Source organism: Lepidochelys kempii, chromosome 3, assembly GCF_965140265.1.
Source record: "Lepidochelys kempii isolate rLepKem1 chromosome 3, rLepKem1.hap2, whole genome shotgun sequence".
Taxonomy (NCBI): Eukaryota; Metazoa; Chordata; order Testudines; family Cheloniidae; genus Lepidochelys; species Lepidochelys kempii.
Genome location: NC_133258.1, coordinates 23,600,956 through 23,722,851, shown reverse-complemented (window position 1 = coordinate 23,722,851; position 121,896 = coordinate 23,600,956). Strand labels below are relative to the sequence as shown.

General features: G+C 43.9%; 1 protein-coding gene across 1 annotated transcript; it reads left to right on the top strand.

Moving 5' to 3' along the window:
• The first annotated feature begins 3,054 nt into the window (after positions 1-3,054).
• Positions 3,055-78,275, top strand: KCNS3 (potassium voltage-gated channel modifier subfamily S member 3). Its single transcript, XM_073335103.1, has 5 exons — positions 3,055-3,153; positions 3,893-4,041; positions 31,037-31,220; positions 31,930-33,458; positions 77,764-78,275. The coding sequence occupies exons 4-5, from the start codon at positions 31,991-31,993 to the stop codon at positions 77,799-77,801; spliced, it is 1,506 nt and encodes a 501-aa protein (XP_073191204.1). The 5' UTR covers positions 3,055-3,153; positions 3,893-4,041; positions 31,037-31,220; positions 31,930-31,990; the 3' UTR covers positions 77,802-78,275.
• The last annotated feature ends 43,621 nt before the right edge of the window (positions 78,276-121,896 follow it).

Below are 121,896 nucleotides of genomic sequence, written 5' to 3'. Positions count from 1 at the left end.
GACTTGTAGATGGTCTCCTAGCGGGATTAGGAGAATATGCAGTCGCCTACCTTGACGATGTGGCCATATTTTCGGATTCCTGGGCAGACCACCTGGAACATCTACAAAAAGTCCTTGAGCGCATAAGGGAGGCAGGACTAACTGTTAAGGCTAAGAAGTGTCAAATAGGCCTAAACAGAGTGACTTACCTTGGACACCAGGTGGGTCAAGGAACTATCAGCCCCCTACAGGCCAAAGTGGATGCTATCCAAAAGTGGCCTGTCCCAAAGTCAAAGAAACAGGTTCAATCCTTCTTAGGCTTGGCCGGTTATTACAGACGATTTGTACCGCACTACAGCCAAATCGCTGCCCCACTGACAGACCTAACCAAAAAGAAACAGCCAAATGCTGTTCAGTGGACCGGAAAGTGTCAGAAGGCCTTTAACAAGCTTAAAGCGACACTCATGTCTGACCCTGTACTAAGGGCCCCAGACTTTGACAAACCGTTCCTAGTAACCACAGATGCATCCGAGCGTGGTGTGGGAGCAGTTTTAATGCAGAAAGGACCTGATCAAGAATTCCACCCTGTAGTGTTTCTCAGCAAAAAACTGTCTGAGAGGGAAAGCAACTGGTCAGTCACTGAAAAAGAATGTTATGCCATTGTCTACGCTCTGGAAAAGCTACGCCCATATGTTTGGGGACGGCGTTTCCACCTGCAAACCGACCATGCTGCACTAAAGTGGCTTCACACCGTCAAAGAAACTAACAAAAAACTTCTTCGGTGGAGTTTAGCTCTCCAAGATTTTGATTTCGACATCCAACACATCTCAGGAGCTTCTAACAAAGTGGCTGATGCACTCTCCCGTGAAAGTTTCCCAGAATCAACTGGTTAAAATCGTCCTTGAGATGTGGAAAATATTGTTAGTCTTTATGTACTTGGTAGTATATTTAGAGATGCATGTGTCTTATTAACTCTATTTTCCTAGAGCTCCAGGAAGAAATCCCAGCCAGTGTTTCACCCTAGCTGAGATTTGGGGGGCGTGTCATAAATATAAAGGGAAGGGTAAACCCCTTTGAAATCCCTCCTGGCCAGGGGAAAGCTCCTCTCACCTGTAAAGGGTTAAGAAGCTAAAGGTAACCTCGCTGGCACCTGACCAAAATGACCAATGAGGAGACAAGATACTTTCAAAAGCTGGGAGGAGGGAGAGAAACAAAGGGTCTGGGTCTGTCTGTAGTCGTCTTGGCCGGGGACAGAACAGGAATGGAGTCTTAGAACTTTTAGTAAGTAATCTAGCTAGGTATGTGTTAGATTATGATTTCTTTAAATGGCTGAGAAAAGAATTGTGCTGAATAGAATAACTATTTCTGTCTGTGTATCTTTTTTGTAACTTAAGGTTTTGCCTAGAGGGGTTCTCTATGTTTTTGAATCTAATTACCCTGTAAGATATCTACCATCCTGATTTTACAGGGGGGATTTCTTTATTTCTATTTACTTCTATTTTTTATTAAAAGTCTTCTTGTAAAACACTGAATGCTTTTTCATTGTTTTCAGATCCAAGGGTTTGGGTCTGTGGTCACCTATGCAAATTGGTGAGGCTTTTTACCAAACCTTGTCCAGGAAGTGGGGTGCAAGGTTTTGGGAAGTATTTTGGGGGGAAGGACGCGTCCAAACAGCTCTTCCCCAGTAACCAGTATTAGTTTGGTGGTGGTAGCGGCCAGTCCAAGGATAACGGGGGTAATATTTTGTACCTTGGGGAAGTTTTGACCTAAGCTGGTAAAGATAAGCTTAGGAGGTTTTTCATGCAGGTCCCCACATCTGTACCCTAGAGTTCAGAGTGGGGGAGGAACCGTGACAAGGTCAAAGCTGGATCCTGGGCATTTTTGGTCCCCAGCCCTCAAATTCCATTGCGCATATACACAACAAATCCAGCCACTCCAACTGCACCAAACTAACAAACCTGAATGCATCCCAATACAACAGCATCTCAAACTCTGATCTGGCACCTTGATCCAGTTTGATACAGTGAGCTTTTATGTTGGGATCCAAATTATTCTGATGGACCTGGAGAAGGTGCATATGTACCTGAGTTGAGACAGTAGAACAAGGTATGTACCCAAAAAATTAGCAGGATCCAGGTGCCAGTTGTATTTGCAGCTTTCTTGTACCAGGATGTGTTGGGATCAGGTTTGGTGGAATAGCAGAAGCAAGACTCGCTCTCTATTTTGAGGTAGTTTATTTTGGGGCCTGTGTTTTAATGGCGCTGTTGAGCTGGGTTGCATCAGGATCTGGCGTTTGAGGGGCTTGGGGTGCAACAGGAGCAGCTGAACATGCTCGTTATTCATATGGCAGAATGAGGGTGACTGGGGCGAAGATGGAGCTGGAGGCAGGTGCCAGCGGTGGGGTTGGGCAGTGCTGCTGTGCTCGGATGCAGGGTGCTCCGCGTTACATTGGCACACGGGGGCAGAGACACTTGTTCTCTGTTAGATTTTAAGGGGAGGGAGCCCCAAATCGGCAGGATCCAGCTTCTTACTTTCTCCCCGTCTGATGGGAGGTTTTTGACTCTCCCCTTGTTGGCTAACACGTGCTGGGGTGGGGCGCACGGCTCCCCCCAAAGACCCTAACACTTCCCAGTGGTGTGTGGCCGGTGAGCTCTTTTAATTGTCCCCAGCGGGTAAATAATACACACACACCGGTGGGAGAGGTAAACACTCCGCCCCAACTCTGCTCTGATGCCGGGGCTGGCTGGGGTTCCAGCGCCCAGGATCGCTCATGTTCCCGGTCCCATCCCAGCCGCGGCTTCACTTGCTGGCACTTGCGGTCTCTGGCAGCCTCCTGTCTCGCACCGCGCCAAGGAGCTCGCCCTTGGTGTCCCCGGACGGCCGGGGCGGGGGGGCAGGCTGAGTCTGGGGGCGGGGGGAGGCGCTGTGTCCGCAGTGGGGGTGCGCACAGCCCAGCCGGAGCTGGGACTCGGCGGCCAAGGGGCTGGGGAAATCCAATGGGGAAGGCGCCTCTGCGTGGCTAACCCCGCCCACCTCTCCCTGCGCATCTTCCCCAGCGCCGCGCCGTGCCTTGGCGAGCCGGGTCGGGCCGGGCCGCGGGGCTCGCTGCGGGAGCTGGAGAGACGCGTGGATGGGCAGCTCCGCGCCGGAACCAGCCGCGGCCCCCGCGCCCAGGTATGTCTGTCTGTCTGTCTGTCTGTCAGTCAGTCAAGCCGGCGGCTTTGCCTTTCCAGCCGGGCCGCCCCTCCCCACTCACACCGCCCGCCCCTTACGGCGGCAAGCCCAGCAGGGAGCCCAAAACTTCCAGCGGCTGCCCCCGACCCTGAACCCCGGCCAGCGCCGTGGAGCAAGAAGTCAACTTCGGTCGTGCCTCTCGGCCACCCCCCTTCCCAGCCCGGCGCTGCTCCTCGCTCCAGTCCCCTGGCGGAGTTGGGGCGCCAAGTTTCCGTCTAGTTTGAGGGGCTGCTTCGGCTGTCGTCTGCTGCTGGGTGCCTGGGGACGATTCGTCCCGGGGAAGGCTCTTCTGCCTTTCGTGTGCAGAGACTCCCTGCCTCCCCGCCCGCCCGCCTGCCCTGCGTGCGGGGAACACCGCTGGCTCTGCCCGGGGGCCAGCGCTGATCAGTTAATTCGAATCAAGTCCCTTTGGACGCGAGAAAGTCGCTCGTTTATATTTGGGGTCCGTAGCGCCCTGGGCTGGGGCTGAGGACTCGGGGCTCTCTTTGGCCCCTGGAAGAAGAAGCGTCTGCAATTATGGTGATTACTCCCGTCTGATCTTGGACGAGAGGCTGGGGCTTAGCTAGTTAGTTGCGCTGCTGCTGGGAAGGGTCACTCTCGTTCGTAGCTTCTCCAGGGCAGATCAATAGGTGCATAGCTGAATCCCTTTCGCATTGCGGAGCTCACTCTTTCCTTTCAGAACATAGTGAGACAAAAAGGAAAGTAGCTTTAAAACAGCCTTCAATCCTAACAAGAGACTGGCCAAGAGGATCTGAAACAGCTCCCATGGATGGCAGGCTCAAATCGGACTTGCTAAGCTGGAGGTAGACTCCCTGCTTGTGGATCAAGGTAGGGTTTTTTGTTGTTGTTGTTTTTTTTTAAAGTGCCTCCCTCTTATAATGAAGAATTTTAATCTGTGTTTCAATGAGACAATGAAAATCCTCATGGCTCACTTTCAGAGCTCTTTTTCCAGGGATCACAGTCTGACACAGCCCCATTCCAACACAGTTTATTCTTGCCTAATGCAAAGTACAACTGCTGATTGGTCTTTGTGAGCTATAGTCTTAAACAGAGTACCAGTGATGTATCTAGAGGGAGGGTGTACCTGAAGACTTGAACAGCAGGAGTATATTGATTCCATTACAGAATTTACAGATCTACCAACAAATCCTTTTAGCACAATTTCTTTCCCAGAATTAAAGTTATCTAAGCTTCTATCACTAAAAGAGGTGGAAAGATGGAATGAGTTAGCTAGAGTAACTTCTAAATAAGTAAAAAGAAAAGGAGTGAGGACGAAGAGAGCTGTAGCTCACGAAAGCTTATGCTCAAATAAATTGGTTAGTCTCTAAGGTGCCACAAGTACTCCTTTTCTTTTTGCGAATACAGACTAACACGGCTGTTACTCTGAAACCTGTTCTAAATAAGTGCAATAAAAAGAATGTATCTATAGGTAAGCAACAATTCACTATGTATAGCCATGAGCCAATTCTTTTTTTTTAAAGTGACTAGTGATTCTGGGTGCTTCAGTTTTTGGGTGTCCAACATGAGATGCATTAAAGGAGACTGAATTTTCAGAGGGTGGGCATTCTGGGCAATGGTTTCTTATTTTAGCCATTTTCCTTGATCGTGAGCACAGTATTCTAAGAAAATGTATTATTGTTATAATCAACTGGAATTGAATAATTTGTTTTAGCAATAATTGGACAGGTTTCCTGAAAGTTTGGCAAGAAACAACTGGCTTTACAACTTTGCTTAGTATGTGAAAGAATCAGTTAGGGGTGTTGCCAGTTTGTCACCAAGCAATTATTTGTGACAAGAGCAGAGAGATCTAGGGAATTGTGTCCGCCAAAGCCCATGCTTGAACTGAATTGTATGTGGGGGAATATTGGCTAATGGTGGAAAATCTGAATTTTGAATATTTTCAAGATTCTGAATTTAAACTACTAGTAAAAACAGGATGTTATGTCCTGATAATACTTCTTTAAAATATGGTGTTAAATTAAATTTTTCATAGCTGAACAAACATAAAGGAGAGCAACGCCACTTGACTTAATTGAAAGTGAAGAACAATTTAAGAAAACTTATTTAATTAAGTAAAATCTACTAAGTATATTGGTAATTTAGGATGTAAAGCAGCTTTCTAAGAGGAGCCAGTGAGTGCATCCTTCCTCTGTTCTTTCTGCCAGAGAAAGTAAGTGCGCGCGTATGTGTATATAATTCATAGCACTAAGCCAAGAACAAAAATGTCAGCAGTCCTTCAACAAGATGTCCTTAAATACAAGCAGAAGAAGGGGAATGAGAAGGGATCAGATTCTGATTTCAGTTACGCTGATGTAAATCCAGAGTCACTCCATTGAAGTCAATATTCTAGATTTGTGAGATCAGAATTTGTCCTAAAATGTCCTTTGCACCAAAAAAAGGTAATAATTTTATTAAGATAATGTTGAAATAAAAAGAAAACGGTACAGAGTTTAGGCATAGAAGTTTCTGGTTATCTGGGAATAAGGTACAGATTATCAAGGGGTGCGAAATTCGATTTAGGAGCTGGTGGAGTAAGGATTACATAATCTGCAGTCTCCCCGATTGGGGGTGAAAGTTTAACGGGTCAAAGTACAGACCTTGAGCTATGGGGGTAAGTTATCCATATAATGGCTATGTTCAGGTGTGGAGTATAATGAGTGGATATGATGATGGGGATGGATCTACCCTACCAAGAAACATTCCCTCTGTGACCACTTCAGGCACATCAAAATTTCCCAAGGGAAGAATAAAACAATCAAAAGCCAGAATGAATAATAAATCAGGCAGTCAAGATTACCCTAAGAATTTAATTACAGTTTCCAAAGAATAATAACAGGTTTCAGAGTAACAGCTGTGTTAGTCTGTATTCGCAAAAAGAAAAGGAGTACTTGTGGCACCTTAGAGACTAACCAATTTATTTGAGCATGAGCTTTCGTGAGCTCAGCTACAGCTCACGAAAGCTCATGCTCAAATAAATTGGTTAGTCTCTAAGGTGCCACAAGTACTCCTTTTCTTTTTGCAAAGAATAATAGTAACAAATAAGTCGGCAAGTTAACATCAACACTGGTGGCTTGATTCAGCCCGGACAGAATGAATGTCACAGAGGCCTAAATCCTCAAGGGTATGTAGACTCTTAACTTCCACTGGTTTCCTAAATACATTTGAGGATCTGGGCCATTGTTCCTGGGTGCAAAAAGTCTGCCTGGAGTTGAGATGCAGCTGCACAAGACATCTCAAACTCCTGTTCCACCAGGGAACTTGCAAGTGGTTGGGGAGGTGGCATTGCCAGGCTTACGGATAGACTGATTCAGCATATTCCCTTGATAGCCTCTGCCACTGATGCTCCCTATGTATGGGAACGTTCTGGCAGAGCCCTTGGGTCAAATCAATGTTGGAAACACAACCTGTCCTGTCTCCTGGAATGAGTGTTGCCCCCTAACCTGTAGCTGCCTGCACTCCATTCCGGTTTTATTTATACTCCTCAGTGCCAACAGAAGTGAATCAAGCTCTACATACCCAGCCATTCTAATGTAAATTAAATACCAGTTAGCAAGGAGATAAGGGCATTTGTGTATTTTTGTTTGTTTTTGCCCTTAAGAATCTGGATGCTGTGTTGGGGCTCTGACCGCTCTAGCTTTAGCGGAGGAACAGCCGGTCTCCATCCATCCTGACTATATATAAACAGGCCACTCCTCCTGTTTACCTTCCTCCTTTGAATCCCTCTCAGATTCTTTTCAGTTGTTTTGCAACATCCCCCTCTCTGTCAAGCCTTGCCATTTGAAGAATGCAATTACCTGCCACTGGGGCATTTACATTTCAAAAGACCTACCCAACTGTAATAAGAAAAGGAGTACTAGTGGCACCTTAGAGACTAACCAATTTATTTGAGCATGAGCTTTCGTGAGCTACAGCTCACTTCATCGGATGCATTCAGTGGAAAATACAGTGAGGAGATTTATATACACACAGAACATGAAACAATGGGTGTTATCATACACACTGTAAGGAGAGTGATCACTTAAGATGAGCTATTACCAGCTGGGGTGGGGGGACCTTTTGTAGTGATAATCAAGGTGGGCCATTTCCAACTGTAAAAGTATTAAATGCAAGACTCAAATCCCCAAAGCAACATTATTCCCTTGCTTTCAAACTTCAGAGTTGTGGCACGTCTGCCAGGGGAAATTCAATAAAATAAAATGGAGGCTCATGAATAAATAAGTTATTCCACTAGCCTACTGTTTGTGGGTATTTTCTAGCTTATTTTTCTCTTTTTTGCTGCTTTTTCTTTCTCTCCTCCCATCTTCCATTTTCATGAACTTCTAATTCTGCTCAAAAAGAAACGGAGTACTTGTGGCATCTTAGAGACGAACACATTTATTTGAGCATAAGCATGCATCCAATGAAGTGAGCTGTAGCTCGCTTCAGCTTATGCTCAAATAAATGTGTTCGTCTCTAAGGTGCCACTAGTACTCCGTTTCTTTTTGCAGATACAGACTAACATGGCTGCTACTCTGAAACCTGTCATTCTGTTCAGTTGCTTCTCCTTTTTTTTTTTTTACCCACTCTTTTTTCCTGATTTCTTCAAAAACAAAACAAAACCATGCTTCTCTCACTTCCTGTTTATAAAATATGTATATCCCCTAGTCTGGTTCTTCTTAAACAACCAAATCCTCAGCTGGTAAAAATGGTCTTAAGGTATATCTACACTACAGCTGCTAGAGCTGTACCGCTGTAGTGTAGACACTTCCTATTTCAACAGAAGGGATTTTCCTGTTTTCTCTGGGAGACTATAGCTATGTTGATGGAATAATTCTTTCGTTGACCTACCTGCACTAAGGGTTAGATTGACCTAATTACATCGTACAGGGTGCAAAACTTTTCACAGCCCTGAGTGATGTAGCTAGACTGATCAAATTTTTAAGTGTAGGCTAGAACCATGGATCTGTTCACTTCAGTGGAGCTTCACCAATTCATGCTAGTTGAGCATCTATTCCCATAGTTTATTTTCCTTTTCTCTCCTCCTGGCTTCTGTGTCCTCTTCCATTATTCTTTGCCATATTCATCATTCTCTCTGCTTTTATCTTTCTGCCCCCTTTGATTTTTTCCTTGTTTCTCCCCCCTGCCTTTAATTTATTCTGTTCTACTTTATTCTATGTAAGTTCTTATACTACCCTAGTCAATGTTATATCTGAGCACTTTCAGAAGTTCACATGACTAATATCTGTCACCTGTGGTTCACTTTCTCTCTCAACCTCTCCCAACCAAGGAAATTCTGTGTGTAGTATAGTGTTTTGGCAGGGATTTTTTTTAAAAAATAGATTTGTACACACTGATCTGCGTTTATGTTAGAGAAGGCAGGTCAAGAAATTGTGGAAGGCCAGTCAAGGAAGTGTGCCTTGCACTCGGAGCTGATGGTGGTGAACTTTGTGATAGTCCTTGGTTCCTGGGGAGTTTCTTCCAGTCTAGACTGCCCCCCAAGAAAGCTCTGTCTCCCACACAGACAAGCTTTAACCTTATGGTAAAGACTTCCATTGTGCCTCAGGAGTGGAGCTATTGACTGTGGTTCTCATTCTGGGGCCTTAGGAGATCTTTTAGATATCTTGGGCTCAGGCCATTGAGTGCCTTGAAGTTAAGGACCAAGACCTTGAACTGGTCTCTATTCTCTGGGAGGCCAGTGTAGAGAGTCAAGGACCAGTTCAACGCTCTTGTGGTAGCCTGTGTTGCTCAGGAGATGTGCTGCAGCATTTAGTAGTAGCTCCTTTTTCTAAGGGCTGATGGCTTCAGCCCATTTGGTTCTTCCTGTTCAGCCCTTCTCTCTGGCTACCCCATGTTATGCTGTCTGCTCCGCCACTGAGCCCTCCTGCCTCTCCCTTACTCCAGTAAGGTGGTGTAGGTTCCGTTTGGCTTTCTCCCATGTTGTCTCTATCCCATTCATCCACATGTATTCTCTTCAGGCCTCCCAGTGTTCCATGGCCTTGCTATGACCTCCCATTCTCCGACTTCTTGTGCTCCCTTGCCCCCACCATTTATTTCTCCTTCTTCCTATTCTCTGAAGTGTTAATGTGAAAGGAGGTGTGGCTCCTGCTGACTTCTGTTCTATCTGCCTTACCCTCTGCCTCGTGGGGGAGGAGCTGGAAGACAGCCTGCAGAAGAATGCCCTTCAGGGACCGAAAATCCAGTATGGTTGGCCTCTTAGGACCTCATGCAGTGGCACATCTGACTCCCCCACTGTAATAGTGGATAACAGGACTTTGCTAATGTGGGAGTGAGAGTACGGCCACCATGTGCAATCACACATCCCAGCTATGGAAATAAGAGTGGTTTTGATTGCAATTGGCATGGAGCAAAACAGCTCCTGGAAGATTTGCATCTGAAAGTGAGAACTCAGGCAATGAGAGCTGCTTGACCTCTGGATCTGGCAGCTTCAATATAAATTGCCATGGAACAGTTGGACATGGTTCCTCTCCGGCATCAGTAACAAGAATTGTTGTTTTTCTCCTGCATCCCATACATATTAATTCCTCTAGAGGAAAACAATCCTTTCCAATCTGCAGGACGGATCTCTAAGCTGCAGGGTGGATTTCTCTTGCATAATTTGTTACCCCACTGGCTCTCATCCCCTTTCCCCTCACTGATGGGTTGGGAAAGTGGCAGCCCATTGCAATGTCACCTTTGTATTTCAGTCCCCCCAAGCTGTGGTTAAAGTAGATTGAAGCAGGAAGGGGTGCTCTCGCTACACCAGCCATTAGGCAGGAGCATCATGGGAGCACTGCTTATCTTAGCCAGGGCTGGAGGGCAGCTCCCTTCTGATTTTTACCAGAGGAGGTACTGTAAGCTTCAATTGACTTTAGCACTTGTGTAACAGGGAAAGGGGACACTGAGGCACTATTACGTGTAACTCTTGTAAACTCCCCTTCTCCCTGTAACTCAGTGCAACTCTTTGCTAAAACACTTTTCAGAACGCGCTACACAGAGTTAAACGTCGGGACTGTTGTATATAAAATCCTGAAAAGTGGGCGTTGGTAGTTCCCAGTCAGGTTCAAAGAGGGTTCCGTACAGTTTCTTAGGCCGTTTCTGTACAGTATGGCGCTGCAGCGGCGCAGCGGTATTGATGCAGCACCTGTGGTAAAGCTGCTCTGTGCTCATTGTAGAGAGCTCTCCCATTCGTATAATAAAACCACCTCCGTGGGTGGCAAAAGCTATGTCGGTGGGAGAGGCTTTCTTGCAGACATAGTGCTGTGCGCACAGGCCCTTATGTTGGTGTAACTTACATCGCTCAGGGGTGTGAATATTCCACCCTCATGAGCAACGTAAGTTTTGCTGACATAAGTGACAGGGTAGACATAACCTTAGGGACGGTCTACACTTAAAACGCTGCTGTAATGCTGCTGCAGTGCTTCAGTGAAGACTATGCTGAGGGGAGAGCTTCTCCCGTCAGCGTGGTTAATTCATCTCCATGAGCGGTGGGAATGCTGTCTACACTGGGGGGTGCGCTGATATAAGTACGTCATTCAGGGGGTTTGAAAAATCTCACCCCTGTGCGATGTAGTTATCCTGACGTAAGTTTATAGTGTAGACCTGGCCTTAGTAAAAAACACATTTAATGCACACAGCAAACATAAATAGTAGAAAATATATTCTAAATAGTATTTGGAATACTATGAATAACTTTTCAATGTAGGCTGTTAAGCAATACATCTACTGGTATCCCTTATATAGATTTACATGTATTCAAATGTACGGTTCCAACATAACATGCTATACTTCAGCACGCACAGCTAAACACACTCCCTCTGATCTCCCCTCAGAGCTGATTTCTTACTCTTTATGGTGTGGTGATATGCAGTGTGTGCCACCGAGACTCTTCAGAGCTTGAGAAGAATTGCAGCGACTGAGTCCCTTCAAACGCTGCTGCAGAACAAGCTGTCAGCAAATACACAGTCTGGGGATCTTTACAGTTAGCACCATTCCAGCTCTTGGGTTAATAGCTTAATGGTCCACAGTTGCTGGTGAAGCAGAAGTCTACAGCCTGTATCCAAAGTGGTTCAGGTATTGGGATCAGCATATAAAATATTAATTCTCTGCTTCATGCTTCTATACTATCCCCTCTCCTCCCAGTGATGAGAGCTGGTGCTACCATTCAGATTTCAGTGCAGAAATCTAATGATGTCTGAGGAGAGCATGTTGCATAAAGCAATGGGACATTTGTCATTGGAGCAGGATTGGGCCCATAATTTGTCAAGTGCTTTGGGATGAAATGCATTCTATTAATGTACTATATGCTTACTACCAACGAGAACACAGGTATTTAAAAAAGAAAACATGGGAACTGTCCTCAACGGTATTTTCCTTTTAATATGGGGATTTTATTGTATCTTTAAAAAAACATAATTGTTTTTCAGTTGTTAAAATAACTATAAACTACCAAATTGGCTAATTATTCTGAAGCTGCTCTTTAATTTGGTTAAATGTTCTTTATTACAACTTTAAAGAAAATCAGATTAGGGTTTGACTTTGAAAAGGGCAAATCTAATTATTGCAACATCTCTTTCAGTAAGGTTTCAGTAGCTTAGTTCTAACAGAGTGGCATGTATTGAATAAGGGTTTCAGCATTGTATTGTAGCAGCAAGATTGTTTTTTGTGTGTGGATAGCCTACTCATAAGAAGCTGCTTTATAGAATCCTCTCAAGCTAAAATGCTCTGTACTTCACATATTAATACATGATAAAGCTCACCTAGTATTTGCAATGGAAAACATGGTGTTTACCCTGATGGGTTATGCAAAGATGGGCACTCGCCCATTCAAGTCGGTGAGAGTTGAGGATGCACAAAGAATGTATGGTTGGGTCCCATATGATATTTTACTACAGCCCCATTTGCAAGGCATAATTAAAGGCATGTCAATATTTCCATTATAAGCCGTTATTTTCAGGGGGTTGTAACTTGCTCTTAATGTCTGCAGGGCAGGCCAGGAGCAAATATTTTTTCCTACAGATTAATAAAAATGTTGTTTGATACAGAGGTGCCAAACCAAGAAGTGATTAACTCTTTCAGATACTTGGGGTATTCAATAGCTCAAACCAGAAATGCTGCAGCTCTGACTTTTGTTCTTGAAGTTAACAAATACATCTAAAGTGCCCAAACCTGCAAACACTTAGTATTAGGCAGAGTGCTCACCTGTCATTTCATTGAGCCAACCTCCTCTAAGGGCTGTTAAGTAGTTGAGGTTAGAATGAAGGTCCTGCCTCCTTACTGTCCCTCTCACCATGGGGGGTGGGCTGTTCAAAGGCCAAGATCCTACATGACACTAAGGCACATATTTAACTTTAAGCATGGAGTGCTTCCATTGACTGTAAAGGGACTGCATATGAGCTTAGAATTAAGCATGTGCTTAAGAGCCTCATCCAGTTCCTATTAAAGTCAATGGACAGACATCAAGGACCTGTTCTAAGTCCCAGTGAAGTCATTGGGGTCTCGTCCATTGATTTCAGTAGAAGTTGGATTGAACACTTGTTGACTTCTTCAATAGGAGCTGAATCTAGTCTAGTGGTTCTCAAACAGCGTGTTGTGACCATCAGCAAACGGGGATGCGGCAATCCCTAGTGTGTGGAAGATGCTATTTTGCTCTGCACAGCGAGACCTTGCATGTACAGTGTGTGCAATGTCATGATGCATGGGGGACACAATTTTGTAGAGCAAAATGGCATCCTCTGTGGGACATGACCTTCCATTTAATGTGCGTATGAGGTGGTCACATTGTGCAAAGGATGCCATTTTGCTCTTCAAAATGGCGTACTTCACGCTGTCTGGTGTCCTTGGAGGAAATAATTCATTAAAATGGGGTCATGCCAGCAAAAAGTTTTGAGAACTGCTGATCTTTTCCTAAGAGCTTTACAGAATCAGAGCCCAAGGGATCAGTTACTGGCTCCCACAAGCGCAAGGACTGCAATTGTGGCAGGCTCTCATACAGTTTATGCAAGCCAGCTCTCTGTATCCTGCCCCCCGCGTATGGATTAAGGACAATCTAGCCCTTAGCATGGTGAATATTGTAATGAACCATTAGATCTTGGATGTTTTAATTCACTCCACATTGCAAGTTGGCAGAGTGCTCTAAGCCTGTCAGCATTTTCTCCTCCCAAGGTTTTATTTAAATATATTTGGCCATATTCTCATTTGAATGTAGCAAAAACAAACAAAAACCAACCAGAGAACTACTTTCAGTTGGTTTTATCCTCTCCCCCTTCCCTCCCCACCCAACGTGTCTTAGTGGGAAAAAGAAAAATACACTTTAATTTTTGCAGCTAAATAGTATTTTGTTGAACTGGGATTTATTGGTATGTTTTGTTTTAAACAGCTGTTTATAAATGGAAACCATCTAGGTAGAAAACAAATAAACAAAAAAACCCCAAACAAATTCGTCTTAAAATTTTCTGTACAATTGCAGAGGGTGTGCTTAATTAAAAGCTTATTCTGGTTCTAGAGTGTTCCCCATTTTGAAGTATAGGGAATCTCTCTAAAGTCAAACTGAACTGATTAAGGCCCTGACCCTGCACACTCATGCATGTTTAACTTTACACATTGGGGATGGTCCATTTTAGTTGGGACCAAAGTGTGCTCACTGTATTCCACAAAATTGCAATAACTGGAAGAATGTAGAGAAGATTTTTCTCCATTTTCTTGTTCTGTTTGTTCCATTCTGCATTTGACAGCACTGTCTCTCCTTTATAGTCAGGGTCTCTCATCTTGCATCAGAATCTGCTAGCATGGACACCTCTCACTTGTGAAGCCCCCTTGAAGCCAGTGGGGTCCATGTGCAAGGCTATATGGACTAGACTGAAGGATTGTGGCAAAACCTAATGCATGTGCTTAGCTTTAAGCACATGGTAGTCTTAATGATGTCAGACTATTCATGTTTCAAGTTAAGCATGGGCATAGGTGGAAATCCTGGCCCTACTGAAGTCAATGATAAAACTCCCACTGGCTTCAGTGGGGCCAGGTTTTCACACTAAGGTTATGTCTACATTGGTCTGCAGTTTGGACTATGGGGGTGTGAATAGCAGTGCACACCAAAGTGCTCTGCTGTAACTCTTCCCCCTCTCTTCCTCCCCCAGCTGCATTGTCTCCCTGCCCCCTCGTTCCCCCCGCGGTGTGGATGTTGTGGGCGCAAATTAAAAGTTCCTACTTCACATTAATTGGACCTGTTTGAAGAAAACATGATAATGGCAGCTGGGAACCTAACTTCCCCCTAAGCCACGCAGCTGTCAAGCAGTCTATCAAGTGCCATGCACTTCAGGTGCCCCTCCTCCCACTGCCATGCTGCTTCTGCCCTCTGCCTTGGAGCCCCTGGCCAGCTGCTCCTGGGAGCCTCCTGCTTGCTGTGTGTGGGGGTGGGTGGGGTTATGCATCTTTAGGAAAACGTGGTTGTAAAACCAAAAAAAAAAAAAGAGAGAGACTCTGGTTGTAGTACCAGCTCCTTTGAACTCATTTTTGAATCTGTATAAGTGTCACTCTGTGTCCCCTTTTAGGCCCCAGTCTTTCTCCCATTAAAGTCAAAGGCAAACTTCACATTGACTTCAAAGAGAGCAGTGTTGAGCCCCAAATTTTTAGTTTGTTATTTCTGTACATGTATATTTTATACCTGTCGACATGACCAGAATACTACTTGTTTGTATATAACCTTTCCCTAGAATAGATAGAAAAGCACCATTACAATGTGTTGTGCCAATGTGCAGCATTTTCCTGCATATTAAAATGCATTAATAGCTACTTAATTCTACACGCAAAGATGATACATGATGATGCTAACGGAGCTGGTGAGATGTATTGCATCAATGTTCAGTAGTAGTATTTAATAAACTACTTATTTTCAGGCAATTCCTTCTCTTCATTAGTTCTGATTAGAGCTGGGATAATGCCTCAAAAATGTCTGTGAATATTCACCCAAATAGAACATTCGGTTGCTGTGTCTGTGTTCAGGTCCTTTCTGTGTTCTTGCAAATGCTTTTTCTGACTGAATGATTGTGGAAACAGTGAAGTTTAAATGAACAGCAGGAATATTCAAGGAAACCCTTTTCTGCTTAGTGGAGTGACCAGACAGCTAATGCCTTCCTGAAAAGCTGGGGTGGACGTTGGAGGACGGTGGCCTCATAAATAGTAATGGTGAATTGGTGCTCCACGAAGCTCTCAGATCCAAAAAGACTGAGGGTTCTAAGTAGAGGTGGAGATGGGTTTCACTTCACTTCTGAACCTCGGAAGTGAAACATGGATTTTTATGGATCTAAACAGACTTGAAAATTTTTGTTTTTCAGGTGAAAACAAAAGTGTGGTTCAGGCCTGTCCCACTTTAGTTAGTCAAAAAATCCTTAAAGCAGAGTGTTTTACATTTTTACCAGGGCCCTGTCTACTCTGGCAAGTTTGTGCACAGTAAAGCTTTGAGCACTGTAACTCCTGAGGTGCACACACTGCCAAGCCACTTAGTGTGCAGAAACTGCACAGATGCAGCGCTCTGAAAAAAACCACCCCATGAGAGGCGTACAGTTTCCTGTGCCGGGGCTACAGCGCTGCGGTCCAGTGTAGACACCGTGGTGATTACAGCGCGGCGATTGGCTTCCGGGAGGTGTTCCACAATACCTGTTCTCGCCTCTCTGGCCATCAGTTTGAACTCTTCTGCCCTGCCCTCAGGTGACCAACTGTCAGCCCCACCCCGTACAGTCCTTTTGCAAATTTGAAAGTCCCCTTTCTGTTTGCTCAGTGACGCATGCAGTGGTCTCAGCGCATCTGTCCAGGTGGCCGTGCTTGCTCCATGCAACAGGCGATCCCCCGCTTGGAGCAGTGCCGAGCTGCTGGACCTCCTCGGCATTTGGGGAGAGGAGGCAGTGGAGTCACCGCTGCGCTCCAGCCATCGGAATTATTGTACCTGCGGACAGATTTCTAGATGCATGATAGAAAGGGGCCATGACCGGGACACATTGCAGTGCAGGGTCAAAGTGAAGTAGCTGCAAAACGCCTACCACTCCAGTGCTACGCCCACAAGCTGCTGGCTCTACAAAGAGCTGGATGCGATACTCTGGCGACCCCACCTCCACTGTGAAGGACTTTGTGGATACTTTGTTGGCTTGCATGCCAGTCGAGAGTGGACTGAGTCAGGAGAAGGCAATCATGGACGAAGAGGGGTAGGGGGACCCAGAGGCAGAGGATGACTTGGAGGCCAGAGATACATGCAGTCAGGAGCTCTTTTCTATCCCGGAGGAGCCTAGCCAGTCACAGCAGTCAGATCTTGGCAAACCGCAAACAGGAGAGGAGGCCCCTGGTGAGTGGATCTGATTTCGGGAATTGTTGAAGCGAGTTGTTGGGGGCTGGAGGGTTGCTGAAAGCAGGCTTGTCTCCCACCTCATACCTAGCCTGAGCGGCCGAACAGGCTGTTGATCCACTTCCTCATTTCACAGGAATCTTCCCTCAGTGATCTCCAGGAAACTCTCATGGAGATACTGGGCAATCTGCTGCCGCAGGTTCCTTGGCAGAGCTGCTTTGTTTCTTGCCCCATTAACGGTAACTTTCCTGCGCCACTTTGCCCTGACGAGTGAGGGGACCATTGCTGCACACAGGCTAGCCACATAGGCGCTAGGGCAGAAGCCGCAGGCTTGGAGAAGACCCTTCCTTGATTCCCTGCTCACCCTCAGCAGTGAGATTTCTTCCATAGTGATCACCTCCTGTGGAAGGTATGGGGACAGGAATGATTATCAGGCCCACCCTACAGGGCTGGCTCTCCCCAAGAGCCACATGCCCAGTGTACAGCAGGGTCTGGGAACAGTGATTTACCCTGGCCCTATGGCTACTCACTATTTTGGGGGTCTTGTGGCTCATGTGTGCTTGCCTGGGGTCAGCCAGTTAGTGACAGGTGTGTGAGTACTGGCTGTGTTTTAAAGCACTGAATCAGAGTTGTGTGTGTTGTAAAGAATACTGCTTCTGTAAAATGTTGCATTTAAACTTCACAAAGATGACCTTGGGAGCACAGCCTCCCTCTTTATCAGCGGCAGAATTAGAAAGCGTCCAAGAAGAACTAAGGAGGACTTTCTGCGTGAGGTTATGATGTACTCCGCCACCGAGGAAAAAAGAATAGTGAGACAAGACAGCGAGAAGAGGGACCGAAAGGAGAATGTGGCACACCAGAAAGAAGCCACAGAGTGGCTCTTAACAGTTATGGAGCGTCAAGTGGACATGCTCCCGGGGATACTAGTTGTTCGAACCGAGCAGCCCCGCACCTACCCTCTCCTACAGCCACTGTCACAAAACTCTTCCCCATGTGCTCCCCCTACACCGCCAATACCCTCTTATCAACCTCCTGGCTCCACCCTCTACCTGCAGCATTCAACTCCTCCCTCCTCACAGTCCAGCAGTGTTGTCTCCCACCACCCTCTGCGCTCAACCCCATCCCTCTGCGGTTTGGCCCTGCTGAAGTACAGCACCCACTGTATTGTACTCCAAAGGAGAAGGTTGGGTATGATCCCTGGACATACACAAATCTGTAGCCGTCACGGGACCCCACCTCCTCTTAAGACCTTCTCTTCCCCCATCCCGCTCCCGGCTGATGATTTTTTTTCATTTGACTTTCTCCTCTGGTAGTTGCCTTTCAATAAAAGATTTGTTTGTTTGAAAGCAGTCTTTATTCTATTAAGTGAAAGCAAAAAGAGCACTGAAAAGCAACATACAGTTATGTCAAGGTCCCTTCTTGCATCATGTGCACCTAGCATTACAAGCTCTGCAATCCTGAGCATAGCAACAAATATTAGTGGCTTTCAGCTTCAAAGTGCTGCCTCATGGCCCTCTAATAGCCCTGGTCTCTAACTGTTCAAACTCAGTCTCCAGGCACTGAGCCTCTGGTCCAGCCCTCAGTGAAGCTTTCACCCTTCCTTCACAAATATTATGACGCGTACTGCACGCGGCTATAAGCATAGGAATATTGTCATCGGCCATGTCCAGCTTCCCATACAGGCATTGCCAGCGGGCTTTTAAACGGCCAAATGCATGCTCCACAGTCATTCTGCACTTGCTCAGCCTGTTGTTGAACTGCTCCTTGCTTTCAAGTTGCCCCATGTCTGGCTTCATGAGCCATGGCATTAAGGGGTAGGCGGTCTCCCAGGATCACACTGGGCATTTCAGCTTCCCCTATGGTGATCTTCTGGTCAGGGAAGAAAGTCCCTGCCTGCAGCTTCTTGAACAGGCCAGTGTTCCGAAAGATGCGTGTGTCATGCACCTTTCCGGACCAGCCTGCGTTAATGTCTGTGAAACACCCACAGGGATCCACAAGTGCCTAGAGAATCATTGAGAAATACCCAGTGTGATTGATGTACTAGGTGGTCTGGTGCCAGAATTGGAATATGTGTGTCATCTATTGCCCCTCCACAGTTAGGGAAGCCCATTTGTGCAAAGCCATCCGCAGTGTCACGCACGTTGCCCAGATTCCATCAACACGACTCCAGTGGTTGACTTTCCCACTCCGCACCAGTTAGCGACTGATTGGTAGCAATATGGAGTAGCCAGCTTCCACAGTGCAATCACCATGTGCCTGTCCAGCGACACAGTAGCTCTCATTCTCGTGTCCTTGCGCTGCAGGGCTGGGGCGAGCTCATCACACAGTCCCATGAATGTGGCTTTCCTCATGCGAAAGTTCTGCAGCTACTGCTCGTCATCCCAGACATGCATCACCATGTGATCCCACCACTCAGTGCTTGTTTCCCGAGCCCCAAAGTGGTGTTCCACTGTGGCCAGCACCTCCATGAATGCCACAAGCAATCTCGTGTCGTAACTAGTATGCGTGGCGAGATCAGTGTTTTACTTCTCTTGCCTTTGTAGTTTAAGGAATAACTCCACTGCCACTCGGGACATGTTGGTCAGTGCGAGCAGCATATTGGTCAACAGCTCGGGATCCGTTCCTGCAGCCAGAAAGAAGCAGTACAGGGCGTGCAGTACACAAACCGTTGAAAGATGGCACCAAATGTGGACAGAAGCACAGGGATTGCGGGGATGCGAAGCAATGCATCACGGGACATTGGGATAGGACCCAGGGTGCCCCGCGACCCCTTCCGCCTTCCCACAAGTCTTAGCGGCAAAAAAAAGAAAGAGGTGCTCTGTGGGATAGCTGCCCAGAGTGCACCGCTCTGAATAGCGCCACAAGTGTGAACACGCTATTGCTCAGGCAGCTGTCAGTATGAACACGCAACAGCGATTTTCCTTCAGCGCTCCCTAAGCGGCGCTCTAACTGACGGCACTGTAACTTTGCAAGTGCAGACGTGTCCTAGGTTTCACAGAAACAATTTACAGTAACAACTGTAAACTGTAGTATTTTTGCTGTTCAAGAGAGTCTATAAACATCTTGGAGATTTAGGACTTGGCTAAGAAACCAAAACCACACTATTACTTTCAGCAGTAAACATCTTTCAAAACATCAAAAAATCCCATATAACTTCAGGTGCTCAATCTGCAAAGTGCAATTAGATATATAGCAAAGGAAGTGAGTTGTTAAGCAGAATTTGAAGAAGTCTGATTTCTGCCATACATCCTCAGTGATTCCATCCCATTTTCACGGTGCTCTTTAAATATGTTCTCTTTCTACACGCGTGCACATGCACACGCATGCATGAGTCTGAGGGATTTTCATGAATGAAGCACAAACAGTCGGGGCAATATGGCATGGCAAGAAAAGTAATCTCTCAAACAATCAGGTCCCAAACCATCTCAGACATTACAGGCTAAAAACAACCAATCCTTTGCACTCCACCTGTAAACTTACAGGTAGCCAGTTCAGATTCCAGAACACTGTTTAATCATGTGCTTTCTGTGGCTGCATCTGTGCTTGGAATGTGGTACCCGCTTTCCAGTGTTAGCAACAGTGTAAGTGCTAAGTGTAGACAGGGTTTAGCCATCTTCAGCGTGTCAGAACAGGTTTCTAACCTGTCAGAGCTAGTTTTCGTGACGTGGTGTTGCTGAAAACACAAGTTTGGGGGTTGTATGTTCGGAGGCTTCACTTCACAGAACAGGAAAAGTCCCTCCCTATGAGGTACCTAGATGACTTTTTAATTCTAGTCGTGTTTTCACAAGGAAGGTATTGTGGAACTGATGAAATTTAGAGAAGAAGAAAAGAAATGGTTAGAGGGCGGGGAGAAATTTAGGATTTAAAATGAGAAATCAGTTATGTGTAACTTGTAGTTAGTTGCCTCAGAGGGTGGGTGGGGGAACAGTTTACAGCCGCGAAAGATGTACATTTCAAGGAGAGAAAGGAACAATTAGCAGGATTAGAGTTATAACTAGGAGTAATGGGATGAAAATACAAAAGGGAAAATTTTGCACTGAATATCAGGAAAATCTTCCTGGTATGATATGAATTTATTCTCCACCTTCTCTTGGACCAAATGCAAGATTTCTGTGGGTGTGGGGTGTGTGTTTGTGGTTTTTTTTTTTTAAATTATTAATTAGAGATCATCGACTCTAAGGATGGAAAAGATTTAACAGCTCATCTGCTGTGCAATTCATTATGTGCAGAGGATAGAACTAGGCCTATGCACCATTTAAATCCTTTTTTGAGAGTTCAAGTAGGTCTTAAATAAGGTTGCCAGGTGTCCAGTTTTCGACTGGAACGCCTGGATGAAAAGGGATCCTGGTGGCTCCACTCAGCACTGCTGACCCGGCTGATAAAAGTCCGGGTTGGTGGTGCAGCAGGGCTAAGGCAGGCTCCCTGGCTCCACGCTGCTTCCGGAAGTGGCCAGCATGTCCATGCGGCCCCTAGGCAGAGGGGCAATCAGGTAAGCTCCATTTGATGCCCCTGGGAACCATGGCCAAGGAGAGCTGTGGGGGTGACGCTTGCGGGCATGGGCTTTGGGAGCCTGCCCTGAGCCTTGCTGCACTGCTGACTGGGAGCTGTCTGAGGTAAGCGCTGTCCGGCTGGAGCCCACATCCTGATCCCCCTCCTGCACCCCTGCCTCAGGTTGGAACCCCCTCTCACACCCTAACTCCCTCCCAGAATCCTCACCGTAACTCCTCCCAGAGCCCACACCCCTACCCCAGCCCTGCACCCCCTCCCATACCCTAACTCCCTCCCAGAGCCTGCACCCCCTCCTGTTCCCCAACACTCTGCTCCAGCTCTGAGCCTGCTCCCACACTCCAAACCCCTCAGCCCCAGCCCGGAGCCCTCTCCTGTCCCCCAAACTCCTTAGCCCCACCCAGGGGGCCTGCACCCCAACTTCTTGCCCCAGCCTGGAACCTCCTTCTGTATTCTGAACCCCTCATTTCTGGCCCCAACCCTGAGCCTGCACCCCCAGCCAGAGTCCTCACCCTCTCCCGCATCCAACCCCCTGCCCCAGCCCAGTGAAAGTGAGTGCGTGGTGGGTGGGGCCTCTGGGAAGGGGCGTGGCAGGGGCAAGGCCTCCGAGAAGGGGCGTGGCAAAGGTGTTTGGTTTTGTGCGATGAGAAAGTTGGCAACCCTAGTGTTAAATGTTACATAGGCCAATGCATAAGGGTAAATTTCACCCTTTAGATCGTATCCCTTTCCTTTACATTAGGCCTGGGTGCTGGTAAGGGGCAGAGTAATTTGTGGAGTCTCACCTTATTAGAAAATTCTGCCATCTGTCACTCCAAATACTAATGTCTAAAAATCCATTGCACTCTGGAGTGTGTGAATAATATTCAAAGCTTGCACTGTTGCTAAATATTTGGTTTTGTTTAGGATGAGACATCAAAAAAGTTATATAAACCTTCATAGGATTGATCACAACACAGTTTGTCAGTTTTGGGGGTGTAAAAGCAGTGTTGTTTATAATAAGACCCTGGATCTATGTGGGTGGAACCCTCTGCTTGTGTCGGGGATTCATTCACATCATTGTTTTGACCAGTTGATTTATCTGGGCTCCTTGCAGGTTCAGGGGTCCATCTGCATGGATTCAATTGCAGGGTGGGCTGAAAGGCCCAGTCCTGAAACCCCTTGCACTAGTATTCCATTCACTTTATGTCCAGTTTCTTTGTGGAAATAGTGTGGACAGAGCACTGGATTTAGAGTCAGGAGACTTGAGTTCCATTTCCCACATCTATAACTGACCTGCCGTGTGACCTTGGACAAGTCACTTAACCTCTCTGTGCCTTTGGTCTGTTTGTCTCATTTATTTAAATGATTAACTCTTTGTGGCTTACTTGCCTCTGACTGTGTGAATGTATACTGCCTTGCACAATGGGGCCCGCCTCTCATTTGAGGCCTCTAGACCAGGGGTTCTCAACTTTTTTTTTTCTGAGCCTCTCCCCCCAACATACAATAAAAACTCCAAAGCCCAGCTGTGCCACAACTGTTTTTCTGCATTTAAAAGCCAGGGCTGGCATTAGGGGGTAGCAAGCAGGGCAATTACTCAGAGCCCTACACCAGAGGGGGCACCCTAAAACTAAATTGCTCAGGCTTTGCCTTCAGCCCTGTGTAGTGGGGTTCAGGGCCCCGGGCTGCAGTCCCTTGCAGGGGGGCTTTGATTTTCTGCCCTGGGCCTCAGAGAGTCTAATGCTGGCCGTGCTTCACGACCCCCCTGAAACTTCCTAGCAGCCCCCCAGGTCCCTGGTTGGGACCCATGGCTCTAGATATTACTATAATATAAATATTGATGATAATATTGGATGTTAATTGGACTGCTCATGTGAATAAGAATTTCCTGAACAGATGCTGCAGGACTGAGCCCAATATGAAATTCAGCACATCTCAAAAAAGATATACTGGCATTAGAAAAAGTTCAGAAAAGGACAACTAAAATGATTAGGGGTTTGGAACGGGTCCCATATGAGGAGAGATTAAAGAGGCTAGGACTTTTCAGCTTGGAAAAGAGGAGACTAAGGGGGGATATGATAGAGGTATATAAAATCATGAGTGGTGTGGAGAAAGTGAATAAGGAAAACTTATTTGCTTGTTCCCATAATATAAGAACTAGGGGCCACCAAATGACATTAATGGGCAGCAGGTTTAAAACAAATAAAAGGAAGTTCTTTTTCACACAGCGCACAGTCGACGTGTGGAACTCCTTGCCTGAGGAGGTTGTGAAGGCTAGGACTATAACAGGGTTTAAAAGAGAACTGGATAAATTCATGGAGCTTAAGTCCCTTAATGGCTGTTAGCCAGGATGAGTACGGAATGGTGTCCCTAGCCTCTGTTTATCAGAGGGTGGAGATGGATGGCAGGAGAGAGATCACTAGATCATTACCTGTTAGGTTCACTCCCTCTGGGGCACCTGACATTGGCCACTGTGGGTAGACAGGATCCTGGGCTGGATGGACCTTTGGTCTGACCCAGTATAGCCATTTTTATGTTGCATCCATCTCATTCCAACGTACTGTGGAAATTTTCCTCCTTACAGAGTTCTTTCAGCTAAAATGTACAATATTCACATCAAATAGCGTATCTTGTTTTTAAATTGTGCTCCTGATAGTAGCTGAGCATCATTAAAACTACCCGACAAATAAGATTATTGTCTCTCTGCAGAGAGACATTTTTTCTTTATCATTGAACTGTGCTGATGTTGACCTGGACATAACAATGCACTCGGGTTCTCCTCATCTTCCTAAATCGCTCCGTGAAGTTCAGTAATTGGGGCAAAGTAGCTCAAGGAAACTCTTGACATGATCCACTGCCTCAGGCAACTGAAAGGTGTCATCCTTGCAGCACTGTAATTGTTGTTAAATTGGCAAGGATCACGGATGGGCTTTGAAGCAAACATTATTTTAACCTGTCTATTCCACTTAGTACAGGTTGATAGTGATCTATCTGAACACTGAACCTTTGAGTCACTGTATGTATTCTGAACAAAATACAAATGATGAAGCCATCAGAAATTGCATCAGGTGTGTGTCTCGTTAATTAGCATACTGCATGTTATCTCCAGGGTGTCTTGTCGTGTTAGGAAGACTGTTAACGGTACTTTTTTTTCTTTTTCTTTTTTTTTTTTTGATCCTTACGTAAATGACATTCAGATAACTAGGTAGTATTGTATCACACTCCTGGGTGTTTAAAGTTCATGAGAAAGCAATTAAAATAATGGACTACAATCACAATGTACCCCCTGTAATACTGCCTCTAGAGCTGATAGCATTCTGGAAAGTCAGCATGCCCTTCACCCACATCTAGCCATATACCCTGTAACTGCCAACCAACTCAAAACAAAAACTAGTAGATAGATGCAAATATGCAATCTGCATGAGTAGATACTTATTTAAATAATTTGCATAAATTCTGCAGTCCTTATATGTGTAAAACCTCCCGCTGACTTCAGTATGTGTTTTGCCTGAATAAGGAACACAGAATATAATTAAAAATGAAATACAGAGATTTGATCCCAAAGTTTATTTACTAAAAGGTCTCCTTGGAGGTTGGATTTAATCCATTTCATGAGAAATGTAGTGGAGTAGTTTTGTTTGCTCATCACAGCAATGCAATGTACTGGATAAAGAATACCATTGCCAGTGGAATGCATAAAATATTTTTATGGCTGAGCAGATCATTTAGTTGATGGATTGACCTTCTTTTTCTGCTTACAAGATGTCTATAAACAAAGAGCAATTTCTTCACATGTTCTTACGACTCACATTTGACTTCTTTTAAAACAAATTGCCCCCTATCCATTTCTTGTGGACATTTTATTATGAATAATCAATATTTGATATACAAAAACTGAGCTATGTTGGTAATTGTGATTGGTCACATCAGTTACATGTATTATTTTTGTTCCCTGATAGGATGAACATATGAGGATTTAAGTGAGATGTAATTGATGCATTGGCCTTCTGCTAGCCTGAAGCATAAGGGAAAATTTCACCTTCGTCATATTTGTCTTACAGTATGTCTACGCTGCAATCTGAGGTGTGATTTCAGCTCAGGTGGACATACCTTTGCTAGCATGGCTAAAGCCAGGTCTATGCTACAAAGTTAGGTCAACGTAAATTGCCTTATGTCAACCTACCTGTGCATGTGTCCGCACTCAACTTTGTCTCCGGCCGATGTAAGCGCACAGTTACAGCGACACGGTAAAACCACCTTGCCAAATGGCGTGGAGCTTTGTGTGACCTGTGTTGACCCCAACAGACCACCAGCAGCTGTTCTACAATGCCCTATGACAGTGACCACTCTGCTTACAGTTGTAAACTCCACTGCCCAGAGGTCACAGAGACCATAAGTCTCCTTTCAAGAAGAGGCATTTCAGAAACACCTGGGAAGTTTTAATGGGGATGGGGGAGCAAACCTAGTAGCTCTCACTTGTGTGTGCTACCCAAACGACCATGCCAGCTCCAGTCACTAGACACAATGTTTTCTGGAGTTGAGAGGAGGTAAGACTAGAAATGTAGATGCAGCAGTGCGGGCTTCAGCAACATGAGGTGGTATCTAGAGCCCCAGGCATACCTGTAAAGCCTGTGCTGAGGCCTGCACTGCCATATCTATGCTGCTATTTTTAGCTATGCTTCGGGTTTCCAGGTATCCGGTTTTTAACTGGAACGCCCAGTCCAAAAGGGACCCTGGCGGCTCTGGTCAGCACCGCCCACTGGGCTGTTAAAAGTCTGGTTGGTGCAGCAGGGTCCTGGGGCTAAGGCAGGCTCCCTGCCTAACCTAGCTCCATGTGGCTCCCAGAAGCAGCCGCCAGGTCCTTGCGGCCCCTAGGCACATGGGCAGCCAGGGAGGCTCCACGTGCTGCCCCCGTCCCGAGTGGCAGCTCGGCAGCTCCCATTGGCCGGAAACCGCGACCAATGGGACTGCAAGGGTGAAGGCTTGGGAGGTTGCCCCAGTCTGCGCATGCCAAGGCTCCTTGTGGCTCCCGGAAACAGCGACATGTCCCCCTCTGGCTTCTACATGTAGGGGCAGCCAGGAGGTTCCACACACTGTCCCCACCCTGAGTGCCACCTCTGCAGCTCCCATAGGCTGGGAACCGCAGCCAATGGGAGCTGCAGGGGTGGTGCCTGTGGACAGGGCAGCACGCAGAATTGCTTGGCCGTGCTTCCGCATAGGAGCTGGATGAGGGACATGCCGCTGCTTCCGGGAGCTGTTTGTGGTAAGCGCTGCCTGGAGCTTGCACCCCCGACCCCCTCCCATGCCCCAACCCTCTTCCCCAGCCCTGCTCCTGCTCCTGCCCTCTAAACCTCTTGATCCCAGTCCTGAGTACCCTCCTGCACCCCAACCCCTCATCTCCAGCTGGAGCCCTCACCCACTCCCGCACCCCAACCCCCAATTTTTTGAGCATTCATGGTCCGTCATACAATTTCCATACCCAGATGTGGCCCTTGGGCCAAAAAGTTTGCCCACCCGTGCATTAGAAAGTTGGCAACCTTAGCCATGCTAGTGCAGTTAAAGCTAGCGCAGGTATATCTACCCATGCTGCAATTATACTTCAGATTGTATTATAACCATATCCTTGGTAAAACAGTCAAACATTGCTTATTCTCTTTTATTTCCCCAGATCCAAACACCCCCAAATATGGGGGAAGTTTTAATCATGCTGTGAACTTTGTGGTGAAGGTCAAGTTTTTAAAAGTAATCTAGGTGTCTAAAGGTGCAGATAGGTGCCTTACGGTAATCTTACCAACTGCCTACCTTCATTTTTAGGTGCCTAATATCTTTAGAAATCTGGCCCATTTAAGTGCTTTTGGGTGTCAAGCTTGAGACACTGTGTAGGGTGGGTGTTCACCATATTTTGAAAATCAGGACCCTCTAAGACTTTTCATACTGGAAACCCAAAAACTGCAACTCTCCTAATCACTTTTGAAAATCTTGTCCTTGGGCTTATTTATACATATTTTAGTTAACTTACAAGGTTAGGATCCGATCCTGCTACCATTGAAGTCGGAGGGATATTGCTCTTGACTTCCATGGTAGCAGGATCTGTCCCTTTGTTAGTTGTTCTTGTTCAATTCAGTAGAAAAGTCCTTGAAATTTGAAGATCTCTTCTCAACTCTGGAGAGATGTCTGAGGAGCCTACACGTATGCACAAGGATGTATATAGCTGCAGACTAATTGGCCACAAGATAAAATACTAAAAATCAATAGGAGCTTGCTGTGTTTAAAAAATGCAGTAATAAAACAGTGACATCAATCCAACCATGAATCAATTTAATGTTTAGCATGGTAGTGCTTCCTTTTCTTTACCTGTGATTGACAGATCAATTAATGCTTTGGAAAAAAAACCCTCCCACCATAGTAGTTTTGTCAAACACAAATATGCCATTAAAATAGCATGACACCCATTAAGCTCTAGATTGTATCTGTAAGGCATATCCTTACCTTGAATGTGTTGCAGATCTGCATTATCCTAGTGGGAGCACCAGAGGCATTCCTTTTAAGTCATAGGGTCTACTCCCATAAGTGGACATGGTGAAGCCACCTATATTCCCACTCTTTGGGCTTGTCTACACTTACCGGATCAACGAGCGGTGATCAATGCATTGGTAATCAATGCATTCTAGTGAAGACCCGCTAAATCGACTGCAGATTGCTCTCCCATTGACTCCTGTACTCTACAGGATCGAGAAGAGTAGGAGGAGTCGACAGGAGGGCGTCTCCCGTTGAAATCACATAGTGTGGACCCCGCGGTAAGTAGAGCTAAGCTACATCGATTTGAGTTACACTATTCACGTAACTCAAATTGCGTACCTTATATCGAATTTCCCCTGTAGTGTAGACAAGGCCTTCTTTGCTCCCCTTTGGACATAGAGGATCTCATGGGAAGCACCTCTGAACAGTTATGAGGTCCCCAGACTGCAAAAGCTGTAACACTGGCCTTAACCAGGCCATGCAGTGGGTAGGGAGAGGATCCTGTACTCTTCCCCACCCCCCCGATCCTGGCTAGCACTTATGCAGCCATGCAATCACTAAACTGGAAATAATTAGGTTCCAGTATTTTCTCCTGATGTTTACAGCAGCACCCCATATTATTCCTTTCTTGTTCACACAATGAATGGGGTTCCTCGGTGCTATGATAATACAAATAATAAATAGCAATAATTTAATACATGCTATGAAAGAATTCTGACCAGGCCTCTTGAAATGTCCTCCTGCAATCTGGGCCTGATTCAAAGTCCACTGTTGTCTAAGGAAGAACTTCAGTGGGCTCTGAATCAGGGCCTTTATAAGCAGGAGTCAGTTGCCCTGTATACTGTGCGTTAATGTTGATTATTATCCTCTTAAAACAAAGTGGCGGATGCTTGCTTACTGGAATTATTCAAATGAGTAATCAAATGGAGGCACCATTATAAATATGCATAATGATCTGCATAATCAATAAGGAGTTATATACTGCAAGTTCAACAATGGTGCAGTGTTTTAAAGAATTGTTGAGCACTAAAATCTTCCATTAGTTACAATGACTTCAATAAGTCAGCAGTGGGCAAAATTTTCGTCTTATTTCTTTAGTATACTTAGTTATCCCAAATTTAATTAAATTTTTCTCTTGATTTGATCAGCATAAAAATAAATGGATTTGACAAGGCATTAAGGCATATTCGGGCCCACTGAAGTCGATGGCAAAACTCTTGTTGATGTCCATACAGCTAAAATTTGGCTCACTATTTCTGTGGCATTGGTGTTGAAGCTGAAATGTTAAGCTCAGGGCACTAAAGTATCACTTGAACAAAGACAAAGATTTCCCACTGGAAATTAATAAACAAAGCCTATTTGAATTGACATCGATGTAAATCCAGAGTCACTTCGTGACTTCAGATAAGGTATTCTGGGTGTGAAACCAGAATTTGCGTCAGGACCATGAATGAAGTGGAAAACCATGTAAGGATTGAATTCTGACACTCTTATTCCTGGAGTTGGGCAAGGTGCTTCTCAATGTACATGTAATGCCGACAGACCCCAGTTGTCAGCGGGCAGGATCGAACCTGGGACCTCTGGAGCTTAGTGCATGAGCTAAAAGCCAACTGGCTGTTAGCTAAAGCTGTAGAGCAAACTCATTAATCTCTCTCTTCAAGTGGTCTCCGTGCCATTAGATGGGACAGAGCACCACACCCAGGAGGTGTGTGGGTTACATACACATCACAGAATTAGGCCTAAGAGGCCGCAAAGGGATGTGACTTTGGAAAATACTCAGAGTGAGTGTAACTCCTGTTATCAATTTATTATCTTGAAAGCTCCTATTTGCAGATGCATACAAGATTGTAGTTTATGTTATAAATGGAATGGATAAATCATGTAATCTCTCTTCACCATGGTTTCTCATATATAAAATAGAGATAATAGTACTTCCTTTTTGGTCTTATCTAATTAGCCTTTGGCTTGAACAGTTTACAATCTGTCTCTTACTATGCCCAATGCTTTAGCACAATGGGTCCCTGATCTTGGCTGCACAGTAATTAATCCAGTTGCTAAAAATAAACATGTCAATTTAATTTTGAAAGAAGTCATTTAAAGGGCTTTACAATATTATCATAAATGAAGAGCTATTTTCCCACTGAAGAATGTCAGTTTCCACAGTTCTAATACAAGAACGGATTGAGGTGTCTGCTGTACAAAATGAGTTAAAAAAACCCCCTCTCTGGCTACACATCTGCTTTTGTAGAATTGAAACTACTTGTTCTGGTAAATAACTTCTGGGCCTGATCCCACAACTCCTATAGATGTGAGAAGTCTTGCTGGCCTCCCTTTGGGTCTGATCCCACCAGTCTGATGAATTAGGGCTAGTTAGTGCTTGTGACGGAGATACTCCAAGCCGACGGAAGAGAGCTCTCCCATTGGCTTAACTCCTGCCTCCGCGAGAGGCGGTAGCTATATCGGTGGGAGAAGCTCTCCTGCCAGTACAGCGCTGTCTACACCAGCGTTTAGGTCGGTATAATTTACGTCACTGAGAGGGTGTGGATTATTCACACCCCTGAGTGACATAAGTTATACCGAGTAACCTGTCATGTAGGGAAGGATTTATATGCACACAAGGGTTTTAGCTTCTGATCCTCGGTCCCCTCTGTCCCCTGACTGCCCCTGGATTCCCTGCCCCTAACTGCCCCCTCCGCTGCCCCATCCAACCCCTCCTCTCCTTCCTGACTGCTCCCCTGGGACCCCTTCCCCATCCAACCACCCCTTCTCCCTGACCACCCCTGGACCCTCCGCCCCTAACTGCCCCCTGCCACCCCATCCAACCCCTCTCCTTCCTGACTGCCCCCCCACCCAGGACCCCTGTCCCATGCAACCACCCCTTCTCCCTGTCCCCTGACTGCCCCCTGCCACTCCATCCAACCCCTCCTCTCATTCCTGACTGCCCCGGGACCCCTGCCCCTTACTGCCTCCCGCCTCCCCATCCAACCCCTCCTCTCATTCCTGATGGCCTGCCTGGACCCCTGCCTCCATTCAACCCTTGTTCCCTGGCCCCTGACCACCCCCTGAATTTCCCTGCCCTCTATCCAATCCCCCCTGCCCCCTTACCGTGCTGCCTGAAGCTCTAGTGGCTGGCGGCGTGGCTGCACCACGACAGGCAGCCGCACCGTGCAGCACAGAGCATAAGGTCAGGCTGGGCTCTGCAGCTACGTGGCCCCAGGAGCTCACAGCCCCGTTGCTCAGAGCATTGTGCCGGCGGTGCAGTGAGCTGAGGCTGCGGGGGAGAGGCCGGGGGCTAGCCTCCCGGACCAGGCAGGAGGGTCCTGTGGGCCACATTTGCTCTAAAGCAAAGGTTTATAACTAAGGAAAGGAAAGCCCAGGGTAAGGTCTCCTAAAAATGTTAATAGACATTTTCTATGGTATAATCTGCCTTTTTTATCCAATTTAGCCTGAATAATATATTTATGGTGAAGGTGTGTAGATATTAAAATGCCCTTTACTTGTGTCTACCTACAGGTACTCCTTACTTGCTGAGACAAAATATTTCTGGAAGTGCCATCTCTGGAAGCTGCTCTTTCCAGAAATGACATTTCAATGTGAGTTTATCAGCATAACCATAATCTATAGGCATGCTGTTGCAGAGAAGGAAGTACTTCTGGAACTGATACAGGTCTTAAGGAGGAACTTTGCATCACTACAGGTGAGTAGCAAGGCAGGTAACAAAATACCTGTGGTGGAATCTTCATGAATGCAGATATCCAAATGTGGGTGAGAGATGTCTGCAAAGTCAGGAAAGGAAAATGAAGAAAAGCTGTTTAAAACAGACTCTTGAAATGTTTTCAACCAAAGAGTGACAGGAATATAGAATGCTCTTTAAGGGAAGGGTGTAGATTAAGATGTGTTGGCATCATGTAAGAAATAATAGCATGCCCCCTGAGTGAAAATTATATAATAAAGAATGGGATACTACGGGCCAAATTTTCAGCTGGTTTAAATTGATGTAGCTCCCTTGATTTCAAAACTGATTAACTCATCCTCAGGATCTGGCCCTAGATGCTTAATAGTCTGAGTACATTTTCCTTTTAGTCCCAAAATTTGTAATTTCATTTACTTTTCAATATGAATATTAATTTAAATTTGATAGTACTAGAGGAAAGGAGTAGTAATAAATGAAGGGGGAAAAAAAAGAATAAAATAGTTTCTGGTTCAGCATTCATCTTTAAGTTTGCTAACTGATTTAATCACCCAGACTAATTTAAGTCTACTTTAGTGGAACTGTTAACAATGTATTTGTCATTTCATTTCTTGTTTTTCAGTGTAGCATTTCCACAGTAAATGGAGATTGGAAAATAATTGTAGCAAGAGCAAAACTGAATTAAATTTTCTAATAATATGTTATGTTCTTTTAGGTGCAATGTAATCTTATGGGTTAGTGCCTCGGAAGCCAGCAACAGAACTACTGTGTTCAAAATGGTTTATGGTGAATTTTTCCATAGACCTGGGAAAGATGAGGAACTTATCCACTTGAATGTGGGTGGCTTTAAGCAATCAGTTGATCAAAGTACTTTGCTCCGATTTCCCCAGACCAGACTTGGAAAACTGCTCAAATGCCATTCTGAAGAGGCTATCCTGGAACTGTGTGATGATTACAGTGTTGCAGACAAGGAATATTACTTTGATAGGAACCCTTCTTTCTTTAGATATGTTTTGAATTTTTACTATACAGGTAAACTGCATGTCATGGAGGAACTTTGTGTCTTCTCCTTCTGCCAGGAAATAGAGTACTGGGGGATCAACGAGCTGTTCATTGATTCTTGCTGTAGCAATAGGTATCAAGAAAGAAAAGAAGAAGGTCAAGATAAGGACTGGGATCAGAAAAGCAATGACAGAAGTATAGACTCTTCCAGTGAAGAATCATCCATATTTGAAAAAGAGCTGGAGAAATTTGATAAACTGTGGCTTGGTGAAATACGAAAGAAAGTATGGATCAGAATGGAAAACCCTGGGTACTGCTTATCAGCCAAGTTAATTGCAATTTCCTCCCTGAGCGTAGTGCTAGCATCTATTGTAGCCATGTGCATCCACAGCATGCCAGAGTTCCAAAGGTGGGATGACAATGACAGAGAGATTGAAGACCCTGTTTTGGAAGCCGTGGAGATAGCGTGCATCGTCTGGTTCACCGTCGAGTTAGTGATAAGGCTCGCCGCAGCTCCAAGTCTAAAGAAGTTCTGGAAAAACCCTCTCAACATCATAGATTTTGTCTCTATTATTCCATTTTATGCTACCTTGGCTGTGGACACAAAGGACGAAGAAAGCGAAGACATTGAGAATATGGGGAAAGTGGTTCAGATCCTACGGCTAATGAGGATATTTCGCATCCTGAAACTGGCAAGGCACTCTGTAGGACTGCGGTCTTTAGGTGCCACTTTGAGACATAGTTACCAGGAAGTTGGACTTTTGCTTTTGTTTCTGTCTGTCGGGATTTCTATATTCTCAGTTTTGGTCTATTCAGTAGAAAAAGATGATGATGAGTCAGAACTGCACAGCATCCCGGTCTGCTGGTGGTGGGCAACTATCAGCATGACCACTGTCGGCTATGGAGACACTTTCCCGGTCACCCTACTGGGAAAGTTCATTGGTAGCATTTGTATTCTCTGTGGAATATTAGTGGTGGCCCTTCCAATCACTATAATTTTCAACAAGTTTTCTAAATACTATCAAAAGCAAAAGGATATTGACGTAGACCAGTCCAACAGTGATCACAAAGAGAAATGTAATGAGCTACCTTATTTTAACATTAGGGATATTTATGCAAAAAGGATGAACTCCTTCATTTCTAGCCTTTCTTCAGTAGGGATTATAGCCAGCGATCAAGATTCAACAGACGCCTCCAGCATCCAAGATATTGAGGACGTTTATAACACATCTGTAGAGAATGGTACTGGAAAATGAGTTGAATCATTTTCTCTTTCCTTTATTTCTGTTTTCAGATATTTGGTTAATGCAGATTTATAAACTCCAGTGAATTTAAGAGCACTTAATTCTCAGGGTACTTAACTGTCAGCCATATTTGGACATTCTTTGCTCTCATGTTGTCACACAAGCTTTATTGTTTAGATGAGGCTTAAAAATATACCTCATATGGCAATTTAGTTTTCATATGACTAGTTCTATGCATTTTGGGAGTGTGGGGTGGAAAAAGCTGAAAAATGGTATAAATTAAATGCAAGTCTAATGTTTGTTCCTGCAGCAGTCTGATTTATACAGAATGTGTTTTTGTAATATATTGCTATTTAGGTAACTGCAGATTGCTAATATGTGGGAAATACAGCACAAAAAATTAAGTGAAGTTTCTACATGCAAGTATACTTGCAAAAAAAAAAAAGCCATTAAAATATACGTAAAACTACATTCACTAAGATGACATGGAGATTAGGAACCTAATATGCTTCCTGAGTCAGGATGGGAAATTCATTGGGGGGGGGGGGGGGGGATAGCTCAGTGGTTTGAGCATTGGCCTGCTAAACCCAGGGTTGTGAGTTCAGTCCTTAAGGGGGCCATTTGGGATCTGGGGCAAAAATTGGGGATTGGTCCTGCTTTGAGCAGGGGGTTGGACTAGATGACCTCTTGAGGTCCCTTCCAACCCTGGTATTCTATGATTATGTTGTTACTCTATGAAAGCATAATATTTATGAATTTTTCCTTCCAAAGTCGGAACACTTTTTTTAGATTTAAAAAGAAATTGTACACACGGAGCATGTTTCTCTATATGGTTTTGTTCCTTGTGTAGTCAGTTACACCTGTATAAAGTGAGTGGAAAAAGGGGTTAAAACACTGTGGTTGAGATCCTGTGCGCACCTCTAAAGGGCCCAGCACAGAATTTATAGCCCAGGGGTGGAGGGCTAGGGGGCCTGTGATGGGGTCTTCAGACCCCACATTAAGGCTGAGACAGCACAAAGGCTGAAGCAGTACTGGGCCTGGAAGGTCCCGCTCCTTCCAATGGTAGCAGATGACAGAACGAGGAGTAATGGTCTCAAGTTGCAGTGGGGGAGGTTTAGATTGGATATTAGGAAAAACTTTTTCACTAAGAGGGTGGTGAAACACTGGAATGAGTTACCTAGGGAGGTGGTAGAATCTCCTTCCTTAGAGGTTTTTAAGGTCAGGCTTGACAAAGCCCTGGCTGGGATGATTTAACTGGGAATTGGTCCTGCTTTGAGCAGGGGGTTGGACTAGATGACCTTCTGGGGTCCCTTCCAACCCTGATATTCTATGATTCTATGATTCCTTAGCCATTGTTGAGCATGGTCGTTTCCTCCAGGAGCAGCATAAAGGAAGCTCCAGCAGCTCCAGGCAAGAGTGTGAGAGGAGAAAAGAGAAGTATTTTGTGGAGGAGCACTGCTCTGCAGCAGCAGGAGTAGAAACTGCTACTGAGGGTGTCTGGCTGTGATTTCCCTCTGTCCTGATACCACCCAAAAGGCTGGTGGAACCAGGGGCAAGGGCACCAGAGGGTTATAGGCATTGGCCCTAGACTGCGGGTTTGAGGCAAGGACTTTAATGCAATTGTAGTCACATCCCAAACTGAGACATAGGGTGCACTGGGAAGTGGCCTAGGGGACTGTGAGCAGTGGGTGGGCTGAACCCAGGACATCCCACACCACTACAATTTCAGGACCCTGGGCAGGGACCCCTGACTCCCATCCCCAAGCCAGTCCAGCAAGGCCTCAGGCAGAGTGCCAGGGACACACTGAACTGAAAAAGAGACTGAGGTGTCAGTCCCTGCTACAGTGTCTTTAAGCCACCTTTGTGCTGTTCTGGTCCTGGGCTGCTCTGGGGGCAGGAGAGGCCCTTGGCATAACTTTGGGTATATCTATACTGCAATCACAGGGTGTGACTGGCTTTTGGTTAGATGTACCTGAGCTAACTATCTTGGGTCTCAGAGCAATGAAGCCGAGACACCATGGGTGGTACAAACCTGCCTGGAGCACTGGTAGTCGGGCAGCTAGCCTGTGCTGAAGCATACGCGACTGCGGTTTTATTGCTTCGACACATGAGCTGGCTAGATTAAAGCTAGCTCAGGTATGTCTGCTTGAGTTGCAGTCACATGTAATGACTGCAGTGTAGCTGTACCGTTAGGTGGCTCTGGTGGTCTGAGTTATGGCAGCTTCCCTGAACTGGCCTACGATCTACAGCATGGACCAGAATCTCTGCCACACTGCATGCTGCAGCCACCAGCATGCCCCTGGCATGTCCCTAACACCAGGATTTGTGAGGGGGGTTCTCAAAAGTCAGCCTTAAGGCAGTCTTCCATGGTGATGGCACTGGGATAATCCTTCTCCAGCCAAATACAGGATGTTTAGGGCTACTATATACCACGTCAGACCGTTAGCCTCTGAGTGAAATTCTGGCCCTGTTGAATCCACTGGGAGTTTTGCAGTTGGCTTCAGTGGAGCCAGGATTTCACCATATGATTATGATTTGGGGGTATTATACACCCATTTTATACTCCTTTTGTCCTTTAAATGACTCTGCAAGGAGCAGGCCCATGGAGAATCAGACCCCTTGGTTTTTTCTGTTTTTTTTTTCCCCCCTCCCCCTTAAAGGCATATTTTGTTTATTATTAATTGTGGACCAAATCCTGAAGCCTTTAGCCTATACTCAGCCAGAATGCTTATCAATGGGAGTTTTGCCAATGAAAAACAAAGGCTAGATCTTATTCAGCACCTGCAGAGTGCCCTAGAATGCTGTGTAACTGGTGGTGTTCATACATGCGTCAGGATTTCTGGAGCTGCATAGCTGGGCAAGGCAAGCCAGCAGAGATGGGCTGATAGATTTGATGACACACAGATCCACTGACTCTGCTTCCACCCCACATCATAGGCTGCAAGACAGCAGAGTGGATCATCTGCCACACTCTGTGTGGAGAGGACGATTCCTTCTTAGGTCCTTCAGAGCCCCCTCACGCTAAACCTAAACAAGCTGTGCAGGATTTGTGGAGAATATTTTAAGCTGTGTAGGGACTTCAGAATTTGGCCCATTCTTTATATAGTACCATAAATGTGCATGATGCTTCACTTACAATTAAGGCAAGAAGACCAGTTCTTCTCTCGGTTATACCATCAAGAGCAGAATTTAGCCTTAAATATGCCTCATTCTTGCTCGACAATTAGTGTTACAAAAATGCCATGACTGTTTTCATCGGCAGGGATATTTAACACAAACCACACAGGAAAAAACCCAACAGCAAAGAAATTACTGAGTGCCCGAAGAAGCCCTCTCTGTAGCCTTCACATATAAGTAGGTTTCAGAGTAGCAGCCTTGTTAGTCTGTATTCGCAAAAAGAAAAGGAGTACTTGTGGCACCTTAGAGACTAACCAATTTATTTGAGCATAAGCTTTCGTGAGCTACAGCTCACTTCATTGGATGCATAAAAGTGGAAAATGCAGTGAGGATGTTTTTATATATACAGACCATGAAAAAATGGGTGTTTATCACTACAAAAGGTTTTCTCCCCACACCCCACTCTCCTGCTGGTAATAGCTTATCTAAAGTGATCACTCTCCTTACAATGTGTGTGATAATCAAGGTGGGCCATTTTCAGCACAAATCCAGGGTTTAACAAGAACGTCTGAGGAAGGGGGGGGGGGGAGAGGGGGAGGGAGGGGGTAGGAAAAAACAAGGGGAAATGGGTTACCTTGCATGATGACTTAGCCACTCCCAATCTCTATTCAAGCCTAAGTTAATTGTATCCAATTTGCAAATGAATTCCAATTCAGCAGTCTCTCGCTGGACTCTGGATTTGAAGTTTTTCTGTTGTAATATCGCAACTTTCATGTCTGTAATCGCGTGACCAGAGAGATTGAAGTGTTCTCCGACTATATCATTCGTAGCAATGTGATATATGCCATTATGTGCAAGCAGTGCCCTTCTGCCATGTACATTGGTCAAACTGGACAGTCTCTACGTAAAAGAATAAATGGACACAAATCAGATGTCAAGAATTATAACATTCATAAACCAGTCGGAGAACACTTCAATCTCTCTGGTCACGCGATTACAGACATGAAAGTTGCGATATTACAACAGAAAAACTTCAAATCCAGAGTCCAGCGAGAGACTGCTGAATTGGAATTCATTTGCAAATTGGATACAATTAACTTAGGCTTGAATAGAGACTGGGAGTGGCTAAGTCATCATGAAAGGTAACCTATTTCCCCTTGTTTTTTCCCCCCTCCTTCCTCAGACGTTCTTGTTAAACCCTGGATTTGTGCTGGAAATGTCCCACCTTGATTATCATACACATTGTAAGGAGAGTGATCACTTTAGATAAGCTATTACCAGCAGGAGAGTGGGGTGTAGGGAGAAAACCTTTTGAAGTGATAAACATCCATTTTTTCATGGTCTGTGTGTTTAAAAAAAAAAAAAATCCTCACTGCATTTTCCACTTTTATGCATCTAATGAAGTGAGCTTTAGCTCACGAAAGCTTATGCTCAAATAAATTGGTTAGTCTCTAAGGTGCCACAAGTACTCCTTTTCTTTTCACATATAAGTAGATTGCATTTCAGCAGATGGAACTAGATCTAAAGCAATGCAAAATGCCATACTGCTCACTAAAGTGCTATTACAACCTTTCCTCAGTGAACTCTTTAAAAAAAAAAAAAAAAAAAACCAAACTCAGATAGTTGGAAAGAAATAGGAAAACATTATTCTATGCTCTACATATAAAGCATTATCCAAGTAACACTGCTTATGTAGCTTTTCCATGCTAAACCTCAGCTTCGAGTGATGCCGTGTAATTTTGCAGTAAAAGACATTTTAGCGAAAGTTCTTGGTCTGTCCCATGAAAACTCCTTAAGGCTGTCACAGCACACTTTAGTTAACTGTTTAACTTCCTTTGAACTGTTTTTTTTAAACACATGGATGGATTTTACACCCAGAAGCTCATTTCCATAGCTAAGCTCCAGAAAACAGAAATACGTATTCATTCACATTCCATCTACTGTGCATCATTTAGACACCTGGGGTGAAATTCTGGCTCCACTGAAGTCAAAAGTCCCATTGACTTAAATGGAGCCAGGATTTCACCCTTGGTATTTTCTAAAGGAAATATGTCTGATTTTTATCTGGATTTTGTATTCTGTGTCAAGGAGAGAGAATCAGCAAGGCTCCTACTTGAACTACTCCCTGCCTGCTGCCCTGATTCATTATTCATGAGCAGGGAGTGTGGGTAGATTGCCAGTTGTAGCTACAGTTTCACCTCTCCCCATTCCAAAGAGGTGGGGATTTGGTGATGCTCTTGTACTGGATTCTGCTTGTGCTTCTTTCATCTTTCTCTTGTCACAGTGGTACCTCGCTGACGGGCTTCAGTAAACTACAAGGTGCCAAATTCTGTCCCAAGGTACTGCGTGTTGGTGTAAGTCCAGAGCAATTCCACTAGAGTCTGTGGAGATACTCTGGATTACTCAGGTGTAACTGAGAGCAGAATTTAGCCCTAAATCCATACAGAAAACAGCTTTCGAGGTTCCCTGGTGTCCTATAAGGCAGAGCAGTGAGACTAGCCTTATTACCTGCACTGGTGCCCTGAAACCATGCCTGGAATTCATTGAGTCCCAGAGCAGGACCAGGTGGTGTATGATTCTCCCACTGTTACTGAATCTGATGCTCACTTGTGGACCCCTCCCTCTAATCAGCATTCCTTCTATTAGTGGTGTTTAGTGTACTAAGGGTGTTGTGTTGTATTGTCTTCCTCGCACTTCGTCTTGACTTAGACATACATTATCACTAATAGAAAGTACATCATGTTTACTCCTTGTTTGCTTTTCTATTTCCCGGCTTCACACATTTTTCCCTTTGAAGATGTTGCTTAAGGTATATTCATCCAACTGTTATCCACTGTGGTATCTGAAATATAAGAGAGCTTTGTTAGGATGTGCATTCCAGCTTAGGTTGTCTTTCATTATACAAAACAGTTTCTCAGCATGTTGTTAGTTTCTGTGTCTTGCTTGCAGGAGCTTTTTCTTTTGATACTCGGTATTGAACATTGTTGCGCAATAACATGCAGCTTTGTGGAATTATGCCCGAGTGTAATAGACAGATACACCAATGCAGTGTTCTGTGCTTCCCAGTTTGAATGACTACCAGTAGGAGATCTGCATCAGAAGTTCCTCCCCTAGCCAAATACCTGTGGTGTTTTGTCTCATGCCATGCTGCTGTATTGTTGCTGCCATTTTTTATGTTGGGAGAAAGGGGAGGCAAAGAAGAAAGTGGGAGCCATCAAGAGAAGGGTGAGGAAAGCAGAAAAAGATGGGAAACTTAGGAAAAAAAATAGAAAAGGAAGATGGGGAACGGGGCAATGGAATGAGAAGAAAGCAAAAGAGGAAACGTGATGGGGAGGGAGTTTTCTCTTTCCTCTCTCTTGCTTTCTCCCTCACTGCTTTTCTTTTATTACCTCCTCTCACCACCCTTAATATCTTTATTTTTGTTTCTTTTGACAGTCACAAAATAAGTAGTGTAGTCCCTATCACAGAAAGAGCTTCTGCCTGAAACTGGAGTTGCTGCTAACTAGTTGACTGAAAGGTGCACGTATGACTTAATGGAGATGCTATCAATGTGTAATCTTGCCATAGCATTGAGCTGCATTTAAAGCTTTTAAAGTAATATCCCTATTTGCTTATTGTAAGAAAGGCCAAAATGCAGCACTAAGCAAGAGAGACAGTCTGAAAGTAAACATTCTGGGCTTAATAAATGGCACATCCAAGTCCTCTTAAACTTGTAAATACAGTACTACTCACTGGTTAGCTGGAAATTAGAAGCATAAATTATATCTTCTCAGAAAGCAAGCTCTACATTGATTTCCATATTAACTGACTCCTGTCTGGGAATGCAAAAAGTATTAGAGAGATTTGTCTGGTAAGAGCAGTTAAGCTGCCTGCACCGTTCTTAGAATGCTTGACATGATGCTGTTCACTAATGCATATATTCAGCCCCTAACAGCTTGAGCAAGTGACAGAAAACTGTTAAGAGCTGGAGAGATTCTCCAATGTCCTTGATTAACTGACAGCATTTTTGAGCCCATTAGTGTCTCTTCACACAAAAAGCAGATGTCTTGAAAACAAAACCAAAATAACCACATCTTGGATATGCAATTGGTATGTGATTCCAATAACTGTATCCCATGAATATAGTTATCTAGCATTTTAGCTTTGGCCATGGCTGCTAATGCATACATTTCCTAAATGTTTAGACTCAGTTAATCAATCTACAGCAGGTGTCGTTAAAAATCAACATTTTTTTGCTCCACAATAATTGTAGAGCTGTAGAGTAGCAGCCGTGTTAGTCTGTATTCGCAAAAAGAAAAGGAGTACTTGTGGCACCTTAGAGACTAACCAATTTATTGGAGCATAAGCTTTCGTGAGCTACAGCTCACTTCATCGGATGCACAGTATGCATCCGATGAAGTGATCTGTAGCTCACGAAAGCTTATGCTCAAATAAATTGGTTAGTCTCTAAGGTGCCACAAGTACTCCTTTTCTTTTTGTAGAGCTGTAGCATATCTTCTAAGTACAGAAAGATGTCCTGGCTAGCAGCGGAACGTAGGACAGTGAATGTTGAGTTTTTAATTTTCATTTAGTTAGGGCTATGGTGTGATTTGAACTACAGGCCCACTTGAGGCCAAGAGGGAGTAAGATTTGACCCATATGCCTCTAAATGGGCTACTGGGACTTGGGTACGTGCCTGCTTACTGCCTCCTTGGGGCACCATCCTCCCACTTGCTGTCTAGCACAACTGAGCCAGTACAGAATGTGGTAGTAATTTACTCTGATAAAGGCTAATAGTAAATCATTACTGAGCTGGAGCAAGGGTAGAGCAGAGAGGGATGCTCCTGGATTGGTGTGACTAACACTACCCATGCATTACTATGGCCTGTGTCCTTGAGATACCATCTAGTCATTATTGATTACATTTTATAAAAATCTCAGTTGGGGCTATCCAGTGGTCTGGGCATAAATTCAGATACACACTATGAAAGGACTTTCCATACATACATGAATTTCTACCAAACCCATCAGCCCTCTTGCTCCCCAGAACTCCAGGGGAAAAAAGGCTTTGCAGCCTATATAGAAGGTTAACAAACCTGGATGCTGATGGTCCAAGAGGAGAGTGCACTCCAAAGTAAAGGAACCTTCATGGAGAAAATCTTGTCTATACTAAAGGGGATACTGTTGATCTCAACTGCTGCAGCATGGTACAGGGAGGGAGGTGATCTTTCAGATAACCAAAGCCCTACCTATTTACTGGTTTAGGGGTTAAAACCACACCTTGAGTTCCACCTGGTAGCCTATTGGAACCATTCCACTCTGACTCCTTCCCCCAGGTGATTTCATGGTTTAGTCCCATGCCATGTAGAGTGCATCATTATAGTCTAATCTTTAACGGCATCCACTTTAATATCTAGGAACACTGGCCTTTTATTGGGGTTGTAAATTAACGCATGGTCTCTGCATTAGAAGTGTGGTGTAGTACCTGAAGAAAGCAGGCTGTATAAGGGATAACTGTATGGCTGGGGAAGAATTGCTTTTGTTAGTCCAGTGTGCTATAACTATCAGTAGTTATGCAAAGCAAAATTTAGGCTGAATACCACAAAAACCCCATTCTAACAGTGACACTCATTGGAGTTTGGCATAACCTCTCAACGAAAGTCCAGTCTCCTGAAGCATTTAAACCTACACACTGTAAGGCCTGGTCTACACTGCGGGGTTGGGAATCAACCTAAGTTACACAACTTCAGCTATGTGAATAATGTAGCCGAAGTCGACGTACTTAGATCTACTCACTGCGGTGTCTCCACTGCGGTGAGTCGACAGCTGACGCTCCCCCGTCGACTTCTGTACTTCACCAGGGCGAGAGGAGTAGGCGGAGTCGACGGGAGAGCGCTCGGTGGAAGATTTATCGCATCTAGACTAGACACGATAAATCAACCCCCGCTGGATCGATCGCTGCCCATTGATCCAGCGGGTAATGTAGACAATTACTGGAGGGAACAATCCTGTACTGGCAAGGAGTTAGACAAGGTACCCCGAAAGTTATTTTCCATCTTAAATTTTTATGATTTCTTGGCTTCATTATAGCCCATGTGAAGTATTCATAGTGTGTGGTGTGTGCTGCATGATTAATGCAGGAATAATATGGGGCCAGATCCTGGCATGAGTTCACAGCCTGTGGGCCTGGATTTCCCTGAGGGCAGGGTAGGAAGGTTCATCCTCCACAGCAGTGCAACCACTTTTTTGGCTGCTACTGTAGCCTAAAGGCCACAGAAGCGACCAACTCCAGTAGGGATGAGTGATGAGCGGCTCCGCATGGTTGCAACTCCATGGGCCAACCCTCCCCTCTCTCTTGCATTCTACAGCACAGTGAACCACAGTAGAACTATTCTCAGTGGTGCATAGGGGACAAAAATACTGAACCTTGTGTGAGGACCACAAATCCTGCCCTTGGGAAGTAGAGCTGCACCAGTTCTGTTGTGGCCAGGCCTTTCCACCGTCCGGGCAGGATGGGGATGACATTAGACAAAAGCCTTTTTGAGCTAGAATTGGCATCAAGAAATACTACAAGAACAAGCAAAACCGAGGAAGTTGTTCATATTTCAGATGCATAAGTGCAGCCTGTTGCAACATGTAATTGTGTGTCTGAATCAAAATGCTTTCACTGAACCACAGTTAGTGATTAGTAAATAATGTTAGCCCAAACCCATTCACTAGTATAAAGTATTTTCCTCTCTTCCCTCCCTCCTGACACTAGGTCTTGCTTTCTAAGTGAGCCTGTCAGAAAGTAGTGATGATGTATTCTTGTTTCATATCGTCTGAAGTTTTCCGGTCCCTAGAACACTAAAAGCCAGGTGTAGGTGGCTTTCCTATCTTTGTTTAGGAATAAACAAAACCAAACAATACATGATCTTTCTAGTTGCCTATCCCAGTTTCTAGGAGCATAGGAACTACCCCTGTGAAACAGCTCAATGGTCCAACTAGTGCAATATCATGTTTCTGACCATGTCTAATGCCCATTTGTTCCAGAGGATGGTGGCCCTCCTGTACTATAGGGAAAATTTCTTCATAACATCTTTTGACAATGAGCTAGTGCGCTGAAGCATGGAAACACTTACTTTTAGACTTTTATCCCAGCTAGTGCAACTACAGGAGCTCTGTTTCCTCAGATAAGTATCTGCCTTTTTTGTTTTGTTTTGGTATTTTTGTTTTCCAGAAGATGTGCTAATTCTGCAGGTCTGGATTATAGAACTTCAGCAAAACCAGGTGGTAGGTAGGTAGGTCACACCTTTCAAAGCCAATGATAAACCTTAAATAATTATTAACAAAAATACTGGAGCTCAGTATAAAAGAGAGGAAGCTGTTGGCAGCACGTTTTCCATGAAGGTCCTCAGCTTTGGAATTTGCTCCTCTCCTTGGCCCACCATACTCTTGATTTGTTAACCTTCTAGAAGCATGGCACCTCATCCTTCCCCTCCCCCAGCTCCTTCACAGGGCCTGGAGAAGGAGGTGGGGTGATGGTCTTGTTTGGGAACTGGGACTGAGGGTAAATAAGGATAAGGGGTCTGATATGCGCAGGGTATGCTGAAAGTAAGGCTGATATAAATAAATAGGATGACATTACAAAGAAAAATTAAAAACCAACATTTTTCATTTTGTTAAAATTGTTCATTAATTTTGTCAATTTTTAGTTAAAAAAAATAATACCTGAACGACTGAAGCTTTTTTTTTTTTTTAAACAGTTTCCCCACCTCCGCATTTTCAATTTTTTTCATGCTGGAAAAGGTTGATTTGGTCAACAAAACATTTTTTGTTAACGCACTTTTTCTTTTTGCCCAGCTCTAGTTAAGATTGGTGAAATATTAATGGCATGTGGTAGGATTTTATTACAATGAAGTTTGTAATATTGCATATTTCATTTGCCATTAGGGAACCCATAGCATTTGCCTGGGTGATTTTTATATGTTGGTTTACAAATAAAAATATAAAAACATTATTTCACAGGAAAAGGTCCTTGGACAATTGAATCAGAAAGAAAAACAGGAACATAAAAAGTGTGGAGTGGTGTCATATATGGAGTGTCCTCACTTTAATAGTTTCACAGTCCTGTGGGATATTTTGCAGAATTCTCCAGGAGCTGTGAAATTCAGGCTGCTATCCCAGGGAATCTTTTCAAACGTTAGCAGCTTCATTGTCAGTTGAAACAGAATCATTTGAACCCAGTCTTCTATTGCAGACAACTCTCTAATATGTTTGGGGTTTTTTTCAGTTTAATACAAATGTAAAACTGGAGAGACTACGTGATCCTTGGGGAGCATTTTTCTGTTAATCTGTCCGTTAGTTTGTTTGCCACGTGCTTGCTTGTCTGAATATTATTTTGTGGTCTGGTGTGGGGGTTGTGTGCTGAGCCTAGCAGCCTGCTAGCCAACTGGCCTTACTAACGAGCTCTAGCCTGCTCCCTTCAATCATTAATCCCTTTAGGATCCCTTGACAATGGATCGGGGCTAGCTCCTGGAGAATGGAGGTTTAAAAAGCCAGCCCATAGGTGTTCTGTGAAGCTAGCAAATGGGAGTTTTGTGATGGAGTTTAGCGAGGGAGCATGAGAGCCAGATATGCTTAACAAACATATTCTAAACTTAGGCTTATAATCGTCTCCAAAAAACAAGCAAGCAAACACCCCTTCACCCAAGAGTAAAAATAATGCACCCAGAAGTACAGCAGAGTGGTGGGGGGGAGGAGGCTATTAAGTTTATTGCACTGAATGCAGCATGTATGATTACCTGCCTCGTGGGCAGGTGCCATATAAGTGCATTCAGTATAAGCAACTCGTGGCCTTCAGAGACCCAGTCCAGGCCCTTGAGACCACAGTGGTTGAACTGGAGGACCTAAGGGAGACAGGTACATAGACAAGACTTTCTGGAACACACTAGAGTGATCCTTCCCCCAGCCTGACAGCCTGTGTGCTGTTAAGGAGGATGAAAGTCTCAGGGAAGGAGAACATTAAGTTGGAGCAGAGGCAAACTATCCCATAGTTGGGACCCTCTTTCCAGATGATGTCCTGATATCCTATGACACTGAGAATACCCCGGCAGGGGAAGGGTCCCCAGTTATCAGGAAGAGACAGCTAACAGTAATGGGGGATTCAATTATTAGAAATATAGATAGTTGAGTTTCTGATGACCAGGAGAACCACATGGTGAATTGCCTTCTGACTGCAAAGTTTGCAATCTTTTGAGACAGATAGGTAGATATATATGCAGTCTGGGGAGGAGCCGGTGGTCATGGTGCATGTAGGTAACAGTGACATAGGGAAAGGTAGGAATGACCTCCTGGAGGCCAATTTTATACTGCTAGGTAAGATATTAAAGTCCAGGACCTCCATGGTTGCATTATCTCAAATGCTTTCAGTTCCACATGCAGGGTCAGTTTGACAGACAGACCTTCAGGGTTTCAATGCATGGATGAGACAACTGTGTTGGGAGGAGGGATTTAGGTTTATTAGGAAATGGGGAACCTTTTGGGAAAGGAGGAGGCTATACAGGAAGGATGGGTTCCACCAAAATCAAAATGGAACTAGATTGCTGGCATATAAATTTTAAAAGGTCATAGAAGAATTTTTAAACTAAAGGAGGGGGAAAGCTGACCGGTGTGCAGGAGCACATGGTTCAGACAGAGGCATCCCTTAGTGGAGGATTTATTAAAGGGAATACTCTATATCCTAGTAAAGAGGAGAGGATAGAAATTGGTAAAGTACAGACAGGAACTTAAGAGAAACAGTCAAATGAAAAAGAGTTTCATTCAATTATATCACATGAAGGCAGGCCACTAATATTGACAAATTTTAGAAGTGCTTCTGTACACATCCTAGAAGTCTAAATACTATGATGAGTGAACTTGAGTGCCTGGTATTAAATGAGGATATTGATATAATAGGCAGCACAGAAGCTTGGTGGAATGATGATAGTCAATAGGATATGGTAATACCAGAGTACAAAATATACAGGAATGACAGAGTAGGTCATGCTGTCGGGGGAGTGGTACTATATGTGAAAGAAAGCATAGAGACAGATATAGTAAAAATCTTAAATGAATCAATGTGTATCATAGAATCTCTATGGATAGAAAGTCCATCCTTGAATGATGAGTATAGCAGTAGGGATATACTACTGACCACCTAAACAGGATGGCAGTGGTGATTGTGAAATGCTCAGGGAGATTAGAGAGGCTACAGAATTAGAAAACTTAGTCTAAATCCCCCATTATTATTAACTCCATATTGACTGTGAATATATCACTTATGGAGATAGTATGCAGAAATAAAATTCCTAGACACCATTGATAGACTACAGCTAATGCTGAAATCCACAAGGGGAGATGCAGTTCTTGATTTACTCCGAAGTGGAGCAAAGGATCTAGTCCAAGAAGTGAATATAACTGAACCACTCGGTAGTAGTGACCATAATGTAATTACATTTTACATCCGTTTAGGGGAACGAAATACCAAAGAAACCTAACATGGTACCATTTAACTTCAAAAATGGAAATTACACAACAGTGAGGAAACCAGTTAAATGGAAATTAAAAGAATCAGTCAGAAGAATTCCTGCTAGCTGCATGGAAACTGTTTAAAAACACCATAAGAAAGATTCAGACTAAATGTATTCCCCAAATAAAAAGGAAATAACAGTAAAAGGACCAAAAATTTGCCACCATGGCTAAAAAGCTGAGCAAGAGAGGAAGTTGAGGCAAAAAGGTGTCCTTTAAAAATTGGAAGTCAAATCCTAATGAGGAAAATAGCAAAGAGTGTAAATTCTGGCAAGTTAAATGTAAAAGTATAATTAATCAGGCCAAAAAATAATTTGAAGAATAAGTAGCAAAAGAGAGACAAATTAACAGCATTTTTTTTAAAGTACCCCAGAAACAAGAAGCCTGCCAAACAACCGGTGGAGCCACTGGACGACCATGGTACTAAAGGAGCACTCAAGTTAGACAGGGCTGTTGTGGTGAAGCTAATTAATTCTTTGCATTGGTCTTCACTGTTGAGGATCTGAGGGAGATTCTGACACCTGAGCCATTCTTTTTTGGTGACAAAGCTGAAGAACTGTCCTCGACTGAGGTGCCAGCAGTAATAAGTCACCAGTACTAGATGGTATTCATCCAAGAGTTCTAAATGAACTAAACTATGAAATTGCATTAAAACTGTGGTATGTAACCTACTGCTTAAATCAGTCTCTTTACCAGATGACTGGAAGGTAGCTAACGTAGAGCCGATTTTTAAAAAAGGCACCAGAAGTGATCTTGGCAATTATTGGCCAGTAAGCCGAACTATAGTACCAGGCAAATTGGTTGAACTGATAGTTAAGAACAGAATTATTAGACACATAGATAAACACAATATACTGGGAAGAGTCAATACTGCGTCTGTAAAGAGAAATCATGTCTCACCAATCCACTAGAATTTTTAAGGGAGTCAACAAGCATGTGGACAAGGCTGATCCAGTGGCTATAGTGTACTTGGACTTTCAGAAAGCCTTTGACAAGTTCCCACACAAAGGCTCTTAAGGAAAATAAGCAGCTCTGGGATAAGAGGGAAGGTCCTCTCATGGATCAGTAACTGGTTAAAAGACAGGAAACAAAGTGTAGGAATAAATGGTGGGTTTTCACAATGGAAACAGCCAAATAGCAGGGTCCCCCCAGGCTATGTACTGGGGCCTGTGCTATTGAACATATTCGTAAACGATGTGGAAAAGAGGGTAAACAGTAAGGTGTCCAAGTTTGCAGATATAAAATTACTCAAGATAGTTAAGTCTGAAGCTGACTGAAAAGTTACAAAGGGATCTCATGAAACTGAAGGACTGGGTGACAAAATGGCAGATGAAATTCAGTGTTGATAAATGCAAAGTAATGCACATTGGAAAGAATAATTCCAACTATACATACAAAATGATGGGTTGTGAATTACCTATTACCATTTGAGCAGGATCTTGGAGTCATGGTGTACAGTCTTCAGAAAACATCTGCTCAGTGTGCAGCGGTAATCAAAATAGCTAATAGAATGTTAGGAACCATTAGAAATGGGACAGAGAATAAGAAAGGAAAATATCATGCCACTATATAAATCCATGGTACATCCACAACTTAGATGCTGTGTTCAATTCTGGTTCTGCAGCCAAAAAAGATACATAGCAATTGGAAAAGGCAATACAAATGATTAGGGGTATAGAACAGCTTCCATACAAGAAGAAATTAAATAGAGTGGGTCTGTTCAGCTTAGAAAAGAGACAACTAAGGGGGGATATGATAAAGGTCTGTACAATTAAGAATGGTGTGGAGAAAGTGAATAGGGAAGTGTTATTTACCCCTTCGCATAGCATGAGAACGAGGGGTCACCCAATTAAATTAAGTCAGCAAGTTTAAAACAAAGATAAGGAAGTACTTCTTCACACCACACACAATCAACCTGTGGAACTCGTCGTCAGGCCAAAACTATAACCGGGTTCAAAAAACAACTAGATAAATTCATGCAGGATAGGTCCATAAAAGGCAATTATCCAAGATAGTCAGGGATGAAACCCCATGCTCTGGGTGAACCTAAACTACTGACTGCCACAAGCTGGGACTGGACGATGGGGGATGGATAACTCAATATTTGCCCTGTTCTGTTCATTCCCTTTGAAGCACCTGGCACGAGCCTCTGTCAGAAGACAGGACACTGGGCTAGATGGACCATTGGTTTGATGCAGCATATCTATTGTAAAGCTTAATACATTGTCCTAAGGATTGCACTTTTGGAGGATTGAATCTAGACTTGTTCCCATATGCAGTGTGGGCGGTATCTTCATAGTTTCTTTGATGGGAGACAATAGTTGATTGAGTTCATCCACCTGAGAAATAGATCACGCTCCATTAAACCAAAAAGTGCTGAAACATGTAGCCCATTGTTAGATCATCATATGTTGGTCAGGATTGCATGGATAAGCACTATGTCTAAAATGCTTTCCAGACCACAGAAGTTACAAGCATGGTATACTTTGTCATGTAATAATATGAACACTGAATCAACTGTGGTTAGTGGTAAAATTGCAGTGGTTAATGCCTGCTCTTGATATGTAGTGTAGGAGGCAATCCCTTAAGAGACACAGTAGTGTCCAAGGGCTAACTAGAGACATTACATGTAGCTACAGACCTCAGGTACAAAAAAGATCTGGTGACCCCAAAATCTAGACAAAATGAAATATTTCACTGACAACAATGAATTAATGAAGTGTACCTTTTTTGAGCATACATGCAATATCTCTGGAAATAGTCAAGTGAGATTGGGCAGACTTTTCATGATTGAGATGAAACGTTTTGGGAGAGTGAAGAATTGCTATTCTAGCTCCTCCTATAATAACTGTAATTATTGATTGTACATATAGATCAGGACTGTATTGAGGAGCACATCCTAGTGCTCCAAGAGACTCTTCCAACTGGTCAGCAGCAAGATCGTCTAAGGAGGTAAATACTCTATTTTGAAATTGTGCTCTTACTACAAACTTTTTTAGACAGAAGCAACTTCAGTATGCCATGATCCATCTGGAGCCAACCCAGCATGCTAGAATCTAATGAAGACCTCATTCAACCTTCTGAACAAGCCAAAAACACCCCAGAAATTTTTTATAAACATGTCAGACCCAGCCTGCACCACCTGAAGCCATTCCTTACTAGATAAGAATGAGGATCCCTCTCCCTAACCTTGCAGAATAACCCAGGTTCACCTTCCATTACTGCAGACCACACTCACCAACTATAAAGAAGGTGTATCTATCCCCACTATGCAAGAACTACATGCATCAACCTGGGATATTTCCCCTGCTACTGGAATAAATTCTGAACTATTCCCAATAGCAGTAATGATTTTCATTTACTCCTTTTTTTCCCCCTTGCTTATTGCACTAGCTTGATACTCTCATCGAATTTAGCTTCAACTCATGTTCTCTTTTCAAAATCAATTACAATTTTTCTTTTGTAAGCAGCAGCATTCTCTGGTTTGTTTTTGGCTCTTTGGACATGGTTCTGGATTAATTTTGGTGTGTTTAAAAATGTGTAGAATTCATTATAAATGAGTCCAGTTTGATAGCTGCTTGTTGGGGATGAGGGTAACATGGGGGTAGTTTACAGGTGGTTCTGGCTGAGTGCAGGCTAGCGAATAGTTGATTCCAAAAAATTCAGGCTTGAATTTAGAACTGTTCTGGTTATAGTTTCAAGTGTCTTTCTGGATTAAGGTTGTCTCCTTAAGGAAATGCTACTGCCTCTGATATTACTACATATACTGATTGGATGGCTGTCGAAACATTATTGTATAACCTTAAACATTCTGGCAGCAACGATAACCTCTGCTAATGTACTGTGCTGGCATTCATACAGGGATTGCTGCACTACAGAAGTGTGTAATGCATGCAAAGTGGTTCTATTATAAAATGCAGTATGAGTGCTAGGTTGTGAATGCAGGGCTGTTTGCTGGGAGAGCTTTGAGCAGAATGCTGAAAGTTTCCATTTTTGCTAGCTTGTTTTTTTACCATTTTGTTGCCTGCTGAAAGCTTTGAACATTGGTTAATGCTTAAAGAAATTATGTTAATAATAATAATGATGATGAATGTGGCTTGATTGGTTTTGGAAAAACAAGACATGTATAAAGGCTTATCAGGATTTAGAAAATTGGTCCCACCCCCCACCCCCACCCCCCCCAAAAAAGTGGTTTAAAAAGCCAGGTTCAAATTCTGGCCTCTGATTTGGCAGCATTGCAGATGGACTGTAAAGCTGTCCTAAATAGGCAGCTAGGATTTCCGGGACAAATCCTGGTGGGTGTAGAGCCAACATAGCTGGTCTTTTATCACCTCTTCTGCCCCAGGCCCATGTCAGGGATAGAGGGAGTGGGACTAGAATGTGCTATGCAGTGGTGAGAGTCCCTTTAAGGTCATTATGAGCTGGTATGAGAGCAACTGTGAGGCAGGGAAAGAGCTATTCTGGGATCCCAGGTAGGGAGTGATGACTGCTTTCAGAGTAACAGCCGTGTTAGTCTGTATCCGTAAAAAGAAAAGGAGGACTTGTGGCACCTTAGAGACTAACACATTTATTTGAGCCTAAGCTTTTGTGCATCCGATGAAGTGAGCTGTAGCCCACAAAAGCTGATGCTCAAATAAATGTGTTAGTCTCTAAGGTGCCACAAGTCCTCCTTTTCTTTTTGCAGGTAGGGAGTATGCACCCTGCACATACCACAGAGCTACTGTGTGCCTTGGCAGTGCACCCTGAGCCATAGTTTGAGGGGTTTGGGGATGGGGAAGGGGTATCCCAGGGAGACATGGGAGTGCGGCCAGTGGATCTGCCTCTGGGCAGAGCTGGGGTGTAGGAGTTGCAGGAGCTCCTACAGCTCTTCTTGCCCGAGCATCATTTAAAACCCTTGATTTTTTTTTCCAAAGGTTTAACTTGGGGGCTATATTGTCCTCTGGGCTGCCATTGGTGAGGGGACAGCCACGGCAGCTGGAGTGGGATTGGGCTGTATCTGTGGACACAGGCCTGGCAATGCCTCTTTTGCCAGATCTGTGGTGGTGTCCTTTGGCTGGTTCACTCACCTCGAGTGCTATTGTGCTGAGCTATTTAACGGTAGCCCACTGCACCCTCCTGGTTGCTAGCGGGAACTGCACTTGAGTGCATCTGCTGCAGGGAGTCTGATCCATACTGTACAGCTAGTCATGCTTTAGGGCTCTGGACCACTCTTTATCATATCTCTACCCGCAGATCCTCCTTAGGGCTCCAGAGCTTCAAAGCATGGGGCTGTGAACTGGAGCAGGGAGGTGGGTGAATGTATGGGCCTGGTGAAGGGAGCCTGACGAATGTGGGTGCCCATATGGGTGACTGAGCGAAGGAGAGCCTAAAACAGCAATGGGAATAATTGAAGTGGGATAGAGAGGAAGGGATGTAGATGGGGGAAGGCTGCAGGAATGCTGTGAGCGCAATGATTGGAGAGTGGGCACATTGCAAGGGGACAGGCTTCAGGATGCCTCTATTTTGAAATCTTGTCCCAGACCCTAAAAACCTGGCTGCAGCCTTGAGAATCCTATTAGGAAAAAATCCTTACAAGAAAAGGGATTGGACGGAGGCGCAGCCTGCCAAAGGTGGAAACCCCTTCACTTGGATTATAGAAAACTGGTCTGGACAAAGTACTGAAGAATGTAGTAAATGAGATAATCTTACAATGGCAGGGGGAAAGACTAGGTCACCTTCCAGGTCTTTTGGATCTTTATAATTCTGTACTTGGTATCTCCAAGAGTGTTCGGGTTTTTTTTTTTTTTTTGAACTTCAGAGTTTGCTTTCTCTTTTCTTAGACCATGTATCCCCTGCAATGTGCCTAGCTAGTTACCAAATTACTGAGTGGGAGGCAGAAAGACATGTATTTCAAAAATCCATACATCCTTTTATGTGATCTTTTATTGTCACATTAATATCCTTAAAATGTCAGTGACTTCCCTACATGTCTGCAAGCCCTGCTTCATAACCAAAGATATTTTACATGTGTGCAAGCCCAAATTTGTAGGCTTCAGGTTTGTTTGTTTTTTAATGAAGGGGGAGAGGAGGAAATGACAGAAGTGTGGTTTTTCTCATTTTTATTTTTGAAATTCAGAAGAATTAATTGCAACAGGAAGGCAATAATCTATGCTGGCTAAATATTTCCCATAATCATGAGAGTGATTTCTATTAGATTACCTTGCCAAAAGAATACTAAAATAATAATAATATAATAACCAAAGAAATAAAAATTGCTGACTCATTATCTCTCTTTGCTGACATGGAGACTGGGATGCCTGGAACTTTTCTCCTGGCAAGTGAGATTATGAATATGTTTTTCATTAAGCAGTCAAAAAAGGAGTTCAGGATCTGAGTAAGCTCAATGCAGAGAATAAAAAGCACTGTTCATCAATACTGTCACAGTTCTACTCCATAATTAAAGGACATCTTTGTAGCATTCCATAGATGTGAAGGAAGTTCAAGTGCCAGGGAAGTGCACACCCAAGCTTTGTACTGTGACATGGAATGACATCACATGATAGAGTTCAGTCCTTCTTCCATTTATGTTAAGTGAAAAAATCCTGTTGACTTTAATGAAAGCAGAACTGGATACATAGGGAAAAATTTGGGCTGGCTCATGTGTAGTTGTGCTTGGGGGTGGGGAACATTAGTCATGGACCCAGGAGAATTGGGTTCTATTGGTGGCCCTACTACTGACCCTGGGCCAGTCATTCCTCCTCTCTCTGTTTCTGAGTTTCCTCATATCCTTTGTCTGTCTTGTGTATTCAGTTTTTAAGCTCTTCAGGGCAAGGGCTCTGTCTATGTGTTTTTTACAGTACGTAGCATGGTGTGGTCCTGATGGGTTAGAATGAGAGAGAGGAGCTGAAGAACCTGGGTTACAGGCCTAAGTGTCAGGGAGGTTGGGAATGCCATAAGCTGTTGAGAACGGGGAGGGTTTGGAAGGAACAATTATGAATTTAATTTTGACCAAGGTGTTTAAGATGACAATGAGCCATCGATGATGAAATATCTGAGTTAAAAATGGAAAGATGAGACTTATTAGTAAAAGCAAGAAAAATCACTGTCCCATGCTTTCCTGTCATAGTTGTTATATCCTTTGGAAATGGTTTATATTTCTGAGAGCATTAGCAGTGAATATGTGAGTCTGTCCATGGTCTCTATAACCAACTAGCCGAAATCCCTCATTGTATATGAAACTCAGGTAGTGTATGAGACTGGTCCAAAAGAGAACACTGTGAAGATAAAAATGGTGTAATTTGCTCAGACAAGGGTCTAGAAACACATTACGAAGAAAATCACATCACGTCTTAACAAGCTTATGAGTGAGGCCCTCATTATGTAAGATACTTAAACTCATGAACTGCTTGTGGCAAAAAAACTATTTTTCTCATGAGAGCCTTTTTGAAAGGAATCTGATAGTTAAAGCTGATGGGGTAGCTTTTCTCTGACTATTAAAATGATTGGTTAACTGCTGTGACCTATGTACTTGACTAATGAAAATTCTGAAAAATGTAATTCTGAAATGTATTCTGAGGTTTAAAATACATTATATGTAATGTTGCAGGAAATAAAACAAACTGATCAGATGGAACTATAACCTTACTGAGGAAGTACATTGCTGCTTCTTTGAAATGGTAGATACAAATGGATATTTTCTTTCTTAAAAATGAGTGGTGAATATGTTGTAGATGGAGTCATCAGTCACTAATTAACTAGTAATTTGGGGAACATAAATATAGTACCAAAGTGAACAAGTAGACTCAGGAGATAGATTATTTAATATTTGTTTTATGGTAGCACCTAGAAGGGTAGAGCCTCAATTGGTCTTAATTGTCATAGCTCCATAGAATTCAATAGAGCTATTCCAATTTATAACACTGAGGCTCTGCCCCAGATACCTCAAAGGATCAGGGCCTCATTGTTCTAAGCACTGAACACACCTGACAAAAAGACATCTTCTGCTCCCACAGAGTTTACGTAAGTATATGATGAGAAACAACAAATGGATAATGGGATACACCTTTTACATTTAGATCAGTGTTTTGTATCTAGTGAAAGACAATAAGGGTGTTTGATGGCCTACCGCAAATGAAGTAGTTGTTCTCATCCTGAACCTATTGGACAAATATCCACATCACAGAAATGACCTCTAGAGCAGACAGAAACAAACAAAAAACCCCAAGGAATGAACATGAATGAAGAGCAAAGTATCTTCTGATCCCGTTGTATGGCATGGTTGACTGGTAGTGGTGAGCGGGTGGGAAGAAATGTCAACTGCTCTTGGTGCAGTTGTAACACACACACCTCCTGGATGTGGTGTTCTGTCCCATCTAGGGGCACCGAGACCACCTAGAGAAAGAGATAAAATGAGTCTGCTCTTCAGCTTTAGCTAACAGCCAGTTGCCTTTTAACTTATGTAGTAGAGGCTCATGCACGAAGCTCCAGAGGTCCCTGGTTCAATCCCGCCCACTGACGACTGGGGTCTGTTGGCGTTACACAGTCACCCTAGGGGATCCCAGCTTTTCCCTAACTGGTCCATTTCAATTCAACTGCAATTAGATCGGTCCATAGACTCTTAACTTAAATTGAGTCTATCAGCTCTTAAATTCCAGAGCTTACCGATCTCCTTTTGTCTCCTTGTTGATTTCCCAGATGCAGCCTGGCATGGGGTTGTTGTCCCCCTGCTATCCCAGGCCTCTCTGTTCCCCATCCTTTATAGTTTAGCTTATTTCCTTTAGCTGTGGGTGCGTGTCTCCATGTTTGGCAGTTCTGGCAGCTATGCAGGGGTGTGATCAGCCTGGTTGCCTGTAAATAGGAAAGACTCTCCTCTCCCTTCTGCCTGTGCTCAGTATGGGGTTTGTAAACCCCATTGCAGGAAGATTCCATTGCTATTTTCCATACTTGGCCTATCTGCCTACTTCTTCGGCCTCAAACTCTTTAGTGTCTGAGCACCTCCCAAACAAAATTTTATCCTCAAAGCACCCGTGTGAAGTGAGGAAGTATCGTCATCCCCATTTCCCTTCTGCTGTAGTAAATCCAGGTAGAATGTGTGGAAACATTTGATTTTCTTTTTCCCCCCTACACCTTGTGACTCCCACTATTCACTATTAATCAGAGAGTTTCACTGGCTGCTTCTTAAATTGGAATAAAAATAGATGGGAGACATTTTAAAAGGAAACTAAGGGCTTGTCTACATGAACATTTAGCTTACAGCAAGCTGCATTGTGAAGCTACTTCTGACACGCAATAACAGTTTGTTAACGTGGTTTGATCTAGTCCTCTTTGAAACAGGTCTAGATGCACGTCAGCAGGGTCCCATGAGGACAGTTAGTCCTCGGCAGGCTAGCATGGGGTAGATTCACACCCCAGCTTGCTGCAAACTAAATGTTTGTGTAGACACACCCTAAGGAGGTTGGGTGCCAGCATCTCACAGGTAGAGCTAGTCAAAAAATGTTCGACTTAACAGTTTTCCATCAAAAAATGCTTCTTTGAAGACTTCAATCAGCATTTTTATTACTGACATGTATTTGAAAGCCAATATCGCAACCTTGCAGCTCCACTTAGTTCAATGGAGCTAATCCTTTTTTTCCACTGGAGAGGAGAATTAGGCCTTTATTCTCTTACTCTTTCAGGTGTAATTTGATTCATGTTCATGATGATTTCAGGATTATGTTCACATTTAAGCCTTACATTCTGGGTCTGGTTCTTTCCTTGTTATGGCATCAGTGATTTGTACAATTTCTAAGAACAGGGCTTTTTCAAACCTCTCTCCAAGGTTGTGGAGTATAATCTTCTTTCTAGTGATTCCCGGAGTGTTTTTAAAGTCCGACATCTCAAATCTCTCACTTCTCTAGTTTTCTATTATTGAACATTGTGTGTATTTTTACTCGATGTTCAGAACGTCCAGCACCCAGATCCATGTGATTGATTGCTTTATAAATTCATAATATAATTAATAAATAACAAATAAATATTACTCTTGCTATTCATGCAATCTTGAACTATTTCAGAGTACTTATCCTTGTAACCTGATTTCTAACTCCCGCAGCTCTGTCAGTTTGTGTGAACCATGAATTCTCATTGTATTTAGCACCATCCTCACCTGTGCCCAATGGTGGATTAGCCACTGGGCAAACGGGGCCAGTGCCCGGTGGCCTGGAAAAATGGGCGCCCCCGCGCACTGACCCGCTCTGCCTGTCTGCTCTCCTGCCGGGGAGTAGGGCAAGCCCCCGCACCCCAACCCTTCTCCCTGGCAGGAACACCAGGCAGGCAGAGCGGGGCAAGCCTCCACACCCTGACCCTGCTCTCTGGCAGGAGCACTGGGTGGGTGGATTGGAGCAAGCCCCTTGCACCCCGACAGCACTCCCCAGCAGGAATGCCAGGCAGGTGGAGTGGGGCAAGCCTCCAAGCTCTGACCTCGCTCCCTGGCAGGAGTGCCAGGGGAATGGGGGCCACTTGCTCAGGCCCAGGCCCCACAAAAATGTCATCTGCCTCTGCCTGAGCCACAGTTTTATTTATCATCAAACTTATAACGCTTCAAGATAAGGAGGTTCCAGTTCTACGAACCTCTTAACTCTAACTTGGTTTGAGGTTGGGGTTGAAAATCAGGAATCAGACTGCGGTGGAAAGATAGCGGTATGCTCCCTTGCTCGCCCCACAAAATAAGCTCTGCCCATGTGAGCTGTAAAAATGAGACCACACCCACTGTTGATTGCGTGGCTATTCCTCCTTCAAACTCTCCTTTGCAGTGAGGCCTACAAAAAACTTGACAAAGGCTAGGCTGCTGGTGTGCTGAGGTCACTGCTTATCATGCTGATCAATAGTGTCTCATTGCTTCCTTGTACTCCCCTGTCTGTCTGTCTGTATCCAATTGTTGTCTCATCTTACACTTAGACTGTAACTCTTCAGGGAAGGGACTGCCGTTTTGTTCTGGGTTTGTGCAGCACCTCACACATTGCGGCCCTGGTCCATGACTGGGGCTTCTAGTCATGATACAAATACTATCGTATTTTCATTATTATTAAGTGCCACTGGGCTCCTTGAGCTTAGCTACCCCTGAGTAGGGCTTGAATATGTGCATACTAAGCTCTGCTATGCTCCTGAGGCTGGACTCTTTTTCTGCTTGGGGGAAGGGGGAGGAATTGATGGTATCTCCCAAGTCCTACCTATTTGTGGTACCAAAATGAGTAAACTGTGCAGATCTGTGATCCTCCCTCTCCTTTCATACACATGAAATGAAATAGTTAATAATGTTGGCATTTAAATTATCATCACAGGGGATCTGAATTAACACCTTCATGCAATGAATGGGGCAGGTCACATCTCTCAAAGCTATTCTCCATTCTCTGTAGACTCAGGCCAGGTCTATGCTGTAAACATACATAGGTATAACTGTGTTGCTCGGGTGTGGATTTTTCACACCCTGAATGACACAGTTATACCGACCTAACCCCCAGCGTAGACAGCGCTATGTCAGTGGGAGGGCTTCTCCTTTCGACATAGCTACTGCCTCTTGCAGAGTGGGATTAACTATGCCAGTGGGAGAAGCTCTCCTGTCAGCATAGTAACGTCTTCATTGAAGTGCTACAGTGGTGCAACTGCATCAGTCACAATTTTGAACTTTTCTTCACAATCATAGTAACTAGAGACTTACTAAAAACAAAAAAGCTGAGATTGCAGGGAACAAGTTAATAGCTTCCCAGAGGTATCAGAATGGCTCAGGGTACTATGAGCTGTTCCTGACCCCTGTTGAGTATTTTCTGTTTGGCAAAGACAAATTTAACCTCTTAAAGATTTGATAACATTTAACTTCCAACTCACCTGGAGGTTTCCTGTACTGTATGGCTATCTGTCTGGTACAATGTAAGCTTTTTATGTTTGTTGTTCTTTTATAACTTAGTGAATTGACATGCCTCTGGCTGGTACTCATATTCATTAATAGATATTTATATAATATGGGTTTTCTGCTGATGCTGCTAGAATTTTGCTCTCTGCTGATATTCAGATCTGGGGGGTTAATTTGGACTCTGTACTCCTGTTTGGGGGTTATAGTAACACTAGGATAAGCATTGTCCTTTTACCATTAATGGAATCTAGCCAGACTTTGTCCATTGCTGACACTCGTGTGCTTTCAGAATCTCTAGGTCACATTATTGTCATGCTTTGCTTCTATGGATCACTGAAGAAAATATTGCCTAGGTGCTGACTTGCGGGAAACGCTGCCGTCAGATCTTAATGTGCTCCAGCATGACTCAGCTTGTCACTTCACTTTGCAGGGAATTACACTGGCTGATTTGATAATTGTTTTGCTTCAAAATGCATATTTTGGAGACTGTATATTTATCCGAGATTTTATCTCCTTATAGGCTTAGCTATTTCTGAAGGTCATCTGAAGTTGCTGTTTTGGCTATTCTGAAATACAACTTAATCACTCAGGAAAAGTGGGACGGGTGAAACTGAATGGTTTCACTTTGCAGAAGATTTTGCAAACATTTTCATCCATTTTGAGCTCCATAGGTTAGTCCAGGTTCATATGAAACTTTGTACCCCAGCAGACCTTTCAGATAACCTTTTCTGAAGTTTGTGATCACAGTGAAACAATCATGCTTTGTAACATTTAACCCAGCATCTCCAAAAAGTTCATGCCATAAAGGACCATTGAATGAATTAATTTAAAGGGAAACTTTCCATATAAAACTCATAGGTATGAGTCTGCAAATATATTATCTACATTTTGAAAAGAGACATGATTTTGGGTGGCACAGTTTTCCACCTCGAGACTCTTTAAAGGGCGAACTTGACTTTCAGAGAGTGGGTGCTTGAAATCGAACCCCTTCAAGGTGACTCAAATACTTTATTAGATGTTGCAGGTTTTTAGAGTAATTTATATCAATCCTTCTTCATTTCTGTAGGCCTTTTCCATAGGGATGGTTTGAGAGAAAAGTTAAAAAGACGACTAAGAGGGCAGTCTTGATGTGTCCTTCTTCCAGATGAAATGCTGGTGAATTTAATATGAGAGTTAATTTTTATGCAAAGAAAAGTATATATTACCTCAGTGCTGATGAGAAAGGTTGACCAAATTTCCTGAATACTGATCATAGATAGAGAATCAGATGGCTCTAAAAATGCTTTCTCCACATCTAATGACAAATGGCAGGTATGACTAGTAACTGGGATCAAGTGAATGGTTTTCTTTTCCAGAGTAGTTGACAGTGACACTCCTATATGCAAATCCTACCTGATCTTCATGAATAATTGTTCGCATAAGATCCTTTAAACATGTTGCTTGAATCTTGACTTTAATTTTACAGTCAGTATTTATAAATATAGGTTGATACTGCAGTCCTTATTGTGTGCTCCCACTGAAGCCAATGGGTACGTCTACACTGGATTGTAAACCTGGGTCTGTGGGACCCGGACTTGTGGATTCAGTGTTTCCAAGCCTGTGCTTGAATGTCCACACTGTACTGTAAACCTGGGCTTACTGGTGCTGGACCTGGGTCTTACAAACATTCTAACATGTCCATACTGCACTACACAGCCCTTCTAATTCAGGGCTGTGGCTTCAGCTATGTCCACATTGCAATATGATGGGGTTTGGACTCGAGTCACAGCAGGACTTGAGCTCCAACCCACCCTTCCAGTAGGGTCTTAGGACCTAGGTCCTGCCTGCTTGTTCACCCAAATCAGGTTGATGTATGTGTGGATGGAGGAGGGGCCAGGGCTCAAATCTGAGTCGGAGCCCAGGTCTAATGTGCAGCATAGACATACCCAATGAGACCACATAAGTCAGTGAAGTCCATCCTTGAAAGTGTTCGCAGAATTGAACTTGTAGATTGATCTCTCCAAAGCTGTGTCCCTCTTTGTCTTTTTATCAATAACAAAGGCTGTTTTCATGCTTTGGGACATGATCCCCTGTCTATCAGATTAAGATGTAGTTTAGATTCAGGACAATGATATGACTACTGAATATTTTACTTTTTTTCAGTTGATTTATATACTATGTATTGTTAATGTGGGGATTTAATTTCTTACAATGTTTTAAAATGAAGCAAATCAATAATACGGAGTAGCATCTTAGCTGAGATCACTTACAACCAGGTACATTTTTTTATTTCTCATTTTCTTTTTAGGATTGGGTCTGTAGAACATTCAATTCTGTCATTTAATCTTTAATACTTCTCATCTTGTTGTTTAATTATTAGATGAACATGAATTATTACTTGTCACTCTGGATGCGTTTGTGAATGCAGAGATAAGTGTAGGTCATTGATGATCTGAACTTAACTGTAGGTATTTCACTTTTAATTTTCTACATTTTTCTACAAAGCGTTATCATTATTATTCTTACTAGTGATTTGTATTATGGTGGGTGCGTGGGAGCTCCAGTCATAGACGAGGATGCTGCTGTGCTGGCTGTACAAATATAGAACAACAATTAGAAATAGTAGTTTTACTATGAAAATCAAATAATGATTCTTGAAGTTATTCATTATGGGTGTACATCTCTTTCTCATATTGGTAAGCATTTCTTCACACAATTAGTCCTGCTGGGCTCGTTGACTACTCAAATAAGTGCTTACCAACATGAGTAAAGATTGTATAATTTAACTGTATGGGACCACCAAAAAGGCTCACCAAAAACTGTACATGTCTAACTTTGAAGTCAATAGGACCTGCTGGGTGTTCAGCATCAGGTTATATTTATCCAATACTTACTCACTTCTACTCAATATAGTCATGCTATGTGCAGATAAGGAAAACAGATCTAGGACTTTTATCAATTTGTGTACTTATATGGTTCTAAATCACCAGTGTTTCTGAGCACCTTCTTTCCAATAAGCCATGCTCGGCCATATGCAGTCAAATAAGTTATGAGATAATGGGTATCCTATGAATCTGTTCATGGAATGTGAAAGGGCTTTAATAACCCATCCAAAAGAATAATAATACCGAGACAAATTAAAACCAAGAAGAGTGAAATAGCCAAATATATGAAGAAGAGCTCTGTATAAGCTCAAAAGTTTGGACCTCTCACCAACAGAAGTTGGTCCAATAAAAGATATTACCTCACCCACCTTGTCTCTCAAATATATGTAATGAAGCTAAGGAGGATTCCTTAAGAATTGGGAAACTGTAGGAAGGCACAGCATTTCATTCTTCCTTGAAATTCAGCATGTCCATGTTAATTCACAAAAAGGATTATTTTCAATTCTTCCAATCCTGGAACAATCCAGAAAGGATAGATTCCTCAATAAGGTTGTTTTAATTCCAAATGGCTCCTCTGGGGAAGCAAACTAAAGGAGGTAATTTTGGATTCTATAATATATTTCTAATACTCTCTCTCCTAAGAACACTTTGTCTTTTTTGAAATTCAGGTCTAGATAGGTATCTTGGCACGTTCAGTTTCACATGGTTCATTTCACAAGGTACGGAATGATAACCATCACTTTGAATACATAATCTGGATGTGAAAGATGTATGGGACCTATTATTTATTGTATTGGTCTTCTTACTGAAGCACCTGTGAGGCCTAGCCATTGTGCTAGAATCATAGAGTATTAGGGTTAGAAGAGACCTTAGGAGGTCATCTAGTCCAATCCCCTGCTCAAAGCAGGACCAACAACATCTAAATAATCCCAGCCAGGGCTTTGTCAAGCCGGGCCCAAGAGGTTTTTAAGGATGGAGATTCCACTACCTCCCTAAGTAACCCATACCAGTGCTTTACCACCCTCCTAGTGCAGGTGAGGGCAAACTTTTTGGCCCAAGGGCCACATCAGGGTTGCAAAACTATATTGAGGGCCAGGTAGGAAAGGCTGTGTCTCCCCAAACAGCCTGGCCCCTGCCCTCTCTCACTTCCCGCCCCCTGACTGCCCCCCTCAGAACCCCTGACCCATCCAACCCCCCCTGCTCCTTGTCCCCTGACTGCCCCCTCCCAGGACCCCCACCTCTAACTGCCCCCCAGGATCCCATCCCCTATCCAACGCTCCCTGTCCCTAACTGCCCTGACCCCTATCCACACCCCCGCCCCCTAGCAGGCCACCCAGGACTCCCACACCTATCCAGCCCCCCCGTTCCCTGACCACTCCCCCCAAACCTCCACCCCATCCAACTACCCCCTACTCCCTATCCCTTGACTGCCCCCCAGAACCCCCTGCTCCCCGCCCCCTTACCATGCTGGAGCCTGCCGCGCTGCCTGACAGGAGCGGTGAGCCAGAACACTGCTGGCGCAGCGCACTGAGGCTGCAGGGGAGGGGGAACAGTGGGATAGGGGCCGGAGACTAGCCTCCCTGGCTGAGAGCTCAGGGGCCGGGCAAGACGGTCCCATGGGCTGGATGTAGCTCGCGGGCCGTAGTTTGCCCCCCCTCTGTCCTAGTGAAATAGTGTTTCCGAATATTTAACCTAGACCTCCCCCACTGCAACTTGAGACCATTGCTTCTCGTTCTGTCATCTGCCACCACTAAGAACAGCCAAGCTCCATCCTCTTTGGAACCCCCCCTTCAGGGAGTTGAAGGCTGCTATCAAATCCCCCCTCACTCTTCTCTTCTGCAGGTTCTAGGTTCTGTACAAACAGAACAAAATAAAAGATGGTCCCTTCCCCAAGGAGCTTACAATCTAAGGCACGAGACAACCGATGGAGGACTACAAGGAAACAATGAGACAAAACTGGCCAGTCTGATAAGTAGTGGTCTCAGCACATCAACAGTCTGTCTATTGTCCAGTTTTTTATAGGCATCACAGCACAAGAGAGTTTTGAGGAGGGTTTTGAAGGTGGAAAATGACTTGAATTAGCTTTGCAGATGTTTATGGGGAGCATCTCTCAAGTGTGAGAGGCACTGTGGGAACAACCAGGAAGGTGCTTGTTTCAACAAGTGGGTGTTGGAGGCATCATGGGCCAGCTAGAAGTGCATTGAAAGCTCGATATCAAATGAGAGATGATAGGCAGAATGAAGCTAGCTAGATCATGAAGGGCCTTGAACAGAGGCTCTGACTTTCTGATTTCCCAGGGGGTGCTTGACCCCTGCTCTGCCCCCACTCCACCCCTTCCCCATCAGTTCCTGAATGGCTGATCAGTGGCGGGTGGGAGGTGCTGGGGCGGTGGGGGGAGGGGAGAAGCTGATTGGCAGGGTCTGGTAGTGGGTGCTAAGCACCCACTATTTTTTTCTATGGGTGCTCAAGCCCCAGAGCATCCACGGAGTTGGTGCCTATGGCCTTGAAAGTGAATAGGAGCAGCTTATGTTTGGTGTACTAGAGAAAGGGAAGCCAGTGGAGGGATGTAAAGAAAGAGGTGAGATGGTCAGACTGACAGGCTATGAAAAGGACCTTAGAAATGGGAATCTGAATAGGGATATGAACAGGGCAAAATTGCATTTGTTAAGGCTAGAGAGAAGGCTGTTGCAGCAATCGAGACGTAAGATGATGAGAGCTTGGACAAGAGTTTTAGCTGTGTGGATGGATAAAAAGGACCATACCTTAGAGATGTTATGCGGAAAGAATTGGCAAGACTTAGGTATAGCCTGGATGTGAAGATCTAGAGAGCATTCTGAGTCAAACATCACATCCAGCTTATGGGCCTGAGTGACAGGTAGGATTGTGGTGCTACCCAAGGATTTTAATTATTCACATTTTATATGTAATAATCCTACAATCTAGTCTAGAATTGTTTTGTTCTCCTCCTAGTATTACATGGTCTGATTTCCACATGCTTGGAATTAAAGACATTAATCTCTGACCATCCTCCATTCCTGCTATGATGAGGCCTACCAGATTCTCTCTTTCACATATCCTCATGATAGATAGTGGACGATCAGGTATTTCAAACTATACTTCATACAACTATTTGGCCTCGGTGGAGTCTTAAGACCACTGCTCTTGGCAAATGGGACATGCAGGGGTTGTGCTGCAGTGGAAAGCCCCTGGAGGAATTCCACTCTATGATTTGGATAGGATGCAGCATACACTCCCTTCTGCCTGTGGGCAGCTCTTTTAGTCAGACTAGAGAGGGGCAGGATCAGACCCCTTCCTCCTCCCACACCATCCAGCCCTTTTGGGTGAAGTTAATGCTCTTGCTTCCTACAGAGAGACCCGTTGTGCTAAACAGTACAAAGCTGAGGTAAAGCAATAGTTCAGGGAACACTAGTTATGATCCCATCCTTTAGCAAGATTATTTGCTTATATAGTTTGGAAAACACTAGAAGAACATTAAAGACCAAAGACCCTGAAGTTGGCTTAACTAAACTGAGATTGTTAGGGCCTGCTTCTACTCTCAGATCATATGTGTACTGAAGTCAATGTAGTTACATTGTTGTGAAAACAGCGTAAGAGAGAAGAGTCATTAGTATTTTTTTCTGTGTTTAAACTATTTCTTCAAGGAATGACGGCAATTCAAGACAGCTGTAAACTGTAGAGAACTTTAATAATTAGCTACAAGACATCAGAAAAGTACTTTGATGGTTGTTCTTCATGACTTTCTTTGCTGCTTAATGATGATGAACGGCATTTACTAGTAGTGCTGTGAGAGCCTAAAGGCCTCAAATCCACTCAGCTGGGAGAAAATGCAGAGTCTGGCATCCAGCTTGAGTAGCTAGACTGATGTGCAGGAGATGGGTGAAGAATCCACCTACCAGAGGCTGCAGAATAGCTGCGGATTTGTTCTAGGGAGGCTATTGCTTCCAAAGGCTGATATACATTATTCAGTCCCTTACATGGGGGAGGGCTGAAGGCTCTCATAGCAGTGGATTCTGCATTCTGATCCTTCCCAGCCTGCCCATGCATTCTTTACAGCTGCCTCAAGAGGCCACATTGGCCCGTTCTCTGAGAATTGGATCTTTGCAGTGGGAGGTGGTGTATTCTGGAGCGGAATGGTGAATTCTGGGTTAACTTTCATGGTCAGGGTATAAACTTGCAAGAATTCCTTGTGCTGGAGCTTGTCTGGAACTGCTGTTGTTTTCCACCGACACTAGAAAAGTTTTTCGCTTCTTCTTTTGCTGCACATAGTCATCAGGGAACCTTGCAGATCTGTAGGGACAATCGGAAGGGAAGATGCTAGAGTCTCAGTAGCCAGGCTTAGTAACTGGTAATGGGGATCCACTAGTTGTTCTATTCTATGCCTTTTGGTGGGGTAGAATCACCAGCAAGGCTGTTTTGAAATTTTGCTGGGTTCTAGATTGTTATGGTTGCTACTTCTTGTCTGAAGATGGAGGAGGGTTCTGATCTCAGCCTGCACAAGATGTTGGTTGTTCTAGGAGTTGAGGGGTGTTCTGTGAACATAAGAATGCCACTACTGGGTCAGACCAAAGGTCCATCTAGCCCAGTATCTTGTCTTCCAACAGTGGTCAGTGCCAGGTGCCCCAGAGGGAATGAACAGAACAGGTAAACATCAAGTGAGCCATCCCCTGTTGCTCATTCCAAGCTTCTGGCAAACAGAGGCTAGGGACACCATTCCTGCCCATCCTGGCTAATAGCCATTGATGGACCTATCCTCCATGAATTTATCTAGTTCTTTTTTGAACCCTGTTCCTTAAATCCAGTCTGAAAATCAGATCCATTGTGTGCTGCTTACTTGAGTCTCCTTTTTAGTGGGGACCCTGACATTATTTCAAGGTCCCAATTGCCTTGGGATATAACATATTCCTGGGAAGGAGAGACCCACAGGGTATGTCTACATTGCAGTGTAAGCCTGGGCTCAGACTCAGGCTTGAGGCCAAACCCTGGTTCCATCTTCACACAAATCTCTCAGACTTGGCTCAGACCCAGGGTCCTAGGACTCTGCGTGGGTGGAGGGCTTGAGCTTGAGTCAAGACAGGACCCAGGGTTCAAGATCTGTTGCTTTACAGTGTAGATGCAGCCCCCCGACTCAGATCCTGGGAGTCCACCAAAAGTATCCCACAATCTCATGTGCTGACGACCTTTGTCCTCTCTATCATGAGCACCATCAATTGACTCCAGGGAAATGGAAGCAACTCCCTTTGTTCTAGTGCAGGAGTTCGGGGAGTTAGCATGTAACCCTTCCATTATTTTATTAACTCTGAGCTGCAAACACCTTTGGAGAATCTTCTCTGTTTACAATGGAGGATGACCAGAAGAATCCTTGCAAAGTGAGCTGCTTCATGGTCATGGGAGTACACCCAGATTTTGATGAGTCTTTGGTGTGAGGCCAGCAAAACAGTGGACTTTAGTAAAAGTACCAGGAGTGACTATGCAGAGCAGCAAATAGCGAAGAAGTTAGCAGTATCTGATATCTACTGGATCGGTAATCAATGGAGGGAGTGGATTAAGCAGCTCAAGACCAAGTACTGAAAAACCAGGGACCAAAACTGCACCTTGGGCAACTCACTGACATCATGCCTGTTTTGTGAGGAATTTGGCTGGGTGGTGGGTACAGAGCCAATTGTGGTGCATGGTGACCTGGTCAGCCATGATGGTGCCCTGCTGGCCCCCAAATCCATCTTGGGGATTCATAGGAGCCAGCAGCAGGTGCTGAGTGAGGTCAGCACGGTGACTCTGTTGTTGAAAACAGTCCCAAAGGAAGCTTTACCGTAGGAGCAGCACATCCTGGGGCCATATTTGGAGGAGCTTTTTAATGCCCCACCTGAGGAATGGCCTGCAGTGGAACTGGCAGTGGATGTGAAATGGATGGAAGCTGCCCTAGAGCCTGGTAAGTTTCTGGCTCCATTTTAATGTTTATTAATATAGGAATGGAAGGGATTTCTGTTCTGTGAACCTATGCAAAAATGATTGAAGCAGTATGCCAGTGAAAGTGAATTTTTACTGGAAAAGTGCGGAGTTTTGCAAGGGCATTCCTGTTTCTTAAAAGTAATAACCTTACATTACCATGCCTTTAAGCACATTGCTCTGTAATTACTCAACAATGGTGGAAGGAATCTGCTGGAAACAGTGAACTGTTGATGGGGGTGGAGGGGTGGGGTGAGGAGGAAATGTGTTCCATTTACAAATAGCCCATTTCAGTTAACTGCAGTCCATAGGTGACAAAAGCATTTGTCCTAAGTATGACTGGGGTTTTAAACATTGTCCAGATATGTGCTGGGAGATGCGGGGGGAGGAGGGTAAGCAGGGTGGCAGTGGAGGTCTGTGTTTACATGAAGCCATAACAGGCTGAGCATGTGGAAGCTAATGCAGCATTCTATTGATTTTTCTCATGAATTCTGACACAATCCTGGGTGCTGATAGCTGCAAACTGTTCCTGTAGCAGGAACTCCAAATGGGTAATAACATTTTGGGGAAGGGTATATTTTGCAAGGCCACCTAGGTAGCTGCCCAGCCCACTCCACTTGTAGATGTGCTGTTCAGTCACTGTACATTTGAGTACGTTGGTTGCATACGCTGCAGGTTTCCTACTGGCAGCTTGGAATAACATCTCCTTTTGCACGGCACCACAAAAACTGTTACGTCCTCTAAAATGTGGAAGGCCTAAAACAATAGCAAAATCCTTTTGTAGCATGGTCAGACTGCCCCACAAACCCAAGTTCTGCAATTTTGGGGAGGAGGGTTTTTGTTTTTGTTTTTAAACTTGCCATTGTCTTTGCACTTCTTTTGCTGCCAGTAACCCAGGTGTGTCCAGGGAGCTTCTGTGGTCTGAAACATCCCTCTCACAATACATTGAAGTTCAGTCTGGGAAAGTAATATTTCATGTCCTTGAAATTCCACAAGGATTTTTTCTGTGCTCCTCTTTGAGACGGTAACCCTCTGTGTCCTGTCCTATTCCAGGCTCCTTGATCTCTACCGTCTGCAGCACCTCCACAGCCACCACACTGCATCAGAAGACTGGGTCAATGGACTTTCACGGATGATTCCAAGATGAAGCGTTTCTCTGATGAACTTATGGCTGAACTTCTGGACAGGGCCTAAAAGCAGGTCCAGTACCAAAGACGGAGGAACTTGTGGCTAGAGGAAAGTCATGGCTCAGGATGGCTGCACAGATTGAGGACATGGCTTCAGCACAGGAGCAGGCCCTTGTTTTGCAGTTCCTGGAACAGGAATGGCAGCTAAGGGAGGATGACAGAACTCATCAGAAAGAACAGTGTCAGCAGGTGCTATCAATAATGTCTGCAAGAATACTGGCTCCTGCTGCATCACCCACACCACGGCCTGAGTCCCCGCTGTGGTACCCTGTGCTGAAGTCCAGAAACAGCTTGGGCCACTCCATGGCTGAGTGGCCCATGCAGTCAGCCCCTATGAGCAACTGGGCAGGGCAGCTTTGCCCCATGAAGTCCTCCATGTCAACCCCCTGCCCACTGGTTGCTTCCGCCCCTCTTCCTCAGTGCCAAGTGTGCAGCAAATGTGGAAGAAAAGGAAAGGGGAACAATGGGCCAGGGGACATTCAACAGTAGGGAATTTCTGTCTTGAACATAGTTTCACGGTTTGTGCTCGTTCGTGCACATTTTTGTCAGGTTTTGCTGTGACAGGTGTTTTGGTGTGGTAATGGCAGCTGGCCTGCCAGGAAATGGGTTAACATTATACTTTTCTAAGGCATGTTTATAAATAAAGCTTTTTATTTGATCAAGAAAGTTTATTGATATTGCTTCATCACATCATACAATAAAAGTAACCACATGATCAGGGACAGTTAGGAATTAGTATGCAAACACTATTCCTTAGTACACTGATTCCATCAATCCGTACATCAATCGCTTCCTTACATCAACCCATACTGTGAATCAAGCCCCTCCCAGCATCCCATTTGAGTGGTGAGGTCATTTATAAGTATATTGCATGGCAATCAACTCCCCAACAATCCACAATCAATCAACCCCTCCCCCTCCCCGACAAGCACATTCATAAAGGTAATATTTCCCCTCATCCATTGGCCCATGCAAGTCCATAGTCATAGACTCATAGAACTGGAAGGGACCTGGAGAGGTCACCTCAGCCAGTCCCCTGCACTCATGGCAGGGGTAAGTATTATCTAGACCAGTGGTTCTCAACCAGGGGCCAAGGGCCCCCTGGTGGACCACAAGCAGGTTTCAGGTAGTCCACCAAGCATGGCTGGCATTAGATTCACTAGGGCCCAGGACAGAAAGCTGAAGTCCTGCCAGGCAAGGCTGCAGCCTGGGGCCCCAAGCCCTGCCACCTGGGGCTGAAGCCGAAGCTTGAGCAAATTAGCTTTGTGTTGGCCCCTGTGGGGCCCTAGGCACTTGCCCTCCTTGCTACCCCCTAACACCAGCCCTGGCTTTTATATGCAGAAAATAGTTGTTGTGGCACAGGTGGGCCATGGAATTTTTATAGCATGTGGGGGCCTCGGAAAGAAAGGTTGAGAACCCTGATCTAGACCATCCCTGACAGGTGTTTGTCTAACCTGCTCTTAACAATTTCCAATGATGGAGATTCCACAGCCTCCCTAGGCAATTTATTCCAGTGCTTAACCACCCCTGACAGTTAGGAAGTTTTTCCTAATGTCCAGCCTAAACCTCCCTTGTGGCAATTTAAGCCCCTTGCTTCTTGTCCAATCCTCAGAGGTTAAGAACAACAATTTTTCTTCCTCCTCCTTATAACATGCTTTTATGTTCTTGAAAACTGTAATGTCCCCACTCAGTCTTCTCTTTTCTAGACTAAACAAACCCATTTTTTCCAATCTTCCCTCATAGGTCATGTTTTCTAGACATTCAATCATTTTTGTTGCTCTTCTCTGGACTTTCTCCAATTTGTCCACATCCTTCCTAAAATGCGGCACCCAGAACTGGACACAATACTCTCCGCAGAGTAGAGCAGAAGAATTACTTCTCGTGTCTTGCTTACAATACTCCTAATGCATCCCAGAATGATGTTTGCGTTTTTTGCAACAGTGTTACACTGGTGACTCATATTTAGCTTGTGGGCCACTATGACCCCCAGATCCCTTTCTGCAGGACTCCTTCCTAGGATGTAAGCCAAGCAAAAGGAGATACGCGGGATCCCTGGAATGGCAGTGGGGACAGAAAGATGAATGTCATTTGGTGGGCATAATGTTCCAGACTGTCCATGGATGTAGGCTCCCGATGGGCTAAAAACTCTGCCATGGTGACCTTTTCTAGTATAAACCATGTTGATATTCATAAATCAAACTCTGTGGCCCACGAGGGCCTACATAAAAATGGAGTTGTATCTTCTGTGGTTTCGTGCTCCTAGAGGAGGGCAAACTATGGACACAAGTCCAATTAAGGCCCCTGTGCAGTTTGGCAATCCCATTCTCCCAAGGGAAGCAATTACTTCAGCAATATTCTAAACCCACCATCTTGGGGCAAGCCACAGACTTCATTGCCTCAGAAACCTCTGCCACCACTTTCCCCACAGTCAACATTCCAACACCAAACAGGTTGGCAACAGAACTGTAGCAGACTGGGATAGCCAGCTTCCAGATGGCTATGGCAACTTGCTTCAGGACTGGCATAGTTGCCTTCATGTGGGTGTCTTTACATTGGAGAGTCAGGGCAAGCTGCTCACAAAGCTCCAGCAATGTAGCTTTCTTCTTGCAAAAGTTCTGGTCTCACTACTGGTCATCCCAGGTCTTCAAGATAACGTGGTCCCACCAGTGTGTGCCTGTGGCCCTAATCCAGAAGGACCAGTCTACATAGTGGTATCAGCGGCCGTACTGAGTGTTATGAGCAGCATCAGCCAGTTTGAGTCTTCTATGTCTGTGTCCTCCTCCTACTCCATCATAAGCTCTGTCAGGGGCCTTTGGTGAGCCAGAAAATGTTGCCAAAATGTCCAGCATCATCTCTTGGAAGCTCTGCCCATTTCCTAAAACAGGAATGAAAGCACAATCCAGAAACAGGGTAACAAGCCTTGTGATTGCGGGAGAGGGGGGAATAGATGTGATATATCTCACTTTTAGCAAGGTTTTTGTGACTGTCTTGCTTGACCATCTCATAAACAAACTAGAGAAATATAGCCGAGACAAACCTACTGTAAGCTGGGTACCCAACTGACTGGAAAAGTGCACTCAGAGCAGGGTCCTGCAAGGATCTGGTTCTATTCAACATCTTCATAAATGATTTGGATAATGGCATAGAGAATACATTTATAAAGTTTGCGGACGATACCAAGCTGGGAGGGGTTGCAAGCGCTTTGGAGAACAGGCTTAGAATTCAAAATGATCTTGACAAACTGGAGAAAGGGTCTGAAATAAATAGGATGAAATTTAATAAGGACAAACACAAGATATTGTACTTAGGAAGGAATAATCAGTTGCATAAATACAAAATGGGAAATGTCTGCCTAGGAAGGAGTATTGCAGAAAAGAATCTGGTGGTTGTAGTGGATTACAAACTAAATGTGATTCAACTATATAATAGTGGTGCAAAAAAAGCAAACATCATTCTGGGATATATCATCAGGATTGTTGTAAGCAAGACATGAGAAGTAATTCTTCCATTCTACTCAGCACTGATAAAGCCTCAGCTGGAGTACTGTGTCCACTTCTGGGCTCCACACTTTGGGAAAACTGTAGAAAAATTGAAGAAAGTCAAAAGGAAAGCCACAAAAAATTATTAAACCTCTAGAATACATGACCTACAAAGAAAGATTGAAAAAAATGAGTTTGTTTAGCCTGGAGCAGAGAAGACTGAGAGGGGACAGGATTAATCTTCAAGTACATAAAAGGTTGTTATAAAGAGGAAAACGATGAACTGTTCTACCTAACCACTGAGAATAGGACAAGAAGTAATGGGCTGAATAAAGGGAGATTTAGGTTAGACATTAGGGGAAAACTTCCTTACAGTAGGGGTAGTTAAGCATTGGAACAAATCACCGAGGGAGGTTGTGGAATCTCCATTGTTGGAGGTTTTTAAGAACAAATTAGACAAATGCCTGTCAGGGATGATTAAGATTATTCTTAATCCTGCCTCAGTGCAGGAGACTGGACTAGATGACTTATGAAAGTCCCTTCCAGTCATATGGCGCCTTCTCCATATTGTTGTCTCTGGCTGCTGGCAGCATGGAGACCAAAATGACCTCATGGCAGGATGTGTTGGCAGGTTGTTCAAACTTCCTGTAATGTGCAGGGTGGACAGTTGAGTTTTTCCACATTGCATCATGATCAAAGGGCTAGAGCGGCCACGTTTCAGGAGGGCATTAGGGAATCTGGGATATAGCTAGTTTGACTTGTGGCTGCTTACTGCAGTGTGAACGCCAGAGCCCCGTGTTCTGAGCTCAGGCTAGAAAATTCTTAACCTGGGGTTGCTCAGCCATGTAGGTGCTCAAGCATTTGGTTCTCTAACATAGGGTCCACTGATCGAGTCCCACTGACCCCGGGCTTACGTTGCAGGGTAGACATACCCACAGGCCATTCTGCCTTGCTGTTCAGGACAAGTTATCTGTGGCGGTGGATGTTATGACACTTGGAAGCCCCATAGCTGCAGAAGCTCACTGATGATGTCAGTGAATCTCCTTGTAATCTGGTAATTGTCATTCTTTGCCGCATCCTGTTAACTGGTAGATAATAATATAAGAATAAGGAGGTATTTGAGAGCGTTTGCAGGCTGGATCTGACAGCCATTTAAACAATTTTGCCTTCAGCTGCACATTCGTAAACATACCATAAATTCCCATGAATAGCTAAGCTGCGTTCTGGAGTTACCGGAATCTGCAGAGCACTGCAAACTCTACTGAGATGTATGACAATGAAGGGTTTAAACTAGTGTTCTTCATTGCAAGGTCCACCAGCCAGTGGCAGCTCCCATCAACCCTAAGTGTGGTTCCTGAAGTTCCTTCTAAGCTGCGTGGCCCTTTATAGCCTGCTGTGCGGCCACGCAGCAGGAACCTGGAGAGGAGAGAGGTAGGGGGTGGGCGGGAACTGGGGAGGGGAGCAAGTTGGGGCTTGCAGGGCTGCTGTGGGCCTCCGGCAGGGAGAGGGCTGGGGGGAGTCCTCTGGCCCCAGCCCCAGGGCAGCCTGCCTGCACCCCAAATTCCTCATCCCTGGCCCCCCGCAGAGCCTTGCCCCCCACATTCCAACCCTCTGCCCCAGCCCTGAGCCCCATCCTGCACCCTAAACCCCTTATCCCCAGCTCTACTCTAGAATCCTCACCCCAGCACCCCACCCTCTGCCCTACTCTGAGCCACCTTCCACACTCTGAACCCCTTGGCCCCCCCTCATGTGGCTCTCACATTGAAGGTTTTTTGCCAAAGTGGCTCCCACTTCAAAAATAGTGAAGAGCACTAGTTTAAACCAATTTTAAAGTCATTGGGCCAGATTCAACAGTCACCATTGTTGTAACTTAATTGATTTCAATGAACTTTTGTCCACTGACAATAGTGGTGAATTTGGCCCTTGTTATGCAATGCCCAGAGGACCCAAGCCAAGTTCTTTGGAGTCAGGGGCTCTGATAGGAGTTGAATGGGACTCAGAATGAAGAGCTGGTTTCATGCATCAGCATAGTATCTGAAACCCACATTCTGTATTAATAACACAATCTGAGCTGTGACACAAGTTGATGGCAATGAAGGAACCTGTGAACCTTTCCGCTTTCTCTCTTCGTATCATGCTCCATACTCATCAGAATTGTCAGCAGCCAGAGCTGTGCCTCAGGCCCAGAAGATGCAGCTGAAAGCACTCAGTATGGCAATGCTTGCATTTAAAGCCCTTTCAACAAGGGCAATCCCTTTCTGTACCGGCTGGGAGTCCGGGCGCATTGACTGAGAGACAGACCCAGGAATAGTTCATTAATGTAGATATCAAATGCTGGGCTTCAAACACTGACCAGTGTGAAACCCTGTTCAAAAGTGCTCCACAATCTGACAGAGAGCCAGCCTGTATCAGGAGGGATAAAAGAGAGAAAGAAGCTGCACAGATATAGAAGATCAAATAATTGCCTTTTAACGACAGTGATTACACATAAACTACACAATAATGAATTTATTGTCGGGCTCAGGATATGACTAAGAGCAACGAACCATGGAATGGCTTACCAGCTGCAGTAATACATTCATAATCACATGGAGTTTTTAAATTGAGATTGGAGGAAAGAGATGCTCTGGTTCACCCACGAATAATTGGGTGTGATAATGTGCACTTATATAGTAGGGAAGAATAACGTGCCCCATTGCAGGAATCAAAGGGTAAAATTCTATGGCCTGTGTAATGCAGGACATCATACTAGGTGATCATATTGGTCTTAAAAATCTAACAATCTGTGTTCTTTCTCTAAAAGGTTTTAGGCAACTAGCTGCTTGGAGAAGCTCATGAAGAGGAATGAATCATTTTAAAAAAATATGAGTTTGCTTTTTATCTGCAGCATCTGGGCTCTTACTAGCTCCATCAAATATGAGTTTTACCGCAAAATACTTGTATGGTATTTAATTTCCTCCTGTTCTCTCTGGGCACGGAAGATGGATGTTATTGTGAATCAGATCATTTACAACCTGCTTCAGAATAGTTCTGCGAAGTCAGTGTGTATCCTTAATGCCAACAAACACACACACACACACAAACCAAAAGCCCCTCTTTAACCATTTGAGGGTTAGCTATAGATCATATTACACTAATACATCTCAAATTGCTATGATAACAATGTCCTATACTATGCAAAAAGTGCCCACAGCCATTTCCATGTCCTTATAGGATCTTAGAATATCAGGGTTGGAAGGGACCTCCAGAGGTCATCTAGTCCAACCCCCTGCTCAAAGCAGGACCAATCCCCAATTTTTGCCCCAAATGGCCCCCTCAAGGATTGAACTCACAACCCTGGGTTTAACAGGCCAATGCTCAAACCACTGAGCTATCCCTCCCCCCAATTTTCCTATGTTTACTTGGTAGTAGCAGCACTTTCATGGTCAGTTACAATGATTTCTAGTCATCTAGTTACTAGACATCTAGTTTCATCTTTGTATGAAAATAATATGCCACCATTCTATCTTCCCCTCTTTGCTCTGAAGAGGTATTTATCTCAAAAGTTTGAACTATCTATTAATCATAGTTATAGTATGTTGAGCACTATAGTATTTAGATTCCTGAACAAAGCAAGAAGGCACAAACCTTAACCAAAAAAGAGCTGTGTTCTCAGCTTTCGGGTGTTCAGTCTCCCTCTGTGTACAGCAGGTAAAAATTGCATTCTGTGAGTTGTGGCTCTAGCTGATCTGAATGCATAGTTGCATAGATTCCCTCCAAAGTGGCAGTGTATCTATGCATTAGCTTCTCCTGTCAGTTTTGAAAGGAATGCTATTTAAGCCGCATTTTTAAATGTGACATATTAAGTGGCACCAGCCAAATAAAATGCACCTACAACTGATATGTCAACAAACCCTACATTTGGTCACGTAAACCATTTAACTTCTCAGGTAAACAGCTACTTACCCAAATGAAAATGTGATCTGTTCAGACAGTTATGGGATTTTACACATTGACTGAGTCCATGGGCATTTTTTCCTGGTTGAAACTCACATTAGTACATTTGAAAATTTGGTTTTATGAAAGATCTCATCTCTCAGGTACCTTCAGATAATCCCTGTGCACAGCCTGTTTGCTAAGTGTGAAGGCTTAACATGTGTCCCATGGTAATTATCTTGTAGTGTCAGGGTAACTATTTTTCCAGGACCTGATCAAAGCAGAACAACAAGATAACAATTACTAAGGAATGGGGGAATGAGTCAGAGAAAATAAGAACTGTCCTTGATCTTTGCTCAGAACTAACCCCCACCCAAAGGTATGAGACTTGAAAAAGTTTGGTCATGCCATCTCTCCCCCTAGACATACATCCCACCTCAGCATTTCCTCATTCTGAGGGGAACCAGCTGCTGATGTACTGAGATATCACAAAAGGCTATTTTTGTGTTAGTTCCGGTCTGAGAACAATCAGTAAATGCTGCAAATTTGGTGTGATTACCAGCCCAGGTTCTAAAGCTTTCGTTTGAGTAAGTGTGAAGAAGTATCCAAACTGCTTAATCTTTGGAAATGTACTAGTTTCTTATAATTTTACTTGATTGTTTCAAAAGTAATGCAGGCTGCATGCTAATCATTATTGTATCTATACAAATATAAAGCTAAATTTACAAAATGAGGCCTGTTAGCTATGCTTGCAAAATATGTGCGTGCAACTATTTTATGTGCAAATATCTGTGGTTGCAGGTACAAATGGGCTAGTTAGATGTATGCATGTGCAAAAATGCTTGCACGTGGCCTTTGTACAGGAACATGCATTTGGATGTAGACTTTACGGGCTCAGCTTTGCCGTCAACATTTGGCCCATTGGGGCTTATCTATGGCTTTCACCAGTAAGCTAAGGAATGTTTAAATATGTCTTCCCTGTAACTTAGTTTAAAAGTTGTTTTGAAAGTTCTGTGATGGCTCATTTGACACAATTTATTTCAGGTTCTAAACAAAATGAACTGGAAGCAGAAAAGCTGCAGCTGTTTCTTTAACATAAAAAAAATGAAAAACAATTGTGCATTCTTATTCGGCTTCCAAATACAATTATGTACTCTTGTCCTTCTGCTTAAGACACTTTGGGTGCTAATTTGACTAAATTAGCATGAGCTGCAGTGACTGCACTATCTTCTTTACACAAAACACAGAGGAAACTAAAATTTGTTGTCTTTTGTTAGTTTTAACTCCCCTTCTCCAATACATAGAGGAGCTGTGAGAAACACTGGGGTTTAATTTGTAGAAACCTAGCCTCAATATTAAAAATATGTTTGTCTCCCTCATATAGAATGCGAATCTTTAATTTCTTCGAAGATCCATCTGTGACTGGACCTGTATTCTGCTGGTTACTGATGGTCCTAAACACAGTCAAAACGAATCTTCCTTAGACACTGAAGAGACACAGCTGCACCCAGCTATTCAGAATGGTTAAAAGAACTGTCTAACACAGCTCTAAAGGAGAAAAATCACAATCAGTAAGTGGCATTAAAGGGGGTTGAACTGACAGATTTGATTCCATTATGCATTCACTAATAGAGCTTAATATCAAAACCCATTCCACCTAATAATAATCTGCCATTCAGTACTGATATCATTACTTATTTGTCAGAAAGATACTTACATAAAACCACACACACCCTTTATGTCTTCTTTGTCTGCCCTTTTCTCTGTCCCTCTCCTATGTACTTTTTATGATCCACCAATTATGTGATCAAGCTTTTGGGTTCTGTGTTACTCTGCAGGGTGCTTCATTTAATAATCGTCAACATTTACTGCTGCCATTGTATAATAATAATATATTGTGACATGTAATTAATATTGCTTGCTGTTCCTTTACTCATGTTGTAAAATCTCAATAAAAAATAAAGTTCTCACTAGGCAAGCTGTGTGTAAATATATTAGCTGACTATTTCGCAAAAAGGCAGGCTACCTCAACACTAATAAATCTTTGACACTACACACTTTGGAGTGTTTTTTCTGTTTTACAGGGAAGTCTCAATCTTTCAACCCACTGACGTAGGCTATAATCAACTGTGGCTGATCTAAAAAATGCAACAGATAAGATAGCAATATACCAGCAGGGCCAAATGCTGAGAACCTTATGCAGTCAAATGCCTGAATATGATCTCAGTAAAAAATGAGTAAAGTCGTAAATGTTTGACTTATGATAAGGACGTCGTTCACAACCACTTCATTGGGTGTCTGCCATTCTTTTCAAGTTCTTTTATTTTCAGAATCAAATTTGAATTAGAAAAAGAAAGCTACTATTACCCATTTAAGTTAACCTTTGAAGTAATGTTCTACCATAGTGTGTTGTGGCTTAAGCCTTCATGATAAAATTTTCCAATTTAGATGCTTAAAGTTATGCTTCTGAATCTATATATAGGCATGTAAATAAGTTGCTGGATTTTCAGAGGTGCTGATTACCTGTAATACCCATTTACTTTAATGAAGCTCAGCACTTCTGATAATTAGGTCATTCATTTAGGTACGGAAATATGTATTTGAGTGCATAATATTAAACTTTGAAAACTTTGTTCTGAGCTTTTGAGGAAGAGCTCTCCATCTTCATCTATAACAGTGAATAATTCCCCTCCACCTAAAATCTGTCTGCTCATTGGCAAAGACATATTGAAACACCTGACAATTATACTTATTGTAGGTAAGGTGTGTGTGTGTGAGAGGGGGTGAGGAGACATAGGAGAGAAAGTTCACAATTTAGATTGTGTGGCTATGATCAGAAAAGCATAGCAGTAACTTACTTATTCAGCAGAGCTGTTCTGTATGTATACACAGTGGCCTGTTCAACTTAGTGACAACTATATTTTAACTACTTGTTACACTTGTAAGCACTGCAGAGCCAGTCCAGCTACAGGTGAGTAAAGTGGCTTCTATTCTGATTCATTGCTACGTTCCAGCTGCAGAATCTTTATCTCTGGTGATGAGGCAGAAAGAACAGCTTGACTTTGGGTGAATTTGCAGCACTGGAAGAATTAGGGCTAGTCTAAATGGGAAAATTATACTGGCATAAGAACATAAGAGCTACCATGGTCCATCTTGCCCAGTATCTTTATCTCTTACAGTTGCCCATACCAGAGCTTCAGGGGGAGAGTACGGAACAGGGCAATTTTGGAGTGATCTATTCCTGTCTTCCACTCCTGGCTTCTGATAATCAGAGGTTTAGGATTGCTCCAAGCATAGGGTTGCATTCCTGACTATCTTTGCTAATAGTCATTGACAAACCTAGCCTCCATGAACTTATCCAGTTCTTTTTTTTTTTTTAAACCCATTAATACTTTGTGCAATCACAACATCCCATAGCAATGAGTTCACCAGGTTAGTTGTGCACTGAATGAAGATGTATTTCCTCTTGTTTGTATCAAACGTGCTGCCTATTAATTTCATTGGATGACCCCTGGTTTTTGTATTGCATGAACGAGTAAATAACTCTTCTCTAGTCACTTTTTCCACACCATTCATGATTTTATAGATCTCTATCGTATTCCCCCTTAATTTCTAAGTTGAACAGCCCTAAATTTTTACTCTCTCCACACATGGGAGCATTTTTGTTGTCCTTTTCAGTTCCATTGTATTCTTTTTGAGATGGGGCAACCAGAACTGGACATGGTATTCAAGGTGTGGATACACTACAGATTTATATAGTGGAATTATGATCTTTTTCTGGTGTAACCCCTTTGGGGTTTAGAGAGCATAGCCTCTTTAAATCTTTGTGTTCAGGGGTGGAAGGCAGATTGTTCCGGGAAGAGGAACTTTTGTTTGGTGGGTGGGGGGAGCATGGAGAGAGTGAGAGTGAGAAGATGTGTGTGTCTAGAGCTCCAGACAGAAGACCTTCAGTAAGCAGGCCATCACGTAGGGAAGCAGCCGAGAACCTGCCCAAAGCCTTGGGGAGACAGAGCAACCAACTGGGAACGCCCCAGGACAGGGGCCAGGAAGAGCACTGTACCAAGGAGGAATCACCCGAGAAGGATAAACCAGAGCTGGACAAAGTATCACCGCTGCCCAGAGCCGTATGGGGCTGTGAGTACTGGGGCTTGTGACTTTGCATTGGGAACGAGGGAGGCTGTAGCTAGCTAAGTGGGGAGATTGTTGCTGTGTGGGTTTCCAGAGAGTGTCAGAAGCAGGCACCAGAGGGGTATGTTGGGGAAAGTTTACTGCCACTGAAAATGACCAGGAGCACCCAAGACTCATTGCCAGACTGGAACTCTACCCAGGACTCCTGAACACTGAGCGCAGATGCTTTTCTTGGTGTCTGCCCTTTCAGACTGAAGTACCGTTAGCCCTGAAGGGCCTTGTGTTGAATGTAACCCTGTTTTACTGCTCCCCTTATCTTTCCCCCTGTTTTTCTCCCATCATTCCTCGGTGATTAAATATTTCCCTTTCCTATATTCATTGTACTGTGTGTGTGTTCGTTCAGTCTGGGGGGTTTGGAACAGGTGCCCCTGGGAAGGAAGGGACTTTCCCTGCTGTGTTCCTGCACGTGCCTTTTCTTAGCCAGAGCTGCTTGCAGAGGAGACTCCATCTTGGCCACTAAAGTTATACTGTCTTATTTTTTATCCCTGTCCTATTATTTCCTAGCATACGGTTAACATTTTTTACTGCTGCTGTGCACTGAGTGGAAGTTTTCAGAGAACTATCCACAATGACTCAAAGATCTCTCTCTTAGGTGACAATAATATGGAACCCATCATTGTATAAACTACGGTGCGAATTTAAACTACTGTAGTTATGCTGGTATAACTCCCTATGTGGACATTTTTATTCTGGAATAAAAGTTTCCACACAAGAAGTTATACCAATACAACTAGTGGTTTAATTATACTCCTTCAATAAATACCCATATAACTAGTGAAACTTCCATATAGACAAGTCCTTAGAAACAAGCAAAACCAAAACCAAACCAGAACAAAAAAAATATACCCCACCTTTTCCACTTATACATTGATGTAATGTGATCTGGATTGAGAAACAGTGAACATGAAATTCAATGAAGGCTTTTTTTTAAAAAAAGCCCCAAACAAAAACCCAGAGCCACTTTTTAGATTATAGTAGGCACATTCCCTCTTCACTCTTCTATAGTAGTGCAATTTGGACCAGATCCCTACCTGGTGTAAATCGGCACAGGCCATTTGATTTCAGTGGAGCTAAACTAGTTTACAGCATTTGAGGGTCCAGGTCTTCATCGTTTCTGACTCAGGTTACAATAGTGTTGAATGATGAGATGACACAAATCTAATTTTCTATCCACAAATGATTTTTTTGTGTTACTCATCCATGATGGTTCTCCATCACTTTTTAATAAATTGCTGATAACCAAGACGTTTGGTTAATTCAAAACTACCTGCCTACAGTATAAATCAGTAGTGTGCAAGCCAAAAAAGGGAAATACTCGAGAAATGTCAGTTTCTGAAGGATCTATCCAAGTTACCAGCCACATCAGAAATAAACACTGCTTCCTCAGAATGGCTGTTCATTATACATTGGCCTTCAAAGGCAGTTGAACGATTTTTATTCTCTATACTCTAGTTGCACTCTCCACTGGACAAATGCTAGGAATATGCTGGATGCTTACTCATATGCCACTTGGGAAGCCCCAGCTACAGTGGGAACAGCAAACAAGTAGTTACTCTTGCAGATGAAAATGCTCGGCAAAGTTAAAAAAACCCAAAGGTATTTTTGCTTTGTGTCATCCAAGAAGTGGGGTGGTCCGTATCATAGACATAGTATTTTTGCCATGTGGGATAAAGTGTTTTTTAGGTTTCAGAGTAACAGCCGTGTTAGTCTGTCTTTGCAAAAAGAAAAGGAGTATTTGTGGCACCTTAGAGACTAACCAATTTATTTGAGCATGAGCTTTCGTGAGCTACAGCTCACTTCATTATTATTAATTATAAGTATTACAGTAGCACCTAGATTCCCCAGCTGAAATTGGATTCCCATTGTGGTAGACATTGCAAATACACGTATAGTAAGAGGCAGTTCCTGCCCCAAAAAGGCTTACAATAATAAACTATTTTATCACATTCTTTAATTGATATTATGTTATTAATGATGTCAGTGAGCCTACAGCATTAGATCAGTGCCTATTTATTATTTTAAATTGAAATAAATAAAATAAAAATCTAACCAAACTATTTTTAAACTGACACAAACTCAACTCTATTCATGCAAAGGCTGAGGTTTATAAAGTTGCCGAAGGGACTTGGAAGACAATGAATGAGAATTTGGTATTTGAATGCCCTATACGATGTTGAAAATCTCAGCCTAAGTCTCTAGATATGCTGTGGTTATCTGGCCAGCTAGAATTACAGTAAAGCTATGAAGCACATTTGACATACTCTTGTGTGTGTCCTCAAAGCCTAGCTGTCACTGGGCAAACTGGCCCTAAGGTGGAGTTAACTGTGTTTGTGCCAGATTTGGCTTGCCTCTCCAAGGCAATGAGTGAAGTCATTTGACAAAGGGTCAGCTCATGAGGAGCCAGGACTGCTGGGAGGTAAAGAACAGAACTGAGAGAGAAAAATGGGGGAGGTGAAGATGTTTAGGAGCCAAGCCTAGAAGAATGCCAGCCCTTTCTGCTGTAGAAAGAGTGGGAGGGCATCTCAGAAGAATAGTATTACAGGAAGAGGCCCTGGGAAGGAGTAGCAAGACAGACTGAGGCTATGGGTGCAGCTGGCCCACTTCTTAGAGATTGTTTTATTCACTGTAAGTGAAGCTGAATACAGGTTACGTTGAACAACCAAAACTTTATTAAACCCTGTGTGCTGCTCTGTCCATATGGCTGAGGTGCTTCCAGCTTCCTGTGTTCCCTGTTCTCAGGGTGTCCCGTAATTCAATGACTGTTTAAAAATAGCCAGAGCTTCGCGAACCAGCTGAGCGGCAGAGAACCAGCTGAGCAGCGGGGACAGCAGAGCAGCACACAGCAGGAGTTTGCCTGGGACTGGTAAGTATCCGAGTCTGTGTTTGTTTGCTTGCTGAGGAAGTATCCGAGTGTGTGTTTGCTGGGGGGGCAGTGTGAGAGCCTGAGTGAGTGTCTGATTGGCTGCTAGCCTGCAGGGGGCGGGCAGTAGGGTGTCTGTTTGTTTGCGACAGGGAAGCCTGGCTGTTTAAAAATAGCCAGAGCTTCGGGAACCAGCTGAGCGGCGGAGAACCAGCTGAGCAGCGGGGACAGCAGAGCAGCACACAGCAGGAGTTTGCCTGGGAGTTCGCCTGGAGGGAGCCCAGTGAGGCTTACGTCTTGCAAACTGCTCTGAGGAAGCTCATAGTAGGAAGGTGATATGGAAGGGGGGGGTTCAGCTGTTGTGACCTGCACTGGATGTGCCATGTTTGTCTTTCTTCCACAGGACAGAAGCGACTTTGTCTGTACAAAGTGCAAGCTGGTCTCCATATTGGAAGAGAAGATTGAAGGTCTGGAGCAACAGATAACAACCCTGCGTTGCATACGGGTAACTGAGGATTTCCTGGACGAAACTCAGGATAGGCTTCTAGGGGCACAAAGCTCTACAGATATAGAGCAGGTTGCACAGAGGAGCCAAGAGACCAGTGAAGAAGCTTGGCAACATGTGACCTCCAGAAGAGGTAAGCGGAATGTCCGGGTTCCAGTAACACAGACACAGGTAACTAACCGCTTTCATGTTCTCTCCACAGGTATCGTTGCGGAGAGTGGACCAGATGATATGTCTGGGGCGAGAAAGCAGAAGGAGACTCCGCTGGTTGGAAGGCATGAGATGCGCTGTCCTGAGGTTGGGGGTTCCACGACCACCACCCCCAAGAGGAGAAGGCGGGTGGTGGTGGTCGGGGACTCTCTCCTCCGGGGGACTGAGTCATCTATCTGCCGCCCTGACAGGGAAAACCGAGAAGTCTGCTGCTTGCCAGGGGCTAAGATTCGTGATGTGACGGAGAGACTGCCGAGACTCATCAAGCCCTCGGATCGCTACCCCTTCCTGCTTCTCCACGTGGGCACCAATGATACTGCCAAGAATGACCTTGAGCGGATCACTGCGGACTATGTGGCTCTAGGAAGAAGAATAAAGGAGTTGGAGGCGCAAGTGGTGTTCTCGTCCATCCTCCCCGTGGAAGGAAAAGGCCTAGGTAGGGAGCGTCGAATCGTGGAAGTCAACGAATGGCTACGCAGATGGTGTCGGAGAGAAGGCTTTGGTTTCTTTGACCATGGGATGGTGTTCCATGAAGGAGGAGTGCTGGGTAGAGACGGGCTCCATCTTACGAAGAGAGGGAAGAGCATCTTTGCCAGCAGGCTGGCTAACCTAGTGAGGAGGGCTTTAAACTAGGTTCACCGGGGGAAGGAGACCAAAGCCCTGAGGTAAGTGGGAAAGCGGGATACCGGGAGGAAGCACAGGCAGGAATGTCTGTGAGGGGAGGGCTCCTGCCTCATACTGGCAATGAGGGGCGATCAACAGGTTATCTCAAGTGCTTATATACAAATGCACAAAGCCTTGGAAACAAGCAGGGAGAACTGGAGGTCCTGGTGATGTCAAGGAACTATGACGTGATCGGAATAACAGAGACTTGGTGGGATAACTCATATGACTGGAGTACTATCATGGATGGTTATAAACTGTTCAGGAAGGACAGGCAGGGCAGAAAAGGTGGGGGAGTAGCACTGTATGTAAGGGAGCAGTATGACTGCTCAGAGCTCCGGTACGAAACTGCAGAAAAACCTGAGTGTCTCTGGATTAAGTTTAGAAGTGTGTGCAACAAGACTGATGTAGTGGTGGGAGTCTGCTATAGACCACCGGACCAGGGGGATGAGGTGGATGAGGCTTTCTTCCGGCAGCTCGCGGAAGCTACTAGATCGCATGCCCTGATTCTCATGGGTGACTTTAATTTTCCTGATATCTGCTGGGAGAGCAATACAGCGGTGCATAGACAATCCAGGAAGTTTTTGGAAAGCGTAGGGGACAATTTCCTGGCGCAAGTGCTAGAGGAGCCAACTAGGGGGGGTGCTTTTCTTGACCTGCTGCTCACAAACCGGGTAGAATTAGTGGGGGAAGCAAAAGTGGATGGGAATCTGGGAGGCAGTGACCATGAGTTGGTTGAGTTCAGGATCCTGACGCAGGGAAGAAAGGTAAGCAGCAGGATACGGACCCTGGACTTCAGGAAAGCAGACTTCGACTCCCTCAGGGAACGGATGGCCAGGATCCCCTGGGGGACTAACTTGAAGGGGAAAGGAGTCCAGGAGAGCTGGCTGTATTTCAAGGAATCCCTGTTGAGGTTACAGGGACAAACCATCCCGATGAGTCGAAAGAATAGTAAATATGGCAGGCGACCAACTTGGCTTAATGGTGAAATCCTAGCGGATCTTAAACACAAAAAAGAAGCTTACAAGAAGTGGAAGGTTGGACATATGACCAGGGAAGAGTATAAAAATATTGCTCGGGCATGTAGGAATGTTATCAGGAGGGCCAAATCGCACCTGGAGCTGCAGCTAGCCAGAGATGTCAAGAGTAACAAGAAGGGTTTCTTCAGGTATGTTGGCAACAAGAAGAAAGCCAAGGAATGTGTGGGCCCCTTACTGAATGAGGGAGGCAACCTAGTGACAGAGGATGTGGAAAAAGCTAATGTACTCAATGCTTTTTTTGCCTCTGTTTTCACTATCAAGGTCAGCTCCCAGACTGCTGCGCTGGGCATCACAAAATGCGGAAGAGATGGCCAGCCCTCTGTGGAGATAGAGGCGGTTAGGGACTATTTAGAAAAGCTGGACGTGCACAAGTCCATGGGGCCGGACGAGTTGCATCCGAGAGTGCTGAAGGAATTGGCAGCTGTGATTGCAGAGCCACTGGCCATTATCTTTGAAAACTCGTGGCGAACCGGGGAAGTCCCGGATGACTGGAAAAAGGCTAATGTAGTGCCAATCTTTAAAAAAGGGAAGAAGGAAGATCCTGGGAACTACAGGCCAGTCAGCCTCACCTCAGTCCCTGGAAAAATCATGGAGCAGGTCCTCAAAGAATCAATCCTGAAGCACTTGCATGAGAGGAAAGTGATCAGGAACAGCCAGCATGGATTCACCAAGGGAAGGTCATGCCTGACTAATCTAATCGCCTTTTATGATGAGATTACTGGTTCTGTGGATGAAGGGAAAGCAGTGGATGTATTGTTTCTTGACTTTAGCAAAGCTTTTGACACGGTCTCCCATAGTATTCTTGTCAGCAAGTTAAGGAAGTATGGGCTGGATGAATGCACTATAAGGTGGGTAGAAAGCTGGCTAAATTGTCGGGCTCAACGGGTAGTGATCAATGGCTCCATGTCTAGTTGGCAGCCGGTATCAAGTGGAGTGCCCCAAGGGTCGGTCCTGGGGCCGGTTTTATTCAATATCTTCATAAATGATCTGGAGGATGGTGTGGATTGCACTCTCAGCAAATTTGCGGATGATACTAAACTGGGAGGAGTGGTAGATACGCTGGAGGGGAGGGATAGGATACAGAAGGACCTAGACCAATTGGAAGATTGGGCCAAAAGGAATCTGATGAGGTTCAATAAGGATAAGTGCAGGGTCCTGCACTTAGGACGGAAGAACCCAATGCACAGCTACAGACTAGGGACCGAATGGCTAGGCAGCAGTTCTGCAGAAAAGGACCTAGGGGTGACAGTGGACGAGAAGCTGGATATGAGTCAGCAGTGTGCCCTTGTTGCCAAGAAGGCCAATGGCATTTTGGGATGTATAAGTAGGGGCATAGCGAGCAGATCGAGGGACGTGATCGTTCCCCTCTATTCGACATTGGTGAGGCCTCATCTGGAGTACTGTGTCCAGTTTTGGGCCCCACACTTCAAGAAGGATGTGGATAAATTGGAGAGAGTCCAGCGAAGGGCAACAAAAATGATTAGGGGACTGGAACACATGAGTTATGAGGAGAGGCTGAGGGAGCTGGGATTGTTTAGCCTGCAGAAGAGAAGAATGAGGGGGGATTTGATAGCTGCTTTCAACTACCTGAAAGGGGGTTCCAAAGAGGATGGCTCTAGACTGTTCTCAATGGTAGCAGATGACAGAACGAGGAGTAATGGTCTCAAGTTGCAGTGGGGGAGGTTTAGATTGGATATTAGGAAAAACTTTTTCACTAAGAGGGTGGTGAAACACTGGAATGCGTTACCTAGGGAGGTGGTAGAATCTCCTTCCTTAGAGGTTTTTAAGGTCAGGCTTGACAAAGCCCTGGCTGGGATGATTTAACTGGGAATTGGTCCTGCTTTGAGCAGGGGGTTGGACTAGATGACCTTCTGGGGTCCCTTCCAACCCTGATATTCTATGATTCTATGACTGTCCCTCCAGGGATCGTGGGCCCTCTGACTCCAGTTTCACTGATCTGGATACATCTCCCCTATTTACAAACATTTTAATGTAAACCTTAAAAATAAGTAATTGATGTCCAGATGCTACCTCATGTCCCTTCAGCCAGAGGTTGCTAGGCCATAGTTGAGTTGAAGTTTTGTCTTTACCAGAGACTCTGCTAGTTAAATACTTTGGTCTCCTCTACAGGCAACCACACTTGGAGTGACCTATCACTGTCTGTCACCTGTCTTTGAGTCTAGTAAACTTGTTCTGTGAGGAGTCTCAAATCCCTCCCTGTGGGGTCGGCCTCCGGATGGTTTTCTTTTTTCTGTTCTGATCTCTATATTTCTGTAGGCTCTCTCAGGGTGTTGTGTCTGCTGGCTTGTTAGTGCCTCCTGTTCATTTGGATCACTTGGGTCTCTTGCGTAGTCATGTTGTGTGACCTGAGTGCCACTGCATCCCTCCTGACTCCTTTAGTCCACTCCTTCTGGTGTCTGTCTGATGGCTGGATCCTCACAGGAGTGCCTGTCTCCAGGGCTGGTAAGTCCTTGATTGACCTGTCATATTATAGTGACTGTCTTCTCCGTTTTCTTGCATCTCCTCGCAGTGGTATCTCTTGCCTTTGACTGCAACAGGTGTTCCCTCACAGGTAGCAGGGTTATGGTCCTTCTACTGATCAGTGCCTGTTCTGGACTTCTTTGGTACTGGTGTGATGTGGTATTCTTGTGTGCCAAAAATGCTAACAAGGGCATACCACTGTTCATCCCTGACAGGGCTTTGCTGGTTCAAGTCTCCTTTCTGTCTGAGGGATAGAAGGGCTTTGAACAGGGAGCTGCTACTTCTCACTAGAGTGCCCTCACCTCTGATCTATGGATTATTCTGATGTAGGGCTCCCTCAGTCTCTCTTGTTGAAGGTGTTCCACTTTAAATATTTATACAAAGAGTCACGGGAGTAGAAGGACTGGATCCTGGATCTCCCACTTCCTAGGTGAGTGCTCTAATCACCAGGCTAGAAAGTTATTCTCTTGCTTGTATTCCTCCCCTCACTGCCTCAAATTGACTATTTACACTTCAGTGAGGCTTATTGACACTTCAACAGTAGACAGAGGGAACCATGCACCAGAATATCCCTTAGCCCAGTGGTTAGGGAACACACCTGAGATGTAGTAGCAGTAGGACTTAGACTGGGAATCTTTTACACCCCAGGTGAGCACTCTAAATACTATTGGGCTTCAAGTTCTAAGTAAGGTGCTCCTCACTACTTAGGCACCAATACCATTTGGTAGTAACTCCAAGGGAGTGTGCGCAGTGGAGAACCCCACACAGAAGGAGTTGCCATCCTCCAGCCCAGACTTAAGAAGTGCTGAACATCCTGAGGGAGTGGGTTTAGGACACATCCCTCTCCTTGGTGTCTCCCATAGGCTAGTTTAGCTTGCTGACTGTTGTGAATCCCATTCTTAGGCACCTATTTTCCTCCATTTGTTGTATAGGAAGCCTTAACATCCAGCTCAGGCTTCATGAATCCTGGTGTTTTATAGGCACCTGAAAGTTAGGTATGCAACTCCTAAGTTCCTTTGGGACTCTAGCTCTTAGAGAACGTTTCCTGCCTCTGGGCTTAGTGTAGCAGTGGCTGCAGCAGGAAAGCATGGATTCTCTTAACTTGCAGTAGTATGGTTCAGGGGTGCTTTCTGCTCTTTTCCCAAACAAAATATGTTAGAGAGGCTCTGGCAATGGCCTGGAAACCCAAGATGAGTGAGTAGCCAATTAGCATTCACCACTTTGCTAAAGAGGCCAATAACAAATAGAATGGGTCTGAGGGTTGGCTAGGAGCAAGCAGGCAGCTAAGGAGAGGTGTGCAGTGTTGCCAGCTTTGAAACTTTGTGATCCTTGCAATATTTGGTGTGTCTCTTAACTTTCATTTTTTTTTAAAGTAAGTTTCTAACCCTCAGACTTCAGAGAAGTTTGAAAATATGAAGCCCAAAGGCTCCAAATCCCAAGGTAAATAAGAAGAATTTACCAGCCTTCTTCAGCCTCCCTCTCATAATATTGCCTATTTCCTTGCATGAGAGGAAAGTGATCAGGAACAGCCAGCATGGATTCACCAAGGGAAGGTCATGCCTGACTAATCTAATCGCCTTTTATGATGAGATTACTGGTTCTGTGGATGAAGGGAAAGCAGTGGATGTATTGTTTCTTGACTTTAGCAAAGCTTTTGACACGGTCTCCCATAGTATTCTTGTCAGCAAGTTAAGGAAGTATGGGCTGGATGAATGCACTATAAGGTGGGTAGAAAGCTGGCTAAATTGTCGGGCTCAACGGGTAGTGATCAATGGCTCCATGTCTAGTTGGCAGCCGGTATCAAGTGGAGTGCCCCAAGGGTCGGTCCTGGGGCCGGTTTTATTCAATATCTTCATAAATGATCTGGAGGATGGTGTGGATTGCACTCTCAGCAAATTTGCGGATGATACTAAACTGGGAGGAGTGGTAGATACGCTGGAGGGGAGGGATAGGATACAGAAGGACCTAGACCAATTGGAAGATTGGGCCAAAAGGAATCTGATGAGGTTCAATAAGGATAAGTGCAGGGTCCTGCACTTAGGACGGAAGAACCCAATGCACAGCTACAGACTAGGGACCGAATGGCTAGGCAGCAGTTCTGCAGAAAAGGACCTAGGGGTTACAGTGGACGAGAAGCTGGATATGAGTCAGCAGTGTGCCCTTGTTGCCAAGAAGGCCAATGGCATTTTGGGATGTATAAGTAGGGGCATAGCGAGCAGATCGAGGGACGTGATCGTTCCCCTCTATTCGACATTGGTGAGGCCGCATCTGGAGTACTGTGTCCAGTTTTGGGCCCCACACTTCAAGAAGGATGTGGATAAATTGGAGAGAGTCCAGCGAAGGGCAACAAAAATGATTAGGGGACTGGAACACATGAGTTATGAGGAGAGGCTGAGGGAGCTGGGATTGTTTAGCCTGCAGAAGAGAAGAATGAGGGGGGATTTGATAGCTGCTTTCAACTACCTGAAAGGGGGTTCCAAAGAGGATGGCTCTAGACTGTTCTCAATGGTAGCAGATGACAGAACGAGGAGTAATGGTCTCAAGTTGCAGTGGGGGAGGTTTAGATTGGATATTAGGAAAAACTTTTTCACTAAGAGGGTGGTGAAACACTGGAATGCGTTACCTAGGGAGGTGGTAGAATCTCCTTCCTTAGAGGTTTTTAAGGTCAGGCTTGACAAAGCCCTGGCTGGGATGATTTAACTGGGAATTGGTCCTGCTTCGAGCAGGGGGTTGGACTAGATGACCTTCTGGGGTCCCTTCCAACCCTGATATTCTATGATAAGAAGAGTTTGTGATTTGTAAATCAATCTCCTGATTTTTGGACCCTAACAAATGATTTCTGTACACTTGGGATTGGCAATATTATGAGAGGGAGGCTGAAGAAGGCTGGGGGCAGAGTTGGCAGATGAGCCTGCTATGTAGATTCCAAGGCCAGAAGGGATCATGGTGATCGTTTAGTCTGACCTGTTGTCTAACACAGGCCACAGAACTTTTCCAAACTATTTCCTAGAGCAGATCTTTTAGGAAAAAATCCTATCTTGATTTAAAAATACTTGGTCATAATGGATTCTGCATAAAAAAAAGCAGTCCTCAGTGACAATTTTAAGTATTATTGTTTCATGAACTATAAGGATTAGAGAAACCAGCTATATCAGCTTAGACAATTGGGATTCTATATTTTGGGGTGTGTGTGTGTGTATATTACAAAAAAATAGAAAGTGTGTGTGCGCACGTGAGAGAGATAAAAACATTTTATATCTAGCCTTTTGCAGGACATTGGAACCTAAAATCAAAACTTTAATATATAGAAAACCTGTTTTACATATCTGAATCCAAATATTTCTCTGAACGTGAAGCCTGTAGGTGGTCATTAAAACAACCTGGAGTTAGAAGAGGAGAGAGATGAAAGACTATTTCAATGAATATTGTTAAATGCTAAAGTAAAATAGCATGGTATGTGGTGGTATAGAGATTTTATAGGTACTGCCTGGAGATGATTTGCATAACTCAGTGTTTTAATACTTGTGCATAGTGTAGCTCTTCTTCCAATAAAAGCATTATACCCTCATCATTTATTCTATATAACTACAATATTAGTGTTTATATTTCTTAAATCTGTTTACAGTTAGTATTATTTAAAAGCAATTGACTTCACTTATGGAAGTCATGTGAACAACTTAATCATTTATCTCTGTGTATTTTTACTACATGAGTCATCATTGCATCTAGCTATCATCTAGGCAATGCATTTTTGAAAATTACAGGGGTGTTTAGATAAGTAGTTTGGTTTGGACACATCAAACAAATGAATAAACGATAATGTAAACAGGCACAAACAATGAGGTATAATCAAAAGTTACATTTTCAAAAGTAACTGAATCTGGGTTCTCTGGTTGAGACACTGCAAAGAAATTGTTAGTGACATCCTGGCTCCACTGAAGTCATAGAGGGTTTATTAACTTCAGTGGCATCATGATCTCACCCATTAATATAAATGTTAGTTGATCAGCACTTTCACCTGGTGTTTCAAGTTGAATATTCAAAATGGAGGCACCCAAAATCACTAGTCACTTTTGAAAATCTCTAATCCAGCATCTTAATTATACAACAGCATACTTACACTTTCTGCAGTAATATAAGGAGAGTTGAATGTAGCTTGTGATGATAGAAACCACTGGAGCACTTTAAAGGGACCATAGCTTAAGGATGACTTCACAGCCCATCAATTAAAATCCATCAGCTAAATGGATTTAAATCACGTCAACAGATTCAGCTGACTTCTATCACCAATGGGAAGCTCATTTTCTCTCTTGGCTTTTTACAAAGTTTTAATTTTAAAAGAGCTTTAGAATTATCTGGCATATAAACAGTAAGCAAACAACACTTCTTCCTGATTGATTATGCAGCATAACCTCAGGTAAGTGTAGCATGACCAGTTAATTGAAAAATGCTTTTCATTTTGAATTTGCTCTGGGCTAGCCCATGATAAATTATTTCACCTGGCTCACTTCACGTTATACACTCTTCATGCCCAACCCATTTTTTACAAAAAGACAGACAATTGTTGTCTTTATTAATATTTTTATGTATGGATGCTTGATTCCCCTACTTTATAGTTATTCTTTACTTTTGATTTGTACTCATACAGACAGATGGAAGGCAAAGTATTACATCTACACTTCCCAACTGCCCTCGGGAGTATTCTTTATTGAAAGATGTTCAGATAACTAAAGGAAACACTTGACTGAACTACACTGGAATAGGTGCCATATCTTGGAGAGGTATGTTTTGTCTTAGGAGGAACTTTTATGAACGTGTTAATACTTGAGGCTATGAACCAAAGGGAAGGTATGTTTACTGAATATACTAGAGCTATACAATATGATCACACCAAAGCTGCTTGATTTCAGGTTTTATTACAAACTTGAAATTCAGACCAGCATTATTGACAGGGGCATAAACGCTTGAAGGTGATTGAGCCCATTTTCAAGCAAACCAAGGCTGATTTATGGTTTTGCAATCAATTATGTAAAATGTGTGGTCTGACAGTGTGATATTGGGGGTGGGGGGAGGGGAGAAGAGAGAGAGCGGGTAGCTCTTTTCTGTGGACACCCAGCCAGCCAGCTAGCTATAGAATCCTTCTTGGTGGTAGTTCTCTACTTGCTTTATCTGTAAAGAGTTAAGTCCACAGGTAAAAGGAAGGGAGTGGGCACCTGACCAAAAGAGCCCATGGGAGGGCTAACACTTTTTAAAATTTTGGAAAAAAAAAAAAAAAAGCTTTCCCTTTGTTTTTTGTTGTTCTCTGGAGAGAGGAGACAGAGCAGGAACAGGGCTGAACTATGATGCAGTAAGCTTTAAGCCAGGTATGGAAACCCATCAGATCATACCTAGAGATTGCTTATCTGAAACCCCAGATATGTAAGTCAGGGAAGGTCTAGGAAGACATGATTAGGGTTATTTCTTATTGGCTTGTGGACTGCTCTGTGCTAACCCCAGATGCTTTTGTTTTACTTGTAACTGTTAAGCTGGACCTCAAGAAGGTTATTCTTGATGTTTAATTTTTGTAAGTGGGATTTTTAAATCTAGTAAAAGCCTAAGAGCCAGAAGTATTTTTTGTTTTTAATAAATTTTATCTTTCAGAACAGGATTGGATTTGTGTCCTAAGAGGTTTGTGAACATGCTTAATTAGCTGGTAGCAACAGCTGATTTTTGTTTTCCTCTCTCAACTCTTCTCTGGAGGGGGGGCTTGAGGGTACCCTACAGGAAGGAATTCTCAAGTGTACCTTCCTGAGTTCTAAGGGGTTTTGCATTTGGGTTGTGGCAGCATCTACCCAGCTAAGGTCAGAGAAAAACTAACTTTAGGAATTAATATTAGCCTGGAGTGGCCAGTATTAATTTTTAGAGTCCTTGCAGACCCCCACCTTCTGCACTCAAAGTGCCAGAGTGGGGTATTTGCCTTGACAGACATGAACCCAGATGGGGTTGAACTTCAGTTTGAATTTGTTTGAGCCTATAGCAGGGTAAGGAGTCAAATTCTGCCCTTGAATTCATATGTGTCTATGAAGAAGTAATATTCATTGTACTGATGATCTATTTATTGACATTGGTACATATAGGTGACATTTGAATTGTTTATGTAACTGCATGATTGTATTGCTTCTTGCTTCATCCTTGTTAGACACACACACACACACACACACACACTACACATGCTCTGTCTTGTCTTTAGACAAAATGCTTGGGACAGGTTCGTGATTATATTGTTTGTGCAGCACCTAGCACCCATGATCAGGGTCTCTGGCCACTACTGCAATGTAATAGCAACAATAATTTTGCAGGTATGAGATTCTGCTTTCACTTAACATTCAGCCTATGACCGACCACTGTAATTGAACATCTGAACCAAGCTGATAATTGGAGTGCTTGATTTAAATTGGATTGAATTTGTAGCTAAATTGAAAAAAACAACTAGATCTACAAAAATTCATATGCTGTTTCCTTAAACTGTCTTAAGGATTTATTACAATTAAAAGACAGAAAAAAAATCATACCATGGTTAGTGATTTGCATTTGATGCAAAGAGATCAGATCTCAATGGCATGAGAGTCACAGTAGGCATAAAATTTCCACTTATCCAATGTAACTGAAGGATTATTTGAAGTGGCTTATTGTAAATGTTAGAACATTACAGGGTTAACAGAGCAACTCAAATTCCCTTTCCCAGATGTGAAATATTTCCATGTTGAGCAAAATGTTTAGCTTCATTTTTCCCCCCCACAAGACACAACACCAAGTGCCTCTCACATGTGATTGTCAAACAGTTGAGAGATAAAAGGTTATACCATAATACTTTAAATAATGGGCAATCTAGAGATACTCACTGATTTTCAGGTAATAGCAACTCCAGTCAGTCCACTTCTACCTGAAAAATTAAAAGCCTACACTAGGTGTCAGATTATCCATGCAATTCTATGTGTAATAAATGAATCAGTAAGAAACTTGTATAAACAGATTGAGCTCTTCAGAGAAATGCTAGGGATATTTCTCTTCCATGTTTGGGTACAGAATGACGACTTCATTACAGCAAGCTGATTGCCATCATTCTGTTTCCTTTTTTTAATTTTCCTATTGCAAAGAAGAATGTATCCCTTACAGAAAAGATGGCTAACTAAAAGTCTCTTCTATATTTATGCAGGGGTGCTGGAACAATTTGCATGGTGGGGGTGCTGAGAGACATTGAACCAAACAGTAAACCCCATATATGATGGAAACCACTTCCAGCACCCCTAGTTCCAGCACCTATATATTCATGTCCTAGCTATACAGCATAAACCAAAACACCTCTAGATCCAAACTTTAGTTTAATAGAGGAATTCAGCCTAATAAATAGTTTGAGACAGTATCAGGAATAACCACCCATTGATAGCCTGCTTACTTGCTAGCTTAACCCCAGGGAGTCTAATGACCACAGCTGGGCCCATTTGGGCTACCCAATTGGCCAAACTGCCTAACTGACAGAGGGGATCAGCAGACCAGCTCTTAAGATCAGTTTCAGGGTAGCAGCCGTGTTAGTCTGTATTTGCAAAAAGAAAAAAGGAGTACTTGTGGCACCTTAGAGACTAACCAATTTATTTGAGCATAAGCTTTTGTGAGCTACAGCTCACTTCATGGGATGCATCCAGTGAAGTGAACTGTAGCTCACGAAAGCTTACACTCAGATAAATTGGTTAGTCTCTAAGGTGCCACAAGTACTCCTTTTCTTTTTGCTCTTAAGATCATTAGTAGCAGGAGGGTGCTGGCTGCTCAGCCCATGGCTAGGATAGTCGCTTTGCCTGCTTGTTCCTAGCCTTGCTTTTGAATTGGATCCTGCCTTGCCTCTCTCCAGTTACCCTGTCTGACTCCTGGCTTTGGCTCTGGCTCCTGGCCTCTAACCCTAGGCTCTGACTTATAAGAACAGCCATACTGGGTCAGACCAAAGGTCCATCTCTCCCAGTATCCTGTCTGCCAACAGTGGCCAGTGCCAGCTGCCCCAGAGGGAATGAACAGAACAGGTAACAAACAAGTGATCTATCCCCCTGTTGCCCATTCCCAGCTTCTGGCAAACAGAGGCTAGGGACACCATCCCTGCCCATCCTGGCTAAGGTCCATCAATGGCTATATCCTCCATGAAACCTATCTAGTTTTTTTGAACTCTGTTATGTTCTTGGCCTTCACAACATCCTCTGGCAAGGAGTTTCACAGGTTGACTGTTGTGTGAAAAAATACTTCCTTTTCTGTGTTTTAAAATCTGCTGCCTATAAATTTAATTTTGTGACCCCTAGCTCTTGTGTTATGAGGAGTAAATAACACTTCTTTATTTACTCCTGGTTTCTGACTCCAGCTGAGACCCTTGGCTCTGGCACCTGGCTACAAACTCTTGCTCTGACCACTAGGCACAACTGCCCACATCCCAGTCCCTAACACACAGAAGCTATGATGGAAGGTAGTGTGGTGTAGGAATAGAGCACTGGACTGAGACCTAGGATCTGTTTCTGGCTCTGCCACAGGGCTGCTGGGTCCTTGGGAAAGTCACTTTCTCTCTTTCTGGCTCAGTTTCCCCACCTCTAAAATGGTGTTAATGATACTGACCTCCTTGGTAAAGCACTTTGAGATCTACTGATGAAAAGTGCTATTCGATGAACATTCCTGAGGAATCTGGGATCTAGACTCCTAGAAATGGAGTAAGAAGCATATCTTGGAATGCTAGAGTGAACATCAGTATATATGATGAATAGCAGCAATTTGAGAATGTTAGAATAGAAGTGAATCTTTAATTCTACCACTAAGTTTCTATAAAGAGTTAGATCTCAGCAGTAAGTCTGAAGTTGCCACAATTTCTATTAATCTCAAATTCTCATACCAAGGCAGAGAACAGTTTCAGAAACTGAGACAGGGAAAACAGGTGGGCTAGGTTTTAACAGCATCAATACTGTTTTCTTGTATAGGTCACATGCTATTAGTTAAATAAATGAGGTATTTCAAAACTTGCCTTGGCCATCAGTAAAATATTCCACCTAGCAAATACAGCAGGAACTATTGAAATGAATATCCTATTAGGATTTTTGATCCTTTTCTAGTATCTAACCTGATGTGCCCCACAAGCTTGCTCCAAACTTTTGCCATAATATGGGGAAAAGAGTCAGAACCAAATAAAATAATTGTATTTGTATTGCAGAAGCACCTAGAAGCCTAGTCAGGAACCAGAACCCTATTTTGCTAGGCACTGTACAAAAGATGGTCCTTGCCCAAAGGAGCTTACAATTTAAGCATCATAAAAGAGATAACAGCTGGATTCAGACAGAGTGGGGAGCACAAGGAAACAGTACTGGTTGGTTTCAGAGTAACAGCTGTGTTAGTCTGTATTCGCAAAAAGAAAAGGAGTACTTGTGGCACCTTAGAGACTAACCAATTTATTTGAGCATGAGCTTTCGTGAGCTACAGCTCACTTCATCGGTTGGCATGTCTTACACCAGCCATTTAACCATTGTCAAGAGTTTGGCAGGCATCCTGGAGGAGGCAAGCTTTAAGGAAGGACTTGAAAGAGTACAATGTTTATGTGGGAGCGCCTCAAGCATGAGGGGTAGTACGGGAGAGAGCATGAAGGTTCTTGTTTGAAAATTTAACAAGTGGGTGATGAAGGCTGGCATCACTGAGGGAACAGATCTCAGTTAATGAGAGATGATAGGTAGCATAGGGTTAGACTGAAGGGCAAATGCAAACATCTGCAGGACAGCAAAGAAATCAAAGGCTAACTTTCCAAACCTCAATATAAAAAACACAGTAAAAACTAAAAAGAGCCACCATGGCTTAACAGCCATGTAAAAGAAACAGTGGGAGATAAAAGGCTTTAAAAAGTGGAAGTCAAATACTAGTGAGGTAAATAGAAAGGAGCACAAACACTGTCAATTAAGTGTAAAAATGTAATAAGAAAAGCCAAAAAGGAGTTTGAAGAACAGCTAGCCAAAACCTCAAAAGGTAACATGTTTTTTTCAGTACATCAGAAGCAGGAAGCCTGCTAAACAACCAGTGGGGCCCCTGGGTGATTGAGATACAAAAGGAGCACTTAAAGACGATAGTCATTGCAGAGAAACTAAATGGATTCTTTGCTTCAGACTTCATGACTGAGGATGTTAGGGAGATTCCTAAACCTGAGCCGTCCTTTGTAGGTGACAAATCTGAGGAATTGTCACAGATTGAAGTGACACTAGGTGGTTTTGGAATTAATCGATAAACAGTAACAGGTCACCGGGACCAGATGGCATTCACCCAAGAGTTCTGAAAGAACTCAAATGTGAAATTGCAGAACTATGGTTTGTAACCTGTCCTTTAAAATCAGCTTCTGTACCCAATTACTGGAAGATAGCTAATGTAATGCCAATATTTAAAAAAGCCTCTAGAGGTCATCCCTTACAGAGCGGTAAGTCTAACATCAGTACCGGGCAAATTAGTTGAAACAAAAGTAAAGAATAAAATTGTCAGACAAGCAGAACATAAATTGTTGGGCAAAAGTCAACATGGTTTCTGTAAAGGGAGATCATGGCTTACTAATCTATTAGGGTTCTCTCAAGGGGTCAAACATGTGGACAAGGGGGATCCAGTGGACATAGTCTACTTAGATTTCCAGAAAGCCTTTGACAAGGTCCCTCACCACAGGCCTTATGTAAATTAAGTTGTCACGGGATAAGAGGGAAGATCCTTTCATGGATTGAGAACTGGTTAAAAGACAGGGAACAAAGGGTAGGAATAAATGGTAAATTTTCAAAATGGAGAGGGGTAACTAGTGGTGTTCCCCAAGGGTCAGTCCTAGGACCAATCCTATTCAACTTGTTCATAATTGATCTGGAGAAGGGGTAAACAGTGAGGTGGCAAAGTTTGCAGATGATACTAAACTGCTCAAGATAGTTAAGACCAAAGCAGACTGAAGAACTTCAAAAAGATCTCACAAAACTAAGTGATGGGGCAACAAAATGGCAAATGAAATTTAATGTGGATAAAGGTAAAGTAATGCACATTGGAAAAAATAACCCCAACTATACATACAATATGATGGGGGCTAATTTAGCTACAACTAATCAGGAAACAGGTTTCAGAGTAGCAGCCGTGTTAGTCTGTATCTGCAAAAAGAACAGGAGTACTTGTGGCACCTTAGAGACTACCAAATTTTTTAGAACATAAGCTTGTGGACTACAGCCCACTTCTTACTATATGTTCCATTCTATGCATCTGATGAAGTGTGTGTGTGTATATATATATATATATACACACACACACACACACACAGAGAAGGTGGAAGTTGCCATACAAACTGTAAGGCTAATTAATTAAGATGAGCTATTATCAGCAGGAGAAAAGACTTTTGTAGCGATCATCAAGATGGCCCATTTAAACAGTTGGCAAGAAGGTGTGAGGATACTTAACATGGCGAAATAGATTCAATATGTGTAATGAACCAGCCATGCCCAGTCTCTATTCAAACTGAAGTTAATGGTATCTAGTTTGCATATTAATTCAAGGAAAGATATCTTGGAGTCATCATGGATAGTTCTCTGAAGACATCCACGCAGTGTGCGGTGGCTGTCAAAAAAGCAAACAGGATGTTAGGAATTATTAAAAAAGGGATAGAGTATAAGACAGAATATCTTATTGCCCTTAAATCCATGGTATGCCCACAGCTTGAATACCGTGTACAGATGTGGACTCTTCATCTCAAAAAAGATATACTGGCATTAGAAAAGGTTCAGAGAAGGGCAACTAAAATGATTAGGGGTTTGGAACGGGTCCCATATGAGGAGAGATTAAAGAGGCTAGGACTTTTCAGCTTGGAAAAGAGGAGACTAAGGGGGGATATGATAGAGGTATATAAAATCATGAGTGGTGTGGAGAAAGTGAATAAGGAAAAGTTATTTACTTGTTCCCATAATATAAGAACTAGGGGGCCACCAAATGAAATTAATGGGTTTAGAACAAATAAAAGGAAGTTCTTCTTCACTCAGCACAGTCAACCTGTGGAACTTCTTGCCCGAGGATGTTGTGAAAGCTAGAACTGTAACAGGGTTTAAAAGAGAACTGGATAAATTCATGGAGGTTAAGTCCATTAATGGCTGTTAGCCAGGATGAGTAAGGAATGGTGTCCCTAGCCTCTGTTTGTCAGAGGGTGAAGATGGAGGACAGGAGAGAGATCACTTGATCCTTCTGTTAGGTTCACTCCCCCGGGGCACCTGGCATTGGCCACTGTGGGTAGACAGGATACTGAGCTGGACGGACCTTTGGTCTGACCCAGTAAGGCCATTCTTATGTTCTTAATATTAATCAGGCAGCCCAACTAAAATACCTAATGGGCTGGATATCAGATGCCATACGTGCTATTTAGATATATAGCCCTTCTTACTAAACCACTAAAATGGTAGTACTTGTGGCACCTTAGAGACTAACCAATTTATTAGAGCATAAGCTTTCGTGAGCTACAGCTCACTTCCTCAGATGCATATCGTGGAAACTGCAGCAGGCTTTATATATACACAGAGAATATGAAACAATACCTACTCCCACCTCACTGTCATGCTGGTAATAGCTTATCTAAAGTGATCATCAGGTGGGCCATTTCCAGCACAAATCCAGGTTTTCTCACCCTCCACCCCCCCACACAAATTCACTCTCCTGCTGGTGATAGCCCATCCAAAGTGACAACTCTTTACACAATGTGCATGACAATCAAGTTGGGCTATTTCCTGCACAAATCCAGGTTTTCTCACATCCCCCCCACCCCCATACACACACAAACTCACTCTCCTGCTAGTAATAGCTCATCCAAACTGACCACTCTTCAAGTTTAAATCCAAGTTAAACCAGAACATCTTGGGGGGGGGGGGGTAGGAAAAAACAAGAGGAAACAGGCTACCTTGCATAATGACTTAGCCACTCCCAGTCTCTATTTAAGCCTAAATTAATAGTATCCAATTTGCAAATGAATTCCAATTCAGCAGTTTCTCGCTGGAGTCTGGATTTGAAGTTTTTTTGTTTTAAGATAGCGACCTTCATGTCTGTGATTGCGTGACCAGAGAGATTGAAGTGTTCTCCGACTGGTTTATGAATGTTATAATTCTTGACATCTGATTTGTGTCCATTTATTCTTTTACGTAGAGACTGTCCAGTTTGACCAATGTATATGGCAGAGGGGCATTGCTGGCACATGAGCATATATCACATTGGTGGATGTGCAGGTGAACGAGCCTCTGATAGTGTGGCTGATGTTATTAGGCCCTGTGATGGTGTCCCCTGAATAGATATGTGGGCACAATTGGCAACGGGCTTTGTTGCAAGGATAAGTTCCTGGGTTAGTGGTTCTGTTGCGTGGTATGTGGTTGTTGGTGAGTATTTGCTTCAGGTTGCGGAGCTGTCTGTAGGCAAGGACTGGCCTGTCTCCCAAGATTTGTGAGAGTGTTGGGTCATCCTTTAGGATAGGTTGTAGATCCTTAATAATGCGTTGGAGGGGTTTTAGTTGGGGGCTGAAGGTGACGGCTAGCGGCGTTCTGTTATTTTCTTTGTTAGGCCTGTCCTGTAGTAGGTAACTTCTGGGAACTCTTCTGGCTCTATCAATCTGTTTCTTTACTTCTGCAGGTGGGTATTGTAGTTGTAAGAATGCTTGACAGAGATCTTGTAGGTGTTTGTCTCTGTCTGAGGGGTTGGAGCAAATGCGGTTGTATCGCAGAGCTTGGCTGTAGACGATGGATCGTGTGGTGTGGTCAGGGTGAAAGCTGGAGGCATGCAGGTAGGAATAGCGGTCAGTAGGTTTCCGGTATAGGGTGGTGTTTATGTGACCATTGTTTATTAGCACTGTAGTGTCCAGGAAGTGGATCTCTTGTGTGGACTGGACCAGGCTGAGGTTGGTGGTGGGATGGAAATTGTTGAAATCATGGTGGAATTCCTCAAGGGCTTCTTTTCCATGGGTCCAGATGATGAAGATGTCATCAATATAGCGCAAGTAGAGTAGGGGCTTTAGGGGACGAGAGCTGAGGAAGCGTTGTTCTAAATCAGCCATAAAAATGTTGGCATACTGTGGGGCCATGCGGGTACCCATAGCAGTGCCGCTGATCTGAAGGTATACATTGTCCCCAAATGTGAAGTAGTTATGGGTAAGGACAAAGTCACAAAGTTCAGCTACCAGGTTAGCCGTGACAGTATCGGGGATAGTGTTCTTGACGGCTTGTAGTCCATCTTTGTGTGGAATGTTGGTGTAGAGGGCTTCTACATCCATAGTGGCCAGGATGGTGTTATCAGGAAGATCACCGATGGATTGAAGTTTCCTCAGGAAGTCAGTGGTGTCTCGAAGGTAGCTGGGAGTGCTGGTAGCGTAGGGCCTGATCTTGGGAGACAGGCCAGTCCTTGCCTACAGACAGCCCCGCAACCTGAAGCAAATACTCACCAACAACCACATACCACACAACAGAACCACTAACCCAGGAACTTATCCTTGCAACAAAGCCCGTTGCCAATTGTGCCCACATATCTATTCAGGGGACACCATCACAGGGCCTAATAACATCAGCCACACTATCAGAGGCTCGTTCACCTGCACATCCACCAATGTGATATATGCCATCATGTGCCAGCAATGCCCCTCTGCCATATACATTGGTCAAACTGGACAGTCTCTACGTAAAAGAATAAATGGACACAAATCAGATGTCAAGAATTATAACATTCATAAACCAGTCGGAGAACACTTCAATCTCTCTGGTCACGCAATCACAGACATGAAGGTCGCTATCTTAAAACAAAAAAACTTCAAATCCAGACTCCAGCGAGAAACTGCTGAATTGGAATTCATTTGCAAATTGGATACTATTAATTTAGGCTTAAATAGAGACTGGGAGTGGCTAAGTCATTATGCAAGGTAGCCTGTTTCCTCTTGTTTTTTCCTACCCCCCCCCCCCCCAAGATGTTCTGGTTTAACTTGGATTTAAACTTGGAGTGGTCAGTTTGAATGAGCTATTACCAGCAGGAGAGTGAGTTTGTGTGTGTATGGGGGGGATGTGAGAAAACCTGGATTTGTGCAGGAAATAGCCCAACTTGATTGTCATGCACATTGTGTAAAGAGTTGTCACTTTGGATGGGCTATCACCAGCAGGAGAGTGAATTTGTGTGGGGGGGTGGAGGGTGAGAAAACCTGGATTTGTGCTGGAAATGGCCCACCTGATGATCACTTTAGATAAGCTATTACCAGCAGGACAGTGAGGTGGGAGTTGGTATTGTTTCATATTCTCTGTGTGTATATATAAAGCCTGCTGCAGTTTCCACGATATGCATCTGAGGAAGTGAGCTGTAGCTCACGAAAGCTTATGCTCTAATAAATTGGTTAGTCTCTAAGGTGCCACAAGTACTCCTTTTCTTTTTGCGAATACAGACTAACACGGCTGTTACTCTGAAACCTGTTAAAATGGTAGTGAAACTATGCACTTATATAGTGCTTTTCATCTGAAGATCTTGGAGCACTTTACAAACACTTATTAATTCACAACACTTCTGTGTAGCACGGAAGTATTATTATGCCTCTTTTCCAGATGGAGTAATGAATGAATATTATTCACAATTAGAGCCAGATCCATTTCTGTTCTTTATCTATAGACTCTCCTCTTTAGCTTTGAAAGATACTACAATGATCAAAACACAAACCCAGACTAATGTATGGACTAACACCTCAACTATTTGGAAAGACAAAAAGACAGCTTGAGGTCAAAACCTCCCTGCCCAAAAGTATTTTTAACATGCTAGGCTTGATGCCTGCCTTCTGTCATGAGAAGTTAACTGGATGGCAGCAGAATAAACTCTGCTAGATCAACTCTCTCAGATTTCATGCTGCTGGAAAGGATGAGAGCAAGTATCATAAATCAACATGCACACAAGTGTTCTGGAACTGCCCACAGAGCTAAATATTTTGGTCACAAAAAAACCTTTCAGCTCACAGTTCAATAAAATCCCAGATGCCTATGTTCTGGGAACCAGGGCCTCAAATCTAAACCACAATGTGACAGGGTTAGGACTCACTACCGCTGGCACCTCCCACTGGTTGCTCCAGGAATTAGCTCTGTCAAGTCATGGACCACCTTTTTCACATGGTGCCTTGCCCTTCAGCTGCTCTGCTGCTTCAGGGACCGTTGTAGCTCCCCGCTCAGCAGCATTCTCTTCAGGACACTGCCCTCCAGCAGTGCTTACTGTTCCAGTCTCACCCCCTTCTAGGAGTTTGGTAGTACCAGCAGTCCACAATCTGCACCTGTTGTAGTGGCCAGCCACAGCCTGGATCAGGCCACACTCCTCTTCAGCCAGGTGTAGCACAAGGAGAAGGAGACCCAGGCCCACCTGCTACTCTGGGTCCCAACCCAGGAACCCTCTAGCAGCAGCCTCTCTGCCCTCCTTCTCTCACCTCACTCTGCTATTGTCCCTGGGCTACTTCCCCTTCAGCCCTATGCCCCTGCCTGTCCTAGGCCAGCAACCTGGGGTTTTCCTTGGTCGGAGCTCCCCAGCACTGCTCTGTCCAAGGTGCTACCTTTCAGCCCAAGAGCCAGTCCTCCTCCCTTGACCAGCAGGGAGAGACTACCCACTCCCTTCCTGGGCAGCCTTTATATATGGCTGTGTCTGGCTCTGATTGGCTGTCCCTAACTCAGCCTCTGATTGGCTCCCTAGCAGACCTTCTCTGATTGGCCGCCCACCTGCACCGCCTCCCTGGCCTGCTGAAGCCCCATCTAGGAGTGGGGCAGCCACCCCACTACACACAACAACAGAGATATTTATTCAGCAATATTACCAAGGAAATGCACTGCTGCATATTTGCATTTGCAGAGGAAATATTGCAAGAATGGCAGTTTAACAGAATTTGTAATTATTCAACTGGTATTCATCATGCAGGACTGAATAATTATTTATACAAATAATCAGGAAAGAGAGCCAAATAGATGATGTACATACAGTCCTAGTCTCTGATGCCCATATTTGATTTTTGTCCTCTTTCTGACCATTATTTACTATAAATATTTTTTATGCACAAACAAACAAATTAATGGCTAAAATACAGCCTCCTGTCCCAGAACTTAAACAAGGGTAGGGTTCTAAAAGTGCTCAGAGTTTTGGAGATGGAGGAGCTTAGCTTTCTCTAAGCAATTCAACCACCTCTTATCATTATGGCTTGACATGAGCGTGTTCAAAAAGAAGTCTTGGAAGAACAATGGTACACATTGTTTGTACTTTTTACTGAGCTGACCCACCAACTGCCTTTTTGTCTTTTTTTGCGACCTATCCAGGTTCCATATTTGTGTGTGGGGGACAAAATAATAGGTCAGAGTCTTTCTCCTCCTCCTTCCCCTGCCAAGGGGGCACTGACCTCCTATAGCAGCACCCTCCACCATGGCACTGCAACCATAATCCCATCCTGGTACGGAGTGGAGGTCCTGGTTGGAGACTGAGCTCACGCCTCACTCACCCCACAGCAGTGGCTCTTGTCCTGCAGGGCTGGGCCTGGCTTCCAACTCCAGGTATTGCAGTTGCGACCTGGTGCATGGGGTCACAGCACCACTCAGGTTTCAACCAAACACTGTCATGACAGTGAGGTGGCCTGGCCAAATCTGAATGAGTGACATTGAAACCCTGTGCACCAGAGATCTGGGTCCAGCCCCAGAAGACAGGGGCTACTGCTTCAGGGTGGGCTCCCTCTCCAATCCCTGCCCTGAGACCTTCACTGGCCTTGACCCCTAAGCCCCTTGGAAGAGCCTGGGCTTCCCTCTCCAATCTCTGGCATGGGACCAACCTAGAATCTTCCTTCAAACTACTGATGGGTGGGGACCCAGTGTTTGGAAAACACTGAATTAGGCCTTTGCATCTGATTGGTGCATTGTTGGTGTCTTTAATTTTGTTTCAGTCCCTGCCTTCAGGTTTGGGGTGAAAAAAAAAAACCAAAAAACAACCCAAATGTCCCTAGTTGGGGATAAAGAGTTTATAGCACAACACATATCACTGCAATTTAATTTTGTATTTTTGGAGACTGGCGGTACTGCGTGGTCAACCTACAATTCCAGTCAAACACAGTTAAAATCAAAACAGTTGCGGCCTTTGGCTTGTCAACTTTGTTCTCTTAGTTGTTGTTTCTTCTGCTGTTTATATTCCAACCTCCATTTGAAGCATGTCCAAAATATGGCAGAAATTCATGGCAAAATAAGTTAAAATCAGGAAAATTCTCTTACAGCTTTTCTCAAAGATAAAAGTCTGAATTTAACTAAGAGAAACAGATTTCTTGCCAAAAATAGAACTGTCCAGTCCAATTTTAACCCGTTTAATGCAAGATGTAATGCCCAGTTAGGACTCAGGATGTCTCTTACTGTGCAGTATTTATTTGAGGTGTATTGAAGAACCCCAAAGCACCAACACTAATTCCTTAACTAGGCAAAACTTTCAATAAAAAGAGATTGTTGTTGTAGCCATATTGGTCCCAGAATATTAGAGAGACAGGGTGGTAATTAATATCTTTTATTGGACCAACTTCTGTTGGTGAGAGGGACAAGCTTTCAAGCTTACACAGAGCTCTTCTTCTGGTCAGGGAAACATATTACAGTGTCACAGCTAAATACAATACAAATATAGGTGGAACAGATAGTTTAGCATAAGTAGTTACCACATACAGTATTTCAAGCACCCATTCCAGGTGAAGCTTAAATCCATAACTTTGCTAGGTACTAAAAATCATGGACTGAACAGACACACTGGATTTATGGCTTATTACAACCCACTAACAATCCCCCTCCAAGCTGCCTTCCCCCATCCTTCCTTTCCCTGATGACTGGAGGAGTGTTAATGGGCCACTTTCCCTGGAATGGTCCCTTGAAATATGTGTTAACTACTTATGCCAAACAATCTTTCACCTTATATTTAGCTAAAAGAAAAGGAGGACTTGTGGCACCTTAGAGACTAGCATAAGCTTATGCTCAAATAAATTTGTTAGTCTCTAAGGTGCCACAAGTCCTCCTTTTCTTTTTGCGGATACAGACTAACACGGCTGCTACTCTGAAACCTGTCATTATATTTAGCTGTGACACTGAGTATGTTTCCCAGACTTGAAGAACCTGTGAAAGCTTGAGAGCTTGTCTCTCTCCCCAACAGAAGTTGGTCCGATAGAAAATATTACCTCACCAACCTTGTCTCTCTAATAAAAGAGAGACATTTTCACAAGGAATAAAAGAAAACAAACCATAGCCCAGCTCCTGCTTAGACCAGCACTTGACAGACTGGTCAAAACTGTAGTACATAGCTTAATGTAGTGGTTTTCAACTTGTGACCCACGGACCCCTGGGGATCCGCAGACTATGTTTAAGATTTTCAAAGGTGACCACAACTCCATTTGAAATTTTTTCGAGGTCTGCAAATGAAAAAAGGTTGAAAACCACTGACTTAATGTATGTTTCTCTTTGAAGTCTGGTCCTGAAGTTTTTTTGCTGCAGGATGGCTACCTTTCAATCTGCTATTGTGTGTCCAGGGAGGTTGAAGTGTTCTCCTACAGGTTTTTGTATATTGCCATTCCTAATATCTGATTTGTGTCCATTTATCCTTTTATGTACGGACTGTCCAGTTTGGCCGATGTACATAGCAGAGAGGCATTGCTGGCACATGATGGCATAGATTACATTGGTGGATGTGCAGGTGAATGAACCGGTGATGGCATGGCTGATCTGGTTAGGTCCTGTGATGGTGTTGCTGGTGTAGATATGTGGACAGAGTTGACATCGAGGTTTGTTGCATGGATTGGTTCCTGAGTTAGAATTACTATGGTGCGGTGTGTAGTTGCTGGTGAGAATATGCTTCAGGTTGGCAGGTTGTCTGTGGGCGAGGACTGGCCTGCCTCCCAAGGCCTGTGAAAGTGAGGGATCGTTGTCCAGGATGGGTTGTACATTACTGATGATGTGTTGGAGAGGTTTTAGCTGAGGACTGTATGTGATGGCCAGTGGAGTTCTGTTGGTTTCTTTCTTGGGCTTGTCTTGCAGCAGGAGGCTTCTGGGTACACGTCTGGCTCTGTTGATCTGTTTCCTTATTTCCTCATGTGGGTATCGTAGTTTTGAGAATGCTTGGTGAAGATCTTGTAGGTGTTGGTCTCTGCCTGAGGGGTTGGAGCAAATGCGGTTGTACCTCAGTGCTTGGCTGTAGACAATGGATCGTGTGGTGTGTCTGGGATCGAAGCTGGAGGCATGAAGGTAGGCATAGTGGTTGGTGGGTTTTCAGTATAGGGTGCTGTTAACGTGACCATCACTTATTTGCACTGTGGTGTCTAGGAAGTGGACCTCCTGTGTAGATGGGTCCAGGCTGAGGTTGATGGTGGGGTGGAAGCTATTGAAATCGTGGTGGAAGTCTTCCAGGGTTTCCTTCCCATGGGTCCAGATAATGAAGATGTCATCAATGTAGCGTAGGTACAGAAGGGGCATGAGTGGACGAGAGCTGAGGAAGTGTTGTTCCAGGTCAGCCATAAAAATGTTGGCATATTGTGGGGCCAAGTGGGTGCCCACAGCGGTTCCACTGGTCTGGAGGTATATATTGTCACCAAATTTGAACTAACTGTGTGTGAGGATAAAGTCACAGAGCTCAGCAACCAGTTGTGCTGTGGCATCATCAGGTATACTTTTCCTGACAGCTTGTATTCCATCTGTGTGTGGGATGTTTGTGTAGAGAGCCTATACATCCATGGTGGCTAGGATGGTGTTTTCTGGAAGATCACCAATGCATTGTAGTTTTCTCAGGAAATCAGTGGTGTCACACAGATAGTTGGGAATGCTGGTGGTGTAGGGTCTGAGTAGACAGTCCACATATCCGGCCAGTCCGTACGTAAAAGGATAAATGGACACAAATCAGATATTAGGAATGGCTATATACAAAAAACCTGTAGGAGAACATTTCACCCTCCCTGGACACACAATAGCAGATTTAAAGGTAGCCATCCTGCAGCAAAAAAACTTCAGGACCAGACTTCAAAGAGAAACTGCTGAGCTTCAGTTCATTTGCAAATTTGACACCATCAGCTCAGGATTGAACAAAGACTGTGAATGGCTTGTGTCATAAATATAAAGGGAAGGGTAAACTCCTTTGAAATCCCTCCTGGCCAGGGGAAAAATCCTCTCACCTGTAAAGGGTTAAGAAGTTAAAGGTAACCTCACTGGAACCTGACCAAAATGACCAATGAGGAGACAAGATACTTTCAAAAGCTGGGAGGAGGGAGAGAAACAAAGGGTCTGTGTGTCTGTCTGTATTCTGTCTTTGCCGGGGATAGACCAGGAATGGAGTCTTAGAACTTTTAGTAAGTAATCTAGCTAGGTACGTGTTAGATTATGATTTCTTTAAATGGCTGAGAACAGAACTGTGCTGAATAGAATAACTATTTCTGTCTGTGTATCTTTTTTGTAACTTAAGGTTTTGCCTAGAGGGGTTCTCTATGTTTTGAATCTAATTACCCTGTAAGGTATCTACCATCCTGATTTTACAGGGGGGATTTCTTAATTTCTATTTACTTCTATTTTTATTAAAAGTCTTCTTGTAAGAAAACTGAATGCTTTTTCATTGTTCTCAGATCCAAGGGTTTGGGTCTGTGGTCACCTATGCAAATTGGTGAGGCTTTTTATCCAACATTTCCCAGGAAAGGGGGGGTGCAAGTGTTGGGAGGATTGTTCATTGTTCTTAAGATCCAAGGGTCTGAGTCTGTAGTCACCTAGGCAAATTGGTGAGGCTTTTTACCAAACCTTGTCCAGGAAGTGGGGTGCAAGGTTTTGGGAAGTATTTTGGGGGGAAAGACGCGTCCAAACAGCTCTTCCCCAGTAACCAGTATTAGTTTGGTGGTGGTAGCGGCCAATCCAAGGACAAAGGGTGGAATATTTTGTACCTTGGGGAAGTTTTGACCTAAGCTGGTGAAGATAAGCTTAGGAGGTTTTTCATGCAGGTCCCCACATCTGTACCCTAGAGTTCAGAGTGGGGGAGGAACCTTGACAGCTCGCCAACTACAAAAGCAGTTTCTCCTCCCTTGGTGTTCACACCTCAACTGCTAGAAGAGGGCCTCATCCTCCCTGATTGAACTAACCTCGTTATCCCTAGCCTGATTCTTGCTTGCATATTTATACCTGCCTCTGGAAATTTCCACTACATGCATCTGAAGAAGAGGGTATTCACCCACGAAAGCTTATGCTCGATACATCTGTTAGTCTATAGGGTGCCACAGGACTCTTTGCCGCTTTTATAGATCCAGACTAACACAGCTACCCCTCTGACACTTAATGTATGTTGTCTCTTCAAAGCATTGCTCTTAACAGACCACCTTGCATAAGGCTGACATTAAATGAGGATTAGTCAAAAGACTCAGCCATTAACTTTGTTTGTAATTACAGCTCCTTTAATTAAACACAGTAAAGATCAATCTTCCACATGGATTACCTCTAGTAACCAACTCAGAGGAGTCACGTGAGGAGGGTAGAATAGTCTCTCTCCAGTTCCTATCAGTTGGGAGGGGAGAGAGAAAGGTGCCAGTGATTGTTGTCTTGAAATGCTGCTCCCTTGCTCCCCTGGGAGTGAAGATGTCACCTCTACCTATCCTCGTCTAATTTAGGAATTTATAACATGCTGATTACCGTGACTTCTGAGCTGTCTCTGAAGCACTCCCAGTCTCTACCTCTTGTTGTTTCTTTCCATTTTTCAGTTCCTTTAAGCCCATTGGAATAATTAGATATACTTTCAAATGAACTCAAGGCCCAGCTTTTGTTCAAAGGGTTACCAACCGGTCAATTTTGCATGACACTATATTTCAACCTATTCAAATCAATAATAATAATTATTATTCATTGCCACAACCAGGATTTACACAGCCTGGGATGAGATGCAGTGGGAATTAAATGAAAATTCATGTTAGCTTCATCCTTATCAATTGGATAATACCCTAAGACTAGGCTAATGTGAGGATTTAATGAGGCAAGAGATAGTGTGTGTACGCATGAGTGTGAGCGAGATAGGGGATCATAGCACTGCTTTGTCTGTTGGCACCAGTACACGGTCAGTGCTCTAAGTCAGTGTAGTGTCACTTCATTGTAGTTTATAATGAATATTAATGCACACTGAATCAGCTAAATGAGCACTACTTTACTGGAATGTTCCAGTGCTGTCAGCTGTTTGGACTAGTAAATTTAAGCATAGATTCCTCTCTATAAAAAAAAATCGCGTTGAAAATAAAACTATAAACGCTGCCATTTAATTTAGTTAGGACGTTGTATCAAAGAAAAATCAGTAGCATGACTCCAAAGCAACTGACCCTGCAGCACGTTTCTCTTCAGAAAGCTTGAGCAAGAGTCATCTTTTTTCCTATTTTAGTCTTTAAAAAAATATTCTACTAATTGCTTCCATATTCTCTAACTCAAAAACAAATAATCGATCAATTATTAAACATTATTTTTAGGCACCCTTTCAGTTTCAGTGAATGTACACACAGGGTTTTTAAACTAGTGTTGACATCACTCACACTCTCCTATTTTGTATAGGATGTCTGTGCCTCATTGTGAAATCGTATGGACCAGAACCTCAGCTGGTGTAACTTGATGTAGCTCCATTAAATCCAGGAGTTACAGTGAATTACATCAGCGGAAGAGTGGGTCCCTTTTTTATTTCAATTGTAAAATAGTTCTATGACAGCATAGTATAGACTGTAATCATCAGCTACACGACACACTGAGACAGCTTGGACATGATATTGAACAGAAATAGAATATAGAACCTTGTATTCCAAGAAATAGATTGCCTGAACATGTGAGCTAAAGGAGAAGCCCTAAGAGCTGTTTTAGCATGCGGGTACATCCACCATGGTGTCCCTGTCAGGTTCCCTTTGTTTGACCCTTTGACCACACTCCTGTTCCTGTTATTTTATTAGTTGTCCCCCGAAATCACTTGGCTTCCAGGTCCTGCCCACTTCCTGGATCCCAATAGGACCAGGGAGTGACATAACCTCACATGCTTGAATAGGTCTTGACATTCCACCCAGTAGCACTTAGATAGTACAGTGATGAGCACAACAGAAGTCCTTCACACAAGTGTGTTTCTTCCTTGTATTTTTTAAATTCATGTTTGCCCCTATGGATGTACAGGTCTCAGTCAATAGCATCTCATAGAGATTTGAGTTACTAGGCATTGTCCATCACCAAATTTTCTTTCTTTCTTTCTTTCTTGTTGTTGGATATAAGCATTTCAATGCAACTCTTATACCATCCACATCCCAAGTTATTTTTTTCTAGCTAATTCTTCTGTGGAAAATGCAGTTCCTATCAATGGAGCAGTGCTCATTTTTTAACTATGGTGTTGCTTATCTACAACACCTGAGACCAGGAGCTGAATTTTAAACTCACATAAGGACGGAAAAGGATGACGAGCTCTTATCTCCACTTGAGCTGTGTTTCTCATTATAAAACATATTTAAATGCAGAGATACAGCTTGGATCCTCCCACTAGGGAAATTACAGCACTGCTGTAAGTTTATTCTCCGGCAGAGTACTTTATAGGTGGGGAAAACCATTCAAGATCCTGGGGGAAATAAAAGTCACTTTTGACATTCAGACACATATCTTCCTTTTGTGAACTCCACCATTTATATAGTGCATAGGCTTGCATGGCATTTGAGAAGCAGATTAAAATACAACAGGCCAAATTCTCCTCTGCTAACTCCCAGGAATGCTGTAGTCTAATTGAGAGGTGAATCCACTGCCTATGTATGGGAGGAGCTCCCTGGAAACATCCCCAAAGTCACCAAGGGCCACCTTGAAATGAGATAGTTACATTGGTTTAAATTAAATAGTTTTTAAAATGATTTAGTTAAACCAGTACAAACCCTGTGTGGATGCTCTTATTTTGGATCAAGAGTAGTTTATTTTGGTTTAGTTTAAACCTGACTAATTTAAATTAACCCAAAATAAGAAGGTTCAGACAGGAATTTGCACAGGAATTAGGTTTAACTAAACTGGTTTATATTCACACCTTAAATTAACAGATGCAACTTTTTTGATTACACAAGCCTGCATCGTCCTCCTTCAAATACTTCCTTAAAAGTCCCCTCTGCCACAATGCCTGAAAAATCTTGATAACAGATGGTGGGCTGTGACCGCTGCTTATTGTGTTGTTCAATAATCCTCTCATTCTTATCTTTTGCCTCTCTTTATTGCTCTTCAGGACAGGAACCATCTTTTTGTTGTGTGTTTGTACAGTATGCTGCTCCCTGACTACGGCCACAAGGTGCTATTGCAACATTAATAATAATAATAAAATAGTCTTCTCAAAGTCTGTGGCCTTGGACACTTACAAATTATTTTGGAGCCAGCAACAACAAAAAATAGGTGCGATCAGCCAGGTGTTTTGTATATGGTCAACCATTTGCAATATGCCATGGAAAATGCTTTAAGAACTATTTCTGTGGGCCTCGCCTTATAGTGCGCCTTCATTTGAACATGATTGCAAGATTGGCCCGATGACAGAGAATATTTGAATCCCATTGAACAGGCATTGTTTAGAAACCTATGAATACAGTGGCTAACTTGCTATTAATTAACCCCATTGTTTACCAATGTTGCTGGCACAGAGTGCCCGAGGCAAGCAACAGCAGGGTTCGTTGCCCGGTGTGCATCGCCCAATAATCACAACGGGGTGGAAAAGCGGAAAAGTTTATTTGAAACTTCAAGTGGTACAGGGAGACATTAATCTCAAATCCTGCACACAGAGCAGGAAGTTACACAGACTTTTATACATCCTTTTTTTTCAGCATACTTATCCAATAGCAAGCTGCCCTAAGTATCCATATAGCCAGGCAATCCGGTATACCAGCTAGTTCCCTTTTTCTTTGTATCATCTGTTAAACTATATATGGAGTTGTTTTGTTCAGCATTGTTTTGCCATATCTGCCCTGTCTGGCCTTATTCAGTTTCAGACAGTCTGCGCTTGCAACATATTGTTGCAAGAATCCTCAGCATGACTGCTGCGAGTGCCTCCAGGTGGGGGGCCAAGGTCACTTGGGCCTAGTGCGAGGGGGCTTCATCGACACTCGTGGTCTTCCATCCCCTCGAGTTTCCTAGTGGCCATGCCCAGTGCCCCCAACACCAACATTGTAATTGAAATTTGAACAGCTATACTAGCTATGGCATTTATTGGGATAACACTGATGCCCCTGGGTGGGTCGGCAGTAGTGGAGGGGATTGAATTTGGGACCTCTGGATCTTAATGCATGAGTCTTTACTGCCTGAATGGAATGACTGCATTCTCTTAATCAAGGCTGTAGCAGGCTCATCAGTCTGTAGCTGTCCTAACCACTACTACGAGGGGGACAGTGTCATACCAAGTAGGTACAGATTATATGTGCTACAGTACATGCCATATTCTAGTTTCTTTATTCTGGGTTGCTGCATGGGAAATACAGAAAATCCACAGTATAATTTTTCCTTAAATGTTGATCTTTCTCACCCCCTTTTGACATTTCTTTTGGCTTTCCTTTGTTTCAAGGTAGTGCTACCAAATCCTCAATCGGCCATATTGGGTCCTAAAGCTAAGTAAACATGCACATATCAAAGCAAAATTGTTGTGGTTTAAAGCTGAGCTATCTGCCTCCTTTCAACTAGGTTATTTTGGCAGTATGGAGTTTAGGCCCATCACTAGCTATCTTTCACCAAGGCTGACACCAAGACTGTTAAAAGCAGCAGGAAATCAGCCTGGTGGAAGCAGTCAGTGCTCCTTGGACCTCATCAGAGTTGCACACACTTCTGCCAAGAATGAATTTGATTCTAAGTCTTCACAGCTGCTTAAGTTAGCAAAATAGTACCGAAAGTATACAAAGAGTGTGCTACATGAAGTAATCCTGCAAAGTTCTGAACCCACAAAGACCTAGCACTTGACAGTGGCTAGGCAGCTGTTTTGCTGAGATTCCTGCATATTACATCCATCGTGGTTGTTTGACTGTTACCTTGTACTTCCCATATTTGTTTGTTCGATCCACCTGTTCTCTCTCATCTTATCCTAAATAGTGAACTGTTTGGAGCATGGACTGTTGTTTTATTATGTGTGCGCCTAGCACAATGGAGCCTCTGGGTACTACTACAATATACATAATAATAACGAACACTTTATATATAAATGGCTTTCACCAGAAAGATCCAAGATCAATTCATAAAACTGTATGCATACAACACTACTGACATACAGCTACCTCTGGGGTGGAGCATGACAGTGAAGCGGACACCTGGCAAGCAGCATGCTGTACAGCAGTGTGATGTTGGGGAGGAAAACTTGGTCAAGGGCATTGGGACAAATGCCAGCAACAGGAAGCATGGTGGGATTGTTAATGTCCTTGCAGTGCAGATAACAGCAAACTTTTAAAGTTTTCTTCCAAAAGACCAGGGGCGTGCATAAGGGGGGGGGGCGCAAGCAGGAGCACAGGCCCCGCAATCAGCAGGGGCACAGAACTCCTCTGGGGCTGGGAGAACAAACTCCTTCAGCCCCAGGGCTGCGGTGGGAGGGTGGGAGAGCCAGCTCCACCGGCACTGGGACCTTGGTGGGGAGAGGCAGCTCGTCCAGCTGTGAGGGGGAGGGGAAGGAGAGGCAGCTCCTCTCCCCGTGGGAGCACAGAAAGTGTCCCTCCAAAAGTGGCCAAATTTTTATTCCTGTTCACGCCGTTGCTAAAAACCCACACAGTAAACTGTTCTGAACTCAATTTGTGATGCAGATGGGAGAGCAGACTCATTTTTATTCACCTGCATCTTTCTTGCAATTTTCATTGTGCAACTCCATGATATGACTTTGTCCGTACAAATCCTTTTTCATTTATTTTTCTGGGCTGAAGGCCCTGGAAGAATCTTTTGGGGCCTCCCTTATCACACTTGATGCAGAAGACCATGGATCATTTAAACATCTGGGCTAATGAACATCAAATGCTGCTTTAACACCATCAGTAACATTTCAAATGTGTTCAAGTAGATGAGATTGTCCCATTACATTTGTTCAGCACATTCCATGGCTGCTAGCAGTATAAATATACTCAGGAAGAAGGCACTGAGACCAGTTGTTTTGGAGAGGACAATCTGAAGTAAATTTGAATCAAGTGATATGATTTTAAAATTGTTTCTAAAAAGAAAAAAAAAATCCAGGAGCTGTTTCTGATCTTGTAAGAGTTTCTTGATGGAGAATGTTAGTAGTAAAGAACAGGAGTGCATGCTATAATTAGGACTAGCTACTACTCCTGACCTTACACTCTGGGATTGGAGCTCTTAAGCCCAGTTGTCAGCAGGAAGTTATAACCAAGCTACCCTCTCCCACCTCCACATGGGCTTTTGCAACTTCACTTTTCCTATGCCTGGTGAATCTCCTTTTAATTTAAGCCCTCACCCCCAGTAACCAGAGTACCAGTTATTTTCTTACATAAGCAGTTAATAAGGGTGTCAGAGAGCTAGCTAGATATAAACGAAATGAACAAAACAGTTCTGTCTTAAGTACTTATTTGTCCCCCTTACTGTATTATTTGAGAACCTTATTATCCTTCATGTATTTATTCTGACAACAGCCCTGTGAGGTGGAAAAGTACTACTATCTCCATTTCACAGACAGAATTGAGGCACAGAGAGACTATGGCCTAGATCCTCAAAGGTGCTTCAGCTCTTAACTTCTGTTGACTTCAGTCATTCCACTCAGTTGAGTTAAGGCAGCAATGGGTACTGGTTAAAATAAGTGGACATGGTGGGTTAGTGTCCCCTCAATACCCTCCCTGTGTTGATCACACACACCCTACATTGATGCTGGGTGCATTGTTCAGAAATGCCCTTTCCTAGTCTCATCCCCTGACTAGCCCTGCTGAGATTCCTTGGGAGAGTTAATATAGTGACAGGTTGTATTAACTTTCTGCCTCTGCCCTTCTGCAGTGGGGATCTATCTTTCAATGTGGTCCCTTGGGAAGTCATAGGTTGCAGGAGTCGTGTCAGCATGGCTCTTTTGGGACCTGTTAGGGAATGTGGGGATGCACAGGACACTGAGCTGGTGCAGAAACGTGAGGTCTCTGTAAAGGTGGACCTGGCCTCATGCTGGTCTCCTAGGATCCGCATTGACTTGGTGTCCATCTCTACAGCCTGTTCCATGGGAGTGAAGGGACCCTCTTTCTGATGGAACAGCTGAAGACAAATCTCTATGCAGAGGGCCTCCTGAAAATTTCCTGGTAAAGTTGATTCAATTCCACCAGTGTTAGCAACACTGGCAGCCCTAGTGTGTGCAGGCCAGTGTCTGTGCCCCTACTGCCAACATTTTAAGCACCATGTCATTGAACCTTGCTCCAGACAGATCTCATTGATGTAGTGCTCAAAATGAAGGTACCTATCGGCCTTCTACGCTAGGGCTCCCAGCACTGCCTAGCACCAATGGAGTATTCATGGGGCCAGTGTCATTCATTAATACCATACCATGGTTATTTCCTATGCCAAGACCAGGGCAATATTTCAGAGTCATAGATACTGAAGTGTGATAAACAGATGATACATTTATGAAAGTTTATCAGCAACTGCTAAAATAGAGTGAAAAAAATAAACCTCCTTACATGTTTTACAGCAAATGTATTTAATCTGTCAAATAGCAAGATCCATAATAACAAAGTGCCTCAGCTCCAGCAGGGGTTGTCAGACAGATTACATACAATAAAACACTAATGCTGGTTGGAAGGTTATCAAAAAGCATGTCCAGTGAAAAACAAAACAAAATCATGGGAGGGGAGGGGCAGGGCCGATTAACCTTTTGTGGGCCCGGCGCCAAACTTCTTTGTGGGCCCCCATGGGAGCAATGGAGCATGGCGCGGGGAGGTCAGTCCCCAGAGCGAGGGGCCAGCCAAGGGCAGTGGGCCATGGCATGGCAGGGGCAGCCCAGCTACGCCCAGCGCAAAGTGAGGGCACTGTTTACATACTGGCAGTTTCCAGACACACAGTAGCCCGCCCGTCCCTGTGCTGCTAGCATGCCCCTTCCCCTCGAGGACGGGCCCATGCCACACCACACAGCCCCCCCCCACATCCTCTCGACTCCCTATGGCCAGAGCCCCATTAGCCCCACTATGCCCAGCAACCCCCCATCCCCACCACACAAATGCACAGCGCCCTGCACACCACCACCCCTGCCCACAGCCCCACCACAACTGCTCAGCACCCCCACAGAACCCCCACTCCCTAGTGCCCCAACATACACATCTTCCCTGCCCCCTCACAGCCCAGCACCGCCCCTGCAAGAAACCCACTCCCCCACACCCTGCCTCCTGGCTGCACTCACTGGCCTTGCTGGGAGGCAACTGTGTCTGCCAGGCTGAACTGGCAGTGCAGCCAGAGCTGGTTTGGGTCGGGGAATCGCTCCGGTCCCTCGGGAGTGGTGTCATCAGCCAGGCCAGGGCCTGCCCAGCCGGGCTCACTCAAGGCGCATGTCCCCTGGAGGGGCCCAGCCAAGCTCCCCGCACTGTCCCCTTCCCCCATGCCCCCCACCCTGGCTAAGACTGGCCAGGCTTCTGCACCAGTCCCAGGTGGCTCAGCTCTGGGGAGACAGGCGGGGCCTCTCAGGTGGTGGGAAGCAGAGGCTGCCCGGAGCAAGAGGTTCACTGGGGTCCAGCCAGGGGGCAGAGAGGAGCAGGGGGGCAGGCCAAGAGGAGCAAGTGGTGGGCGGGGGGGGGGGGCAGATGGGTCTTCGGGAACAGGGCAAGCGGAGCAGGCCAGGGCCTCTTCTGATCATGGGCCCGGCTCCATGGAGCCACTGTAGACCCAGGACTGGGGAGGGGAAAATCAGTTTTTCAACCAGACCCGCAACATAAATATCATAGATGTATTGTAAACTCCAAATCAACAGCTATATTGATGTTTAGCCTTTTGCATGTAACACGACCTGGATAGTGAAGCTAGAGAAAGTGCTACTTTCGACTCTGGATTGCAGTGTTGTTTAGATTCAAGTCCGTTTCAGTTGACTTTCTCATCTACTAGCCAATGCTCTTGTGTCTGGGCTTCCACCACTACAAAGGAAGGTTTAAATCCAAAAAATTAAAACTGTTTTTACTGATTTTTTTTAATTATTTTATATTAATATTAGATTTACAACCCTTTTTCAAAACAAACCCTAGATGTTTGACCTAAAGCTTCTTGATAGTGTCTCTTGATAGTGTCAGTTTAAAAATCTGAAAGTCATGATAAATCAGGGAAGAGGGAGCTAGAAAATTAAATAGGGGAGATGACTACTGTGACTCCACAGTACAGTAATACCTTCTTGTTCCTAGCACAAGAATAATTTAAGATGTTTGCTCTTTGATTTAAACAGCTAACCTCTTATAATTAATAGATGAGGGGAAAAGGTTTGAAAAATAACCAGCTTGAATTTCAGTTTCAAACTTCAAAAAAATAAAAGGGTTTTTGTTTGTTTATTTGTTTTTGGAGGATTAATGACCTGATCCAAATCCTGTTAAAGCTAGTGGACACTTTCTTTGGCTTCAGTGGCCTTTGGATCTTACTGTAAACCACCTTAGATAAGAAGTCCCTTCCACACCCCAGGTTTCAGAGTAACAGCCGTGTTAGTCTGTATTCGCTAAAAGAAAAGGAGTACTTGTGACACCTGAGAGACTAACCAATTTATTTGAACATAAGCTTTCGTGAGCTACAGCTCACTTCATCGGATGAAGTGAGCTGTAGCTCACGAAAGCTTATGCTCAAACAAATTGGTTAGTCTCTCAGGTGCCACAAGTACTCCTTTTCTTTCCACACCCCAACCACCCTTACTAACAGTCTGCAAAAACTTGTAACAGAGTCTCAGTAATTGTGGCAATCTTCAAACCTGGCCATGTTCTGAGTTATTAAAGGCATTTTAGGGCACTGACGTGGGGAAGTCCTAGAGTGTGTGAGTCAGAAGACCACTGCTGTATGAACACAGCAACACAGGTACAGTAGGAGTCCCAGAAGGGGTTGACAGAAGGTAGGGAAGAAAAATTTGGGGAGAAGGAGGTATGAGAGGGATAGAAACCAGGATTCACAAAATCTAGCTGAAGAGATCAGCCAACATGCTAATGTTACTGGGGAAGGGAATGGAATTAGGGTGTGGAATGAGTGAAGGAGAAGTTAGGGTTGAACGCTCTGTATGTGTGTTTGAAGGAGGGAGTCACATCAAAACCTAAACATCCTTACTCTTTATCCAAACCAAGCCAACCTTCTGAAGTTTTTGCCCATCACTACTTAAGATCATAATGATCCTCTTGGTGGTTATGCATCTGTTTGTAGATGGGTTGGATGTAGCCAGTGAGGAATGATGCCAGTGAAAAACCAAAAGAGACTAAAGATGCTTTAAAACTGTAAATGAAGCAAACATACTTAAAGAAATGTGGATTTTATTATGAGAGATTACACTAATAGGGACTTAATGGCTTTAAAATATTCAATAAAATGAGCACAGGGAGGACAAAAAGTAGAAAATGAACCCAATTATGATACCATTGATTATAGTGTATTGCTGAGATACAATGCTGTAGATACAGGGGAAGATGAGGGCATGAGGGGAGAGGAACTTACAATCTCTAATGAAACTTCTACTTGGTCAGAAGACTTTAAAAATACTGCTAAAATTGTTGTACATTTTTGACTTTTCATTGGAGCTGCTTATTCATATTACCTTGGTGACTAATTTCAGAGTAGCAGCCGTGTTAGTCTGTATCCGCAAAAAGAAAAGGAGTACTTGTGGAACCTTAGAGACTAACAAATTATTTGAGCATAAGCTTTCGTGAGCTACAGCTCACTTCATCGGATAAATTGGTTAGTCTCTAAGGTGCCACAAGTACTCCTTTTCTTTTTTCTTGGTGACTAATACGTTCATTTCTATGGTCATTTGCTCCACAATGGGCATCATTTGGGATCAGTGAAAAAACGAAGACTAACATTTTGTTGTTTGATAGTTCCGTGGCAGCTTTCCCAAGAACAAAGAAAAAAGCTTGATGCTCTCATTTCAGTGTCAAACAATATGAATTTCCAGTACTGGGATACAGGATGTCTCAGAATGACCAAGGGTGGAGTAAATGATAACAATGTGCTTAAAGACAAACATATGCTTCAGTGCTTTGCTAAATCAGGGCCTAATGTATTTGTAAAGTAAAACATGATGCACCTTAGAAGAAGATAATTGATCATTTGAATACCAAATCTGAGTACATTTTGAAGAGCATTACAATGCCTTGCTTTACCAACATGTCTGACTTTGGTTATACTTGCTGATAGCTTGTGGTCTCCATATCATGTGTGCTGGAGTTTGCAATGGGCTTTTCACAATGTTCGTGTGCTACTGCTGAACATATGCTTACATTCATGGTGCTCTGTGTTGCTATACAACTAATTTAAATGCACGGGACCAGGGCTCGATTAACTCTCCTGTGGGCCCAGGGCTATTAGATTTTGTGGGATACAAAGTCTGTATACAAGTCTTTTTCCTGGGAGGGAGTTTGGTGCAGGAGGGAGCTAGGACAGG

Excerpts from the sequence above, each read along its gene's own strand:
- KCNS3 (XM_073335103.1), top strand. The coding sequence starts at position 31,991 with ATGGTTTATGGTGAATTTTTCCATAGACCTGGGAAAGATGAGGAACTT. Across the intron at positions 33,459-77,763 it reads TAACACATCTGTAGAGAATG|AATGCGAATCTTTAATTTCT; the intron begins GTACTGGAAAAT and ends TCCCTCATATAG.